The following is a 142,753-nucleotide window of genomic DNA, read 5'->3' on the forward strand; positions in this document are numbered from 1 at the left end:
GGATACGTGCATATATTGGGCAGAGGGTTGCTGCTAGTCATGAGAAATTTACTGCTAGTTATGAGGAGCAGATACCTCTGTTAATGAGTTTAATGCTTTTCTAGATATGAGAAGATGCAGGAAACTAGGGTCATAAAATCTCCTGAAAATATCTAACTATCTGAAGGCCTGTTCTGCCAGTTTTTTCCAGAGCACAGAGGGCCTCATTCCTGGTTTCCTCCCTGATCTCCTTTCACAGTGTGTTAAAGGTCAGAGACTGCAGTGGCTAGTGGCCTTGTAGAGGTAGAAAGCAAGTGATAATTTTTAGTTGGCACCTAGAACATCGGTGTCTAATCAGTGAAGACCAGCTCATCTCTATAGATTTAGCGTCAGCTTTCTTAACTCCTCAAGGCATGCTAAAAGATTATTTTAGATGTCTTTTTGATGTCAGGACTTCCCTGGTGGCTCAGACAGTAAAGCGTCTGTCTACAATGCAGGAGACCCAGGTTCGATCCCTGGGTCGGGAAGATCCCCTGGAGACGGAAATGGCAATCCACTCCGTACTATTGCCTGGAAAATCGCATGGACAGAGGAGCCTGGCAGGGTAGAGTCCATGGTGTCACAAAGAGGCGGACACAACCTTCATACCTCAATTATTTAAATTGCCACACCCCTTTAATTATTGTTTACTTGCCTGCCTGAACTGAACTCCATGACAGAACCTATATTTATTTTTCTTTTGGTTGCACTGCCCGGCATGTGAGATCTTATTTCCTGGAACAGGGATTGAACCTGGGCCCTCAGCAGTGACAGTGCAGAGTCCTAACCATTGGACCACCAGGGAGTTCCTAGAACCTATATCTTACAGAAGGTTTTAAAACCCAGCATCTAACATAGTGGCTAGGACATACTTGGTGCACAGCAAACATTTGTTGAATGAATGGATGAACATGCTCAAACTTTGATAGGGGAGACAAGCAAACAAAAAGAAAATTACCAAGTTGTGTGAAATAGGTAGTTTTGGGTACAGAGAGGAAGGGATGTCTAATTTCAGGCAGCCCTATCCCATTTTCTGCCACTTATACTATGTAATCAACATAAAAACACTACACAGTACATACAATTGCATTTTTGAAACACGTGAGAAATCTTATTCATAGGAATGAAATTTAGTGCCGATGGTGACTGCAGCCATGAAATTAAAAGACGCTTACTCCTTGGAAGGAAAGTTATGACCAACCTAGATAGCACAGTCAAAAGCAGAGACATTACTTTGTTAACAAAGGTCCGTCTAGTCCAGGCTATGGTTTTCCAGTGGTCATGTATGGATGTGAGAGTTGGACTGTGAAGAAAGCTGAGCGCCGAAGAATTGATGCTTTTGAACTGTGGTGTTGGAGAAGACTCTTGAGAGTCCCTTGGCCTGCAAGGAGATCCAACCAGTCCTTTCTGAAGGAGATCAGCCCTGGGATTTCTTTGGAAGGAATGATGCTAAAGCTGAAACTCCAGTACTTTGTCCACCTCATGCAAAGAGCTGACTCATTGGAAAAGACCCTGATGCTGGGAGGGATTGGGGGCAGGAGGAGAAGGGGACGACAGAGGATGAGATGGCTGGATGGCATCACTGACTCGATGGACGTGAGTCTGGGTGAACTCTGGGAGTTGGTGATGGACAGGGAGGCCTGGCGTGCTGCGATTCATGGGGTCCCAAAGAGTCGGACAGAACTGAGCGACTGAACTAACTTCCTTAGGGGAAGGGGGCAGTGCCTCTGCTTCATTGATGACTGTTATCAATCAGGTTGCTGATTCAAGAATATAACTTATGAGATGGCAGAGATGTAGGCAGGGTTAAGGAAACTAGTCAGAGACAACAACTAGCCACAAATCAGTCAGGGTTGAAGACTAGCAATAGCAGCAAGCTGTTGCCAACCCTAGGGGTCCAGGGTGGAAGCCTGGAGTTGTAGCCATGGAAGAGCACAGTCACTATTGGAAATTCAGTCTCACTCAGCAGACTAGTGGTGGGTGGAGGGGGACCTCAACCACGTTCTCTTCCAACCACAGATCTGCCTCTGCCTCTTATTAGCTGAGCGCAGAAGCCAGAACACAAGTGAACCCTAGTGATACAGTTCATAGAGGTCAACCTCCAGGGGCAAGGTGTAGAAGGACCAAGAAAGGATCTGGGTGGTAGAAGGGCAAACAAAATAAACACAGAGGGGAGATGCCCCTGCTTTGTGGACGACCTATATAATTGATGACTCCCCTGGTGGCTCAGACGGTAAGGCATCTGTCTATAATGCGGGAGACCCGGGTTCAAGCCCTGGGTTGGGAAGATCCCCTGGTGAAGGAAATGGCAATCCACTCCAGTACTATTGCCTGGAAAATCCCATGGACAGAGGAGTCTGCTGGGCTACAGTCAATGGGGTTGCAAAGAGTTGGACACGACTGAGCGACTTCACTTTCACTTTCACTTTATATAATTGATTCTTGCCTATTCAGTAATCAGACATTGATACAGCCCTGTGGATTGCAATTCTAGGCCTCATGTTTTATCTCTTTGCTGTGCTTAGTTGCTTAGTCATGTCTGACTTTTTGCGACCCCATGGACTGTAGCCTGCCAGGCTCCCCTGTCCATGGGGATTCTCCAAGCAAGAATACTGGAGTGGGTTGCCATGCCCTCCTCCAGGGGATCTTCCCAACCTGGGGATCAAACCCAGGTCTTGCACATTGCAGGTGGATTCTTTGCCATCTGAGCCACCAAGGGAAGTCAAAGGTGTTGATATATTCAAGTTTTTTACAATCTGTGCCACCTAATTAGTAGGTCTGGGGTGGGACAAGGGTATCTATGTTTTTAAAAAGCTTCCCAAGTAATTTTGATAGTTGTTGAGAACCACTGTGATAGTCCTTTCATTTTTATGGATAGGAAACTAACATCCACAGAAATGAAAAATACCCTAACTTGGCCACTCTCTGAGAATTATCCCTTAGGTGACATTAAAGGGTTTAGGTCAAAAGCTGACACATTTGCACATATCTTCTGGCCCAATTTTACCGATAAGAAAACAAAAGTGGAGTGATGTGCCCGTTTATATGACTAGTAAGTCACAGAGGAGGAAGGGCTAGTACTGTGTTTGTAATTTTTAATCCAGTGTTCATTCCAGGCAGCACACTTGGTAGGAGTGTGTGTGTGTGTGTGTGTGTGTGTGAGAGAGAGAGAGAGAGAGAGAGAGAGAGAAAGAAAGCAGCTGGCGGCAGCAATTCTAGTCTCCTATTCTGGTTAGGTGAGTTTCCCCACAGCTCCTGACTAGAAAGAAAGTAAAACAAGAGGAGTTCATACCACTGGGACTGTGTAGGAAGAGCCTGGAGGGGATAGGGGAAGAGTGTGAATGAGCCTCAGCCCCAGTCCTTGCCTCTCACCTTTATTTCCCTGGCTCTGAATCTCTGTCAATTCTTTCACTAGAAGAGGGCTGCTCCTGGCTTTGAGAGAGTGTCATGTGGACCACACTGGCTTTAGGGAAAGTAGGCAGGGTCCAAAAAAAATAAAAGAGGCCTATTGCGGGAGGGGCTTACAGGAGATCTCAGTCTGTGGGCTTCTCCCCAGCCAGCACAAGGAAGAATAGTACTATGGTGTCACTATTCCATGATGCTGAAAATTCCTTTATGGCTGCTAATTAGAGATAAGTAGGGCTGGTTCCTCCACCCCAATTCCCAAAGGCTGACACACAGCTACTTCCCTCTTTGTTGTTGTAGTTCAGTCACTAAGTCGTGTCTGACTCTTTGCCACCCCTTGGACTGCAGCACACCAGGCTTCCCTGTCCTTCACTATCTCCTGGAGTTTGCAGCCGATCAAAGACCACTGGGACATCCTTTAAGATGTTTCTGAAATCTGCAATTAATGCTGATATTACACAGACTAAAGATACATGGACACATTTGAAACCAAGCATGTTCAGAATCATGGGAATTACATGAGAGAAGTGGGAGGCAGTCAAATGGACTGGGACCTAGTCCCAGTTTTACCACTCCAGGAAGAGCTCTAGATTTAAATTTCCTGACACCAGCAGCCCCTGCCCTTCTCTATCCTACACATGTTGGGCTTGGGAGGAACATTGGAGATCATCCACTCATATATGAAGAAATCAAGATCAGATGGGGGATATGATTCACCCAACCACACAGCATGGAAGTGGGAAGACTGGGACCATTTGATTGCCTCCCACTTCTCTCATCTAATTCCCATGATTCTGCAGGTGCTTGGCTCCAATGTGCTTGTGTACCTTTAGTTTGTGTTCTCTCAGCATTAATCTGCTTAAGTTGCATTTTTGACAGAGTTCGTTCATACTCCTTTGGGTCCTTAAGTATGCTCAGGTCTGCCTGTCTGCCTGCCTGCCACATCATTACTGGTGTGTTCTTGTGGGTGTTAAGGTGTCTGTGAGTTGTTAGAGATGTGTGTCTAAGGGTGATTGAGTAACTGTGGTGGTTGTGGGTCTATAGGCTGCTGCATGCCTATATATGTGTCTCTCTTTTCACCTTGAAGGATATATGTGCATCTGGGCCTGTCGGTTTTGTGTCTATGTATTTGTTTGGTGCTTAAGGGTAATTGTGATCCTGTATGTGTTTGTGCATATGTATGGGTCTCTGCGGGGGCTTCCCCAATGGCTCAGTGGATAAAGCATATGCCTGCAATGCAGGCGACACAGGAGACGCTGGTTCCTTTCCTGGGTTCGGAAGATGCCCTGGAGAAGGGCATGACAACCCACTCCAGTATTCTTGCCTGGAGAATCCCATGGATAAAGGAGCCTGGCGGGCTACAGTCCAAAGGGTCACAGAGAGCCGGACACGACTGTGAGACACACACACACACACACACACACACACGGGTCTATGGATTGCTATATGTCTCTTTTTATGTTAAAAAGTTGTATGTCTACGGACCATCGTGTGTCCATTTCGATGTGTATTTGTGTACAGTGAAGGTTGTGGGTCTAACCAAATGTGTCCATGTGGACTGCATGTTTAAAGGCTGAAGGGAATCTGTCTTTGCATTTTACCTCGGTTTATGAGAAAAATGTGTGTAGCCCTGTGTCCGGGACAGAAAAGTGTCTCTTAGCCAACCTCTGTCGTCCCTCAAAGCCTGGGGTCACAGTTAGGTTTCAGGAGGCTTTGGCACGGACTCCTAGAGGGGCGCGGCCTGAAGAGCCTCTCTCTCTGGGGCAGTAAAGATGGGGTATAGGAGGTTGGGGGTGGGGTGGGGGGATGGGGGTGGGGTTGGGGGGTGGGGGTGGGGGAGGGGAGGGGCGGGGCCTCTCCCGACTCGCCGGCCGCCCTCCTGCTCTGCGCCCCCGCCCCGGCCGACTCAAGCCCTCTCATTGGCTGTGTCTGCCGTGACGTCGCGGGGATTGCAGACAGAAGCTCCGGCGCCCGGCGCGCGGGAGGTATCGTCGGTCACCGGGGCTTCGTTACTTCGTTGCCTCCTCACCTGCGGCGCGTCCCGGGCCGCTGCCTCCCGGAGCCGGGTGCCAGCCGCCGCCGCCGCCATGGTGTCCCCGGTCACTGTGGTGAGTGTGTGAGCGAGCGAGCCAGTGTCCGGCGCGGCCGGAGCCCACCGGCCTGGGGACTGAGCTTCGGCAGGCCAAGCCGCGGGCGGGGGGGCGGGGTGGGGACGAGGAAAGGCAGGGATCCTGCGGCCGCCCGCCGCCCCCCGGCGGGAGGCGGCGCGGTCACGGCCCCCCTCATCCCAGACTCTGGCGCCCCTCCTCCGCCCGCCCCCCGCCGGTCCGCGGGAGGGAGGAAAACAGCGGGCACGTGACTCGGAAGCGTGACTTTGTTGATCTCCGTGTGTCTGGCGCGGGTCGGCCGGGTGGCCCGCCTGGGAGAGGAAGGGGACGGCAGCGGGCCGCCGGCTCTGCATGGGCAGACCGCAGAGAAGAGGGGGAGAGCGGGAGCGGGGCTGGGACCTCCTGGGAGTCTTTTTCCCATTTCGTTCCCTCCCTTTTCTCATCTTTACAACAAGTCTCGGGCAGTGTAGGTGACGCCTCTGAGTCTAGGCAGCCTGGATCACGCGCAGAAGGGAAAAGGGGTCGTTCTCTATTGACACCCCTTGTTCAGACTTTCTCACCTGAACTCTTGTCTCTTCTCCGCCCCTCTCCTACTCCTAGCGCTGGGTTCTCCAAGACTGTCAAAGCCTCCCCAGCTACTACTGTTGTTTCTTCTTCTAGGGAAAAGGGGGCCTGGGGGAGTGCTGTGGAATAGATGCTTCCAAGGGCTGGCATGTGAGGCTGGGGAGATCTGGGGACTGTGAGGATAAGCTATCTCCTCCTCTGCCTGTGTCCCTGCCCTGACCAGCCTGCATTAGGGAAATCTCCGCAGGAAGGAACTCTGTCATCTCTTCTCACTGCTGTCACCCCTGGCAGAGCAAGGGCAGGCTTAGCCCCTGGATCCACATCTGCCTCTTCCCAGCCTCCTTCATCACAGTCTGTTCAGTGCCAGGTAACCACGGCCTGGAGGTCTGAGAGTCTGAGTGTGTACTCGTAGCCCTGTGCTGGGCAGCTCACTGGGCCAGAGACCTGTCTTTTGGGCAGAGCATGAGTATACCGGGAACGTCAGCTCCTTGCATCACTCTCTGAGCCCCAGTACCAAATGTCCAAGAAAAACAGCTTGAGGGCATCCGAGATTCAGAATATTCGCAGCAGCTCCCTCCCTGAGCTTGTAGAGTGCCTGCATGGCCTGGGAAACAACCCTTCTTTAGCTGCCCTCCCCCCTAATCCAGCTGAGACCCAGTCAGCTGCTCTAACTTCCCCCTCTCAGTTCCTCATCTCCTCCAAGCCTGACTGCTGGCTTCAGATCAAAAGCTGGTGAGAGAACCCTGCCTCCTCTTCCTGCCTCTCTTTCTGATGTGCCTGAAGTTGCTCTTGTTTTCTGGGAAATGGGATTGACTGACACCTTCTTCAACCCCCCCAACCCCTGAGATTGCTGGTATTTCAGGGACAGTTTTCTTGCTCCCCATTCATGGGTGCATTTCTCTAGGCAGCATCCCTGTCTCCTCTCCTTGTTCTTGATGGTACCTTTAGGCTAGGGCAGCTAGAGTGGAGGCTGAATTGTAGACTGGCTGAGAAGAGAGCCAGTGGGAGCTGAGATGATTGACAGTGCTCATTCTCACGCATTCCTGGCACTCACCTGGTGTTGCCGGGCCCGTGTCCTGGCCCCACTGCTGAGGATCACAAGTTGGCCAGCTGTGGCATCTCTGTGGTTTGCTGCTGACTCCACTGTATTCCAGACAGCTGGAGATTGATGCTGCCAGAGAGAGGCTGAGGGGGCTTTGTAGGGGGAGAAGGAGGGGGCGGAAAGGGTGAAGCCTTGGGCTGCAGGATGGGACACTATCCCAAAGTCTGCTTTCTGCCCAGTGACTATTTTGGTCCTGCCCCAGGGCCAAGAATGGGAAGTGAGTAGCAGGCTCAATGGAGCCCTTTGTCTTCCTAATCATTTAAGCCTCAAGTTAAAGACGGGCTCTTTCACACTGGCTGCTTGGGGCAGGTCACTCTGGGTTTGTGTCAGTCCTCCCTGCTTTGGAGGTGGGCCTGTCTTTGGGGTGAATGCCTGGGCTGAGGGTCCTGCTCTGAGCCCCGCTCTGGGCTCCCATGCTCTGAATGCTGCCTTTGTCCCATGTCTTCCAGGTGAAGAGTGAGGGACCCAAGCTGGTGCCCTTCTTCAAGGCTACCTGTGTGTATTTCGTGCTCTGGCTGCCCTCGTCCAGCCCATCATGGGTCAGCGCCCTCATCAAGTGCCTGCCAATCTTCTGCCTCTGGCTCTTCCTCCTGGCCCATGGCCTGGGATTCCTGCTCACCCACCCCAGTGCCACCCGCATCTTCGTGGGGCTCGTCTTCTCCGCCATAGGCGACGCCTTCCTCATCTGGCAGGACCAGGGTTACTTTGTCCACGGTCAGTCATCACAGTCGCCACCTGGGAGGAATCTTGGGCTAGAGGACCCTGGGGAGGGGCCAAGGATTTAGGAAAGATAATTTTTTTTAAAACAAGAACATAGGGAATTAAAGGGGTTCTGAGGCCAAAGACTGTTGGGGCCCCTGTTGGCAAACTACCTTGCCAGTGATACGGTGATCTGTTCTGGAGTACCACAGGAGAGTTTGGAGGTATCTTTGCCTTCGTGGATTTCTTCCCACCCCTGTTACTCCCCCGAGAGAGCTCCTGGGTTATCCCAAGCACTCCACTCCTACCCCCATCTCCTGTTACTCGTTTCTCACCTGAGCTTGCCTTCAACATCCCATCATCGCCTCTCACTCCCAGGTGTGCTGATGTTTGCCGTGACCCACATGCTCTACGCCTCGGCCTTTGGCATGCGGCCATTGGGTCTTCGGACAGGTCTGCTGATGGTAATATTGTCAGGCCTGTGCTATGCCTTCCTCTACCCAAACCTCACGGGTGCCTTCACCTACCTAGTGGGGGTCTATGTGGCCATTATCGGCTTCATGGGCTGGCGAGCAATGGCAGGGCTACAGCTGGTCGGGGCAGCCTGGCGCTGGACTGAGCTAGCGGCGGGCACTGGCGCACTGCTGTTTATTGTCTCAGACCTGACCATCGCCCTCGACAAGTTCTGCTTCCCTGTGCCCTACTCGCGGGCATTCATCATGTCCACCTACTACGCCGCCCAGATGCTCATCGCCCTGTCAGCTGTTGAGAGCCGGGAGCCAGTGGAGGACTACCGACTGAGCAAGGCCAAATGAGGGTCAGGTTCTGGTCACCTCTCTCTTCTCCTGGGACTGGAGTCCAGAACCTGGGAGTCTGCCAGAGCTGGCTTGAGATGACCACAGTACCAACCTGGGGCGGCAGGTACCACCTGTGAAATGTGCAAGTTTGAGGGATAAGCAGAAAAAAGATTCTTCTAGCAAAGCTAGTGGTCCAGGACCATGCTGAGAACTAAGAGAAGCCAGCCTAATGCTCCTTGCCGGAGCCAGGATCTTCCCACCTCTACCCCATCTGGACTGTCAGAGCCCCTCTGGAGGGCTGTGGTGCTCAGCCTCTTGACCTCCCCCACTTCTACTAGATGAAAGAGTCTGACTCACCCACTTCCACTCTTTCTGATTTACACAGAGTTGAGTGAGGAGGGGAAGAGTCTGTGCTGAGATGTCCAGGGCTTGAAGCACCTTTCACAGGCCTCTAGGTGGAAGGACTGGATGAGGGTGGAGTCTCCCTTTCCTGCATCTATCCTTGTTACTTGAACAATCTTAATGTCTAAGTGTTGGGTGGGAAGGTGGAGGGGTGTCTGTCCAGGTAGGCAAGACTGGGGACTACTTTGGCCTTGGGAGTTCTGCATACCAAGGATTCAAGTTGGTCCCATCTCTCAAAGGGCATCCGGAGCTCAAGCCCCACACCACTACCCTCAGATCCTATCCCCAGGGCTAGGGGGAACCATGCCAAAAGAAGGGGCCAGCCTGTGTGTGTGTGTGTGTGTGTGAGTCTTGTTTGTATGGTCTGTCTCCCAGCCTACCTATGTCTTACTTTGCCAGCTGTCTCTGACCTGCTGTGTGTCAAAGTCTTACAGGGAGAGGGCCTCAGGGAGCTGCTGAGGGGTTGCTGAGCCTGGCTCAGAGAGCTGGGCCACCCCCCACATACACACCCACTCTCAGTTCCTTCCTCCTTGCCCCTGCTGCACTGGGAGCAAGAGGAAGGGGCTCCAATGACACTCTAGGGTCATAAGACCCAAGGCACATTCAATGCAAGGGGAACAAGGATGGGACTACTCCGTCCTGTTGCTCACGTGAAAAAAAAAATAAAAAAAATAAAACAAGAGTCACTGGCTGCCCTGCTTGTCTGCCTGCGTGGCACGTGCCTGTCCTGGAGAGGTGGGGGTGGGGGCATGGCACCGGGGGCCCTGGGTGTCCTCGCAGCGCGGGTCACAGTCCTGTCCAGTGCATGTTGGCGTCAGGCTGGCTCCCTGGCTCTGGTGACACTGTGCTGGTTGGAGTAGGTCTCACTTTCTGGTCACGTGTGTGGGTGAGGATGTAGTTCAGGAGGATGGGGGATGGGTAGTAGTTGCCACCGTCCAAACTTGTCCTTAATGGCCTCCCCTATGCACAGGTGCCCCGCATCTCATTACTTGGTGTCCTCTACTGCTACCCACCTCCTCCCCTCCCCAGCCCAGACTTGCTACCTGCTCCAGAATAATCTAGATTCCCTTCATGCTTCTCCTCCTCCCTGGAGTCTGGGCTCAGCTGAACAGCTGGGAGGAATGAGATTAGATTGTATGATTCATGCTTTAGATGTGAAGCTCTGGCAGAATAACGTGTCACCTGACTCCAGAGGCATTTTCATCTTAATGGGCAGCTCCCTGACCCAGAGTAAAAAGGGAAGTCATGGATGGTAATGAGTACTCCATCAGTAGAGGGGTTGTACAATTGTGGGGATGTGGTAGACTCAAGCCCCGTATGGGTGTTGAATGAATCAGTAATTTTCAAACTAGCATCTGTACAGAGATTAGTGTTGGGAGCTGAAAGTGAAAGTCACTCAGTCATATCTGACTCTTTACAACCCCTTGGACTATACAATCCATGGAATTCTCAAGGCCAGAATGCTGGAGTGGGTAGCCTTTCTCTTCTCCAGGGGATCTTCCCAACCCAGGGATTGAACTCAGGTTCTCCCACATTGCAGGCCAATTCTTTACCAGCTGAACCACCAGGGAAGCCCTGCTGGTGGGAACTAGCAAAAGAATAAAGTAGAGGAGGGAGGTTCAAAGACCCCCATCCTTGTTTCAAGTCCAGTAGCTTAAAAAATTTTTAAGCAAGAGTTTGCTGCTGTCAAACATAGTGAGGTGGATGACCAATCCCTTCTAGCTTTCAGATTCTCTAATTCTCAAAGAGTAGGAATATGCATGAGTGTGTGCTCAGTCGCTGAGTTGTGTCCGACTTTGCAACCCCTGGGCTGTAACACACAATGCTCCACTGTCCATGGGATTTTCCAGGTAAGAATACTGGAGTGGGTTGCCATTTCCTTCTCCAGAGGATCTTCTTGACCCAGGGATCGAACCTGTGTCTCCTGTATTGACAAGTGCATTCTTCACCACTCAGCCACCTGGGATGCCCAGATAGTAGGAACCCTGGACACTAAAAAGGCAAGGTCTTGATCCATTTAAATCCCAGAACTGAAGACATACCTACTTGTAGTAAAGAAATGGGAATGGCAGGCTGGGGAGGAAGTTGAAAACTTCCCTGTTAAGCCCTGAGGGGAGGGCAAGGTACAGTGCAGTTGTGGAGGAGGGGAAGGCAGGGCAAGGCCCAGCCAGAAGGGGACTGGTCGCTCCCCATGTGGGTGGGTCTGGAGCAGGCTCTCAGGGGTTGGGCTTCTGAGTGTCCGCATCCCACTCCCAAGTCCCATTTCCTTGGTCCCTGATGCACACCATGGTCAGGAATATACGCAAAGGCACACGCACTCAGTGTATGTCCCATCCCTTCAGTGAATGTTTATGTTGACAAACACCACAGAGCATGCAGGGCTACCCTCACTGGGACCACACAGAGGACAGGCCAAGAAGCCCCACATCACAATGTCCTCCTGATGCCTGGGCTGGGCTGGAGCTCACAAAAGGTACTTTGATTTCTTCCGCAGACTCTCTGACAGATGCTAGAACTGACTTGTCATTTTTGTCTGAAAGAGCAAAGAAAGTATTTGTCAGTGTGAATGACCCTAGGGACAAGGGAGCCTCCAAACTCCTGGACTTTGAGTCACTATGCAGAAACCAGGGGCTGGACCCTGCCTAGGATCCTCAGTCCTTCCCAGCTGCAGTCTGCCAAGGTCAGCCGAGTGTGTGGGGCCAAGAGCTGCCAGTTATTCATTTAATGTATGCCACGCAGTGTGCCAGGCACTTCTATGCAGTATCTCATTTAATCCTCATAACAGCCTTAAGAATTAGATGAGAAAACAAGCTTAGAGTGGCTTGCCAAGGTCACATGGCTGATTAGTGTTAGAGCCAGGGCCTTGTGCCCATGTGCTTACAACCAGAATTAAGTTGTCAGGGATCTCTCTAGCTGTGGAATGAGAGCTGGATGTCTCCCACGGTGCCTTCCCTGGCCTGGTTCTGTTCCACAGTTCAGCAGCCACTGTGAAGGCATCATCTCAGTGCCAGGCACTTAGCTGAGTACTTGAGAGACAGCAACAGGACATGGTCCTTTCCCCAGAGACAGACATCTGTAACAGGACAGTTACAGTCTGTAACCATGGAGACTGTGGACACCAATACATGCCACGGAAACTTCAGAGAGTGGTAGAGGAGGAGGCTGGAGAGGTAGGTGGTGGGGGGTGAGTTTAAAGGATCATGACAAAGCTAGGAGGCTTAAAGCAAAGGGGGAAGAGCAAGGTAGGTCATCTTTGCATTTAGAGAGTTCATGCAACTAGCTATCTAGCTGTGAAGACAGTAGAATGTGTAGGAATAAAGCATTTCCCCTGCCTGTGCACACATGAGCAGAAACATGGCACACCTGTGTGCAGAGGGAGGGCCTCCCTCCTATCATTTCTCCCTCGTGTGCTTCCATCATGTCTAACTTTGTGATGCCATGGACTGTAGCCCACCAGGCTCCTCTGTCCATGGAATTCTCCAAGCTAGAATACTGGAATGGGTTGCCATGCTCTCCTCCAGGGGATCTTCCCAAGCCAGGGATCGAACCCTCCTCTCCTGCAGTGGCAGACAGGTTCTTTACCACTAGCACCACCTGGGGGGAAGGAAGCCTTTATTAGCTTCAGCGCCTCCTGTCTAACCTTATCCTGGACCAGTATAGTTTTGTCTTGGTTGCACATCAAAATATATTGAAATTTTTGTCAATATAAAAGATTCCTTTTAGAACCCTTCCAGAGAGATTGCGCTTGTCAAGTCTGGTTTAGACCTGATCACTACTGCTTTTTTTTCAAATGCATGTTTAGGCCCACCAAGGGTTGCAAACTACCCTGGTGCTGGGAAAGATTGAAGGCAGGAGGAGAAGGGAACCACAGAGCATGAGATGGTTGGATGGCATCACTGACCCAATGGACAATGAGTTTGCACAAGTTTGGGGAGTTGGTGATGTACACCTGGCGTGTTGCAGTCCATGGGTTTGCAAAGAGTCAGACACACCTGAGCCACTGAACTGAACTGAAGGGTTGCAAACTACAAACTCTTGATTGCCAACTCCCAAGTCTTCAGGGGCCAGATACATAACAAATGATATGGAGAAGATGGCAGAGTGGTTCGAACTTTGGTCAGTTAGAGAATATGTACACCACCCCATGGCAGATTAAATAAAAGATAGTGTCAGCCATAGGAAAATAATGGATCGACCTCCCACAGGACTGCCATTTTGCGCCTCCACCCCAGGTAGGACTCAGCCGGGGGCGCCCACCACCTCCAGGCCTGCCGGAGGCCGGCTTGGCGCCCTCACCATAGACGGTGAGCTTGGAGCTGCTGCAGTCCTTGCCCAGCTTGTTCTCCACCAGCACGCAGTACTCGCCGCTGTCCTTGAGCGTGCAGGTGGGGATGACGATGGTGCACACGCTGCTAGTGGAGTTGTACCAGAACTTTGAGTTGGCTGTGATGTTGACGTGGCCCTTGTAGAGGGTGACGGTGGGCCGCAGGTTCCCCAGGAAGGCGCGGGTCACGGTGTGCGGCTTGAGAGGGGTCAGGAAGCGCGGCACGTGGCGCCAGTGCTTCTGCTGGTACGGCTTCAGATTGGCGCTCAGATCCTCGACTGTGCGAGGGTCGGGTGGGGGTGGGAGTGGGGGACGTGGCGAGCGGTGAGCGCACCCCAAGATCCGCACCCACGCGCTCCCGCCTAGAGCTCGGAAGACGCCCCGGAGACCCAGCTCACGAAACCCCGATGACCTGGGTTAGATTCCCACGCACCGTCAGCTCTAGGGCCCCGACTTCATAGTGGTTCCTGAAGTTCTCCCTTCGTCACTCTCCCACCCCCATGACACTGCTGGTTCCAAGACCTAAACCCAGGTCCGCGGCGAGCTTTTGCGCTTTTCCAGACCTGGGCATCCTGGACTTCTTTTCCGCCACCAGCTTCCGGACCGGGCTGTTGACTGGCTTCCCCCCCACCCCCTAATTAATTTATTTATTTTAATGGAGGTTGATTACTTTACAATATTGTGGTGGGTTTTGCCATATATCGACATGAATCAGCCACGGGTGTTCATGTGTCTGATCACCACCATCCCCCCACCCCCAACTCCCGCACCCGTCCAAGCTTTCCCCAAGGCCATCCCAGTCTCCACCATCTCTGCTCTCTCCAATTGAATCATATTTCAAGTTTCCTGCAGCTATCCCAATCCTTAATCCCCTCCCTCCGGGGTTTCTGGATGTCATCCCCGTTTCTTGGACCCTCCCTGAATCCTCAATCAGGACGTCAGTTAGCCTCTCCCCTGGAACAGCTTCTCAGCTCCACATCCCTGTCCCGCACCGCCATCCCCGCCCCTCCTTCCCGCCCCCTACCGGCATCCCCGCCCCCAGGGGATCTCCCCACCTCCACGTTAGTCCCACCCCTCAGAGTCCCCCGAAGGAATCCCCTCCCCTAGGCTTCCAGACCTCAGCTTTTCTTCCCAGGGTCCCCGACGTTAGCGCTTTCACCTCAGTGCTTCTCAGCATTGGGTAACCCTGGCAATCTTTATTTCATCCCCGCCATCAGGGATCACTGATCTGAACCCCTAAGTCCCTAGACTCACTCCTGTCCTTGTTGACGAGCCAGGCAGGTATCCTTGGAGTCACCGCTTCGTTCTGGGCCAGCACCCGGAAGTAGTACTTCCTGCCGGGGAGCGAGTCGGTCACCGTGTACTTGTTGCTGAAGACGTGGTCGACCGCCGTGAGCCAGGTGGCCGTGCTGGCATCCCGCTCCGTGATGGCGTAGAGGACCTCGCCGCCTTCCAGAAGGTCGGGGCTGTGGTTCCAGGTCAGAGTCACTGTGTTGGTGACCTCCTCAGACAGCTGTAGGTTTGTGGGTGGCCGCGGAAAATCTGGAAAGGTCTGAAAATCCATCAGCCTCCCTGGGGAAATATTGTGCCCGAATATCGTCCTCCACATCCCCGCCGAAATACCGTGCCCCCGTGCCAGCCACCTGCCAAGTCCTAAGGAAGATGGGATGGGGCACCTTCACCTTCTAAGTCTCAGGCAGCCAGAGTCTGGGAGTCAAAACTATTTATGAAGTGTAGCTCTAGCTTTGTCATTTACTAGCCCTGTGAACTTAGGCAAGTTACTATCGGAGACCCATTTCCTCACTTGCAAAAAAGGCTAACAATAACTATCATAATAATGTTTGGGTAAAGTGCCCATTTAATAAAAGTTCACCCCTTCATCCCTTGGGGGTTTAGGGCTTTATTATGAAGCTTCCAATTCTCTTTAAGAGGTCACCCCAATTTGGAGGGGCTGTTATGCTTTTAACAGAGGGAGGTAGGAAATGCATCAATGCAAAAGAATGTTTCACATATTCTTTAGCATCGTGATTAATGCAAATTTAGGAATACACAATGTGTTAAACCTCAAAACCTGCAGATTTAAGATGATGAAAAGGCTCTTTCTTAGGTTTTACCCACCATCTTTATTATTAAAATTCTAAATGGTATCTGGGGGGAAACTAAAAATTAATAGGAAGCTCATTTCAGCTGTGGTTCAGGAATTCTAATGAAGCTATATGGCAGTGACACCGTGGGATTGTGAAGTTTCCCCAAAAGGGCTTTCTAGGTGACCACATCACATACTTTGTAAGTATTTCCAATAACATACAGGCCAGTTACCCCAATTTTTAATGGACTCATTTCTGTCTGTCTCTCCAGCCTCTTACCTATTCCTGCCTCTCTCTCTGCTCACTAACCCTGCTCTGCATATGCTGTGAAGCTCTCCAGATAGGACTGCAGAAACTGAAACAAGGGCTTGGTCCTAGTTCAATGCCTCTGGGGTTTCAAGACACTGGGAAAAAGTGGAAACAACTCTGCCCATTAAGGCAAAAGCCAACAGTCTTGCTCTGTGGTGCCAAAGGAGCCTGACTACCTTAAGGAATGCCGTTACAGTGGTTAAGACTCCAGCAGCAGAGGGGAGTGTAGGCAGAGATGTCTACCCAGGCCTCTGCTCATTGTCATACCTGCCACACACATGTGGAAGTCATGGTACACCTCTCCAGACACATTCTGGAGCTCAATGCGGTACACCCCTGAGTCAGAGCACTTGGTGCTGTTGATGAGGAACTGGGAGTGGTTTTTGCTCTTGGTGATAATTTCCCGGCCCTTGGTAGGGATGCCATCTTTCAGCCAGATCATGTTGGGTGGTGGGGAGCCCTGGGTGGTGACAGGAGATGGCACCATGGGTCACCTGGGTGGTATTTGGGGGCAGGCCCCCTCCCATTGTCCAGGAGTCTCCTATTAGGCTCTGGTGCCAGGGGTCTGGCGAGGGGCAGAAGCAGAGGCTATGGCAGCCATGGTAGCCATCTGGGTTTAGTGGTGGGCATCTGGGGGTCAGGGTCAGGAATGACTCACAGAGAAGGTCGCCTGGATGCAGAAGGCTGTCCCAGCGCAAACCACCATGTGACTCTTCAACCGGGCACTGAGGTCAAACTCAGTGCAGCTTCGCACCAGCAGCTGCCCATCCTTCTTCCAGTACAAGGTCACATCCTTGGATGTCAGCTCACACTCAGGGCAGGCACGGCTCCTCTCTTTCACGTGCACATTCTTGAGGGTGATCACAAATTTTATAGGGATGCCTATGGACAGACAAATGAACGGTTGCTTCTGCTCCCAACCTCCTACAACCCTTTCCTGCAGCTAGATGCTGCTGTGGTCCTCTTTTTGACCCCAGAAACTACAGGGCCCTGTGACATGAAGTGTGTACCCAACTCATAGAAGTACCTGACAGGGAAATTCCCAGCTCTGCTTCTTATTTGCTAGCTGACTCTGTGCAGTGTATTCACTTCCTAAGTCTGTTTGTTTGCTCATATGTAAAACAGGGCAACAGCTTTTACCTCCTCACAGCACTGCAGCCAATATCTCTAATGCCCCCTTGGCCCTCCAACAATAACTGCATTGTCTCTCTGGTGTCTGGACCTTTACACATGCTGAAAATGTTCTCTTCTCTTGCCCCTTCTCTGAAAACTGCATGCCTTTTCATTTTTCTTGGTAAAGCTTTGTCATCATCTTATCACATCCCCTCTGACATTGCAAGGTGGTATCTCTTCTCCGGGTTCCCACAGTCTCTGTGTCTCCATCATAGCAATGATTATCCCATGTCACATGTGTCAAGAGTGGTTCACATGTGTGACTCACCGTCATGTGTAACTCTCCAAACTAGCTATAAGAATGTATGTAGTCAAGATGTAATATATGATATGTGCTGTAATATATGACATTCGACCCATAAAGGCTAATAATTTCTTGGCTCGTGATCTCCCAGCTGATAGTAAGATCTTAGTGTGTCTTGATTCCTTGCTTAAGAACTTTTTTTCTAATTCCATTTCCACACCTACGTCTCCCACCAGACTAAGAGTTAGCAGAGAGGAGAGCTCTCTATTTTTCTACTATTCATCAAAGGACCTTACAAGGAGGAGATGGATAGATGGATGGATGGATGGATAGATGGGTGGATGGATGGATAGATGGATGGATGGAGGGAGGGATGAATGCCCACATGGAGGTTGCTGTGGCATGAAGCCCACCACTCAAGCTCTGGCCCAAACACTCATGGTCAGTAGTGAGCTGGGCCTTCTGAACCAGGTATCCTGCCTTGGCAGAGAACTCACCACCATCACTGAGTCTGGCATCCTGAACCTTATACGTGTGGGTCAGACCATCCTCAGACACTGTGATTTCATACTTTTCACCCCTCTTCAGCTCCTTTCCATTGAACTTCCACACAAAGTCGGGCACTTTCCTAGAGAGGCGGATCTCAAACACAGCTGTCTGGCACTCTGTCACCTTCACCAGCTTCATCTCTCCCAAGAACTTCAGTGACTTATCTGCAGCAAAAAGTAGGAAGGGCAGTCCTTGGGCTGATCCCTGGTCCTTCCTGAGGGGTAGGATGGTGAAGGCAGCATAAAGACTCAGGTGTCATTAGCCTCTTGTAGCCCACAGCTGGGGAAAACATACTTCCTTTTGTTCTGCTCGTGAATCATGGGAATCCCCTCCCATGACGTTCATATGGTCTCCTTCCCAATAACATTAACAGCAATTTTAGAAAGAATATGTATCTATGTGACTTTACATATGTGCCAGGCACTATTAAGGCAACCATCCAGTTCTCACACAGGAAGATTCTACTATTATCTCCCATTTTACAGATGGGAAAACTGAGGCAAAGAGAAGTTGAATCACTTGTCCCAGATATACAGCTCATAAGTGACAGAAGGTAGGATTTGAACTCCAGCAGTTCACCTCCAGAGGCTGTACTCTTAAGCACTGTGCCACATTGCCCCACGGCACTTTATCTCATGGTCCCATCCACAGACCCCACGTTTCTCTCCCCTGTTAATGCCCAACCCCATGCAGTCTGTGCTAGCCCCACAGTCCTTCCTGCCATATCCCCATGGACCCCATCCTTGGTTATTCCTTTGCCCTGACCCTGACCATGTCCTCCTTGTGGTCCCTCGTGCCCACACTCGTGCCCAGCACCATGAGCTCTGCATTCATCCACCTGTTGGCCACAGCCAAGCTGTAGGTGCCTGCATCACTCATGTTCACATTGGTAATGGGCAGCGTGTACTCGGTGCCCATCTGCTTCACATCATACTTCCCCAGGAAGTACCAGATCCTCAGTGGCTCATTATCCTGCCTCATGGACTAGGTATAAAAACTGATGAATGGATTTAAGAGGAGATTTCTATTCCATTCCATAAGGCCAGCCTGAGCTGAAAGGAGCCATATCTACCTTTCTAAGGTTCTCAAACACAGTCAGAGGCCCCTAACATCTTTCTAGCCTCATTATCTGGCTTGGTGGGATCCAGGGTCCCTGCCTCTCCCAAAGCCCGAACTCTTAATATGCATGAGTTCACTAGATGCTTTCTCTTAGAGGTCCAGATCATCAGTAATCTTCAGGACTGTCTAATTCAGCCTTTCAGATCGGTAGGCTGAGGCATAGAGAAAGGAGAGTAATTGTCTCAAATCAAACAGCGAACCGGTGGAACACCCAAGAAAAAAGCCCAGCTCCCAGCCCATTTCAGCCATGCCAAATGGCATCATTTTGCTGGGATGGAGAAGAGGACAGGGCTTATGGGTAATGAGAGGGTCTTGGAAGGAAAGGGATGAAGAGAAAGAAACGATATTCCAATCCCCACCTTGACCCACGGTGTTTTGACATTGGGGTCCTTCAGCTCCATGATGCAGGCAGAGACCACCGTGGTGTCCACCTTGGCTGTTATGTCTTTCAGAATTCAGATGGCCTGAGGGAGTATGATAACAAAAAGGCAGGTGTCAGAAGCATCTTGAATCTGCCCAGTCTGTGTCCCCAGGCCTGGAGAAGCCCTCTGAGCTTCCAGGGACAAATGACTAGGCTGATTAGGTAGCTGCATTCCCCTCCCTCCACATGGAACAACTTGAAGATGGAGGGGGAAACGGACATGATAAGGGAAGAAAAAGGAACACCATTCGAGGAACAGTTACTGAGTACAGAGGTGCCCTTGTGTATAGGTCCTCTAATTCTGGTGCAGATGTTTCACAATGACAAGTTGATTGAATGAATGAGTGAGAACAGCAACATAAAAACAAATGAAAAGGGCAAAAGTAATTTTCATTTTGCAGATGAAGAAACAGGTTTGGAGAGACTACCCCGCCAAGTTCACCCAGTTAATAAGGCAGTAAAACTGGACTTTGAACCCAGGTCTGTCAGATTCCAAAGTCGATGCAAATATATTAGGGAGCAGTCAAGAGAAAAGAGGTGGAAGGAAGATGACCTGAGTTCCTCACTGCCCTGGCAGTAGAGCATGCCCTTGACTAGGCATGGGCAGGGTGAGGAGACCTTGCCTCCAGGAGTCCCAAAGGCACTAGCACTGTTGGTAAGGCCCAGCCCCGGCCTGCAGCCTCCCTCCCCCCTGAGGGCCACTGACCTCTACCTCCACTTCCTTCATCCCTTTGAGCTTCCTGAGCAGCCCCCGGAAGCTGGTGAAACCATACTCCATGCAGACCTTCTCAAAGTCCTTCTTGGGCACCTTGGGGAAAAAAGTCTACAGCATCTCTTTCTCATCTGTCACCTTCTTCTGCTTCTTCTTGGGAGCAGGGGGTCCACTGGAAGGAAGGAAGTGGGTGACAAGCCTGGATTTAGTGCCTTTCTCTGAAGACAGAGGGAGGCTCTCCCAACCTTGAGATGCCCCTCCCTACTCCATGGATTCTTGGAGTCTGGGCCATTAACTCAGGGCCCTGTTGGAAAGCCTGGAGGGTGGGGGGACCACACCCTGGAAAGAGGAGCCTCCCAGTCTCACTTCTTCTTCAACATCTTTTTGAAATCCAATTTTTCTTGACCTGAGGACAGAGAAAGGGACAGGGTCAGACAGGGGGAGTTTGGTCCCCAAGAGGAAAGGCCAGGAGGCTTGGACTGGCTCACCCTCAGTCACCAGCAAGGACACGGTGTAGATGGCATCTGCATGGTCATTGCGTGCAGTGCACTTGTAGTTGTCAGAGTCGTCTGAGGTCAGTGACTCCAGCTGGATCAGTCAGGCCGGGGGGAGGGAACCAAAGGGAGACAGTGTTTTGGGAGGAGGGGGAGGAGCTGAATGCTGGATGTATGTGTGGAGGACTGAGCTGTCTCTATGATTGGAAGGTGCTAGGGAGCAGTCAGTGTGAGTCTGTCTGTTTGAAGCCTGATTCCACATGGGATTCTCCCCCTTGGCTGTGAGCTCCTGGAGGACAAGGACTTCCTCTGAGTTGCGACTTTATCTGCAGTTTCTGGCACTGGGCTGAGTGCTCCTTTATTTAACAGACTTACTCCTCTGTGTCAGGTATTGGGTTGAGCCCTGAGGAAATGGGGGTGAACAAGGCTGTCTTGGCGCCTGCAGAAAGGTGCTTAGGTACCAGTGGGTTTCCTGAAAGGGCTTGCTGACTGAATGAGCTGACTGAATGAGTGTAAGGAGTGGCTGGCCAGTAGGGGGCTCTGGGGCAGCTTGTGTGTACTGTGGGGGGTGCTAAGGCCCAATGATGGGTTTTTGATGGGAAGGAAGCAACTGGCGTGGGTGGGGAGAGGGGAGGCTCTGTCCTTTTCACAGTGGGAAGTCAGGGCAGATCTAGGAACAGAAGTAATTATAGGCCTAGGTCCCCCAGAGATCCCGCCCTTTCCTCAAAGGGTCTGGACCCAGTAATTATAGGCCTAGGTCCCCCAGAGATCCCGCCCTTTCCTCAAAGGGTCTGGACCCAGAGGCTGCAGAAGATGCTTAGACCTTAGGATGATCGGCCCTTGGCATTGCTCTTCTGGAATGTTCCCCTGAAGAGCCCAGGAATCCTCACTCTCACCTCCACTCTGTGACTAGCCCTTCCCTTCGTGCAGATCCCACCTCACCTCAGCCTGGTTGAGGTCCCCTGGTCTCATTCCCTTCTAGCCATGGGCATAGCTTTGGTCTCACGTTCCTCTGGGGCTCATTCACCTGCTGGAACCTCTCTCTTTTCCATTTGGTCCTGCCCCCTCCTTGTTCTGGCATTGCCCTAGCTCTGCCTTGCCCTGCCCCTAATTTTGGCCCCCTGCTCACTCTGGCAAGGACGCCCTAGCTCCTGACTCAGCCTCTCTTATCCTGCTCCTCCGGTAGGGCATTGAGAACCCCTTTTCTCATCTCCCAGCTCTTGGGTCTCCATTGTGGATCTCTTGGCTGTGAGAGGACCTGGGGCCCATCCCAGGGTCTTGGCCTCTGGCCTTAGGGGTCACTGGCCCTGGCACCTTCAACACGTGCTCCTTGTTCACACTGTTGTAGAAGATCTTGGCAGACTCCTTGATGGGCATGCCATTCTCTCTCTCCCAGGAGACATTGGGTTTGGGGTTCCCCTGCGCTTGGACTCGGAACACGGCTTTATCCCCTGCAGTGGGCACCTATTTTTGCCCCTTAGCCTGGAAGCTGCATCTCCACCTGCTCCCAGCTCTGGGCTGGGGAGAGACCCTTGGCCTGTCTCCACCAGTGATTGTGTACTGGGGGACGATGGCGGGGGTGGCAGCAGCAGCGAGGAGCTGGGGCACTGGGATAGAAAGGGAAGCGCCCGGGGCCTTGGGGAGACTCTGGGAGGACACACCCTCGGGTGAGGCGACCGGCTGAGGCTTCTCCATGAACTCCGGGACATTCTCGCCAGCAGAGATGTTTGAACTTTGGGTCACCAAGCTGAAGAACTCTGTGGAGCTGGAGAACTTCCTCTCCACCACTTCCTCTGTGCCGACAGGCGAGAGAGGTTAGAATGGGCTCCAGGCAGAGCTTAGCCTGGGACCTTTTCTCGAGGGGACAGTGGAGCATTTTAGGTCAGTGAGAACAGGAAACGCTTTGGCCAAGAAAGGAGGACCTTACAGTCGGCGGGTCATTGTGTTATGGCAAATGCCAGCCACTAGGGGAGCGAAAGCCTTATCCATCCCTCAGTGGTCGGTCAATCTTTACAATCTTTACTGAGTCAAGGTCTTGCATTCTACTTCCCCCTCTGCACTCCCCCAACCCCCCGCCCTTTTTTTTAGAAGGAGATTTCTTTTTTAGATTTTATGGGTCTCTTTGGGTTCCTCTCCTGGAAGTTCTGGTCCCCCAGTGACCAGAGGTCTACAGGCTGCAGCTGGTCTACTGATGTTTTTTATTTGACCTTTCCAATGTTTAAATGGGCTTCCCTGGTGGCTCAGGGGGTAAAGCGGCTGCCTACAATGCAGGAGACCCGAGTTCGATCCCTGGGTTGGGAAGATCCCCTGGGGAAGGAAATGGCAACCCACTCCAGTACTATTGCCCGGAGAATCCCAAGGACTGAGGAGCCTGGTAGGCTACAGTCCACAGGATGGCAAAGAGTCATACACGACTGAGTGACTTCATTTTCCTTTCCTTTAATATTTAAACATAAAGGAGCCCTACATCTAAAAATTGAGAGATTTCACGTAAAAATTCTAATTTCTGGATCCTTAACACTAGACGCATATTCCTACATGGCAACAGTCAGTGGGAGGTGAAGAGGGGCTGTCCCTTTCAATGGGCTACATTCTGGGCAATTCACCTCAAACTTTTTTTTTGCATTTATGTTCCCTCCTGGACGCTATCCGACAGTGGTTTTCAAGTCTGGCTGCAAATCAGGGTCCCTGGAGATCTTAAAAACACTATCAGATTTAACGGTCTGAGGTAAGACTCACATGTCACTGTTTTTTTTACTCCCTTTTCCTCCCACCTGTACACTAAGGTGGTTCTGGTGTGCCATCAGGGCTGAGAATCACAAATTATAGTCACTTGAGTTTGCAGCTTCTGGTCTTGAGTCCTGGCTGTTCCACTTGCTATGCCTCACTTGGAGAGGAAATGGCAACACTTCTCCAGTACTCTTGCCTGGAGAATCCCATGGACAGAGGAGCCTGGCTGGCCACGGTCCATGGCGTTGCAGAGAGTCGGACACGACTGAAGTGACTAAGCACGCACACACACATGCTTCGCTTGGCCAGGGGGAGTTGCTGCTTCTCTGGCCTTGACCTCTGTGCACAGAGGACTGACTGAGGAGGGATGACTGGGAGGACAGGTATTCAATATCCTGGTCCCTTGTCATCTTGGAATCACTTTCCTCTAGAGACATGGCTAAAGCAATCTGTTCTGTTCTGAGACCATTTCTCAGCTTTCCCTTGGCTCTGCCCTCCCTTAAGTCTGGTCCCAAGTCTGAACACCTGGAAGTTCAAGTCACTGGCTTATCTATTCATCCTCTCTCCACTGGCAGCCCAAGTCTTCTCTTTCTTAAGTAGAGCAGGGCCAGCATTATTGTTAAACAGATAAGGCGGCTACCTCCCTAACTTCCTCCATGCCTGAAATTCTACCATCAGAAATTTGTGCATTTGCCTATGGCTTTGATCTCCAGCAATTAAGAGTTCAATCACTTACACATATCCATGTGATTGATTTTTCCTGTTTTCCTAGAGATAGCATTTGTGGGCAAGCATCCTGCTGGCTTAGCTTTATCAAATCACAGATTAGAAGCACAGGTTGGGAGGGCTGTTGGTGGTATCTCAGGCTTTTGAGGGGCCCATTGGTCACAAAGATGGGAGGAAGAAAGGCTGCCTCTACCTAAGTCCACCCGCTTACCAGCCATCCCACTCTATTTGCCTCCCACGATCTTGGTTGTCTAGGAGAAGGTCTGCATGTGGGTGGTAGAGCTGGAGAACTCCATGGACACGTGCTCCTGAAGCATCTGCTTGTGGTGAATGGTCGTCATGGTGACAAGGCGTGGGCACTCACCTGGGAGGACCAGGAAGGGATGATGCCGTGAAGGATAAGGAAGGGAGCAGGAGGGAGACTCAGAGATGTTGTGTGTGTGTGTGTCCCCACAGCGGGGTAGGGGAAGGGACAGAGCAGGTGAACACAGAGAGAGATGACTGTTTACAGGGAGGGGTGGGGAGAAGCTGGATGACTGTTTACAGGGAGGGTGAGGAGAGGCTGGGTGGCAAGCCTCTTCCCTCTGGCCTCTCTTCTCTTCCCTTGGTATCTCCTTTTCCCTGGTTGGCTACAAGGACCAATGGGTATGTAACCAATGACTATGTAACCCCAAACCATTCCAGATCCTTGGAGGGGGAGGAGATAGGGTTTAGACTTACCCAGTGAACCCAGCAAGGCCCAGAGGGAGCTGAGGATACCTTTTGATAGCTACATGGAACTGGTGGGGTGGGGCAGTGCTGGAGGCTTCATCAGGAGGGAATGAAGTCAGACCTGAGAAGGAACTTCCTGACTAAGCCACACTGGAGCCGGCCTTGGAAGGAAACTGGATCTTCTTGCCGGGCCCTGGGGAGCCCTGGCATTGGGGGAATGCTGAGACAAATGACAGCACATTCCTACAGCTCTGCTTTCCTTTCCGATATGATAAAGACGGAGCTTGAGTCTTTATTTCTTGTAATTTTTAAGTTGGTAATTCAATCACATGGTTAAAAAACAAAACAATAGAAACATCTGTGTAAAGAGGCTCCCTCCTGCTCCCAAGGCCCTCTATCTCCCAGCCTTCCGCAACAGGTAACCACTTGTGGTCTTTATGCTCCTTCTGGAGCTCTTTCCTACAAATTTGAATATGTTTTTGTCTTCATCCTCCCCCTCTTTTTTTTTTTTAATACATAACGTAGCCTATTATACAAGCTATTCAGCTCTCTTTTCACTTTGTACACCTTGGAGGTCTTTCCATCCCTGTTTATGAAGTTTTCCCATTCTTGTTAACACCTACACAGTATTCCATAAAATAGATGTACATACCATCTTTTCTTTAACCAGAGTGGCAGTTTTCTTCTAATACTTATTTTTATTTATTTGGCTGCCCTGGGTCTCAGTTGCAGCACATGGTATCTTTGATTTTTGTCGTGGCATGTGGGAATCTTTAGGTACAACATAGTGTTAATCGCTCAGTTGTCCCCCCTGATGACTACAGCCCATCAGGCTCCTCTGTCCATGGGATTCTCCACAGGAATACTGGAATGGGTTGCCATTTCCTTTGCCACAGAGTTGCAGTTTTTAAACCCCAATTTTTTGTATATGAGCAACTGACATCTGAGAAATGACCTGTCCAAGGTCACTCAGACTAGAATCCTGGCCCCTTGACTCCCAGTCCAGTGCCCTTCCAGAGGACCCCAAAGCCTTCTTCCAAGCCAGAAGGTTTGGGGCTAAACTTTGCCCCCTCATCTGATGACACCTCTCTACCTGGTCCCTCCGGGTTTGGAGACATCTCCCCAGCCCCAGCTCCTGCTGTCCCCCTCTGGGCTCAGAAAGCAGACTCTGCCCCTTTCCTCAGGAAAGAGGGAAGCCTTACCTTTGTGTCACCAGTCCCTTCTAACCTTCAAAGGCTGTGTCCACCCACGACTTTGGAGACCCAGCTGGTGCCTGGGCTGTAGCCTGACCAGTCTCCTTTTTCTTTTGTCCCAGCAATGTGACCACCCGGAGTCACTGGTTCCTTAAATGTCTGGCCCCCTGGGGGTGATCCCTTACTCAGGCTCCACAGCTGCCCCAGCCAGCTGGCACACTGCTTTGGGGGGTAGCTGGGGCCAGGGCTGGAGGAAGTGCAGGGGTCTGGGCAGGCAGGTGGCCGAGCGTGGTGTTCCTGGGGTTCTTTTTCTGTCCCTTTGTGCAGAGGTTTGGGTTCTCACTGCTGCTGGGCGGGACCTCTCTGAGCTGAGGGGCTCAGAGTAGTGTGTGTGTGTCCAATAGGGCTTGGGGAGCAAAGCAACAGGTCTGTGTTTTCCAGAGACTAGGAGCGGGTGACTGGGGGAGAGCCCAGGGAGCACTGTTCATGCCGTGCTCTGCACTTGGTGCCTGCACAACCTGAGTGGCCTCACGGGGCCATCCCCAGGAAAGAAGGGGAAATGTTAGCTCTTCCTCCCCATCCCAGTCTTGCTGCTCAACCCCCTGATCGGGGCAGAGGGATAGGAGGGCCCATCCTCTTGTTGGAGAGTAGCTGGAGAGGAGGCCCCCTTCTCTGGGACCTCTGTCTAAGCCACTCCTCTGTTCTTTCCTCATTGTCTGCAGTAAATCTGCAGCCCAGACCCTTGACTAGCCCACTCAGGGCTCTGCCACCTTGTAAGGACCTGCTTGTTGGTCAACAGTCCTGCCCTGGACTCCCTCTTGCCCTGGGGTGACCCACACCTGTCAGCAGGGGCAGGACAGCTGCATTTGCTGCATCCCTGGGGGCTGGGGTAAGAATAGAGTGGGAGTGTCTAGAAGGCACAGGATCTTGGTCTAGGGGCAGATTCTCCAGGTTCCTTGGGCGGGACTGCTCTCAGCCCAGGCCCTGCAAGGCAAATTGCTGGGCTGCAGCTGCTGTTGGGACCTGAAGGGCAAATAAGTGGGCTGGCCAACAGGGAGGGGCCTGTGTAGTCTGAAGGTCCCCCTGCTCTGGCCTTGGCATCTCTGGCTCCTCTGTCGAAGATGGTGGCCTGCCAGCCACTTTTCCTTCTATGAAAGCCTCCAACATCTGTCCCTGTGGCTCCGCAGGGCCCCTGGCTCCTGGCTGGATGCGAGGGTGCAGGTAAGTGAGAATTATGCTCAGTGGACTTTGGAATTTCAAATGTGGATTCACGCCATCTCCCAACCTACACAAGGGGGCACTAGGGATCTCAAGGGCCTGGATGTGCGTGGGTGTGTCTGTGTGTGCACGCACATCTGTACTAGTAGGAGGGGCAAGAAGATGGGGGTACAGGGAGGCAGGGAGTAGAGGGGAGAGGCAATCACACAGACACAGGAAGCTAGTTTTGCTCAAAATGCTCCATTTATTGCTCTATTCAATGACCATGAGCAAATTATAAAAAGACACCAAATGTCTCTGTCTGCCATGGAATAAATATTTAAAGTCACCAATAAAAACACGTGGCTCCAAGATAACACATGTTGCCAAAGAGTCATGCACGCCCTGCTGACGGGCTCTCAACACACGCATGAACACAGGACACACGCAGAGCTACACGCGGTGAGACTTCTGGGAGGGGTTTCCCACAGCGACACAGAAAAACGCTTCACACGGATCTGGGGCCGAGTTCCCACCCTACCGTCAGAGCTCCCCATCTCCCACCGTGGCCCAGGCCCCCTGGGTTCATTCTCCCCTATGTGTGCCCTTTCTCACCATTGCCCCACAGGCTAGTCACTGCCTGCTGAGGGCGTCTGATACCTGGGGGTCCCCCTGGATGCGATCCTCCTCCCCCACCCCCAACCAGAGACCTCTCCCCAGCTGAATCTTTCTGCCAACCCCTTAGGGCTTTCCTGTGCCTGACTTCCGGGGTCTTCAGGCCCTTCCTTCCCATCCTGGTTCCAGGAACTAGGGGCAAAGTGCAACCTGTCTGCTGGGAGAAGCGGGGCTGGGGGCCTGAGGCAGGCACCTGTGCCAGGGCCACTGGGGGGCTGGAGCTCACGACCCCTCTCCAGGGCTGAGGAGACACAGTGTTCGGTACAGACAGCAGAGACGATGGACAGACAGAACACGCTGCAGCAGGACACGTGGAGTTGCAGCAGGGAAACGTTTTGGATCAAGTAGCAGTGGAACCGTCGTTAAAAACTGAGGCCCCAGGTCACGCGGTTTGGGTCAGGCCCTGGGGCCTCAGGCCTGGCCTGGCACGCCCCTCCCCCACCCTCCCCACTCCCCAGTATGTACAGTAGGAAGAGCTATGTTGGGGGCGGGGTAGGGGTCCGGCCGAGGCAGCGGGGGAGGGGGAGCAAACTGAAGAGAGAAAGCGGGAGGGACGGTGAGCAGGCCGGGACCTGAGGCAGGGCCCTGGGTGTGGCTGCGAGGAGGGCCCCGACTCAGGCTGGGAGGTACCAGAGGACCTCGGGAGGGTGGGTGGTCACTCCGGGGACTGGCGGGACAGCTGCTTCTCGTAGAGGCTCATGACGTGGTGCACGAACTGGTACTGCTCGCACGTCTGGATCATACCGCCCCTACCCGGCAGATGAAGGGACCGGGTCATGGAAGAACAGCTGCGGAGCCGCCCCCAGACCCACAGAGTGCCAGTCCTCTGGGAGGCACATCAGGGCCTATGTGCAGCTTAGAGAGGTCAGCCCTGGCCAGCCAGCCACTTCCACCTGCCCTTCCTGTCCCTCCTGGCTCTGGCATAGACAGCGGGGACAGAGGTGGCATGACCCTCCACTCTCAGCCTCTGCCCCTGTGTCTACCAGCTCTGTTCCTCTCCCCTCTGCATCCCAGCTACCAACTGCCTGGATCCGGCTTCTCCACCCATCTGTCCACAGGTCGGTCCCCGTGGGTTGTGTCCCCCTAACCTTCATGCTATGCACAGATCAGGCTCTCTCTGCTGCCCTCTCCCCCGCCCCCCCCCCCCCCCAGCTCCCCACAGTCCCCACCCTCAGCTGACCTGTCCTGACGGAGCTGGCATGTGGTCTTCAGGATGTCCACCACGCCCTCCTGCCGCAGCTGCTGGCAGCAGATGCTGGTGGCGATGAAGCAGCCGGTCCTCCCAATCCCTGCGCTGAGGGCCCAGGGCACGGGGGTGAGGGGCGGGGCCGCCCGGGAGCCACGCCCCGCTCCAGTGGGTGTCTGGGAGGACCCACCTGCAGTGCACCACGATGGGGGCGCAGCGGGGCCCCTCCTGCTGGGCCGCCTCCTCCACCTCCCGCACCAGGTGCAGGAGTGGAGGCGCACGGTCTGGGGTCTTCTGGTCGGGCCAGGACGTGAACCAGTAATGCTTCAGGCCTCGCTCTTCCGTCCCGCTCTGTCCAGGAGACAGAGGCCCACCCCAGATACACGTGAACTGAGCCCAGAAACCAGCCCAGAGATGGAGATGGGAGGGGAGAAGGAAACACAGGAGGGAGGCCACAGGGAGTGGGACCTCGGACCTCTGCCATCTACACCGTACAGCCCAGTGGCACCAGCCAGAGACCTGAAGCCAGCTGGGTAGCGGGGACTGGTGAGCAGTGTCAGCACTGGTCTTCACATAGGTTTTGCCCTAGTGACTCCAGGATCTTCCAAGAGAGGTGAAGAGCCCCTTCTCCATTTCACTCCTGTTTCCTGGTCGCCCCTTCACAGACAGCCCAGTCACCCCCACAGCCCTGGGACCCTTCCTCTTGCCTCAGTATACTTTCCTGCCCACCACCGCCCCTGGTCCCCCCCAGCCAGTGTCCCAGTGCTACCCTCTCCACCACCACCACCTTCACTTTGTTCTTTACCATCTCTCAACTGTGTGGGGCCCTCCCCTCCTCCTCTCTGATCACCCAGATCCACAGTGGTCCAAAAGGCCTGTCTACAGCCCATGCTTTTCTACTGCTCAGAATGCTCTGATAGCTATCGTTGCTCTAAAACTAAAACCCACCTGCCCCACTCTTCAGTCGGGCAAACAAGACACATGGTACAGGGTCTACCTCTCCAGGCCCAAGTCCTCCTCCTGAGGACTTGTACTTGATGCCTTTGCACTCCAAATGGTTTGTAGATCAAACCTCTGCTTCCCCCATTTCCTGCACATTTATACACAGAGCTGTTCTATCTTCTGTGCCCTTACTTTTAGTTTCCCTTTGTCTGGAATGCTCTCTCCATATGTCTGCCCCCCAGCCAACTCTTATCCTTCGGAACCCCATTCAGCAACACCACTTCCAGGAAGCCCTCCCTGAGCACCCTGGGTGACAAGATGTCCTTCTGTGCTTGTACTTATTTCTAGGTCAGTACTTACCATTTTATAGGTGCTCCTTGAGGACAGAGTCCAGGCTTTGGACAGCTCTGTGTTTTCCCAGTACCCAACCCAGAACCAGGCTCAGGGCATGTGCTTGTAAAGGTTATGGACAAAAGTAAGTGCCCAGTGGTCCCAGTTCTTCCCTTACCAGTCCCACATCACTGAGAAGAAGTGGCAGCCCCAGCCTCTCTTTCAGCGGAAAAAGGAAGCTGCTCCATGGGCAGCTACCACAGCCTCTGTCCTCTACCTCTGAAATGCCCTCAAGCAAGCCTATATCCTGGAAATGCTTACTGGGCACTGTCCTCGAGGGGCTGACTTCTCCTTGACACACTGTCTTTCACCTTCTCCAGTGGGAGGGGGCAGCTCAGAGGAACAAGTCTCATGCCCTTGACACCCTATTCAGACCCTGTGGCTGCCAGCATCAGGGGACCTCCCTGACTGTTTCTGGATAGGATGTCAGCTTCCTGGCACCTTTTCCAGACTTTGGGATAATTACAGTGGTACCACTTTCCCCAAACAGGGGTCATAAGATTTCTCAAAAGCAGAATGCACTGATTTTCTTGACTCCAAAGGAACAATCTCCTCTATTATGCTGAGCCTGGAATAAGCACAATCTTCAGGGTGGGAAGATACCTCCCCACACTCTTCTGGGCTGTTCTGTACTGGTCATAATTTTTATGTCCTCTTTCTTTTTCCTGTAACCACAACCTCCCTGTGCTACCCAAATGCACCAAAAAGCGCCTGTCCTCTAGTGGACAGATTCGGTACTACAGGTTGGAAGCCCAGCATCCCAGGTGAAGGGATGTTTCCAGGCAGAAAATGGAAGCTGCTGAAGCCCCCTCTTCCAGACACTCCTGGCCTTGGGTACATTTGAAGCAGAGCTGGAAGACATTATGAATGACAGTGTGGATGGACAGATGCCAGTGATAAGAAATGCACTGAGAATTTGGTCCTGCCTCTGATCTGCAAGATCACTCACCCCTTTTTCCCTTCATCCCTGCTCATCAGTAAAGCCTGGAGAGAGGCCCACTATGTCGGCCTCTGGGAGCCCGTTGGCTGTGGAGTGCCCCCTCCTCCCAGCCCAGCCCAGCCCTGCCCCAGGCCTCACCCTGAGGGCAATGAGTCGGAGCCGGTAATCCTCAGTGTGGATGACTTTCCGCACGGTGATCTCCACGCCATCGTATACCACCTGCTCCTCTGGCCAATACTCGGTGCACTTCTGCAGGGGCCCAGATCAGGCTGAGATACTCCCAGCGCCCCGACCACACCCTCCCCAGTGCTTGTCCCGGGCCAGTGGGGAGACAGGGCAGTAGGTTTGCAGTTAGAGAGCTCAAATCTCAGCTTCTCACTTGTTAAGTTACTTCCCTTTTCTGAGTCTCAGTTTCCTCATCCGGGAAAATGGAAGTAATACTCAGTTTGAAGGACCTTCATGGGACTTCAATTAAATGGGCTGTGACGAGTATGGAGGTAGCCAGCATCAGCCCTGGCAGGCTGGGCAGCAGCGGAGCAGCGTGTTTAAGATCCTGAGCGCTGGAGGTGGAGAGGCCAGCTCCAGGCCCTGCCTCTGACTATTTGTGTGGCTCTGAGTAACTGACTTAACCTCTCTGAGCCTCACATTTCCTTCCCTGGGCAAGGCAGCAAGGTGAACATACCACCCTCCCAAGATTGCTGAAAGGATTAACACGGAAACAAGATGCTTGGCACAGGGCACCAAGCAGCAGACACCTGGTAAGGTCCGGCGGGGCCTACCTCGTTCATCTCCTCGATGTTGGTGATCATGACAATGATGGGCGTGTGCTCCTGCCACACCATACGCCAGAAGTCGCCGACCGTGCTGACGATGGGTCCCTGAGTGGCGATGTACACCTTCTCTTCCCCACCATAGCCCTGTGACCAGCCAAGTCCAGGTCATCAGGGTCACTTGTGCTCCTGGGGCCCATTTCCCCCACTCAGCCTCTTCCCCGGGGGCTGGCAGGAACCAGACAGACTTAGGGACAAGCCTAGTGGATGGACCCCATTGACTTGGGCCTCCCTTTTAGGGAGAGACTGTTGGGATGGGTTTACATACCCGAATGTAGTTGGCGTTGATGTAGGAACTCAGAGGGTCGTCAGGGTCTGGTGAGGTCAGACATACTCTGCTGTGAGGGTCTGAGATAGTGGAGACAGGTGAGGCTGGGATTTGAATGTGCAAACCCTCTTGTGTGGGCCCACCTTCTCTGGCCAATGTCAGGGCACCTACATTTCTTCTGGGACTGGAAGTTCCTTCTTCCCTTGCCAGAAGCAAAACACTGACCCATCCCTGTGGCCCACTCAGGAAGGTGAGGACCCAGGCTGAAGAGAATGGTACTGGGAGGCCTTGGCTCTCTCCCTCTGTAGGATCCAGGCCACCCTTGCCTGCATCCCTTAAGCTGCCTGGTCCTCTCTGTGCTTCATGTTCTGGGGAGGAGACAGCTCAGACAGTAAGAAATTCCCTAGGGGATACATCCTAGCCAGCAGGGCCAGCAAGAGTTTGAATATATATTGTCCCCAACCTGCTGTGTAAGCTTGTAAAGCACATGGCCTTTTTAAGCCTCAGTTTTCCAATCTGTAATATGGGGGTAAAGATGCTTAGTTCCTCGAATTGTTGGGAAGACAAATGAGAAAACAGATGTGAAGTGCTATGTCAACTGTAAAGCACTTTATAGCTAAGATTTGGGTAGGATGCCAGGGGAGAGTATCACAATGAAAGGAGTACAGTCTTCTGAGCCTGAGATGAGATGACACACCTGTCCATAAGGGTTCACCCCCACCCCAATCTAGTCACCTGTCAAATCCCAGAGCAGCAGATTCTCACTACTGCTAGACTCTCACTACCTCCTAGACTAGGGTTTGTTCTGTTCCGCTAGAGCTTCCCTATATTGATTTAGTCTGTTCTGGAAATTCGCAGAGGCTGGGACTGAGCCAGGAGGTAGTTGGGGGTGGGGGGCGCCTGGGGGCCTGGGTTCTGGGGCTCTGTCTAGCTTTGTCACCAGCTCACATCTCCTCCCTTCTCTGGCCCCCAGGGTCTTTCCTGTGGAAGGAGGGTTGGACTAAAGGCCCTGCCAGTGTGCCCCGTATAGGGCTCTCAAAGGCTGCATAGAATATCATGTATGAAATGAGATGCCAGTCCAGGTTCAATGCACGATACTGGATGCTTGGGGCTGGTGCACTGGGACGACCCAGAGGGATGGTATGGGGAGGGAGGAGGGAGGTTTTTTAAAATTTAGAAATAAAAGAATTTATAAAAAAAAAAAAAAAAAGAAGTGGTCAGGAGTCTACACCGTCCACCAGAGAGCCTGGGTTCAAGTCCTGGTGGTGTCTGTGCAAGCCATTCACTGAGTACCCCTGTGCCTTCTGCATAAACTGGGAACATTCCTTCCATCACAACCTCACTCATCCTGTCAGGGTTCAAGAGTGGCCGTTAATAACGAGTCCTCAGAACCATAACTTAGGCCAGCACACAGTCACTATAGAGCAAGTTGGTGCTGCTACTAATATCACTGCAAGTATAAATTAAATCAATCTGTAGATTAACAGGTCCAAAGGAGGATCCCAAACCTGGAATATGAAATGGAAAGGGATACCCACAAAACTCCCCTCGCCAGCCCTTTCGTGCCCTGGCCCAAGTGCCTGAGGTTTGGGCAGGTGATTTGTGGAGGGGAAGGTGGGGGTGAGGCAGCTCTTGTGGCAAGGGGCGTGGAGGAGAGTCAGGTATGGGGAAGAGCAAGGGTGAATGGAAGGGGGCTCTGTGTGACCAGGGGAGAGGAACGGGCAGCCCTCCATGGGCCCCCTCCCTCCCCTCATGGTACCCAGATTGGGATCCAGAAGTAGCCTCTGAATGAATGAGAAAGCAAGCCTCGGGGTGTCCTTGATTCGAGAGGGGGCCTCTACCACCCACCCCAGCCCAGTCTCTGAGGGCATAGGGTCAATTCTTGCTGGCTACAGAGAAGATTCTCTATTGGGCTCGGGGGCTGCAGGCATAGGGTATGGCTGGAGGCTGGATCCAGTGGGGACCAGATGGAGTGATGCCCTGTCTCTCATATTCCCGCAGTGGCTATTCTGAGTGGCTGGCAAAGCCCGAGACTGTGGGGTACCCGAAGCCCTCCCTCCAGGTAGGGCTGGGTGGGTGGAGGGGGGAGCAAGAGGAGGGAAGAGGTGAGCAGCCCCGAATCCTGGCCTTAAATGGTGCTTTGTTTAACTGGAACTACCTAGACACTGTGTAACCATAGCAACCACAAGTCGATATTTTAAAAGTTAAAAATAAGTCATGACATCTTACATGTTGTTGGAGATGCTGATGGCAAAACTGCTTTTTTAAAGCCTCCTTACTCCATAAACTGAGTGGAGTAGGTTTGTGGGGATTTGCTTTCAATAAGTCACCCCCCAAGCTAGCCCTAGGGCCTTGGGCCAGAACTTGGCAGGGGTGACAGGCAGACAGGGGCCTGATGAAAGTTACCTGAAAATGACATCCCAGGCTAAAAAGAGGAATATCAGGTTACCTGGTCTAACCACCCTCAAAGGGGGAAAATCCCTATCAAACCTTCCGGGGGGACCACTCACGCATTCTAGCTTGAATACCCTAGCCAATGGGGAGCTTCCTACCTGACAGGCAGCTCGCTCCCTTGTGAGGTGGCTCTGCCTGTTAGAGGATTCATAATGCAGCCAAACTGAACTCCAGGTAGACAAAAGAGCTCAATTTTGAGGTTACAGAGGCCTAGTTTCAAACTTGGTTCTGTACATTTTAGCTGCGTGATAGTGGATGAGCCACTTAACCTCTCTGAGCCTTAATGTGCTCTCTTTAAAACCTGTCCACTCTGAAGAGACCAGGGATGTGAGCACAATGTTCAGCCACCATGCCCTGTCTAGGGGCTGCTGTTATTGTTCCTCTTTTTCTCTGGGTTTCCACAGAGTCCAGCACAATGCTTGTCCAGGGCAAAGATCTGGAGAGTGCCGTAAGAAGGAACCAAGAGCCCTCTGCTCTCTAAAGGGCGTGTTTCCCTTCATCGGGCACCCCCACCTTCCATCCCTTTGCCTGGCCTCCTGGTGACCCTGGAGGCCCATGCTGAAGTTAAAGTCTCCCTCAGGGTTTAAGGGCACCCAGGTGAGGGGCAGCGAGTACTCACTGGGAAGGATGGTTTTATATCGGTTCTTTCGCACCAGCCCAGGGATGTCATATTCTTTCGGATCCACAAAATTCATGGGGATTTCCTGTAGGAGGAAGACATGGGGTTGAGAGCAGCTGTGGGCTGGCTTGATGCATGCATTCATTCAACAAACATCGACTATTAAATGAGTGAGGGCACATGAAAAGCATCCAGAGCAGTCCTGGCACATGCTGAGTGCATAATACACATTAGCACCACCACTGTTTACGGAGGGCCAGCCTGGCATATAGTCAGCACTCAGTGAACGTTTGATGAACAGAGAAGAAGTGACCTGGCCAATCACTGCCTTCTTCTGCACCCTGCACTGCAGCCACATCAAGTGGCTTTGCTGACTCACGTTCCTACCCCAGGTAGGTACCCCACTCAGGACCTTGGGTCATGCTGCTTGCTCAGTAGTAACATCCATCCCATCCTCATCTTCTCATGTCTTCCTTGTCTTCCTGTGCACTGTAAGTGCAAGAAGCCTTCCCTGATTCTCCAGCAGGGAGGCAGCCTCCTTCTGGGCCTCCCAGAGTTGTATTTGCATCTCTCAATCACTCTGCATGTCAAGAGCACCAAGTCCGAACTTCTCTGCCTGGAATGTGAGGTCTTCTCGGAGCTGGCCCTTCTTTACCACCAGCTGCTCTCAGAAGCCCCATCCTCCAGTTGTGCCCATCTCTTCCCTGTAGTTACTCTGTCAGTCTCCGGCTGGCCTCCACGTCTGAGTTTGCGGCACTCCACTTGCGGGGAGCACTGGTCGCATACCTCTTCATCACCCCTAATCCGTCTCAGCCTTTAGGGTTCACTGCTGCCCCTCCCCCAGGTCCTCTGGGACGACTCCTCAGGGACTGTCCTCTCTGCCCCTTGCCTCTGTCTACACACTTCAGCACCCTTGTCATCTCTCACCGTCATGAATCACAGTGTTCACTGTGGACACACTAAGAATGCAATGAGGATCACGATACTCACTTTCTAGGTGGTTGTGAGAATCAGAATAAAAAGCAGGTGCAGAAGTGCCCATGGGGTGGGTATGTGAGCACCCCCACTTCCTCTCTCTCTGGGCCAAACTGACAATGAATTATGAAACCGGAGATGACAAGGACATGCCACACACCCTCAAAGGGAGGTGTGGCCATGGGGATGGTACCGAGGCTGGGTAGCCCAGGAAGGCGTCTTAGGGGCCTCCAGGGTGAGGGCTGATGACTGTGAAGGCGCAGGGGTGGGGATGTGGCGAGGGCCAAGTTTGAAGTGGACAGTCCTGCGGGGATGGGGCCCTGAGTCTGGAAAAGGCGGTTGGGGCTGGCTCAACTCAGGTAAGGCAGGCTGGGCCACATGCTGGAGACTTTGGAGCCGCAGGTCAGAGGTGATGGAGGGCTGCCCAGAGAGGAGAGCCATCCAATTCTGCTAGGGAGCAGGTGGGCTGGGGCAAGGGGAGCTTCGAGGTAGGCACGTAGGTTCCCCATCCCTCAGGCTTCTCCCAGGAAGGACTCTCTCCAAATGCTCCTGGCTCTTGCCCATTCCTGCCCACAAGATGGATGAGTTACCGGATGAGGTATTTGATTGAGAAACTCGGCTTTGGGGCGCTAGCCCCCTACTTCCTCCTCCTCCTCCGACCCTCCTGCTAAGAAATAATTACAGGGCACCCCCATGGGGTGAGGCTGGCAATGTGCCAGCACCGCCTGGGGTGGTGGGGAAGTTGTTTCATTCTGGCGTTTGGTATTAGGAAACTTACTACTGCTACATATGTAACCCTCATGTTAAACCTAGCCTTGGGACTTCGCTGCTGGTCCAGTGATAAATAATCTGCCTTCCAATGCAGGGAACATGGGTTTGATCGCAGCTCAGGGAACTACCATCCTAAATGCCTCCGGGCAACTAAGCCTGTGTGCCACACTAGAGAAAGAAGCCTGTGGTCTGCAGCAAAGACTCAGAGCAGTCAAAATGGAAAAACAAAAAACAAACAAGAACAGAAACTTACCTAGCCTTTATCAGCAAAAATAAAGGTGGTTTTGTGATCTTCTGTATCTTAGCTCTTAACTGGTTGAGTGCTCGGGCAGGTTAAACAGGGGGGTCATTTATAAGCCCCTCAAGTCCAACAGGAGGCAGCTGTTAAGAGTCTGGAGGGGACGGTAATCAAAACCACCCTAAGCTGGAGCCACAGAACTGAGAGATTTCAAAGGAGGATGAACATTGTTTGGTGATGCCAGGCAAAAGGAGAGTGGGAAAACGGGAGAGTCAGAAGAGAAGGCTTTCAGGAATTGTCTGGCGGGCCAGTGGTTAGGATTCAGCACTTTCACTGCTGGGCCCCAAGTTTAATCCCTGGGATTAGTGTAGCACCCCACATCTCCAAATAAAGAGAAGGCTTTCTAAGGCTTGTGGAGGACAGTCCTAGGTGATGATGACTTAAGAATGCCACAAACACCAATCACCTGATGGGCACTTTGCACACATTCTGCATCTTTCGAATCCTTGCAACATCCCTGTTATCTTTATCCCCATTTTCCGGATGAGAAACTGAGGCCCAGAGAGAAAGCAGCTTGCCCAAGACAGTAGGAGAGGTGAGAATGAAATGATGTTCATCAGATGCTGAGTTTGGGGTACGCTGTTCCAAAGCCTTGCTCGGGGGAACAACATGAGCATAAAGGGCTGGCCCCTGTGGGGGCGCTGGCTCAGGGGGACTCACAAAGAATTCTGCCTGCAGCAGGAAGGGGTCCAGGGCCTTCTCGTGAAGCTCTTCGGCCTGGAGCACACGGGAGGCGCTGAGCAGGTACTCTCGGGCTGACTCCTCGCGGGGGGACATGAGATAGCCGAAGCCCTCCTCATTGCAGCCTGGCGTGCACATGTCCAGGGTCAGGGAGACATTGGAGCCCCTCCTGGAAGGACCAGGAAGGGGGGGCAGTGAGTATCAGGGGCAGGTAGGGCCATTAGCTGGGGGCCTTGGAGCAGGAGGATGAGGGAGTGGGAGATGGGGTGGGAACCCGATGGGTCCCAGGGAGAGGAGTGGGCATGATGTCACCCCAACACAGACAGCATGAGGCTCAGCCCCAAGGCTTAAGCCTGCCACTGGCTCCTGCCTCATGCAGCAGGTAGCTAACTGAGTGTGGGCTTGGGCCCCAGTCCCAAAGATTCCATGTGAGGCCCCTCAATACAGTCCTTCCCTGCACTCTCCTGTGCCCCTGCCAGAGGCAGCTCCCAGAGCCAGGGGAAGCTCACCGAGAGGGCACATGCCTGGGGCAGAGAAGCAGGGCTCCACCCTCGGTACCCCAGCCCCTAGGGCCGCAGCCTCCAAGGACATCTCATCCAGGAGAGGCTCGGGAAAGACGGGATCCCAGGGGTAGCACAGTGGAGCAAGGATGAGTGGACTGAGCAGACCCTGCTGTGTTCAGAGTCTAGTGGCCCATTACCCTCATTACCTAGAAAGGGAAACTGAAGGCCACATAGGGGATAAGAACTGCCCAAGCACGTGCAGTAAGGGGGTGGCAGAGCTGAAACAAAAACCTCGGTTTTCTGACTCCTCTTCCAGCGCTCTTTCCACGACATCATGTGGACAACACAACCCTGGTGGGATCTAGCTAACCCAGCCAGGCTCTGCAGAGGGTGTTGACACTTCCCAACATGTGCTGCGTGGAACTCTACGAGACACTATGAAAGCAGGGTTCTGTGGTCGGATGACTTTGAGGAAGTCTACATACAACCCCTTGTCAATCTACAATGACTACAAGCATGTTAAAGGCTTCCAACAAGTCCTACAGCAAAGAAACCTATCCAAGCCACAAGAGTTGTATGTGTGAGTGTGCACGTGTGCACACCTGTGCATGCCTACATGTCTGTGTGCACTAACAACGTTTCTTAGTGTTCACTTTGGGGCATTCAGATCTACATGAATCAGACCTGAAGAGCATATGTCTGCATTGGTGGGGCTATGAGCTCAGCTCTGCCCTGGGCACTGGGAGTCAGAATCAGGCATCTGCCCTTCCGACAGGGAGCTAAGAGCTCCATGCACCTCTGCCGCACCCACCTCTCCTGCAGACCCATGGCTTTGACAGTCAGGGAGGTGGGGTCAGCCTCCAGCTTGATGTCCATCACACAGTCAAACACAGGGGTCTCGGGGACGGGGTCCAGATCCAGGAAGTCATCCTCGACTTTCTCCTCCATCCACTCTGAGTAGGTGAAGGAAGGCTGACGGCTTACAGACTGGCGCCTGTCCTCAGGGGGCAGCGGGCTGGTTGGTTCTGGGGGAGTCCTCAGGAGGAGCCACACCTAGTTGGGGGCATAACTGGCATGATGGACCATGCTGGCAGCAGCCCCTGGATGATGGCGTGTCCAGGGGCTTGAGCTCCCTGCCGCTCCATGTGTCTGGAGCAGGCTTGTTCTCCTGGGAACTGTCTGCAGAGTACCACGGCTCACTTAGATGGGAGGCTACCTAGATGTCCTCCCGGCCCCCTCCTTCCCCAACCCTCAGGTTCTTATGCTTTGAAACTTTCTTAGTGGGGTGGGGTATTCCTACTCCGGTTTTCACACTGTCTCAGCTCTTTTCCCCAGCCAAGAACACTGCAAACCAATTTTAAGAAAGAAAGGGCCTCTCCCCACCCCCACACCAGCCTGGGCACATTGGTGGAAGAAGACAGGTGCCCCTCCTCAGCCCTACCCACAACGTCTAGTCTGTAGGTCAAAGGGGACAAGGTGGGGACTGGGTCTTGGGGTCATGGGAGGGGAGCAGCGAGGTCGGGTCAGGAGGAGCCTTACCAGGGTGGTGATGAGGATCACACAGAGAGAGACCAGCAGCAGACTGGGGGCGTCCCAGGTCCCAGTGCCCAGCCAGGCCTGGGGAACATCAGACAAACAGCTCAGGGTGATGCGGGTAGGGGGTGGGGGCGTGTTCTCATCTATTTCAGCACGGGTAAGATTGAGGCTCTGAGAACTTTGTACCTGGTTCTGGGGAGGGGACAGGAAGAAGCCTTTCAGAGTTATCCTCTGAACTCAAAGAAGCCCCAGGCAGGGGCTGGTGGGGCTGGAGGCCCCCAAGCGCTCCCTCCTACCCTGGGGCTTCCCGGAGCTTACTCACCGAGGGTCCCAGCTGCTCCAGGAACGTGAGCGCGGAGGAGACGACGTCTGTGGTGTTCTGTGTCCAGATGGGGCCAAAGCCGCTGAGCCAGAGCATCCCACAGGCGAGCTGGGGTGGCCGGGGCCAGCGCACTGAGTTCGGAGTCTGGCCTCCTTGCCCCCATATCTCCCCATCCCCCCCCCTTCAAGAGTTCACCTGGAGCCTCAACCTACTGCCTACCCCACCTCACTGCCCCCACCAAGGTCTGGACTGTGCAACAGAGGCAAGGGCCTAGGACTTTGCCTGGAGAAAATCTGACTTAAGGGAGCCTTTGCAGAGGGGAGCCCACCACCCCACCAGGTATACATATCACAGGGAGAGTCTCCTAGAGGTCCCTCCAGAGAGAGGAAGTCCTCAGAAGGACGCCCACAGGGCCATGGGGGGCGGGGAGCCAGGCCTGCATCCCTGCTTCTGAGCTCAGCGCATGAGGGGCTCAGCCCTCAAGGCTGTGGCTTGGAACGCCAGGCTTCTCCTCACACCAGCCGGAGGGCCGCAGGCACGAGGGACACCAGCAAGGCCCCTCACTCCTCTGTGTCCCCAGGTGGCCATCTTGGGGAGGCAGTGGAGGCCATCCCTCAACCCGCCCTCCCTCCAGGCCCCGCGAGGCCTGTGATGTCCTTACCAGGAACTGGGAGGCAGCCAACAGGCACAGGCTGCTTCTGGCAGTGAGGGAGTGGCTCCCGGCGCCTCGAGGTGGCGGCTTCTGAGCTGGCTCTGAGGGCGGTGAAGCAGGTGGGGGCGGTGGCATCTCTCTCTGTGAGGCCGCGGGCCCCTCGGCCTGGTCCAGCGCCTCCATCCCTACCGGCTGGGGGACACCTGCAGAAGGTGACAACGTGGCCGGTGACCCGGGCCCTGCCGACCCCGTGGGCCGCTCCTTCTAGGGTTGCCGTGGCTTCCTCTCAATCCAAGATCAGCCAGCCTGGCTCCACTTCCAGCAGTCACCCTCGATTAGCAAAGCAATATTCACCTACCTTCGTCAGAAAGAGCTAAGTGTGGGTGGACAAATTATTTCTCTTTTATTTCTCCAGTAACAGAGTTAAAATGGCAGGAGGTTTTTCAGGGAGTTAACATCGTGGTGTTTACACAGCTTCATTCTGTTCCCATTTCTTAAGGAAACAAAAAACAACCACCTCAAACTCAATTAAAAGAGAGAGAGACGGAAAAAAAAGGCACAGCATAACCAGGCCGTGACCCTGAACAGCTCACCCACGCCTGCCCTCCCGGTTTTTGTCTCTCATGTTCTGTACCCTGACTTGGCAAGGTCACAGCCGCATGCCCCTGCCCCACCTTGAGACACCACACTGAGGGGAGTGGGGGTGGTCACGTAGCAGTGGAGCAAAGCCTTGGGGCAGCAGAACCGATGTCAATGTCTGGGATCCACTTCCGGTCTGTCCCTGGTTGTGTGACCTTGGAAGAGTCGCCCCCTCCTTGCTGGACCTCAGTTTCCACACCTCAAAAGCAGGGGCAAAGCTCCTGCCTTGGCTTTCTAACTGTGTTTCAGGGAGCCCTGGCGTTTTTCTCGGGTGACCCAGCTATGACCAGGTGCTCTGAGTCCCCATACCCAAGCCTCAGCCATGGAAGCTGTTCAGTGGCATTCCATATAGTGGGTACCCTCTAAGATCATTTCAACACAAGCCACCACTAAACAAGTCTGAACAGCACTGGGCTAGAGCTGAGGCCCCAGTGGAGTGGGGGATTCCGGCAGCACCACCTTACTGAACTCCCCATCCTAACTGACACTGTCTAGTCTACTGCCAGGAAGAGAGGGACCATGGGACTTCCCTGGCAGTGGTCCGGTGGTTAAGACTGTTTCCAATGCAGGGGACGTGGGTTCAATCCCTGGTCAGGGAACTAAGATTCCAAGTGCCATGTGGTGGTGTGGCCAAAAAAAAAAAGAGAGGGACCAGCGAAACAGATGTGTATGGCTTGACAGTGAGGGCTTGGGACAGTTCATATATTATGTATACGGGACAATGGACTCCTTTTCTGGATGGGGGCTTGGAATAGCCATAGCCAAGACACCATGTCTGCATGCTCGATTGCTTATGTGACAAATACTTACTGAACCTCTCCCACTGCCTGGATCAACAGTGTGGAGCAGAGAGCTGGGTCCTGGAGACGCCTGTACTTCTAGGCCAGTATTTCCCTCTCTTCCCAGACCTGGCCCTGTATGGCTCCCCACCCGCTGTGGTCCAGCCACACTTCTTGGCAGTCCCTCAGGTGAACCCACCCACTGTGTTCTGAGAATCTTGTCCTCTCTGCCAGGAACATTCCTCCAACATCCTGCTCCCCTCACCTGCCTCCAAAACACTTTGCCAAGTTAACTCCTACTCATCCTGTAGAACTCCATCATTTGTCTCCTAAAGCAGGTCCTCCCCGTCATACACACCTGGCAACCCACGTCTCTCCTTCATATGGCCAGCAGAAATAATACACTTGGAGCACAGCCCTGCTCAGAGTGCTTTGCTCATGTTAATCTATTCACTCTTCATGGTACCCTATGAAGTTGGCACTCCTGTTATCCTCATTTTACAGAAGAGGAAGGTGAGGTGCAGAGAGGCTAAGTGGTGGGTTTGAACTAAGCCGCCTGGACAGGGATTTGATTTAGGTCATACCTGAATGGTCTAGTGGGTTTCCCTACTTTCTTCAATTTAAGTCTGAATTTGGCAATAAGGAGTTCATGATCTGAGCCACAGTCAGTTCCTGGTCTTGTTTTTGCTGACTGTATAATGCTTCTCCATCTTTGGCTGCAAAGAATATAATCAATTTGATTTCGGTATTGACCATCTGGTGATGTCCACGTGTAGAATCTTCTCTTGTGTTGTTGGAAGAGGGTGTTTGCTATGACCAGTGCGTTCTCTTGGCAAAACTCTGTTGGCCTTTGCCCTGTTTCCTTTTGTACTTAACAGGCAAATATGCCTGTTACTCCAGGTAGCTCTTAAATTCCTACTTTTGCATTCCTGTCCCCTATGATGAAAACGACATCCTTTTTGGGTGTTAGTTCTAGAAGGTCTTGTGGGTCTTCACTGCTGCTGCTGCTGCTAAGTCACTTCAGTCGTGTGTGACTCTGTGCGACCCCATAGACTGCAGCCCACCAGGCTCCCCCGTCCCTGGGATTCTCTAGGCAAGAACACTGGAGTGGGTTGTCATTTCCTTCTCCAAAGCATGAAAGTGTAAAGTGAAAGTGAAGTCGCTCAGTCATGTCCGACTCTTCGAGACCCCATGGACTGCAGCCTACCAGGCTCCTCCGTCCATGGGATTTTCCAGGCAAGAGTGCTGGAGTGGGGTGCCATTTCCTTCTCCGGTGGGTCTTCACAGAAATGTTCAAACTTTAGCTTCTTTGGTGTTACTGGTTGGGGCATAGACTAGGATTGCTGTGATATTGAATGGTTTGCCTTGGAAATGAACAGAGATCATTCTGTCATTTTTGAGACTGCACCCAAGTACTGCATTTCAGACTTTTTTGTTGACTATGAGGGCTACTCCATTTCTTCTAAGGGACTCTTGGCCACAGTAGTAGATATAATGGTCATCTGAATTAAATTCACCTGTTCCAGTCCATTTTAGTTCACTGATTCCTAAAATGTTGATGTTCACTCTTGCCATCTCCTGTTTGACCACTTCTAATTTACCTTGATTCATGGACCTAACATTCCAGGTTCCTATGCAATACTGTTTTTTACAGCATCGCATTTTACTTCCATCACCAGTCACATCCACAACTGGGTGATGTTTTTGCTTTGGTTCTGTCTCTTCATTCTTTCTGGAGTTATTTCTCCACTCTTCTCCAGTAGCATATTGGGCACCTACCAACGTGAGGAGTTCATCATCATATATTTTTGCCTTTCCATACTGTTCATGAGGTTCTCAAGGCAAGAATACTGAAGTGGTTTGCCATTCCCTTCTCCAGTGCAATAATACATGATGGTTTTTACGTGTTCAAATTTATAATGTTTAGTATAGCACCTAGCATAGAACTAAAACAAATAATAGGTTCCTAATAACTATTGATTGATTGTAGTCAAGAATAATTAGCTACAGTACGTGAACTATGAACTTCCAGATGTTCAATCTGGATTTAGAAAAGGCAAAGGAACCAGAGATTAAATTGTCAACATCTGCTGGATCATCAAAAAAGCAAGAGAATTCCAGAAAAACACCTACTTCTGCTTTATTGATTACACCAAAGTCTTTGACTGTGTAGATCACAACAAACTGTGGAAAATTCTCCAAGAGATGGGAATACCAGACCACCTTACCTGCCTCCTGAGAAATCTGTATGCAGGTCAAGAAGCAACAGTTAGAATCAGGGAACAACAGACTGGTTCCAAATTGGAAAAGGAGTATGTCAACGCTATATATTGTCACCCTGCTTATTTAACTTTTATATGCAGAGTACATCATGTGAAATGCTGGGCTGGATGAAGCACAAGCTGGAATCAAGATTGCAGGAAGAAATAACAATAACCTCATATACGCAGATGATACCACCCTTATGGCAGAAATCAAAGCACTAAAGAGCCTCTTGATGAAAGTGAAAGAGGAGAGTGAAAAAGCTGACTTAAAACTCAACAGTCAAAAAACTAAGATCATGGCAACTGGTCCCATCACTTCATTGCAAATAGATGGGGGAAACAATGGAAACAGTGAGATAATTTATTTTGTGGGGCTCCAAAATCACTGCAGATGGTGACAGCAGCCATGAAATTAAGAGATGCTTGCTCCTTGGAAGAAAAGTTATGACCAACCTAGACAGCATATTAAAAAGCAAAGATGTTACTTTGCCAACAAAGGCCCGTCTAGTGAAGGCTACGGTTTTTCCAGTAGTCATGTATGGATGTGAGAGTTGGACCATAAAGAAAGCTGAGTGCTTAAGAATTGATGCTTTTGAGCTGTGGTGTTGGAGAAGACTCTTGAGCGTCCCTTGGACTGCAAGGAGATCCAACCAGTCCATCCTAAAGGAAATCAGCCCAGAATATTTATTGGAAGGACTGATGCTGAAGCTGAAACTCCAATACTTTGGCCACCTGGCGCAAAGAATTGACTCATTGGAAAAGACCCTGATACTGGGAAAGATTGAAGGTGGGAGGAGAAGGGGACGACAGAGGATGAGATGGTTGGATGGCATCACCAACTCGATGGACATGAATTTGAGCAAGCTCCGGGAGTTGGTGATAGACAGGGAGGCCTGGCGTGCTGCAGTCCATGGGGCTGCAAAAAGTCGGACACTACTGAGTGACTGAACTGAACCTGGACAGTCCCTTGAACTACATTACACTCCCTATAGTGTGTCCAAATTATTTGTTGAATATCATCTTTCCCAGTCCTTTGTAAGTTCCATGACGGGAAGAGCAGTTTCGGTCATCATGATTGTCCACAGCATATAGCATCAGCGCTAGGGTGTAGGTCTACAGTAAATATTTCTGTGGTGAGTGAATGAGGATGGACAAGTGATAGACAAGGACGATGATACATTTGAAAAGTTGTGCTGGGAACTTCCCTGGTGGTTCATTGGTTGAGAGTCTGCCTTGCAATGCAGGGGACGTGGGTTCAATTCCTGGTACAGGAACTAAGAGCCCACACGCCCCGAAGCCCGCGTGCTGCAACTAGAAAGCCTGTACACCACAACTGGAGAGCCAATGCGCAGCAACTAGAACCCGACGCAACCAAATAAATAAATGAATACATAAATAAATTTAAAGAAAAGAAAAGCTGTGATGACGACAGTAGATCCTATAGATGAAACATCCAACTTGGCACCTGGCACCCATCTTGGCACTAAGTGCTCAAGACACATCAGATAATAATGACCAAATGTAACTCCTGCCTTTAAAGGCTCAAGTCAGCTGGGTAAAACAGGCCCGTGGATCCGTATTTACCATATAGCACATTAAGTGAAAAATCTAAGTGCTGGTGGAGCCTAGGGGCCTCTGCCTTTGCCCTGGGAGGCTACTGTTACTAACCACATGAGCAGACACCTCAGATCCTGGCCAGCAAGGTGAAAAAGGAAAAGCCGCTGCTAAGAGATGGATCGCATCGGAAGTCGAAAGTTTCCACGACTAAGCAGAAGGTCAGTTACTCAAGCCGCAAGTTTTCCACCCTCACCCTCAGAAACAGTGGTCGATACGTGATTGCAAATATGGATGGGTGGGACAGGTACAGCTCAGAGGCTACCGGGCTTGACTTGTGACACTCACACTGGACCCTGGGCAATCCGTTCTCCTTCCTGGGTCTCAGTTCCCTTAATTGTAAGAAGAGGGAGAGCTCAGAGCTTCTCAGATGTTTCTCCCATCTTCAGAGTGGAGGGGACATGGGTCTTTGGGGAAAGACTGCAAGTCACATGACCTGGTCTTTGCTGCTTTGTTTTAAAATTCATGAGCGTTCTTTATTCTATTCTGTGGCATATCTGCACTTGTTTTGATCTTAATGTTTTTTTCCCCTCCCAAAGCTTGGAATCAAATTTATGCTTCAGGAAAATGTTCTACATTTATCCTGTGGCTTTGCCCTCAGGGGTACATGCACCCCAGTCTGAGAAGCCTGGAACCTGCCTGCAATAAAACATCATCATGCTGCCGTTAAAAATGACTCTGTAGATGAATATTTAATAACAGGGGAAGAAATTTCAATGGTGTGGAGTAAGAAAGGCAAAGTTACAAAACAGCTTTCTCTGCTTGGCCTCAAAAACTAAGAAAGTATAAACATGCATATAAAAAGGTGGAGAATCCCGGATGAATGAAGAGAGGTTGGGGACTTCCCTGGTGGTTCAGTGGTTGAGAATCTGCCTTCCAATGCAGGGGACGAGGCTTCGATCCCTGGGTGGGGAACTAAGATCTCATATGCTTCGGGGAAACTAAGCCCGTGTGCCACAACTAGAGAAGTTCATGCAATGAAGACCCATTGCAGGTAAAATTAAACAACAACAACAAAAAGATGACGGATTAACTCAAGTGGTGCTTAGTGAGCATGAAGCACAGTGGATGCTGGGCACATAGTAAGTGCTCAATGAACTTCATACACGGTACGTGGGAAGAACAGAAGTAGGGTAGTAACAATAGTTTTTGGAGGATGGTGAGAACAGAGTGATATTTTTCATTGTTACTTACTCTAAATTTCCTATAATAATGGGCACATACATATAGAGATAAATATATATGTATATACATATTTATTTATTAATATTTGTAATGAGGAAAAATATTTTTAAAAAGAGGGTACCGTTCTGAGTTCAGATATAACAAGGCCTGGTTAGTATTCCTGGGTCCAGGGCCCTGATGCTGACCTGTCGCGTCTAAATGCAAGTGGGGGGACTGGAGAGATGGAGAGGGAGTGCAAGGCTCTGTGAGACCCACCCAACAGGAGCACAGCCACTCAGAACACTGGTCCCCTGACGATGCTCCACCATCACATTTGCATATGAAAGATGGCAGGTTAACTGCCTGGCACCTTATGGGGGTGGAAGAAAAACTGTAGGTTTGAAGGGTCCTGTATGTACCTTTCAGAGACAAGGGTGGAGGCTGGTCTTTTTTTTAAACTTACAGAGTACCTGGCAGTCCTGGAGTCCAGGTGAATCCAACTGAGCGTGTACCTTTCAGGGCTGGGCTTATTTAAAACCTTTCCTGGACAGAAATCTAACATGTCTTCACTCAGGAAGATGCCTGCACACACACACAGACACACACACACACACCCTCAGTTCTGTATATAGTTCTGGAGGGGATCCATGGACCTCAGGTTAAGAACCTCAGATCTCAGGGGTGGGGAGTGAAGGTCTGTGATCAGGTGGCAGAGGGAGGTAGAGAACTGGGCTGATTTTAGTCTCTGCTCATTCATGTGTGAGTTCAACACACGTTGAGTACCAATTATATGCTGTGCCAAGCACTGGACTAGGTTTTATGGATACACACAGAGCAGTGAACGGGCTTCCCTGGTGGCTCAGATGGTAAAGAATCTGCCTGCAATGTGTGAGACCTGGGTTTGATCCCTGTGTTGGGAAGATCCCCTGGAGGAGGGCTTGGCCACCCACTCCAGTATTCTTGCCTGGAGAATCCCCATGGACAGAGGTGCCTGGCGGGCTACAGTCCATGGGGTCACAAAGAGTTGGACACGACTGAGCGACTCAGCACAGCACATACAGCAGTGAACAACACCGTGCCTGCCCACGTGAACCACTGAGGTCCTGGCCCACTTTGTTCTTTGGGTTCTGCTCCTAGAGATCACACGGGCCCTTCTCCTCACTCTGTCCATCCTTCCACTCACTGTCCTGCTCGGGAATGAGAGCGCCAGCTCTCTGGGCAGCCCCATGCAGCTCCCGGAGCGCCTGTGTGCACGCAGCTCCTTTTGCTTCTCTCGGCAGCAGCCCCCCACCCTGGGGGGTAGGCATTAGCATCACCAACCCCGTTCTGCCGGTGAGAGGCGGGTGCTTGTGTCAAGGACTGGCTTTTCAGTAGTTCACAGCGAGGTAGCTCCTCTGTCACGCATGGAGCCCTGACTCAGAGGCAGCTTGCTGACAGCGACGAAACACCCGGCTCCTCACCGGCTTGCCTCCTGCATGGGGTGAAGGGGATTTTTCAGGCATGGAAATTGGGCTGAGTGAGCTGAAGTGGCTTGCCCAAGTACAGGCAGACCCAAGAGGCAAACCCTGGTCTTCCTGATACCCAGTGATCTTTCTGCTTTCCCAAACTGCTGCTCAAGAAAGGGCCACTATGGCAAAGGCGGGGAGACGATGAGAACCTGGGAGGCAAGGAGGGAGCCCCTATGTCTGGGGGATCCTTGAACCCTAACCAGCAGCATGGGGGTGGTGGTGTGGCTTTTGTGCCTGATCCTGGCTGACGGCTCCTCAAAGCCTGCATCATATGAAAGGGAGGCTCACGGGAAGGCAGGGGCTCTGTACCCTGGGCCAAAGCTCTAGGGGCTCTGGGTAGAGCACGCAGGCAAAGGGCCTTGAGAGTTTAGCTGGCAAGTGGCAACACCGTGACCCCTCTCCTGTCACCTGGCACCCAGGTCCCACCACCAAACTCTGCAGCCAGCGTGTGCCCTGGAGCTGGCAACACCTGAGCCCAGGAACCCACGGCTGCTCCTGCTGGTGACTCATCCTTGGAGCTGCCAGCTGCCATCCATCAGGACTGGAGCAGGAGGCTGGCTCAGCCTGTTCCTGTTGACATGAGGAGGGAGCTCCTGGCCCATTCAGCTTTTCTTCCCTTCCCAAACATGGCTAGGAGGGACCTACCCACCATACCGACACAGTCACAGGGCTGCTGACCAGCGGAACACCACGCTTAGCCCTGCCAGGGCTTCTAGAACCACTGATGGGCAGAGTCTGACTGGCCCTGAGGGTCATCTGGTCTAGTCCGCTGCTTTCTCAAACAGGGAAACTGAGGCCAAGAGGGAAAGTGGCTTGCTGTAGGTTATCAGCCAGCCGCAGGCGGAGCCAGGACCACTGAGGGCTAAGGCCTACCGAGTGCTCACCACATGTGGGGGCTGCTCTAAGTGCTTCATATATATTAACTCATTTAATCTTCAATAGCCCTAGGAGGTACTGCTCTCACTCCCATTTTACAGATGAGGAAACTGAGGCACATGGTGCTCAGTCACTTGGCCGAGGTCAGCTGATAATGGGCAGAAGCTAAGACCAGAAACCAGGCAGCTTGCAGCCACAGCCCATACCACGAACCAACCCACCAGATGAGACTACCTCCAGTGATCTGCTCTCCTTACCTGGGCATTCTTAAGAACGCATGCCTGACCTTAAGAATGCACGCGTTCACAAGTATTGCCTCATCCCTGTGGGAAATGGTGCTTGGCGCCACAGCCCATCACTGTGTGTGAAACCCCACCCTCAGACATGGACACTTGTTTATAGGATTGCTGCTCCTACCTCACTGTGGGGAGGAAGGGAGTAGAGGCTAGAGGGGCAGGAGGCTGAGTGCTGTTTGCAGACCCCCGAGGAGGCTGTGCTAGGGGAAGGGGGCCTGTCAAGAGATGAGAACAGGACCAACGTGTGGCTGCTCTTGGGAAGTAGATTTCCAAGTATCTCAGAGACACTATGGGTTCAGTTCCAGGCCACTGCAATATAGCAAATAGCGCAATAAAGCAAGTCACACTAGTTATTTGGTTTCCCAATGCATACAAAGTTACGTTTATACTCTTCTAAAGTTTATTAAGTGTGCAGTAGCATTATATCTGAAAAAAAATCAATGTACAACTTTAAAAAATAATGCTGCTTTAAAAATGGCACTGACAGACTTGCTTGATGCAGGGTTGCCACAAAACTTCAATTCATGAAAAACGCAGTGTCTGTGAAGCTGGGAAGCGAAGTGCGGTAAAGGGCAGTACGCCTGTAACGAGAGCCAGCTCTCGGACCTGGCCCCACCGAGTCAGGACTGCAGCCCCGGCAGTCTCTACAAGAGGCTTGTATTCTGGACAGGAAGCTCGTTCTGTGGGGACTTCCAACAAAAGCTCTGGAATCACCAGACTTAGGTTTGAACCCCGATGGTGCCACTGACAACCTGTGTGGCCCTGGGGAAGCAACTCAATCTCTCCTCCAGACAACAGATCCACTAAGTCTTGCTAGCTGGGGTCTGAGGATGCCATCAGGTAAAAAAAATGCCCAGTGCTTCACATGGTCCCTGGCACATGGTGAACACTCAGTAAACAGCAGCAGAATTTAGAGAGGAAGGGGAAGACGGGAGGGAAGCACAAGGGGCAGGCAGCAGGACTTTCCTTTCATCTGCCAGGCGAGCCCCTCAGCAGGACAGTGGGGGCCCTGCACCCTACGTGGGCAGGGACTTTGAGGGTGCCGGCGGGCACCTGGGGTCGGTGGATGGAGTGGACATGGGCTGGGGGTGGCAGAAGTGGGGAAGCTTTGTCTCTCTCAGTTAATTAAATCTGAAATGCTAACAAGTTTCCAAAACAAAAGCCAACTCAAGTACTCTTTGGATGGCATATAATAAAATGGTTCTATCTGAAATTGCAAACAGCTTTGTTGCTGCAAACAAAGGCTCGGTTCTTTGTGCCTCTCTGGAGCGGAGGCCCAGAAGTACAAGGGTGAAAAGGGTCAGTGAAACTCTGAGGGTGCAGTGCCTTCCTCCCTCGAGCCCACGGTGAGAACTAAAAGAACACATGGAGAGGCCCTGAGAGGTGGGGCCAGAGGTTCCAAGTGCCTGAGACGAAAGCACCAACATGGAGCGAGGGGGGGACAGACTTGGAAGAGCCTCTTGCTCCATACTCCCACTTCACAGATGAAGAAACTGAGGTCTAGAGAGTAAAAGGCAGAACCAGGACTGGCGTGCATGTCTTTAACCCTCTGTTTCGGTTCTCACTCATTGAGCCAGCAAGGGATGTTTCATAGGGCGGTCTGTGGGTGTCTGATAGTCTGAGGCCTCCCTCCCTGGAAGCAGGAGGGTGGGTCCTGCTAAGTGCCCTCAGAGGTCTTAGAAAGTCCAGGGGATAGGGGGTGAGCAAGGTCGACCCAAGATCCTGCCTCCCCCGTCCAGGGACAGATATGCTGACAAACCCCAGCCCAGCAGAGGCTGCTGCTTTCAGATAGCCCTCGGCAACCAGGGAGGCTCACAACACTGGCCAAGTGGCGGGGGGCCTGGCTAGCAGTTCTGGCTCTGTTAACTAGTGGGCTCTGTGGCCCTCGGCATCTCATGGCCTCTGTGGGCCTCAGAGGCCTACTGTAAATTCAGAGTGTGCCTAGAGATCTCTAAGGGTCCTTCTGGCACTAAAGATCCACTGTTTCCTTAAAAAAAAAAAAAAAGCAAACAAATCTGAGCCCTTGCTGTAGTTTTATTCAATGGCTGCCCCTTGTTCTTGGGATAAGGACCCAGATCCCCGCCATGGCCATCAATAATGGCCCAGCATGCTCCTGTGTGTCTCCCTAGCCTCCACCCACACCACTTCCTCCTGGTTTTCTGTGTTCCAGTTTCTTTCAGATTCTCTGCTGGAACCAATCTGGGAAGTAGAAAACTCTAGAAATGAGTGCTTCCGCTGGGGGGGGGGGGTGGGGAATCCTTACACAGTCCCAGGAAACACACAAGCCAAAGTTCCCTCCTGTGCTACCTGTGGTGGGCTGGGAGGAGGGGGGCACCTACACGTCCATCGCTTGGGGGAGCTGGTAGGCCATGTGCAGATCCAGAGACACACTGGGGAATACACTGCAAGGCTTGGGAGCAAAGGGTCAGAGGACAGATGGCACTGTGGAAGGATCTCAGAAACGGGGCTGCTGACGAGAAGAATGAGATTGAATGCAACAGGTACAAATTTAAAATAGACACACATGCACGAAATATTGCCCCCTGTTCTACAAGAGAACACAGAAACAAAGGAACAAAATACACATGAAACATTAGAGCACATTAACTACAAGGAGAAGGGACACGGCAGTGGGAGACAAAAGAGAAAAATAAATGAACAAAACCAGAGAGGGGCCTTGTGAGGACCTCTGAAGGTAACCAGGCCGCACACAGGGGAGTATGCCTGACAGTACTCTAAAGCTGCCAACCATCACCACCCTCTCCTCTCCCAGGTCTAAACAAAACCAGCTGAGCTGGAAGTGGGGCCAAGGGCCAGTGTGGAAAGAATGAACGAAAGCAGAGGACCCTTCAAGCTGCCCGCGTCCTGGAACTGGGAGAGCTGTAGAGAGAGGACTCCGCCACGATTCATAGACTTAGTGAAACAGAGCTGACTGCCAAGGACCCCTGAGTTTCTCTTTGTCTGAATGGGTTCACCAACATGCCGTAAGTAATTTCATTGGCTTTCTGGAGGGAGATTCCATGCCTTGGTGACTGTCTCCATAGATGCCTCTGCAGGATTAACCAACTCCTGTTAAGATCCTTGGGGCTGGGGCTTCCCTGCCGGTCCAGTGGTAAAGAATCCGCCTGCCAATGCAGGAGCCATGGGTTTGATCCCTGGTTCAGGAAGACCCCACATGCAATGGAGCAACCAAGCTTGTGTGCCACAAGTACTGAGCCTGCGCTCTAGAGCCCGGAAGCTGCAACTACAGAGCCCACGTGCCACAGCTACTGAAGCCCGAGGGCCCTAGAGCCTGTGGCTTCAAGAGAAGCCACTGCAATGAAGCCACAACTAGAGAGCAGCTGCCACTTGCTGCAACTAGAGAAAAGACCACACAGCAGTGAAGACCCAACACAGCTAAAAAAAAGAAAAAAAAATCCCTGGGGTTGGGTCAGCCCCAGACAGCCAGGCTGAGCAGGGCCCTGCACTCCCTCCCTTCTGGCCATACCAGTCCCCAGGAGACGAGAGGTCCACTGGGCCCAGGATATGTGCCCATGCCCCTCTTTTCAGGCCATGCTTTGGCAGTGAGGACTCCAGGACCCTCTGTCCAAATGGCCTGAAGCCTTCAGGAAGGCAGGAACACCCTTCTGAGGGGAGACATGGCCTTCCACAAGGGTATCTTTAGGTCTGAGGGGTGACCGAGGGTCAGCTAGCAGGGTGGAGTGTGGACCGTGCTTGCACACACAGACTGACGTGCCCCTATGCATGCACACAAGAGCCCCCACCATGCAGGACGGGGCAGGGGGTGGCGCCCCACCTGCAGTCTGACCTTGGTCCCTGCCAACGTCGGGAACAGGCCTGCCCATGAAGCTGCCTGCTGGCAGTGCTGTGAACAACACACGGTGACATCATGCCATCATCAGCACCTACTGTTGTCTTCTTTAACACATACTTTTATCTTTGTTTATTTTTCGCTGTGCTGGGTTTCTGTTGCTGCGTGGGTTTTTCTCGAGCTGTGTTAAGAAGGGACTACCCTCCAGTGCTGGCGTGTGGGCTGCTTACTGCAGGGACTTCTCTCGTTGTGGAGCACGGGCCCTAGGGTGCTTGGACTCAGTAGCTGCAGCTCCCCAGGTCTAGAGCGCAGGCTTAATGGTTGTGGAGTATGGGCTTGGCTGCTCTGCGGCATGAGGGCTCCTCTGGGATCAGGGATCGAACCTATGTCTCCTGTATCGGCAGGTGGATCCTTTACCACTGAGCCACCAGGGAAGCCAAGGAAGCCCCTTATTCACCTCCTTCCTCTGCCCCACGGCCCTGAGGAAGCTGCTGGTCCCAGGCCAGGCCTGCACTGGTGCTTTCGGCAGGAGCCAAGGCCCCAGCATCAGCAGGCTTGCCTCGTTCCTCGCAAATGTGAACACCTACACACAGAAGGGGGGTTGGGGAGTGTGAGTTTGCATGTATAAGTGTGTTTGGGTGACTGTGAGCAAGTAAATGAGCAAGGAAGTGAGCAAGCGAGGGGGAAGTACAAGAGGAGGGTGAGCATGTGGAAAAGAGTGTGTGCATGCTGGAAAAAAACCTATGTGCACACAGGGGAGTGTGTGCACGCCCTTGTCCATCACAGCACCTAGGAACTGCATGCAGTGAGGGCTGGGGACAGGGTGGAGAAGCAGAGGGAAGGAACAAGCCTGCTTATCTGCACGTGCAGGAGAAGGGGGTGTGGCTTCAGGAAAGAAAGAGCCCTAAAGAGGAAACAGTGAACAAGGAAGCGTGTCCGCCTCTAAGCTCATCTCTCGTGGAAAGGGCTGGATGACAGGGCAATGGAGCTGAGAGGTCTTGGGTGCGCAAGAGGAAGAAGACGCGCAGGTGTGGCAGCTGCGTGTGCCCAGGGGACTGAGTGTGGGTATGACGTGCACGTGAATACATGAGCATGAGGCTGTGACAAGTGAGCAAACACCAGCACGTGTGCGCCTGCGTGGAACGCCTCCGGGCGTGCGAGCGAGCCTGCCTGTCCCGGGGGCAGCTGTGGGCTGCCTGCAGGTGTTGGCGATGCCTGATGATGTTTTCGCCCAGAAATCTCAGTCTGGGAGGATTGGATGACCTGCTTGGCGCCAGCTCAGGTCTGGATGACCGCGGCCCCAGGAATGTTGGCCGTGTTGCCCCCGCCTGGCAGTGTGTGTAGGAATGAGTGAGTCACCCAGGAATGGCTGGTCCTCACTCTGCCTTGCCTCTTAGTCTTGCCCAGTGGGGAAGACAGCTGGGAGGGGGAGAGATTACTCAAGGGCTGTATTTTTACACCATCGTTATGCAACTGCTTGCCAGGCCCGTGGGCTCATTCTAAAGGCCCAATGTCCCAAGTCTCTGGTCCTGTATATCTCGATCTCCTTTTAGGTCCAAGTGGAGGCTTAGGTCAGTGGTTCTGGCTGATGAAAACTGTGGAAGTCTACTCCTTATCAGGTTTCAGGGCTACCCTATTCATAATGCCAAGCCCCATCCCACCCCACCCCCGCGTCCCAGTCCTTTCCAACCCCTCCTTGCTTGGCTTTGATTTCTCCATAGCACTATCACCATCTGCCCTACTATGTATTCTCCTTATTTATTGTCTATCTTTTGCTTAATAGCAATGCCTATGTATTTTTTTTAACATTTATTTATTTGGTCATGCCAGGTCTTAGCTGCAGCACAAAGGATCTTCAATTTTTACTGCAGCACGTGCAATCTTTTTTAGTTTCGGCATGTGGGACATAGTTCCCTGACCAGGGATCAAACCCGGACCCTTGCATTGAGAGCCGGGACTCTTCGCCACTGGATCACCAGGGAAGTCCCACAGATGTTTATGCAATACTCGCTACATTCCAGGCACTGTTTTGCGCTCCATTCATTCATTTCATCCTCCAACAGTTCCACATGGGAGTGAATGTTATTCTTGCGGTTTTTGTAAACGGAAGGTACTAAGAGGCTAAGGAGCCTGCCCACAATCACCCCGGTGGTGGAGCCACGTTTGGGTTCAGAATGCCTGATCTTAGCTAGTTCACGATCCTGTCCTGTGAGGGTGGAAAATTTTCTCAGGTTGGCTCACTGTTAATTTCTAGTACTTACAGAGTGCCTGGCACATGGAGGTGGTCAATGAATGGTGAGTAAACGGATGAAGAGATGAGTGAATAAATGCTGCCACGGAGGATGGAAGAGAGAGGCCATTACCTTCGAAGAGCTCATGGCCCCATGGAGGAAACAGACAAAAAGTTATTTCAGTATCAATCAAGATGTCTAGAGGGGCACATAACTTGCCTGAGCCCTGGCAGGCAGGCTTCCCAGAGCAAGAGCACAGATGGAGACAGGCATAGTGACGTCACCCAACTCCTCCTAATGCCTCCCTGGAGACATACACACCTTAGTTACTTCTGCCTCAGTCCACAAGGTGCCAGGAGAAGATGATGGCTAAATGGTGACAAGGAAACAGAATGGGGCAGTGGCTCCTGGGCTCCGGAAGGAAATTGCCTGGAATAAAGCCTCCCTCTACCAAACACCAGCTAAACGAAGCTGGACAGACTCTCTAACTTCTCTGGACCCTGGTCCTTTCTTCTATGAGAAAACTTAAAGTGTTAGTAGCTCAGTTGTGTCTGACTCTTTACGACCCCATGGACTGTAGCCCACCAAGCTTCTCTGTCCATGAAATTGTCCAGCCAAGGATAATGGAGTGGGTAGCCATTCCCTTCTCCAGGGGATCTTTCGGACCCAGGGATCGAACCCAGGTATCCTGCACTGCAGGCGGATTCTTTATCGTCTTAGCCACCAGGAAAGCCCCTTTCTTCTATGAGATGGGGGATAGCAAATAATGTCTGATTTCTTAGGGCAATCATTGTATTTCCTAGGGAAATAATACCTAATTTCCCAGGGCAATCATTGTTTCCTAGGGAAACAATGGAAACAGTGAGACTTTATTTTCTTGGGCTCCAAAATCACTGCAGATAGTGACTGCAGCCATGAAATTAAAAGACGCTTGCTCCTTGGAAGAAAAGCTATGACCAACCTAGAAAGCATATTAAAAAGCAGAGACATTACTTTGCCTACAAAGGTCTGTCTAGTCAAAGCTATGGTTTTTCCAGTAGTCATGTATGGATGTGAGAGTTGGACTATAAAGAAAGCTGAGTGCCGAGGAACTGATGCTTTTGAACTGTAGTGTGGGAGAAGACTCTTGAGAGTCCCCTGGACTGCAAGGAGACCAAACCAGTCAATCCTTAAGGAAATCAGTCATTGGAAGGACTGATGCTGAAGCTCCAATACTTTGGCCACCTGATTCGAAGAACTGACTCATTTGAAAACACCCTGATGCTGGGAAAGATTGAGGGCAGGAGGAGAAGGGGACGACAGAGGATGAGATGGTTGGATGGCATCACCGACTCGATGAACATGAGTTTGAGCAAGCTTTGGGAGTTGGTGATGGACAGGGAAGCCTGGCATGCTGCAGTCCATGGGGTCGCAGAGAGTCGAACATGACTGAGCCACTGAACTGAACTGAACTTCCTAGGGCAGCAGAGAGGACTGAGTGAGATATGTACTATATTATGATTCAGAAGAAATTTATAATTGGTCATTCAGATGACCAAAATATATATTTCTCATATATACTTGGCCTTTATCCACAGTTCCTAGCTCATATCTTCCAAAACCTTTGCAATTTCTTGAGCTAGAAGAGCAATGAGATAATATTTGGTCACATCTTTAGCTCCTGAAAATGCTTCAGGGAAGGTGCCTTTTGGATCCCACCCAAGGATGGGGGCTGGTAGCCAGGAGAACCATGTGATTAGAGCACTGGAACTTTCCAGTCCCAGGCCTGACCTCAAAATGGAATCATTCACCAATGGCCAACGATTTAATCAATCGTGTTTATGTAATACAGCCTCAGGAAACATCCAAAAGGACAGGACTGGAGAGCCTGCGGGCCAGTGACCGCACAGATGCGGGGAGAGTGGTGCTGGGAGAGGAAGGGGCCTCCAAGCAGGGAAACCGACACCCTGCCCGACGCACTGTCTTCGGTCTGGGCGGTCATCTTCTGCATCCTTTAATATCCTCTTATAATAAATTGGGGATCTAAAAATGTTTCTCTGAGTTCTGAGAGCCATTCTAGCAAACCTGAGGGCAGTGTTGTGGGAACCTCTGATATAGAGCCAATCATAGGTCGGAAGTACAGGTGACCTTCAGGACTTGCGATTGGCATCCTGAGTTGGAGGGGGTTGTTGGAACCTCCAGTTGGTAGCGGGTCACCAAAAAGCACAGGTAACAACCTGGGCTTGTGACTGGCATCTGAAGTGGAGGGTGGATTTGTGGGCTCGAGCCCTTTACCTGTGGACTCTGACGCTCTCTCCCAGTAGAGAGTGTTAGGAATGAGCTGACTCCTCACATACCCTGCTGGTGTCCCCGCCCCTTGGCTTACATGTAAAAGCATTTAGTACAGTGCCTGGCACCAGGAGGGCAATGTGCTGGCCCTGTGGAGGTGATCACTACTCCCCTTCCATCCTCTGCTGGTTGTTGGCTTTTGGGGAGGAATGGGAAAGAGGGTTGGAACACATCACGCTTATTACTGCAGCCTCTCTGCAGTGGCTTCATGCTATTTTCCAGAAGCAGCTCCAAGCAGGGCAAGGACTATGCTTATTCCTAGCACATTCCACTATATTCCTAGCATAGCATCTGACACACAGTAGGTGCTTAACAAGTATTTGTGGAATGACTGCTCGTGTGATTACATTTATTTCATCCTGGTGAGGATAAATGTACACATTGTTGTCTCCATTCACAAACAAAGGACTAGAGCACCAGCGAGGTTAAGTGACTTGTCCATAAACACACAGCTTGTATACAGAACAGCCGCATTCTAAGGCCAGACCCGGAGTTCTTTCCTCCACACTATGCTACTCTGGATTCCTATACACTATGTCCTATTTTCTGTAGATTTTTTTCTAGCCAGTGGGGCCATCCCTTTGTAGAATCATCTCTGAATTCTATGACTCATATCTGAATCACAGAACCGTTTAATAGTTGAAAGGACTGTGATGTCATCTCGACCTCCCACCCTTTGCGGAAATTTCCAGCGTCTATCCAGACAATACTTGAATGCCTCGAGTGACGGAACACTCATTTTGTCTTGAATTATCAAGTTCCGGGACCAGATTTCTTTTAGAGTCAAAAAGAAAGTTCTGTATCCTGTGGGCCAACAAGGTCTCTTTTTAAAATTTTTATGTATTGGATTTATACCCTCTTTCTGAGACATACAGAATGGATATGCTGTCCCCTTCATAACATAGCCTTTCAGATGTTTGTGGACAGCTCTCATAGCCCTTTGGAGAATTTTTTTCCTCAAGATAGCTGTTTTGGGTTCCCACAAGGACTCTGGTGAGATGGCATCCATCCTAGCCTACCTTAAACGTGAACGTGAAGTCGCTCAGTCGTGTCCGACCCCATGGGCAGTAGCCTGCACCAGGCTCCTCCGTCCGTGGGATTTTCTAGGCAAGAGTACTGGAGTGGGTTGCCATTTCCTTCTCCAGGGAATCTTTCCGACCCAGGGATCGAACCCAGGTCTCCCGCATTGTAGACAGAAGCTTTACCATCTGAGCCACCAGGAAAGCCCTAGCCTACTTTAACAGGCCATCAGAAGTGTTTTGAGCAATGGCACCCCCTACTGGACAAGGTATGAATTACGTCAAAGGGCCAAATGCTCATTAGGACGCCGGAGGCGCTTCATCAGTTACTGGGGTCCTGGCTCCTGGTGTGAATAAAACAACTGCTTAAACAGTCATCGCTATTCTCTCAGCATTGAAACATGTATATTATCATATATGAAACAGATCGCCAGTCCAGGTTCGATGCATGAGACAGGGTGCTCAGGGCTGGTGCACTGGGATGACCCAGAGGGATGGGATGGGGAGGGAGGTGGGAGGGGGGTTCAGGATGGGGAACACATGTACACCCATGGTTGATTCATATCAATGTATGGCAAAAACCACTACAATATTGTAAAGTAATTAGCCTCCAACTAAAATAAATAAATTAAAAAAACAAACAGTCATCGCTTTAGAGTCACACCTGGTTATTTTCTGTGTCTTTCTTAAAGAGGGTCGCTGAAGACTCAATACTCTAAGCTTCCTTGCCAATCATGAGGTTTCTGACAAGCTACAGGTCTGAGCTGAGTGCCGAAGAATTGATGCTTTTGAACTGTGGTGCTGGAGAAGACTCTTGAGAGTCCCTTGGATTTCAAGGAGATCAAACCAGTCCATCCTAAAGGAGATCAGTCCTGGGTGTTCATTGGAAGGACTGATGCTGAAGCTGAAACTCCAATACTTTGGCCACCTGATGCGAAGAGCTGACTCATTGGAAAAGACCCTGACACTGGGAAAGATTGAAGGCGGGAAGAGAAGGGGACAATAGGGGATGAGATGGTTGGATGACTTGATGGACATGAGTTTGAGTAAACTCCGGGAGTTGGTGATGGACAGGGAGACCTGGTGTGCTGCAGTCCATGGGGTCGAAAAGAGTTGGACACGACTGAGCTGAACTGAACAGGTCTGAGACTTCAAAATTAGAATTCAAAAGCTGTTGATTTTTCCTTAACAAAGAGGTCTGGCAAGGGAGGGGCTTCCCTGGTGGCTCAGGTGGTAAATAATTCACCTGTAATGCAGGAAACCTGGGTTTGATCTGTGGTCGGGAAGTTCTGCTGAAGGAGGAAATGGCAATCCACTCCAGTACTCTTGCCTGGAAAAATCCCATGGGCAGAGGAGCCTGGTGGGCTAGTCCATGGGGTTGCAGAGTTGGACATGACTGAGTAATTAACACTAACACTTTTGGAAAAGGAAATATGAAAATGTATGCGGTGTGACAGGATTATGGTGATTTTTCTTTTCCTTTTTTTTTTTAAACTTGTCTTTATTTTCTAATATTTCTACAATGGATGTTTGTTATTAGGAGGGAAAAATCAATAAAAACTTTCATAAAAGGTAAAAGCACACAAAATAACTTCCTCCACCCTCCTTCCTTCCTTCCTTCCTTCCAAAGCGATTTATCATGACTTAGGTATCTGGTCTCTAACTGGGATGGCCTGCCACCTCATGGGCAGGAGTGCCTTGGTAATAGCTCTGTGGTGACAGCAATGGCCACGGTCCACACTCCGCACAAGAGCAGTGAATGGGACTCAGGCAGTATAACTGGATGTTCACAGCCAGGCTTCTCCCCACCCTGTCAAGGCGCTTCTCCACATCGTCCCCCTACCCTTGATTCATGCCACGGCGAGGCTGTGTTTCCTCATCTTACCTTTCGAAGTCTGCCCAGGATACCACTGGCCAGTGGTCATGTCCCAGTCAAGTCTGGACTCCCTAGCTCTCCACCCGTCTCGCCACCCTCCCCACACACCTTCAGCTGCCTGCTCTTCCCTCCAGCTGAGTCTAGAGCAGCTCCAAATGGTATCAGAAAGACATCAGGGATTCGCAAAACAAATCTTCACTGAAACGAAGACCTACAGACCAGCCAAGTCACTCCTCTCGAGCTGATTCACAGCCACCCAGGTTCTCCTCCAGCCCCAGGGTCCTTGGGGACTCTCTGCCTCCGTTCAGAGCTCTGGGAGCACCTGGGTGCTGGGAAGACTCACCGGGCAGCCTCTCGCTGCAGCACATGTCCAGGGCCCCTCCCTCGGAGTCATCAGCAGTGTGGTTCTCTTGCTCTCACTCCTGCAGCAGGACGAAAAATGGGAGGTGAGGCTGTTGATGAGTGGGGATCAAGACAAAACCCTGAGCAAAGAGGAAAAGCCTTCCTTTCCTGCACCGGGTCCTTTGGAATAACCCTGTCCCATTAGGGGGACCTGAGGAAAAGACCAACCTACGGAGGGGTCAAGCTGGAGAGGCAGGGGCAGAGTTTTGCAGGTGTCTTCCACGTGGGATAACCAGTAGCAGCATCACTAAACCACCATCAGCACCATATCTCCACCATAGGAGGGCTTACGTCATGCAAAGCACTTCACAAACTTTATCACACTGAGTCTTCACCAGGACCCCATGAATTAGGGATCATTCCACTTGGCTCAGAGAAATTAAGTATCCTGCCTCAGGTCACACAGCACCTTCGGGTAGAGTGGGGTATGAAATTACAGTCTAGGACTCCAGGCTCACATTTGCACTGCTGTGCCATTCTGCCTCCGAGTTTCTGTGGGTTTGAACCATGAGTGGTCAAGAGGGATCTGGGTGACATACAATCTGTGTCCAGCCCTCCCCCATGCCCTGCCCATTTCCTGTGGCTCAGGCAGTACAAAGTGGTATGCAAAACTCTTCTCTAGAAATAGCTAGAAAAAGTAGCTGTCAATGTATTTGCATATTCTAAATGTTCTATTTCCTTCTGAAATCAGAAAACCTTCTTTATCAGGGTACCTTTCAGGACTAGGCTTGGGTCTAGAGTTTCTCCTTTACCCAGAAAGCTGGAAAAAGTTTGCTGGAGATTATCCAGACCCCAGGGAGTTTCTGTGGGCTTCCCTGGTGACTCAGACAGTAAAGAAGATACTGTCTGGGTATCTTCTGGGTTAGGAAGATGCCCCAGAGAAGGGAATGGCAACCCACTCTAGTATTCTTGCCTGGGGAATCCCATGGACAGAGTTGCCTGGTGGGCTACAGTTCGTGGAGTTGCAGAGAGCTGGACACGACTTTCCCTTTTCACTTTCATTTTTCAGGAAGTTTGTGTCGTCTGACATATCCTGAGTGACTGCTCTGTTCTCAGGGCTTCCCCTGCTTTGGGAAGGGCCTGCTGCACAGCGTGGGCTCCAGGGGCTCTGCCTGCCCTTGGTCCGACCCCTAGCAGCAGCTGACTGATCCGCGGCTGGACAAGCCCACCAGCCTGGGACAATCAGAACCTCTCCCCTGCACTTTTCAAATGTATTCTGAGGGCTGAACCATGGTAGCCACAGTGCCCTGGAGAGAGGGTCCAGAAACATCTGTTGCTGAGGCCATAGGAGCTTCTGCATTCCGGCCCATTCTGAACCCTGACTGAGCAACATGCCTGTTAAGACCATCAGATGCCCCAGGATCCTTCCAATTGCTGTTGCTCAGTCACTCAGTCGTGTCTGACTCTTTGCGACCCCATGGACTGCAGCACACCAGGCTTCCCTGTCCTTTACCACCTCCCGGAGCTTGCTCAAACTCATGTCCTTTGAGTCGGTGATGCCATCCAACCAACTCATCCTCTGCCGCCCCCTTCTTCTCCTGCCTTCTATCTTCCCAGCATCAGGGTATTTTCCAGTGAGTCAGCTCTTCTCATCAGGTGGCCAAAAGTATTGGAGCTTCAGCATCAGTCCTTCCAATGAATATTCAGGGTTGATCTCCTTTAGGATTGACTGGTTGGATCTCCTCACAGTCCAAGGGACTCTCAAGAGTCTTCTCTAGCACCACAGTTTGAAAGCATCAATTCTTCAGCCCTCGGCCTTCTTTATAGTTCAGCTCTTACATGACCAATGGAAAAAACATAGCTTTGACTAAACGGAACTTTGTTGGCAAAGTAATGTCTCTGCTTTTTAATACACTGTTTAGGTTTGTCATAGCTATTCTTCCAAGGAGCGTCTTTTAATTTCATGACTGCAGTTACTGTCTATGGTGATTTTGATCCTTCCAATAAATTCCAATATTTTAGCTTAAGATGGTGGGATTTGATTTCTGAAACTGGCAGCCAGAAGAAACTTTAATCTACCCTTGCTATCATAGCACTTCCAAGAAGTTCAAGAGGTCAGCTGCCTCTCCACCCACTAGCCCTGCAATCCTGACTCTTGGACTGGTCCTGAAGCCGACTCCAGGCCCAACTGCAACCTTGAAACAGTGACGGGCACAGAGGTTGGGGTAAGGATGCCCCTTTTGATTCTGACATCTTCTGCTCTCAACTGGCAACTGTTTTACTCTTTCCTCACTCCAGGTGGCACGATCTCTGAGAATCCCAAACCCCAGGGGCCTGGCTCTCCTGCAGAGAGACAAATGCTATCTTCAAGGCCCTTTAAATGTCTCTGGAGTCTCTCCACTTTTCCCCTCTCTCTGCCACCTACATCTTGGTCCAGGGCAGCATCTCTTGCCTAGATTCCTGAGGCAGTCTTTTAACTGGTCTCTGGCATTCACTCAGGCTGGCCTCTGAAACATTCTCTAATATATATGGCTTTGTAGGTTGTGCAGTTTACAACCTGCACAACTGGATAGGGCAGGCCTGAGCGAGAATCAACTATTTCACACTTACCATATAACTTGCTTCTTTTAAAAAATACTTGAATGGCATCCTATTACACTCAAAACAAAGACAATAATCCTTAGATGTGGCTTACCAGATCTTGAACGTTCTGTCCTCCATTCATCCCTCCAGCCTTATTTCATGCCCCTTTCCTTTTTAACCTCTGCACTCTAGCTACAACAGGGCAGGCTTTTTTCTACACAGTGACTTTGCACATGCTTTTCTCCGTGCCTGGAGAGCTCCTCCCACTGCACTGCCCCCCAAGGTCTCCTTCCCATTAGTTTTTACTCATAGCCTTTGACAAAGTTTGAAATTTCATTTTACCTTATGCCATTATTTGACCAACATTGGATTATAAGTGACTTGAGGGCAGGGACCACCATTTGGGTTTCATTTATCACTGTAGCTTCAAAGTCTTGCTTGGTGCCCGCTCCATAGCGGGTGTTCAATACATAAACAAACACTCGGTGAATAAGTGAATATTGCCCTGACCTTCTTGAAAAAAACCTCAGGCCCCTCAAACACAGCCATTATCTGAGCTGCCTTTTTGAAGGCAGATCTTCATAAAGGCACTTGGAACCTTTCTCCCCTGCTGCAGTCCACAGCAGACCAGTATCACGGAGCTGGAAGCCCTTTCATTTAGCAGAGGAGGAAACGGAGGCACAGAAGGGAGTCTGCCTGGCCCCAGGTTATATGCCGCGTGGGTAGCCAGCAGATGGGGATGGAGAACACCTACCCCCGACCTCCTGATCCAGAGCTTTTGCTTTCTTTACCTTGAAGAGCGCCCTGGCTGGAGGGTAGCCCCAGAGGTCTGACCCTTGGCTCGGTGCAAAAAGGTAACCCAGGTATATCCAGATACCTCTGCAATAGGACCCACGAGTGACTCACAGCTGCTTTCTCACCTCAAGCCTCCCAGGCCCCAAGTGGTGTTCAGAATAGCTCAGCCCTGCATGTGTGCAGCGGACTCTATAAATAAGCTTCCTAGAAAATGACTAATTTCATCATCAGGAAAGCAGAAAGAGTAGCACCTCTCATCTGGAGAGGACAATGAAGCAAGAGCCTGCTCTGGGCCCTGCAGTCGAAGGACTCCAGGCAACCTCGCCAAAACCTGCATGGTGAGGCTGTTCAGGGGAGGGTTTGAATTAGATTTCCAAAGGGAAGAGCTGGTGCATTCAGGCTGACTCGAGAAGCCCAGTCTCTGGGCACTGTCCTCCTTCCTCCCAGCCAAGAGCAGAAATAGCTGCTTGCTGTGCATTACTACAGGCTCCTTCTCTTCCTTTATCCACTTCAACCAGCTGGGGACACAGGAGAAGAAAACTGGCCTGTGACCACAGGCAGCCACTTGCTGGACTGGCCCCTCACTGCTACTCTTAGAAACCAGAGAACCCCCGAGATAAAGGGACTAGGAGGTCACCCGGCCTGTCCCTCCCTCACCGATGGAGAATGTGTGTGGGGGGGAAACAACCTTTCCAAAGCCACTGCCCCATTCAACAAGCGCTCACTGAGCAGCTTCGGGGAGCAAGGCAGCAGAACTAGGAACACAGTGACAAACACACCAGGCCCTTCCCCCCACAACTCCCAGTCTTCTGGGGAGACACACAAGCAAACACGATTGCTCCCCCACCAGCTTTAATAGACTGCATGCATGTGATACCTTGGGGAGCTCAGCTTGTGGTGAGGGGGTGGAGGGGATGTCTTCGGTAAGGGGAATATAGGAGCTGGTTCTTAAAGGATGTTTATAGGTGGATGAGGGGTCACAAGGAAAAGAACTTCTTTCATGGTACAAACAGAAACAGGGGAGCACCCCAGAGGCTCGAGATGGATAGAGTATTTGGCATTCACTGAAGTAGTTGGTCAACAGGCTGAGGAAGTGATGTAGGCCAGGACACAGCAGAGGCACTTGAATAGAAATCCTGCCACCTGGGTGGGGCTTCCCTTGAACCAAGAGGTGCCACAGGCTCCCCTGTCCCTGGGCTGAGGAGGTCTGTTGTAGGAAGGGTGATTAGTGGCATAGATTTGAGGAACAGACATTAGACCCAGTTGGTGGTTACCTGATCTGGTCCCAAACTACATCTGGGGTAAAATTCACATAACATAAAATTCACCATTTAAACCATTTCAAATCATGAGAAATGCTGGGCTGGAGGAAGCACAAGCTGGAATCAAGATTGCCAGGAGAAATATTAATAACCTCAGATATGCAGATGACACCACCCTTATGGCAGAAAGTGAAGAAGAACTAAAGAGCCTCTTGAAGAAAGTGAAAGAGGAGAATGAAAAAGTTGGCTTAAAGCTCAACATTCAGAAAACTAAGATCATGGCGTCTGGTCCCATCACTTCATGGCAAATAGATGGGGAAACAGTGGCTGACTTTATTTTTCTGGGCTCCAAGATTGCTGCAGATGGTGACTGCAGCCATGAAATTAAAAGACGCTTACTCCTTGGAAGGAAAGTTATGACCAGCCTAGACAGCATATTGAAAAGCAGAGACATTACTTTGCCAACAAAGGTCCATCTAGTCAAGGCTATGGTTTTTCCAGTGGTCATGTATGGATGTGAGAGTTGAACTGTGAAGAAAGCTGAGCGCCGAAGAATTGATGCTTTTGAACTGTGGTGTTGGAGAAGACACTTGAGAGCCCCTTGGACTGCAAGGAGATCCAACCAGTCCATCCTAAGGGAGATCAGTCCGGGGTGTTCTTTGGAAGGACTGATGCTGATGCTAAAACTCCAATATTTTGGCCACCTCATGCGAAGAGTTGACTCATTGGAAAAGACTCTGATGCTGGGAAAGATTGAGGACATGAGGAGAAGGGGACGACAGAGGATGAAATGGTTGGATGGCATCACCGACTCGATGGACAAGAATTTGGGTAGACTCTGGGAGTTGGTGATGGACAGGGAGGCCTGGTGTGCTGCGGTTCATGGGGTCGCAGAGAGTCAGACATGACTGAGCGACTGAACTGAAAACATACGGTTCCAGGGTACTTATTACATCCATAATGTTGTGAAACCACCACCATCATCTAGTTCCAGAAGAGTTTCATCGCCCCCAAAAGAAAAGCCGGGACCCCTTAAGGAGTCCCTCCCATCCTCCCCTCCCTCAGCCTCTGGCAACCACTAATCCTCTTCCTGTCTGTCACAGATTTGCCTGTTCTGTGTATTTCAACTAAATGGAATCTTACAATATTGTAGCCTTTTGTGTCTGGATCCTTTCACTCAGCCTAACATTTTCTAGGTTCATCCCCCGCTCTAGCATGTGTCAGTACTTAATTTCCTTTAACAGCTGGTTAATATCCAACTCCACGGGCAAAGTACATTTCACCCATCCACCATCTGACGGACTTCTGGACTGCTTCCACCTTTCGGGTGTTGTGAATAGTGCTGCTATGATGCAAACTTACCTTTTAAACTCCACTCCCCCCTTGTTTAACGACTTTGGGCAATCCTCTTTCAATCTGGACCCCTGAGGCTTCATCCCTAGGCTCCACCCCTAGATCCTAGGCTCCTGGAACCTTAAATGTCATCAGTGTCATGCGTCCACTCATGTTTGAAGGTACTGGTGCCCCTGGCGGGGTGCTGGAGACTCAGCCTGGACCAGCCCACCTTATTTTCCAGGAGCTCGTGGCCGATGGGGGAGACAGATCAGGTAACACTGGGGACTGGGTGAAGAGTGTTAACAGAGGCCTGCCTGGGAGGGACTGTGGGCACATCACCTCTGCCTGGAGGGTGGGACGGTGGATGTGTGGGTGCTCTTAGGAGACATCCTGGAGTGGATGTCAGCTTTGCCCAGGATGCATGCAGAGAAACAGCTGACAGGTTTGGGGAGGGAGGCAGAGGAGTCTGCACTCTCCTCCCAGGTGGGTGAGGAGGAGCTGGGATGCTGAAGCCAGCATCTCTGGGTGGGAGGCTGAGCCCCCAGGAACCTCCTCACCCAATCCCAGGCAGATATGCCTTCTACCTTGGGTTTCCTGCTCCTGGGGCTCCCAGGGCTCGCTAGAGCAGGGGTCTCCAACATTTGGGATCTAATGCCTGATGGTCTGAGGTGAAGCGGATGAATAAAGAATACGTAGAAATAAAGAATAAATAGAAATAAAGTGCAAAAAAAAAAAAAAAAAGAAATAAAGTGCACAATAACCGTGATGTGCTTGAATCATCCCAACACCACTCCTGCCCCCATCCGTGGAGAAACTGTCTTCCATGAAACTGATCCCTGGCACTAAGAAGGTTGGGGACAATGGCTCTAGGCTCTAGACACCCCAAAGTGTCCACACGGAGTCTCCACCACCTCCCAAAGCTTGAATCCCACTACACGGCCATGTCCTCAGGACCAAACCTGTCCACTCCGACTTCCAGGCCTCTGTTCATGCTGTTACCTTAGCTTGATGTTTCTTTTCCCCCTCCTGTCAAATTTTACTAATTCTCCCCATCACCTCTTTCATGAAGCACCTCCTGATCTCCAGGGAAGAATTAAGCTCTCCCATCTCCACTCCCACCCCACACTGGCTCTTACTCCTCTCTGCCTCTGACTTTATTCTGCTGCTGTAGTTAGCTGTTTGTGCACCTGCCTCCCCGAGCAGTGACTTGAGAGCACATTCACCCCATCAGCCACCCCTGCATTCCAGGTGTTCAGGGCCCAAGCCTGTTGATGTACACATTAAAGGTCAGGTGGAGGGCAGTGGCAGGGTCTTAGGGGTAGTGGTTTTGAGGGTTCTGGGTGGGCAGAACCTGGCCAGGAGCTTCCCAACCTGGAGAAGATGGCCATATCATGGCCAGAAAGGGACCCAGAATGCCACCCAGGTTCTCATCAGCACTTCAGTGTGCAGGGGCAGAGGACATGCTTGCTTCATGGAGAACCAGGCTGACCGCCTCCTGCAAATGAGCCACGTGCTTTAGAGTGGACAGGTGGAGCGACCTCGCCTTCCTTCCCAGGGCGGTGGCAGGGAAGCACATAGGTGTTCATTCACCTCCTCATCACCATCCCCTAATGTCTGGATGGGGAGAGATATCGTCTGGGGCCAGGGCAGAAAGTTTTCTCTGGACAAAGCACACGAGATGTGAATGGAGGAGAGAGGCTGGCTTTAGGATATCCCCAAAGAGAAACAAAGGCAAGAGAGATTCAGTACTTGCCTCAGGTCACAAAGGGTGTGAACAACTGTTTTCAGGCACTTAAAAATCCCGATTCCCTTTCGGGAGTTGCCTCTCTCTTCCCCAGGTGCTCTGCCAGTCCCTTGCCGCAGGGACGGCCCAAGACCAGAGGTCAGTTACCTGTCATCCTGTGTCACACCCCAAAGCCTTCTGACAAGCAGCTTTCCTGCGCAAGTCTGTCAGTTTCTGTTGCTGGCACCCACAGTGCTCAGACCGATGCGTGCAGCAAACTCGTGGAACAGATAGGCGAGCCCAGGACTTCCAATGCTTAGTTCACTGCTATTTCCATCCTGCCAAGCTGCCTACCCTCCCTGCCCAGCTGTCCACTGTCCAGCCATCTGTCCCCACGTCTGAGCAGACTGCAAACTCAGAGCGCTCTGGATCCCAAACACAGGGTCTGTGAGTCCTCTGCTTGGGACGTGCCCTGATGAATGATGACGCCTTCTCCACCTTGCTCTGCTCGTGGGAGACAGCGGCGTGGGCGTGGCAGACAGCCAAGGGAAGGGGAGACGAAGGGGTGCTGGAGAGGCCCAGGCAGCAAAGGGGTGGGGGCTGGGCAAGATGGAAAGAGTTTTCCATCTTTCACGTGAATCTGATTCAGGGTCTGGAACACTCATGCGCTTGACTAGTGATGACCAAACACTGCTGCTGCTGCTAAGCCGCTTCAGTTGTATCCAACTCTGTGCGACCCCATAGACGGCAGCCCACCAGGCTCCCCCGTCCCTGGGACTCTCCAGGCAAGAACACTGGAGTGGGTTGCCATTTCCTTCTCCAATGATGAAAGTGAAAAGTGAAAGTGAAGTTGCTCAGTCGGGTCTGACTCCTAGTGACCCCATGGACTGCAGCCTACCAAGCTCCTCTGTCCATGTGATTTTCCAGGCAAGAGTGCTGGAGTGGGGTGCCATTGCCTTCTCCATGACCAAACACTAGTGCTTACCAAACACCTACTATGTGTGGGCCACAGGGTGAGGCCCTGGGGATACAGCAAAGTGCAGGCTCTCAGAGCACAGAGGGGGAGTACAGGGAAGCAAAAGGCAAGGGAACACAGGTGGCCTGTTTGATGGGAGAAGTGCCAGGTGTGGGGGCTGCCGGTGAGGCCCCGAGACTGGCAGGAGAGTCGGGGTAGGTTCGCAGGAAGGAACCGATGAGGGGACATGAAGGAGAGGTCAGGCCTTGTGGAGTGACAGAGCAGCAGCTGGGGTGTTCCAGGCCGAAGGGAGGCCCGTGAAGGGGCCCGGAGTTGAGAGGAAGCGGGGCACGCTCAAACGACTGGAAAGAAATTCAGTCTGACAGGGGCACATGGGAAGGGAGTGTGGACGGGGACATCTTCCGAGTGCTCATTTGTCATGTTCTTCGTTTGTGTTCTCCTCCTCCCTCCCCTTCTTTCCAGAGACGTAAGGCAGACCTTAATCTTCACAATGGCCCTAGGAGGAACATACAATCATTACCTTGTAGTTTCTAGATGAGGAAATGGAGATTCAGAGAAGTCCAGTGACCTGCCCAAGGGCACACAGCTAGTAGTAACAGGTCTGCCTCTTGCTGCCCATAGTCCTCAGCTCTCTTCTCTTCTGGCTTTTGGTCTTCGTTGAAAACAACACTCTGAAAATAGGAAGAGAGTGAATGTGAACGAAACAGCAGTTACCTTGCACATGTTCTTTGAAACAATCCTCACCTAGGTCTTTGGGGGCAGCACGCCCATTTTACAGATGAAGAAACTGAGGCTCAGGTGGTGAAGTGACTCAGCTTGATTCACACAGCAGGTGACTTAGTGAAGGAGCCGGAGGGGGAGACTCCTGTCCCCAGGGATCCGAAGGAGTTCACAGCTGCAGGGCCATTACCTCGTACGTCCTCCCCAGGAACAGAAGGAAGCCCTGCCCTGGACCCTGGCCTCAGGTTGCTCCACCTGGAGCAGCAGCCCAGAGAGCCCGCCTTGGGAGACTGGCTGGAGTGGAGAGTGTGCGTGATGGTAGCAGCAGTGCTCCATGACTGGAGGAACACATGTGCTCCACGGCCAAGGGCACAGCAGCCCTGGGCTCTAGTCCAGCGTGTGACCCTAGGCCAGTCATTTCCTCCAGTCCGAGTCACAGCATCCACAAATGAAAATTAAAAAAAAAACAAAACATGAATTTAATGACATTTAAGGGTCTTTGCTTAAGGTCTCAAGTTTTGATTTGGGGTTAGGGTTAGGTATCAAGGTTTGATGAGGCAGCGCTGGTGGAGCAGGGAAACCAGCAGAGGGCACTCCCAGCGGCAGGGAAACAGGCTTTGGTCCATGGGTGGGGCTGGGGGGGAGCCGGAGTCGGGGGTAGAGGGTGGGGAAAGGGGAGCTTTCCCACCCCAGTCAGTGACTGACACAGGCCCAGCTCCCCTGTGTGGGTCAGTATCTACTGCGGACAGGTGTATCTGTGTGGTGGACAGGACCAGAAGATGTTCAATCGAAGAGTGGGATTTCAGGGCTGAAAGGTCATCTGGTTTAATCCTCTGCTCTCCAAGATTCTGAAAACGCCCCACTTCGGCCCCCTCTTTCTCCACCCAAGGTATACAGTTTAATTTACAAGGAGGAAACAGACAGTTACAAATGTGAAGGCGTGATCACATCTCTTGGGAGGGGAGTGTTTTTATGTTTCCTTTCTGTTAGATGCTCGCTTCTACTCGGGATGCCTTGGAATGCACTTCGCCCTTCAGGGAAAAGCACCCGTTTCCCCTCTCTGCTTGAAAAAACACTTTAAGACCCTTTCAAGACCCTGTTCAAATGTGGCCTCAGCAGTACTCTCCCTGACTCCCTTAGAAATAACTGATTATTTTTAAATTATTTTATTTTTCTTGGCCATGCCACGTGGCATGCAGGATCTTAGTTCTCCGACCAGAGACTGAACCCAGTGGAGGAATCTTAACCACTAGACCACCAGGGAAGTCCCTTGGTGGTTATCTCCTGATGCCCTGTATCCGCACCTCACACGGAGCGACCCAAACACAAACCTGTGGACTGTAATCACGGCAGCTTCCTTTTACCGAGTGCTTAGGGAGTGTTGGATACCGTGCCAATACTGTACATGTATTACATCACTCATCTCTCACCACAGCCTTGTGAGCTAAACACAGTTGTCAGCCCCTCCTACACATGTGGAGATGAGGACTTGGAGAGACTGAGTCACTTGCTCAAGGTCATCCAGATGGTTCAAACAGAAGCAGGCTTCAAACTCAGTTTGCCTCCACCCCAGACCCAGGCTTTATTGAAGCCACCAGGTGCATGGCCTCTGATGTGGACGTTCCTATCTCCTCACTTAATACTCTGTCTGGCACCAGGAAGATACTCAAGATCTATTCTTGAGAAAAATAAATGAAAATAGGGCTAGGGTTTGAGTGTGTATAAATGGCTCATCAAAAACGCCACAAAGCACAGGCTTTGGGATTGGGCGGCCAAGTCTGAGTCAGTGCTGCCTCACTGACTGCCTGATCTTAGATAAGATGCTTGACTTCTCCGCAGCTCAGTCTCCTGATCTGTGAAATAGGGAAAGCAGTGTCTACACTTCAGAGGGTCTCAGGGAGACTGAATGAATGCTGATCCTTACGTGAAGTTTTTACATGAGATGCATGTAAAATGCTTAGACAGGGTCCAGTAAGCTCTTGAAAAGGCTCTCATCATCTAGTGTGGCAGGTGTTGCCTGCTTTTCCGTTAATACAAGCCTTCTCACCCACAGGTGAGGTTCATGGAGGCTCTGGAATGAGCCTGAAGTGAAGTGAAAGTCGCTCAGTCGTGTCCGACTCTTTGTGACCCCATGGTCACAGGCTCCTCTGTCCATGGATTTCTCTAGGCAAGAATACTAGAGAGGGTAGCTGTTCCCTTCTCCATGGGAATCTTCCCAACCCAGGGATCGAACCCAGATCTCCTGCATTGCAGGTGGATTCTTTACCCTCTGAGCTTAGTGGTATGCTAACAAACTGGTTCTCAGAAAAAAAATAAAAATTTTAAAAGCTATAATTTGTGGCATTTGCCAATTTCCCTGGTGTAAATGCTCCCACCATGGCTGATGTCAAACTATGAATGTGAGGGGCCATGCTGCCAGTCTTGGAAGAGATCAGAAGTTTGACTCAAACGCTTGGTGCCTCAGTTTTCTCATCTGCAAAACGGACCAGTAGCACAGAATGCACTACATAAATGCTCTTGTTACTGTTTAGTCACTAAGTCGTGTCCAACCCTTTTGCGACCGCATGGACTGCAGCCTGCCAGGCTCCTCTGTCCATGGGATTTCCCGTGCAAGAATATTAGAGTGGGTTGTCATTTCCTTCTCCAGAGGATCTTCCTGACCCAGGGAGCAAACCCGCACCTCCTGCATTAGCAGGCAGGTTCTCTACCACTGAGCTACCAAGGAGGCTCATTTAAGCGTTAACTATTATTTCCACAACACTCAGTCTCACTCTTGCTCATCCGGCTCTGACACTGGCCCCATCCCAGCGCCTGGCCTTCCGCCTGATGCCCTGGCAGGCACAATCTCTGTCTTGGTCATCTTCCTTCTAGGACTGAGGCCTTGTCCACTCTTGCAGCTCTGCCCTCTCCAAACGGAACTAGAATCCTGACCTAGCCAGTGCTGGTGACACACACACCCTGATCGCAAATGATTCTGGGCTTCTGATCTCTACCTGCCTCTGGTTTTAGCCCTAGATGTCCCTGATGCCAACCTTGGGCCTGAATGCCAGGGCCACCTGTGCGTTGCTCTGGATTGTCCATGAAGATCCTGTCTGGCATCTGCTCCGCTCTCCATCACCCACAGAACCACCTCTCATAGGGCTCGTACACACTTGGAAAGGAGGGGGCTGGGGTACAGAGCTAGGTCTGTTCCCACCTGCGGCTAGGGAGAACTCTGGCTCCTGCCACACCTCACTGTGGGGTCTAGTCCTCCATCAGGGCCCCCACCCTCAGCCTCTCAGGTAGCCCTTCTGTGCTCAGGTTGGGAAGATGCTGGCACTTCAGGGTTTGGTAAAAGAATCAGGCAAAACTGAGACCCAATCAGAGCCTGGGGGGGACACAAGATGGAAACTGTTTGGAAACGTGAGCTGGGTCTGAGGCAGCTTTGCTAGGAGAGAGGACACTGTATGAGCCAGGAAGTTGAATGGAATAGGAAAGAGGAAAAAAGAAGCCAGAATTCAAGGCTGAAAAGGGTCTAGAGACCAGGGGCCGGGGGAGGGCTGTGACCAAGCCTTCAGTTGCTGGGAGAATCCCTCAAAACACAGCAGACTGGATGTTCTGAGGTCACACACCTTAAGGCAGCCACGGTCCTCTGCAAAAAGGATGGATTCGGAGGCCGAGAGACCTGGCTGAAACGCTGTGCTCTGCCACCTTGTCCCCACGGGGTCCTGGACCTGTGTCCTAGCTTCTTTGAGCCTCGGTTTCTTCCTCTGGGCTGCGGAAGCAATAGGAGCTGCCGGTCACAAGCTTATGGTAAAGATGGTGGAAGTGACTGAGGCAGAGAAAGGACGAGGCCACCGGGGCTGACAGCCTCCCTGTCACCACGCTGACCTGCTTCAAAGCTGCCTCTCCCAGGCCCCTCCAAGCCGCTCCTGCCCTCCATAGCAGGTGGTGCCATCAGCTGCAAAGCTCTGTTTCCTTTGTCCTTAGGCTCTGCCAGGTGTCCTGGAGCTAAGGAGAGCAATGCTGAAGATGCTACCTTGAGGATGAACGGGGCCTCTCTGGTAGAACTGCTCTCTCCCCTTTGGAGAGCCCTTGGTGGTTTCGGGGTCCCCTGGGTCAGACACAGGGCCCAGAGGAAGGTGGGGCATAAAGAGCTGAAAACCCAACTTCATGGGGCTCCCCAGATCGTCTTCCATCATGAACACTGCCCCAGCCCCCAGCCACCCTCACTGTTGCTTCTCAGCCCGTGTCTCCCTGGTCCTCCGTCCTGGACAGGCCCCTCTGCTCCTCTCCCCTGAGCTGTGGCCAGGGCCTGCCGAAGCTCACGCCGCCTCTGGGAAACCTCCCCAGGGAATCCAGCGCACACTGACGTCTCTTCCAGCTGAATTCTTTCCCTAGTGTTTTGATCTGTAACTCGGCACCCGGCAATGGACCACACTCCAGCCTGGGCCACTCCCTGGCTCTCTTGCCCAGAACCTTGACTGTTGTGAGCTGCCCAAGCTGGGGGTAGGAGGGACAGGGGATGGGTCTCCTTCTGTCTCTTCTAAGATGGGGAGTCCAGTACACCGAGGACAGGATGGAAGGCCAAGCAATGTACATCCAGCTCCTTCTGCACATTCAAGTTTGTAAAGGAGATGCGAAGGAGATTAAATAGGAGAAAAGAGGGAAGGAAGAAGTGAATGAAAAGGAGTGAAAGGTGAAGGAAGGGGACCTATGTGAGACTTAGGACCAGAGTCACAAGAAGACAGATCAGGCCATGATCCAGGCTGCCTTGGCTCATGCTTTAAGGCTTTCTATAGATTACTCTTGATTATGTAACTGTGGCTCAACAGACTCCTCTCTTTGAAAAACCTTTGGAACTCACCTCCTCCAGGCAGCCTTCCTTGATTGGCTCTACTCTTTTGCCCATCCCCTTGACTCCCTGAGCTGTATTACTTTGCACTTATTAACGCCCATGGATTTCCCATGAATCCAGATCCTCTAGGCAAGGGCTGAGGTCTCTGCCTCATTGTAGTTGAGTTTAATGCTACATTTACCATTTGTGGTCAGAGATTACACTCTTTTTTCCATCACCTTTCTTTGATCAATTTCAGAGGGTGGTTTGGGGATATATTTTGCACAGCTGTTTTAGACCCAATTTGCCTCGAAGTAATCTTGAGACAGCATCTGCTTTAATCTTAAATGTTTCTTTACTATCAGGCTCTGTGTGCTGGACCCATGAGGATATACAGATGACTAAACCCCAGTCCTGCCCTCAACCAGCTTGCAGTCCTGTGAGCAGAGTGGAATAGGTGCTAAATGTCAATGGAGGCTGTGGGACATGGGTGCCTGGGAGGGCACAGCGGGAAAATCCAGGAAGCTGCACAGGGAATTGATGTCTGAGCATCCCAAGGACCAAAGGACCCAGAGAGCTCACCAGACTGCGCAGAGGGTATTCCAGGCAGAGAACACTGCAGCAGCAGAGGCCAGAAGTGAAAGGGCAAGGCGAGCTGGGACAGGGCCCCTCAGTGTGGCTGGACAGTGGGCAGGAGGGGGCCTCATTTCCCACGGCTGAGGGCTTCGGGCATCCTGCGAACACACACAGACTGTAACTCACTTTCCCACTTTCACAGCCCCCCAAAGTGGGCTGTAACTCACAGCCCACTTTCCCTCGGTAGGATAAAGGCGAGGACTGCCATTCTAGTTGGCATTTACAGATCTGCGTGTCAGGGAGAGTGGGGGTGTAACAATACAGATGGATTTCAAAAACTACTTATGACACAAAGACCACACGCTACCTGAGTTCATTTATACCAAGATCAAGAACAGACAAAAGTCATCTTCAGTGACAGAAATGGCGAGGACGGTTCCCTCTGAGGGCGGGTACTGACTGACGGAGAAAGAAGGAACTCTGAGAGGTGATGGAAACGTCCCACATCTCAATCCTGGTGATGGTTATTCTACTTCATATAGTCATCAAAACTTGCTGAATGCAATGCTGAATGTACATCTTCCTGCTCATAAAACCGACCTTCAAATGCGTGTGAGCATTCTCAGTTGTCATGATGACTGAAGGGTGCTCCTGGGGAATATTCAGGGGAGTGGCCAGGGATGCTGTCATAATAAAGAACTCCCCACCTACAGACCAGCAGAGTCCTTGTTAGAAACACTGCTGTAGGCCTCAGGGAGCTACAAGAGGTTCAAAGAGCAGAGAGAACTGGCTACTTCTGGGTTCTGGGAAGGCAGGGCTTTGAGGTGATGGGAGCCCACAGGTCCAGGTATCTTGGGTGTGAAGTGACACAGAGGTGGATATGTGACTTCCACTGCCACTCCTGGGCCTTGTATTTGGCCAACTCCAGCCCACTGGCCCAATGCTGCCCAGACCTGGGAGGCACCCTGGGTTGTCCCTCTAAGGCATCCCAGAAGGGGTTGGAAGGAGAGCAGCTAAGGGAGTCAGAGGCAGCAAATGTCAGAGGGAAAAGGACAGGCCCCATGCTGGCCTCCCTGCCTCGATAAGCACCGGGGATGCTGACTCTGAGCGTCTTCCTCTGAAACGTAGTCTCAGTGGAGCAGGAGCAGGTGGGAGTTGGGGGCACCCTGGGTGACCAGAGGCACAGGAAGCAGGGCTGGATGCTGCCACTGCTCCTACCAAAAACCATGTTCTGAAATCATGAGCCACAGAAGAACACAGCCAGCTCCCACCAAAATGCTCACCTGACCCCTTCCTTCAGGAAGCCTTCTCTGACCTCCACACTGAGCAGGTGTCTGTCCTGGGTCCCCAGAACCCTCAGCTCATCACCAGGGCACAGTTACATACCTAAGTGTGAATTCCTGCTCTGCCACTTACTTGCTGTGTGTTTCTGGCAAGTTACTTAAACTCTCTGAGTCTTTATCAATACACTGAGAACAATAAAAACTTTTCTGCAATGAACTGTGATAAAAGATCAGTGAGATAACGTAGTAAGCACTCAGAAACGTTAGTACTTATGACTACCAGAGTGGGCATCTGTACAGGCCATTGTTGTCTGGATACTCACTGGTGACCCCAACAGACACACACAAGCTCCTGTGGGCAGGGTCCCCACGGCAGGTTGATTTCCTGGCGCAGTAAATACCTGCATGTGTGAATGAATCCCAATTCCGAAAGATCTCTCCTGAGAGCTCTCTTTTTCCACCCACGATGCCTCTAAATCACCATAATTCCTCAGAAATGGAGGGTGGATTCATTTGTATTCTGTTCCCTTTTCTCTCTTCCCTCCAACGCCATGGAGAAACCTACACAACATTTACTTAGAAAAATTAATGGTTTCTTCCTGGACCCTCCACTCCTAAAACTTCATTTAGTGGTCTTTTTCAATGAGTACCCAAAAATCCTTAATAAAAACCACCCTGTGGTTCCTCAAAAAGTTAAATATAGACGTATCATTTGATCTAGCAATTCCACTTCTAGGCCTGGACCCCAAATAATGGGAAGCACGGGCTCAAGTAGGTACCTGTATGTCAAAGTGCATAACAGCATTATTCACAATATCCAGAAGGCAGAAGCAACCCCGGTGTCCATCGACAGATGAATGGCTGAACAAATGTGGCACATACATACAATGGACTATTACTCAGTCTTAAAAAGGAAGGAAATTCTGGCACAGGGTACAACCTGGGTGAACACTGAAAATATGCTAAGTGAAATAAGCTAGCCACGAAAGGACGAATGGCATATGATCCCACTTATAGACGGTACCTAGAACATGTGGAAATAGAAAGAGGTTATCAGAGACTGGGGTAGGGGGAATGAGGAGTCATTGTTTAATGGGTACAGAGGTTCAGTTTTGCGATGTGAAGAGTTCTATGGATAGATGGTGACAATGGCTGTACTACAATATGAATGCATTTAATGCTACTAAACTATATACTTAGAATGGTTACAGTAGTACATTTTATGTATTGCTTCCTAATTTAAAAAAGGCACCCCAAACCAAATCATCAAACCGCTGGAGGGACTCCATCTGAAATCTGACACCCCTCTATCACACCCTCAAGGCCTGTGACTCTGGCCTCCTGGCCCATAGTCTCCCTCTCCAGCCTTTCCTTGGCTCCAGCTCTGGTATCCACTGTTTTCTTTCCACCTCAGGATCCAGGGCCATGTCATCAGCATCCATGAAATCAACCTGCATCGACACGTTCTTTAATCGCATGCTCCTCTTCCCCCCTCCCCAGCAGTCCCGTCCTGTCCACCCTCTTGGGGATGGTTATATCAGAAGCCTTGAGAATCTGAGATGGAAGAGCTGTGTTTGTAAAGATGTTCACTACTGCGTATGTTCACCAAATAAGAAATGGCTAAGTAAAGTATGGTAAAACCACTGAGGATGGAAGAAGGTCATGCATGAACACAAAAGTTATGAGAAAACGTTAAGTAAAAAATGCTGGGTACAAAACTAGACAACTATTAAAAGATACAGATCCATAGAAGAAACAGAATGGGACAGATAAAATCATAGTTCATCTTACATTTAATTCTACAGTGTGGTTCTGTTATTTTTATGGTATAACTTATTTTTTTAAAGACTGGACCACTCTCCTAGGCAGATGATGAAATCTTTGGGTCCACTCCAGACAGCCACATGCTGCCCACCACTGAAGTTCACTGAATGAATCCCTCCTGAGTGGCTTCCAGAGAATTGGGGGGAGAAAAGGAACATCTCCACTCTTAGGAAAGACATGTTAAAGCTTGGTACAGTATGTCTCTCTAGGTCTCTCAACCAGTCATCTCATCACATGAAGGTCTGTATGCTGCCATCACAGTAACCAGATATAGTCAAGAACAGTTGATGCCCTTCATTAGGCCAAAGTCAGGAATTCTTACTAAGACACTGCTCGCTTACAAATTGTGGATCCCCTGTGTCTAGCTTGAGGGGATCCCTTCCCAACTCAACGTGCTGCACCCCAGCTATAGAAACTTAAGTCTAGACTGTGTCAAGGGGGGGACACAGGAAGGAAGATGGCTTTGATTCTAAGTGCCACAGTTGAGTGGAGAAGGCAATGGCACCCCACTCCAGTGCTCTTGCCTGGAGAACCCCACGGACGGAGGAACCTGGTAGGCTACAGTCCATGGGGTTACTAAGAGTCGGACACAACTGAGTGACTTCACTTTTACTTTTCACTTTCAAGCATTGGAGAAGGAAATGGCAACCCACTCCAGTGTTCTTGCCTGGAGAATCCCAGGGATGGGGGAGCCTGGTGGGCACAGGGTCGGACATGACTGAAGCGACTTAGCAGCAGCAGCAGCCACGGTTGAGTGGGAAAAGCTTTCTTCTAAGAGTCTGGGATTTCTGGAGCTTTGCCAGACATTGCTGGCCAAGGTACTCATCCTATATCTCACCAGATGCTAAAAAGATGGAGGTAACATTAAAGAATGGTGAAAGACCTTATTTTCCACAATGCCACTGTTGATGGTAAGGAAAAGCTTTTTGGTGATGGTACTGTGCAAAAATTAAAAGGGTTAAGTGTTTTTTTCTTCAGCTGACTTGAGTTTCCAGTTCCTAGAAGTGACAAGACATGCAGAAATCAGATGGAATTTGGACCAGGGCACCTAGAGACAGTCTGTGCTTCTCAGATTTAGATTACCTGTCAACTTGCCCCCTCAGAAGGTCCGGCCTAGTATCTGGTTCTGTCTGCTTGGTGGAAGCATCAATCTCCTCTGTGGCAGGACCACCTGTCTGCCTCCCGTATATCACATCATCTGAGTGTCACAGGGAGCCACACCCCGACGCTGCGACACTGGTCACTGTCCTCTGGGAAGATGACAGTGTGGGCCTGCAGACATCACAGACCACTGTGCTGAGTCCTCAAGGGCCCCAGAAACCCAAGCCTTACCGCCCAGAGACGGGAAACAGTATGGGAGAGGGGAAGGACTTTGACCCAGCTCACGTAACTACAAGTAAGCTTTGGACTGAACAGATATACACACATGGAGAGCTATGATGACCCTCCCTGGTAAGAACATCTTTCCTGGTCTGTGGGTTAAATTTTCGGTAAAAGGTGCCATATATTTTGAAATGTTCACACATATCCTGTGTTCAACTTAATGCAGACAAAAAGCTTTAAACGATTAGCCATCTTTTGGAGTTTTTCCATTCCTACTTGTAGATCCATTTAAACAATTAATTAGGTGCTTGAAGAATTTATACTTCTATAAATAGTTTCTCTCTCCCCATCGCCCTCTCTGCTTTCTTTGAAATCTGTCAATTTATTGAAGAAGATGATAATTCCTCGTCCTGACAATATGGGCCTTTGTGCTTCAGGTGAGTTAATTTAAAATCTCTCTAAGGGAAATGGCTGAGGGCATGAGTTACACAAGGGAAAATCTGAAACGAAACCAAAAGGCTGTATATTTGCACTGGAAAGGGGATGAGGGAAGACCATAAAAGGTTACCATTTTAACTGTATTACAAGCATTTCAGGTATGTTTGACTATTTCATCTTAGTCAACAGTCACGCTGAACATGCAGACATGACTCAAACTTTCTTTTTTTTTTTTTTTTTGACTCAAACTTTCAAACGTGAATGATATCACAGATATTCAGATCATCTGAGCTTTATCATTTTGACCATACACAGCTTACTATGCCCTTACCTTACTATGCTACAATACCTTTATTCAGTCCAAGATATGAGGCTTTAAGAGAAAGAGAAGGTTAGACAGCATCATCAACTCAATGGACATGAATTTGAGGAAACTTGGGGAGATAGTGGAGGACAGAGGAGCCTGGAGTGCTGCAGTCTATGAGGTCGCAAAGATTCGGATACAACTGAGCAACTGAACACCACCACCAACACCAAAAGGCTGCATACATAAATGGTGGTTTCCTGCTTGTTAGACAGCTATTTAATGAGCCACTGCTGAGTGTCGGGCTTGGTTCTCTGGGCATGAAACACGCATGGAGAATGGGACTTTAATTCTCTTGGACCCATTAACATCACGTGATTTCTTATTACTCAGGCCTGTGTGATCTGGGCCTGCCCCTCTCTCCTCCATTTCTCCTTCCCACCCTCCCTCTTGGCCTATGTTTTATAGCCACACTTGCTGTCCCCTGAAAACACCAAGCTATTCTTACCCAGGGGCCTTTGCACTTGTGGTCTCCTCTTCCTAGAATCCTCTTCCCCAAGGTATCCTCCTCACTCCATTCAGGACTTTCAAATATCATTTCCTGGAAGATGATTCTATTTAAGGGTAAATCTCTTCCCCCCAGTCACCCCTCAATGGGTTTTATCTGTCTCCAGAGTATTGCTCACCTCTTGAAATGTTATACTTTGCTTATGTTTTCTGTCTCCCTTGGTAGAGGTAGTTCATCTTTTTTAGCAATGCATCTCTACAGAGTCTAGAACAACCTCGCGCAACAGATGTTTCTATGTGAATAATGAATGAAGCAACGGGTTTTGGACAGTTTGGGGTGCTCAGTGAGTCAGCTTTGCAGGAGTTGTTCTGGTGCCCGGTCAGATCGTGGCCCCCCACTCCTGGGCCTCCCCCTCCCCTTCCTGTTGGACTCTGTCTGTGAATGGATGCTCGGCCACTCAGGTTCCAAGCCTTGCCATCATTTCTCATTCCTCTCTTCTCTCCTCCCATATCCAGTCCACCGCTGATTCTGGTGACACTGCGGCCTCTGCATCAAATCCTCTTTCTCCTCATTCTTACAAGCCTCCCCTGCTCCCCGCCCCGCCCAGACCCTCCTGATCTCTTACCTGTAGGACTGTCATTGTTTCCTACCTGAGCTCCCTGCCAGCAGGCTCTCTCCTCCAATCTGTTCTGTGCGGCCAGAGTGAGTTTCCTAATGGCCATGTCTGATCAAGTCTCTCCCCTACTCAAAAACTAAAGGCCGAGCCCTTGGCTTGACACTCCTGCCCCAGCCACTGCCTCCACGCTCCTACCCAGTCTTCCTTCTCACAGCTCCTCTTTTATCCTTTTTGCTCCAGTGGGAATGAACCACTTTCCAGTTTCTACACTTGTCCTAGAAGCCCCTACCACCAGCTCTCTGCTCTTGCTGTTTTCACTATTTGTAATATTTTCCTCCTTCCTTCCACCATACAAATCATGCAGACCCAGCTCCAATGCTACTGAGCTTCTCCAAGAAGCCACTTCTCATCTTCCAGGAGAATAAAGCCTTCCTTCTCAACTTTGTCCAAGGAGTCAGCTGTCTCTTTCAGGACAGGTTTCAGGAAAGGATAGGCAAAGTGACGCAGAAGAAAGGGTTCAGGTTAAACTCTGAGTTTTAACTTCCCCATCTATAAAGTGGGAATAATAATACTACTGATATCATAAGATCAAATATGTAAGTGACAGCCTGTAAGAAAAACTTTGACTGTATATAAATGATCAATCACCCTTAGGCATGAAATAACTGATAAACAAAAGTGCGACTTCTCCTAGGAAGCTTCATGGATGTCCTAGGCTGGCTGAGCCCTAAGTCCAGGAATAGATCAGTGGAGGAGGGATTTTTTGAGAGACAGGGCCTTTCAGGATCTAAAATCTCATGTCCTTGAGCAATCTTTAAGAAGAGAAGAAGTGGAGGGTATATCCATAAGGCCAGGACCTAAATGGTATTAATAGCTACCTATTCCGAGTTTTTTCTATGCCCCAGGCACTGTGCTAAGTACCCTACATAAATGATCTCATCATAGAGTAATAGAAGAGGAAAACCAGGCCCACAGCAGTTATATAAATAAGTGCTTCCTCCCTCCCCCCACCACACTAACAATTTAGACCTGAAAGCTATCCTGAAAATCTCCAACCCAATGATCTTATTTTTCGGATGGAGAAATTGAGACCCAGAGAGGTTATAAGCATTCACTGAAATTGTCCAGCCAGGAAGGAGACCCCAGGTCTCTTCACTCTGAGGGTGAGAGACGTCGCATTGCAATTGCAACTCAGGGGCCACTGCTCATTATGAAGTCTATGCAAATAGTGCTTCTGGAGCACTATGCCATTTACATACCCAACAATATGAGTGGTGGCTCCTGGAGAGATGCCAGCTGGTCACCCTGTCTCTGCTCCTTGCCAGGCTGCTCCCTCAAGAAGGAAGCTCTCGAGACAAGAGCCTCAGGCCCCTAGAGACTGAATACTGTCCTCCTTGCCAACTCCCCCATCCAACAGTCTTTTCAAAGGTGACTGACTTCATCCATTCACCACCCACCTTGCACTCACTCCATCAACACACCTCTCAGGACACCTCTCTGCACCAGGTACTGGGTTCAGCTCTGGGGACACCCAGCTGCCCTTGGGGGAGTCTTGCCCTGAGCCACCACCCGAGCCTGATGGGGCTGTAACTCAAGCCTCCCCAGCAGCTCCATCAGCAGTACCTAGAGGCTACATGGAACAAACATCAAGGAGGGAGAGATGGCCGGACAGGAAGTCCCTGGAGACCTCTGCAAAGGGATGATGAAGGGAGCTTGGTTGGATCAGAAAGCTGAGGCCCTTAAGGTGCAGTGGGGAGTGAGGGGGAAGGCATCTCATCAGGTCAAAGGTGGGGGGGTGATGGCTCCTCAACCACAACATCACCTGGTCCAATTGAGGACACTGTTTCAGTGATTTCAAACCTGAGTACCTGCTTAAGAGAGATCCCCTGTGAGGCTGAAAGAGCCTTTTTTTTAAAACAGAAAATATGGTAGCTAATGAATGGCACCTACTGCTCCAAGGGGGGAGGGGGGCAGGGTGGAATTACAAAGACTTTCCTGATATACTGGGGTAAATTTTTATGTTCTAGGGTTTCGTTGAGGATAAGGATGGAATTGTATAGGAGAGGAAGTAAGTCTGAAAGCCAGGGACGCTAGATTCTAATGCAGGTTTTGCCTTGAACCCTCCTGTGACCTTGGTCAAGCCACCTCACTGGGCCTCAGTTTCCCCATCTGTAGAATGAGGGGGCTAAATGAATTCCCAAGGTTCACCTGGTCCTGACCCTCGAAAGCCACACGATCCCTGGTAAGGTAAGCCCCTCAGAGCTCTGACCCGAGCAATCTCCAGGTTTTGCAGGAGTCTGGGCCTCAGCCGGTAGAAGGGGCACGCTGGGGGAGGGGAACGCGCTGGGCTTTCATTTTGGGGGTGGGTTGGGGAATTGGTGGTTTAAGCTACACGGTCGGGGGAGGCGAAGCGAAGGCTGGGAGCCACGGTTAACAGGCCAGCAGGCTAGCGGCGATCTCCAACCTCCCCCCGGAGCTTCGGACCCTGGAGAGGTAATGCAGCCAGGAGCCGCGCACCCGCCACAGCAGCAGAGGCTCGGACCCGGGACCGCCATCGCGATCCCTCCCCTCTCGGGAACCGCGCACGAGCTTCGTGGGGAGTGGCTGCTGCTCCCTCCCCTCTACCCAGGGCCGGGTCCCCTCCCAGGCTTGGAGGACCCTTCCCCCAGTCCGGGGGCGTCGGGAGCCCCATGGGGGCGTGGCGGGGGCGGGCGCCTGCTTCTCCGCCCGGGGGTCTGGAGGAGATCTGTTGCCGGGCCTCCCTGGGAGGGACCCTGCGCCCTCCACCTCCCAGCTCCCCACACAAAGGCGCCGACTGAGGCGCAGCACTTACCGGCCAGAGGGCTCCGGGCGCCGGCGAGCGGGCGGGCAGGCTGGCGGGAGGATGTGCGCGCGCGAGTGTGCGTGTGTCCCTGTGTGTGTCAGCGCGAGTGTGTGAATGTGTGTATGTGACGGGGACCTCGCCGAGCTCTGCGCGTCTGCGTCTGCGGGGGCGTCCGTCCGTCCGTGGGTCCGTCTGCCCTGCGCTCTGTCCCGTGCTCCGTGCGCGCTCCCTCGCCCGGCCGCCTCGCCAAACCGGCTTCGGCTGCAGAGTCTCGGGCGCAGCCGCCGGGTCGGCTCGGCACCCTCGGCCCCGGCTCCGCCCCGCCCCCGGGCGGGCTTGCGCCGCTCCCCGGGAATTGCGCAGGGCCCGCGGGGCTGGCGGGCGGGGGGCGGGGAGATCCGGCGACGTCCGGGGCCCAAGTCGGGCGGGATCACAGACCCTTCATCCCTGCCTGACCCTGGTCTCGGGCGCCTGCACCCCGCAACTCCGCTTGGAGTCCACGCAGACACTGCGCCCGCGCCGAGGTTGCCTGGACAGGGAGGGCGGGGAAGCGGGAGCACCGCATCCATTTCATTCATGATTTTCTCCTCTCGGAAGCCCCGAGGCCCGGGCCGCGCCGCTACGGCGGCCGTCAGAGGGACCCCGGCAGGGCCGTGAGCACCGAACCCGGTGCAGGAGGGACAGGCAGACAGCTGAGGGTAGGGGAAAGCAAGACAAAGGGGTCATAGCCAGGGTTGGGGGGAATTGTATGGAGGGGGTGCTGTGGCGCTCCCCGCATGACGCCCGCAAGATGTCATTGCCACACCTGCACAAGCGGTGTGGTTGCAAACCCGGGGCGCACGCAGTGCCGGGTGCCCAGGACCTGCTCCCGTACTGTCGGTGGAGGCACTCGCCTTACCACCCTTCCCCGTTGAGTCGCTGAGGAGTAAAACCTTCCTTCGCCGGATCTCACCCTCCTGATGCGCGTCATGGGGCGTGCATCTGTCTATGCTTTATGGGGGGAGGGCACCGGGGGGCCGGAAGTTCAAGGGGCTGCCCACGCACCCCACAGTCCCACGTTCCTCAGGCTGGCGCCCCATTCTGTCCCGACTTTTTGAAATATTGGGAGACACACAGGGCCGGGAAGCTGTAAACGCTTCGTTTTTACAGGGGGTACCAAGGTGCACCATCACAGAGCTACACCCTGATGCCAGCTACCGCCCTCTTTGACCTGGATTTCTACAATAGCCTCCTTCCTGGTACCCCCGCTGCCACCCTTGACCCCCTGCAGTCGATTCTCTACTGTCAGAGCTAACCTTTGAAAACGTAAGTCAAATGGCGTTGCTTCTTTACTGGAAATCCTTCAATGGCTCTCCACTCATTCAAGGGAAAGCTACAGCCCCTGTAATGGCCTGCAAGGCCTCTCATGAGCTGGCTTCCTTTTGTTTAACTCTGAGACTTCACTTCCTACCGCTGCAGTCACAGGGGCCTTTTTAGTGCATCACCAACATGGTAGCCACCCTGTGGCCTCAGGGCCTTTGCACTGCTATTTTCTCTGCCTGGAAACTTCCCCCAGATAGTCACATGGCTTGCTCCTTTACCTCTTAAAAGTGTTGCCTCAAACAGGCTTCTGTGACCACTCTATTTTAAATGCACACCCACTCCCTCCATTTTCTCCATGGTAGTCATGACCTTTGTTTTGTGTTCCCTGCCCGTAAGGTTCACTGGCCCTTCACTTCCAGCTCTCACCTTAGTCCTCTGGCATCCTAGTTCTCCAGCCTTACCACACTCTTCTCTAAACAGACTGCATTTTCCCATTTCTAGCCTTTGTTCAGGCTGTGCTTTCAGCCTGGAATTTCTCCGTCCTTCAGCATAAGGCTAATTTTCCCCAAACAGTGCCAGTGTAATGTTGCTGCTGCTGCTGCTAAGTCACTTCAGTCGTGTCCGACTCTGTGCGACCCCACAGACGGCAGCCCACCAGGCTCTCTTGTCCCTGGGATTCTCCAGGCAAGAACACTGGAGTGGGCTGCCATTGCCTTCTCCAAGGCATGAAAGTGAAAAGTGAAAGTGAAGTCGCTCAGTCGCCTCGGACTCCTAGAGACCCCACGGACTGCAGTCTACCAGGCTCCTCCGTCCATGGAATTTTCCAGGCAAGAGTACTGGAGTGGGGTGCCATTGCCTTCTCCAAGTATAATGTTAGCAGCTACCATAACTGAGTGTGTAGTGTGTGCCGGGCACTGCTTTGTATGGAATGCCGTCCCCTCCATGTCTTACCTAATTTTTAAGTTCCAGTTCAAACGCCTCCTTCTCCGTGGAGGCGTCTCTCATATTTCCAAGTATGCAGCCCTCATTCCTCTGTTTGCTGTACCAACGGTTCCTTGTCTTTTTGTTTTTTTCCTAGGAGGGGCACAGAGCCCAGCTGGGTCTTATTATCCTCAAGTAGTTTCTAATGGGACAAGGGGAAGGATTAAATGTCAGATCAGCAGGCCACGATGCTTGGTCTGTCTGAAGGCATGGGTGCATGTGTCAGCCAGTACTCAACGACCCTCTTTCTCTTCCAGAAAGCATCATCTCTGTCATTCACCATGAGTCTGATTTTCCCCATACAGTGTCAGTGTAACCTTAGCAGCTACCATAACTGAGTGTTTAGTATGTGCCGGGCACTGTTTTGTATGCTTCCAATGCAGAGACATTACTTTGCCAAGAAAGGTCTGTCTAGTCAAGGCTATGGTTTTTCCAGTGGTCATGTGTGGATGTGAGAGTTGGACTGTGAAGAAAGCTGAACGCCGAAGAATTGATGCTTTTGAACTGTGGTGTTGGAGAAGACTCTTGAGAGTCCCTTGGACTGCAAGAAGATCCAACCAGTCCATTCTGAAGGAGATCAGCCCTGGGATTTCTTTGGAAGGAATGATGCTAAAGCTGAAACTCCAGTACTTTGGCCACCTCATGCGAAGAGTTGACTCATTGGAAAAGACTCTGATGCTGGGAGGGATTGGGGGCAGGAGGAGAAGGAGATGACAGAGGATGAGATGGCTGGATGGCATCACTGACTCAATGGACATGAGTCTCAGTGAACTCTGGGAGATGGTGATGGACAGGGAGGCCTGGCATGCTGCGATTCATGGGATCGCAAAGAGTCAGACACAACTGAATGACTGAACTGAACTGAACTGGACTGAATGCTCTTCATGGTGACTTTGTGAGGCAGGCATTTTGATATCACCATTCTCAGAAGAGGAACTGGAAAGAAATGACTTCCTTACAGTCAGTCCCACAGTTGCTATATGAGGGGTGTGTGTTTCAAATTAAGATCTAGCTGATTCCAAAGCCCAAGCTCATAGAGCAGAGACCCTGGTGGCTAATGCATGAGGGAGCCTCAGCAAGGTCACCATGGCTCAGGTTTTTGCTGAAGCCAGCTCGGGAATCACAGGGCCGTGGTTCTGGGAGTGAGAGGAGACCTTGCTGTCTGTGGTACCTGGGATGTCCTATGGTGGAGGCTTGTTGTTGCCCTTCATAAAGTCAGCTTTGGAAGGCCAGAGCTGCCTCCTAAGCATTCCTACCTGTGTGCCCTGGGTTCATAGCCCAGCCTCAGCTGTCAGGTGTGGCTCACAATGCCCATGTCAAAGGGTTATGGTGAGGAAGGAGCATGATAATATACTTACAGGATAGGAGGGGATCAAAAATGGTCTTTCTCCTCTGCTTCTTGTAGGGAGTTTCTGTCACTTAGAGACATACCCAAACTTGTCTTCTCACCCCGTTTCTCCCCTGTGCATCCTTTTATTTAAATTTTCCAGATTCCTGTAGTCCATTGAGCGTTGCCCTGGGGTACAGGTAAGGAAAGAAAGCAACATTTATTGAGGGCTAGCCATGTGACTTGTGCGCACTCTCCTTTCTTCTTCGCAAACCCTTGAAAAGGGAGGTTCTGTTGTTACCAGTGAGGACATTGAGGCACAGAGAGCTCAGAGGACTTCCCTATGGCTACAGCCCTCACTAATTAATAGCAGTAAAGAGATTCTAACCTGCGTCTGATGCTGCACTTAGCCACCACCTGTCTTCTTCGATCTCATCACCATGAAAAACAACTCCATCAATTTCCTTTCTCGTCTCTGATGGGGAAGAAGGAGTGTTTTCTGAGGTCCCCAGCAATGAAGTAGTTGTGAGCTTGGGAGGATTTAGGCTTCCTGAGTCATTTTGTGTGACTCACTTACCCTCTCTTGATGGAGAGAGGAAGAGGGGTTTGGGAGAGAGAAAGATGGGCTGAGTAACCAAAGAGTGTCTTGCTGGTGGTTTCTGATGGATTGTTAGAGTCAATATTTCTTGCTTTTGACTTCTCTTCCAATTCACTCTATCAGTAATGAAATGTTTTGCTTTGGTGAAAATGTTCCCCTATCCAGATTTTTATTTATTTACTTACTTATTTATAACCCGCCCCAATCCTCAAAGGATTTGAGGTTGCTTACCACTGGAGTAGAAACCATAAAACAATGTTAAAATATCAGTAGAGACAGAGAAGCAGGACCAGGGAAGATGTAAATAAACTTTGAGAGACAAGACCAAGGCTTAATCCTTGCAGCTGATGTTTATTGAGTTCTTCCAGTCTGCAGAGGAACTTGTGCACATTATTTCATTTAGTCCTTAAGAGAGTCCTACAAGGTGGGTGCTCTTATTATCTTTATTTGGGGATATAGGGAACCAAGGCTCAGAGATTAAATATGATGACTAAAGTCACGTAGCTAGTCAGTCATAGAAAAAGTGAAAGTTTAGTCACTCAGTCGTGTCCAACTCTTTGCGACCCCATGAACTGTAGCCTACCAGGCTTCTCTGTCCATGGAATTTTCCAGACAAGGGTACTGGAGTGGGTTGCCATTTCCTCCTCCAGAGGATCTTTGAACCTGGGTCTCGCAGACTGTAGGCAGATGCTGTACCGTCTCAGCCACCAGAGAAGTTATGGAGCCAGTACTGAAATCTAGTTTGGCTTTGGAACTCATGTCCTTAATCACTGTCCTGTCCTGCCTCTCCAAGGGACAAAAGACTACAGGTTTGCTGACCACCCTGGATTCCTCTAGTGTACTGGATTTGAGTCTCATATTTGGTTCTGATTTTCTTGGATATCAAAAAGGAAAGGAAACAGCAAGTTAAATAGCACTAATACCCTCACAGCCTTCAAGGTCTTTGCTCAATGTCGCTCAGTCTCAATGAGATCTACCCTGACTCCTCGTCCTAATTCATACTGGAGCCTGCCTCTTCCTGCTCCCTTCAGCAATCCCAATCTCCTTTTATCTTTGCTTTTATGATGGCACATTTTATCTTCTAACATATTGGATGCTTTATTAACTATATTATGTATTTCAAATATTACATACTTTTTGCAGCACACAGGAGGTTCTACAGTATAGTCTATAGCAATAAATTCATTTATGAATTGCAAATTAGATACTTCGTTTAATATGTTCATTGTTTAATTGTCTGTCTTCTTCCACTAGAATACCATGGGGAGCATCGTTTTCTGTTTGCATTACTGTTGGATCCCAAGTGTCATGGACCGTGCCCGATATATAGCAGATACTCAATAACAGTTTTGTCGAACACTTAAATGATAATTTCAGAGAGGAAGGACAGAACCATATATCTGAAATGGTAAAGTAGGTCAATTTTTTACCGGCTCATGTTTTCTTTCTCTTTCTTTCTTTTCTCATTTTCTTCCTTTTTCTCTACTCATTTCCATGATGAACTCGAGGCAGCTCTAGCACTTAACGCTCAGAGCAAGTCTTCAGGAGGGTTTTCTGACTGTAGATCCTGATCTTACTGTCATCAGTATAGCAAATGTGTCAAGGGGGTTTCATGATGCTGATTTTGATGGACTCTTTCAAAGAAAAATGGACATTTTCCTGACATCTAAGTCTGCAAAGGCAATCCTTTTAGGGGTCTAAGAATAGTGTCTAAGTACCATTCCCAACGATTAAGGTTTTATAGCAGATCCTGTAGGGATGGAGATGGGAAAATAAAAAGTGGAGTTTTTGTGTGAAATAATTATTTAAAGAGAGGACATCCTTTGTGTTCCTAGGAGCTCACCTCTGGAGTCGTATTTCCTGGTTGCAAGCCTGAAGGGTGAAAAGCCAAGGTCGTTAGTGAGGTTTATCAGAGGAGAACCTGAGCTGAGACCAATTGCTGGGGTGCGTGCGGGTGGAGGTATGATGTGAACTTCCGTAGGAGCTGGCCACAGAACTCAGCCAAGCCTCTGGGAGCCACAAACACCGGTGTCATCTCAAGGTGAAGGCCAAGGGCACCTGGCTGCCAACCCCAGGAAGAAACATCAGAAACACTTGTGTCAGGAGGAGTGAGAGTCAGAGCTTTGGCTTTCTCATGGTCCCTGCTCTGGGCACCTGCAAAGCAGATTTATTCAACAGATATTTTCAGGAATGCCTACTCTGAGTTAGCCGTTGTTTCAGAAGCTTGAGTACATGTTAGAGAACAGGATAGTCAGCTTCTCTGACCTCACGGAATTTACTTTCTGGTGGGGACACACTGCCAGGGAGCTGGGTGAAAACAATGAATGAGGCTAACTTCAGACAGTGGTAAGTGTAGTGAAGAAAAAGAAAAGAGAGTTGGGGTGATGGAGAGTACAGGTGGACGGGGGACAGACTTTGGACTTTGGGGGTTCAGGGAAGGCCTCTCAGAGGAGATAACCCTTTAACAGGGACTTGAGTTATCAAAAGGTGCCCGCTGAGCAGGGAAGGGGAGGACCTACCTGGGCAGGACTTTAGCCTCTGGGCACAGCAGGAAGGCCAGACTGAGAGATCAGGTCGGGGAGGAGGGCAGGAGCCGGGCTGCAGGGGGCCCTGAAGGCTGAGAGGACTCTGGGTTTTACTGTGATGTGCTGAGAAGGTACTGGCAGTTTCTAAGTGGGGAGAGTGATGAGATCTGGACTCGGATCGTGTGTGTCTGGGACAGCAGCAGCATCATAGAAGTGCCGAGACTCCTGGCCCTTCTGTTCTCAGAGGGCCCCCCAGAGGCTGTGGACTCTGAACTCACTGTGTCCCAGAATCGTTTGGGGGAACTGTTTAAAAAAAATATGGATTCTCAGGCCTTTCCCTGGAAAATCTGGTTCAGTAGGATGGAGGAGAGGGCCAGCCTTAAGGAAGTTCCCCCAAATGCTTCTGGCTGATGGGCCAGGGTTGAGGACCACCCTTCTGGTCAAGGCTCCCACATTAGGAGGAGGGTACTGAGGTTCAGAGAGAAGAAATGCCTCTCCAGGGCACACGGTGAGTTCAGGGCTGACCAGTGTCCTGACCGCAGAGCAGTGCATGGATGGGGTCTCTGGAAATAAGTCATAGAAGTATCCCTTTTGGCAAAGAGGGATTAATTGGAAGGCCATGGGGAAGTTCATGGCTGGAAGGGAAGGCTGAAGAAGCATGCTTGGGAAGAGAGAGTGGTCAGGAAGCTCTGGAAGTTTGCAGGGTTGGGAGCCTTTCCACAGTGACATCGAGGTGGTACCACCAAGGATGCATGTACTGCCTTTCCTACCTCTCAGAGTCCTGGGAGAGTGAGAGGTGGATTGGCTGAGTTCTCGTTGCAGGCTCACCCCACTGGCTAGCGGGAGGGCACACCTTGATGGACAGTCCCATCCGAACTTCACCGAGATTTCATCCAAAAGGAAGTCAGAAGGCTGTTACCAAAAGAGCAGCCAAAAATGTCCTCTACCTCTGGCACCTCAGAGAGTTGTAATGACCAGTCGTCATTGCCATCATTGCTGGGATCATAGTAATACTTACTCATTTGGTAATTATAGTGTGCAAGGTACTATTCAAAGCATGCTATATTTATTAACTCAATCAACTCATACCCTAAGGCTGTGGGGCAGGTACTGAGCTGGGAAACTGGAGCAGAGAACGTATGTAGCAACTAATGCCTAGATCTTGCTTTTATAGGTCCCAAAGCCCATTTATACCTGTTGTCTAGTTTGCTCTTCACGACAGCCTGTAAGGATAGGGAATTTCACAGATGGAGAGTGTGAGCGCGTGCTCTAGAGTCACACCGCTAGTTAGTAGCGGAATCTTTGGAGTCATATAGTTATTCATTCCCTCATTCATCAAATAGCAAGTGAAGTGGCTGTCAGGGGTCAGGACTAGGTTGAGTTCTGGGAGCTCACTGGTGAACAGCTGCAGTGTCTACTCTCCATGAGTTTGCCAACTCCAGGGGCAGGGGCAGGAGAAAAGGCTAGAGCATGGGCGAGGGTCAGGAGCCAAACCAAACCAAGGGCCTCGTCTTAAGGAGGCAACCGTGGAAGGATTTTAAAACTGGGAACTTGTGTTTTATGAAGACGACTCTGACTGCAGTATGAAGACTGGCCTGGAGGGGGGTAAGAATAAAGGGAGGGAGATAGTTAGGGGGCTGATACGGTGGGATTGACAGGACTTGCTGATTGGATGATGGTGGGCGGGGGAGGGGGGGAGGGGGGGAGGGATTTAAGGTGAGGGCAAGGTGTTTGACTTGGGCAACCAGGTGGGGAGTGGTGCTGTATACTGCGGGTAAAGCCAGGTGAGGGGCCATTTGGGTGGGGGAAACAATACGCTGCATTTTGGACAAGTGATGTTGGCATTTCCAGGGGACCAGGGATGTGGAGAGAGATGGGAGTCTGTGGGCCTTTTGCCTCCAGATTACGCTCTGCCCGCGATCCCTTGCTAACTTAGACTCTCCATCTGTAAAGAACACTGGAAAACTGCAGACCGTCAGATCAACGTTCAGAGACCGCCTTCACATTTCAGATGAGAAAACGGAGGCCAAAGAAAAGTTGTTTCTGGAAGACCACAAAGTGAGTGAGAGGCCGAGCTGAAGGCCTCCTCCTCCCTGCCGCCCACAGCGCCCTGGTCCAGATTGTGTACACGGAAACCTGCAGCCCAATTCAGACTCCGGAAGGGCTCTGGTTGGCCTGTCGCTAATTCAAATTAGTTGTCATCATGAAAAAAAAATGAGGACATTGCAAGTACAAATCCATATTAAAAAAAAAAACAACAACAACAAAACAGATCCGAGAACTTCAGGCTCACTGCCTGCATGACACTGGCCAGTGAATGGGGCAGCACTGAGCCCTGAGGCAAGCCTGTCCAGTTTGCTGTGGTCTCCACTCTTACTCCCTTGCCTAAGGGCCTGTGTTATTTGCCATTTGTCAGGAAGCTTGCTCTGTTGTTTTTCTTAAAGGGGAAAGTCACATATTTCCTGGAACCTATCGAAGGGATCTCTTATCTGACCCCAGCTTGCTCCATTTCCCTGGTGTCTGTGAGCATTTGAATTATGACACTTTCCCTCTGTGAACCACAGATTCCTCACGTGTAAAGTGAGGCATTTGAATATGATGATTCCAAGGTCCTTTCCAGTTCTGGCTGGCAAGGCTCTCCCAGTCTGCACTTCAGAAATGAGTTGTGCTATTGACAATGCTTAATTGTTCTGCAGATGGTTTTTGAGGGATTGCTCACCCTTGACTCTTTTGTCCTTGAATTATGATTTATCTAAGCCCTTAGAAGAAAAATGCCTTTTGTTTTGGGAGTTTATCCTTCATCTTTTGATTTGGGGAAAAAATTGAGTATTTCAAACAATGCAGCATAGCTGCAGTTGCTAGGAAGGGCGAGCAGCCACAGAGGCTGCCTGGAGACAAGGCCATCAGAAAACTCCAGTCTCCCTGCCTTACTTCCCTTCTGCCTCCCTCCCTCTTTCATTCTCTTGCTCTCTTTTTATCTTTTGAGCAAAGATATCAAAATCAATTTGTTGTTGTTTAGTCACTAAGTCATGTCTGACTCTTTGGCTACCCCATGGAATATAGCCTGCTAGGCTTCTCTGGCCATGGAATTTTCCAGGCAAGAATACTGGAGTGGGTTGCCATTTCTTCCCACAGGGCATCTTCCCGACTCAGGGATCAGACCTGGGTCTCTTATGTCTCCTGCATTGGCAGGTGGATTCTTTACCACTAAGCCACCAAGGAAACCCTGTCAAAATCAATAATCCCTTCTAAAAAGACCAGTCTTAATCACTAGTAGAGTTTAGGTTGCCCTGAAACCAAAAGGTAATTTCTAAAGACCATTCCCCACCAGCCAAATATTGAATACTCAGTGAAATGACCTTCGGGGTTTTAATTCTGATTCTACCACTTGATTGTCGTCTGACCTTGGGTAAGTAAGTAATTTTTCTCTGGGCCCCAGTTTCCTCCTCTGTAAAATAGGTTGGAAGAAATGCCTGGACACTCTTGTATTTCCACGCGAGCCCTAATATTTTAGGAGACTGCCAGAGATTCAGAGAATAAGATAGCACCATCAGGTAATGTCTCTCTGAGTCTCCTTCCAGGTTAACAAGGCTCTGGCACCCCTTCACCTTGAAACCATAGTATTCAGCTGTAGGTCTTTGGCTTTCTCTCCTCTGGTTATTTAATCAGTGGTAAAGGAAGGATTTCTATCCACCCTTCTCAGTAGATGTGATGTGCCCCAGGCAGCTGCCTTTCAGCATCTTAACGTTTATCATCAATCCTTTATTATATAAAGGGACAGTGACAGAATCTAAATGTCTCTGGTTATTTATTTTTCAAGTCCAGTATCGCACTTCAGACCCTGCAGGTCTCCAGCGTCAGCGACGATTGTGACGAATTAAGTAACACGTCGCCCCCTGGTGACCTTTGTGAAAATTGCAAAAAGACTCAGCCATTCAACAAATACTGAACTTAAATCCTGCCTCTCCCTAGCCTTCAAGGCAGGATTTAAAAAGTGGATATATCATGTCCTGTAAAGTAATACATAGTTTAAAAATGAGAAGGTTATATATGTGAAGCTTGTATTCCTACTTTCAGAACCAACTTTTGCCCATTTGGCACTTCCACGCTTTTGCCTTTCAGTTCTTGACTTTGCAGTTGCGGGTAGAGGATGTATTGAATTTGACGTGGCCATCCTTTAGTTACACCTGTCTCTCTGTGCAACAGTGGAATTGGTTACTCCAGGAGATGATCAGCTTTCTGTTGTTGGAGATACAGAAGCAGATGTTGTGGGTGTGCTTCTTGTCCTTCTTGCAGTTGTTAGAAAAGGGTATGGATGAGGTTAGATCCACTGACCTAAATGAGCAAATATTTGTTGAGTACCTCCTATATCCCAGAAAATTCCTAAAAGACAGGATGTACAAGTTGTAAACAAAACAAAGTTCTTGTTTTACAAGCTTACATTTTATTGGGGAAAATAGACCCCAGTGTTATTTTCTAATCGGAAATTTTAAGATTCATAATTCCAAGGAATAGTAGTCTGGTTTGGCAAACGTTGGTAACAGATTTTGGCCAGGGACTTAGGGCCCTAAGGAAATTTTGTGTATCAGACTGAGAGCAATTGAGGCCTCTGGACATCATGCTGACAAACAGGAGCCCTACCACTTGGAGCTATTCTGGGTCCTGAAAGTGGAGAAGCTGGTTCAAGGTTTTCATTCTGTAAGGTGCAATCAATCCTGGATGCAGCCTGTAGATGGGAGGAGAGGAAAGAGAGGAACTTGTAGAGACATCAGGAGATGCATATATTTATAGTTCTCTAGAGCTGGAAGCATGTTTGAGATGATCTCTTTTAACACCTCATTTATTTTTTCAGTTTTTTAAATTGAAATATAGTTGGTTTACAACATTGTGTTAATTGCTGCTATAAAGGAAATTGATCCAGTTGTATATATTATATGTATATACATACATACACATACATACATACAAAATGGGCTTCCCAGGCGGCTCCGTGGTAACGTACCTGACTGTCAAAGTGACAGATGCAGGCTCAGTCCCTGGGTCAGGAAGATCCCCTGGAGGAGGGTACGGCAACCGACTCGAGAATTCTTGCCTGGAGGATCCTATGGACAGAGGAGCCTGGAGAACTACAGCCATAGGGTCGCACAGAGTTGGACACGACTGAAGCGACTTAGCACGCACACAGCACATGTGCATATATATGTGTACATTCTTTTAAAAATATTCTCTCCCACTGTTGTTTATTATAGGACATTGAATATAGTTCTCTGTGCTATATAGTAAAACTTTGTTGTTTATCCATTCTATATATGAAAACTTACACCTGCTAACCCCAACCTTCCCCTCCATTTGTCCCCCAGCCCCTCACCCTTGGCAACAACCGCTGTTTTCTGTGTCTGTGATTCTTTTGTGTCGTATTTTAGATTCCACATACAAGTTATATCATAGTATTTGTAATTCTCTTTCTGACTTAACGTCACTTAGTATGGTAACCACTGGTTGCATCCATGTTGCTGCAAATGGCATTATTTTGTTCTTTTTAATGGCTGAGTAATATTCCATTATATATATACATATAAATATATATACACCACATCTTTTTATCCACTCATCTGTCCATGCACACTCAGGTTGCTTCCGTGTCTTGGCTATTGTGAATAGTGCTACTGTGAACACAGGGGGGTGTATATCTTTTTTGAATTGCAGTTTTGTCTGGATACACGCTCAGGAGTAGGATTGCTAGATCATATGGTAATTCTGTTTTTAATTTTCTGAGGAACCGCTGTACTGTTTTCCACAGTGGCTGTACCAGGCTACATCCCCACCAACAGTGTAGGAGGGTTCCTTTTTCTCCACACCCTCTCCAGCGTTTGTTATTTGTAGACTTCTTAATCATGTGGTGTGAGGTGGTACCTCATGGTAGTTTTGCTTTGCATTTCTCTGAAAATTAATGGTAACATCCTCGTTTTAGAGATGGAGTAACTCAGCCCCAGAGAGAAATACCTTTCCTGAAATCATAATCAATGATCATTAGCAAATGGAAACTAAACATTGAATCTGTATGTGTTGACAGGAGAACAAACATATTACCTAGTGTGAATAGCATGATTCTAATTTTGACTAAAAATCATATGTGATTATTTTTTGGAGGTGAGATTGCAAGGGTATTAACTTTTCTTTGCATGTGGTGGTATATTTTTAAAATATTTTCTAGTGGGGATGCAGAATTGCAAAGTAAAAAAAAAAATAATTCAAAAGAACTTGTATTTTCAGTGACTCAAAGGAAATAAACCAAAACCCAAAATGCAGTAGAACACACACACACACACAATTTTTTTTTCCATTTTCATGAATTTTCCACATTCTAAAAGTAAGTGCTGTAGAAACTGGTACTCTTTCCCCCTATTCAGTTCTTCTCTCCTCTGGCCATATAGCAGGATTACCCTTGCTTACAGTAGGATTATCCTACTCTTCCTTGGCTCTAGCACTTATTGTAGGATCCTACGACTAATTTTGGCCAATAAGTAGGGACCCATGTGATCAGAATAGTCAGGATTGCCTCAGGGCCACCGCGTTTAATTTCCAGCATGAGCCTTTCTAGCACCAAGGAACTCCAGGTCTTGTGTTGAGGTTGAAGTGCCTTAAGATGGGAAGCTTCCTACGCTGCTGAGGAGTGGGTCAGGAGGACAGCTGCACTGAAGAGGTGCCCAGACATGCTGTGGACTTTGATGAAAAGGACATAAACTTTTACTGGGTTATGGCACTGAGATTTTGGTGGTGTTTGTTGCCCCGGCTTTGGTGGTTTAGTTGCTAAGTCGTATCTAACTCTTGTGACCCCATGGACTGTAGCCCACCAGGCTCCTCTGTCCAAGGGACTCTCCAGGCAAGAATACTGGAGTGGGTTGCCATTTCCTTCTCCAGGAGATCTTCCCAACCCAGGAATCAAACCCAAGTCTCCAGCATTGCAGGCAGATTCTTTGCTGACTGAGCTACAATGGAAGTTAGTCTATTTTGACTAATGCAGTAGCATGTATCACTCATATACCTTATATAACTTATGTACTAAAAAGAATTATTACCATTTCACAAAATGTAATCAAACATATACCATAATCAGAAATGTTTATGTCCAGTTTTATATTGAATTAAAGTTTTAATGGGCTTCCCTTATGGCTCAGCTGGTAAAGCATCCACATGCTATATGGGAGACCTGGGTTTGATCCCTGGGTTGGGAAGATCCCCTGGAGAAGGGAAAGGCTACCCACTCCAGTATTCTGGCCTGGAGAATTCCACAGACTGTATAGTCCATGGCGTTGCAAAGAGTCAGACATGACTGAGTCACTAAGATTGATTTAAAATCAAAATCACTGATTTTTTTTTTTTTGGCTGCCGCTTGGCATGTGGGATCTTAGTTCCCTGACCAAGGATTGAACCTGTGGCCCCTGCAGTGAAAGCGTGTAGTCCTAACCACTGGACCTCCAGGGAATTTGCACACTTTTTTTTTTTTTTTCAATTAAGGGATGTTGGTTTGTAATGAAAAGTTAGTTGAATCATAGACATGTAGTATTGGGAGGGACCTAAAAATTTTATCCTGCACATCCACAAGTTCGTATAGACAGAGGTGTATAGCAACCATCCAAAACAAGTAAGTTGTCTAAACCAGTGGCGTTCTAAAACCTCGTTGTTGTTGTTCAGTCACTCAGTCATGTCCTACTCCTTGCGACCCCATGGACTGCAGTACACCAGGCTTTTCTGTCCTTCACCATCTCCCAGAGTTTGCTCAAACTCATGTCCATTGTGTCAGTGATGCTATCCAACCTTCTCATCCTCTGTCATTCTCTCCTGCCTTCAGTCTTTCCCAGAATCAAGATCTTTTCCAGTGAGTCAGCTCTTTGCATCAGGTGGCCAAATCATAGGAGCTTCAGCATCAGTCCTTCCAATGAATATTCAGGGTTGATTTCCTTTAGGATTGACTGGTTGGATCTCCTTGCAGTCCAAGGAACTCTCAAGAGTCTTCTCCAACACCACAGTTCAAAAGCATCAATTCTTTGGCGCTCAGCCTTCTTTATGGTCCAGTTCTCACATTCGTACATGACCACTAGAAAAACCATAGCTTTGACTATACAGATCTTTGTTGGCAAAGTAATGTCTGTTTTTTAATATGCTGTCTAGGTTTGTCATAGCTTTTCTTCCAAGGAGCAAGCATCTTTTAATTTCATGGCTGCAGTCACCACCCGCAGTGATTTTGAAGCCCAAGAAAATAAAGGATGTCACTGTTTCCATTTTTTTCCCATCTATTTCCCATCTTTCCAAAACCTTAGTGAGCTGAAATATTGTATGGTGCTCATGCTCAGTTGCCTGAGTGATGTCTGACTCTTTGTGATCCTATGGACTGCAGTCTGCCAGGCTCCTCTGTCTATGGGATTCTCCAGGCAAGAATACTGGAGTGGGTTTCCATGCTCTTCTCCAGGGGATCTTTCCAACCCAGGGATCGAACATGTATCTCTTACATCTTGTGCATTGGCAAGTGGGTTCTTTACCACTAGCACCACCTGGGAAGCCTGAAATATTATATTGGGAGAACTGTAAAAAAATTGAGACTCCTAAGTCACACTTGTGGAATTTTAGTTAAGGAGGTCTAGGGTAGGACCTAGACATGTCATTTTCAGAATTTTGCTGTGTGATTTCAGTCACAAACTTGAGAATTGCTGGTCTCGAGGATGACTTCCAAATTGCATTTGCCATTACTTCAAACTGAGCTTTATTTAAATTCTGTATTCACATTAAAACTAAAATCACTTTTGTAAATGCAGGTCAGAGTCTTTAGAAGCAGAATCGAAGATGGGGATTCCTGGGCATGTAATTTATTTAGGTGTGCTCTCAGGAGAAGCCTGTACAGGAATGGGGAAAACCAGGCAGGGGAGGAGAAGAAGCAGAGCAAGAATATATCTCAGCAAAGTCGAGCTTCAGCCGAATCTTGCAGAGAGCTTGGATGTGCAAATTGTACTACAGAGCTTGCCTAACCTTGAGGCAGGGAAGCCGGGCTTCGGCTCACTATCCCCACCCTGACTCTGGGGTCACTGGCCCCCAGCCAGTGACTGGGTTGGGGGTCATGTAAATTGTGAGGTGACTGCAGTCACTGAAAGACAATCTTTGGGTGGAGTTTGGTGATCTCTTAGCAGGAATTCAGTTGGTAGTTGGGGAATACGTGTACCAGACTGGAAAAGGGGATCTTGAGGGCACCAGTAACTTCTACTGTCGTCTACCTCCTCTACTACTCAGATCCCCTTGCATCTCAGGTTGAATTTACTTTGTTCTGTCCCAGCTTCTCCAGCAGTCTGGAGCCACAATTTGTAGTGAAAGTTACAAGAGAGGGATGGGATGAGTTATAGCCCCCCCCCATTCTGTGTCTGGCCCTCAGACTGCCATTGACGCCATCTCCCTTCTTGCCCACCCGTTAGAGAGTCTCTTCACCTCTGTTTAGCATTTCTGCTGGTCTAGGTGGCTTGACTAGACCCTTAGGGGGTCTGAATGCCTTATTAGCATGTCCTTATCAGGCCTTGGTTGCTCTCTTTTGCTCATTTACAGTTAAACTTGACATGAGAGTAAGAAGAGACACCCCAGTGGCAAACATTCCTCCCTGCCCCCACCTCCTCATGGTGGTAGGTGTCAGTCACTCCTGGAAGTCAGGTGAGGCCTTGCTTGGACTGCTGGTATATTTGCACAAGGAGCAGAAAGTGTCCAGGAGGCAGCCATAGCGTTAGGTTCAGTGAGACTCTTATTTTGTCCCCTGGTGTAAGCTCTGGAGACGAGGGCCTCTAGACTCCCAGAGTCCAGGGTTGCAGGTGTGGGAAGCTCAAATTCCCTAAGTGGGTCACAGGGAATCAAGGTGAGCAGAGACTCTCTTAGTTCTATCTCCTGGTTCCCGGATGGAATATTCTGCCCTTGGAGGATATTTCATCTATAATAACCATTGGTTTAAGGATGCCTGGCACCTTGCCTGTGTCTTTAAGAGGCCATTTAACCAATATCAGATTAGCCTCTTTCGGATGATGTGGTGTATGATAAGATCAGTGGATTCCGTGTGCCCATTGCTTTCTTCTTTGGTCATTGATAGGGTTCCTTGGTCCAAGGCAATATTGTCCATGATTTCTTGCTGGTAAACCAGATACTCTACAGTAATAGGACAAGAGTGACAAAGATGAGTTACCTAGGGTGCAAACCTTCAGATGATAGTCATTCCTTTTTAAAAAATATCTTGAGTCTTTTATTTATTTATTTAAACATGTATTTATTTGGCAACACTGGGTCTTAGCTGTGGCCTTCAGGAGCTTTAGTTCAGCATGTGGGATCTAGTTCCCTGACCAGGGATTGAACCCAGACCCTGTGCATTGGGAGCATGGAGCCTTCGCCACTGAACCACCAGGGAAGTCTTGTACTGCTGCACTTTGGTGCTGGCCCTGACTCTGTGAGCCTTAAAATAAGGCTGCTACTGAGGACACTCCAGGCAGGAAAGGCAAACGATATACCCAGAATGTGTGCCAGTCCTAGAGGGACGAATTGCTGCCATTTCCAGGATGGAAGGTTCCACTTGTAGCCCAAATGGCAATAGGTGGCTGGTTGGCCTCCTTGAAGGATGGTACCATATTGGGGGCCTGAGCGTGGGTCTTTGTTGCTGACATGCTGGACACCAGCAGCAGCAGTAGCCAGATCCTAGAGAGTTCCTCTCAAAACTGGCATCCTTCCATATCACTCAATAAATAGTTCACAGCAGTGTGATATATGTTGCTTCCAAAACCCCAAGAGGCTTATCAATGCTGTTTCTTGGTAGCAGTAGGTATAACGTATATTTTACTTTGAAGGGAATGTCCTGGCAAACCACTGAATCCCTAAACTGCATCAGTGGGAGAGGCAGACCCCTGAATTTTTGTAATATTTATCCCCTGGATATCCAGAGTAGTTGCCACTTCATGGTCACCAGATCAAATCAATATGCTGTCATCCATATAGTGGACCAGTACAGTACTTTCTGGAATGTCCAGATGGCCCAGGTCCCTTCAGAATATTTTGCAACAGAGAGTGTAATAGTTATCTACTCTTGCCCATCCCACCTGAAGCAAACTCCTTCCAGTTCTCCTTCCTTAGGGATATTAAAAATAATGCCAGATCCAACGCAGCACCATGTACCAGACACCACGTCATTGTGTTCTAGTAAAGATGCTAAATGTAGAGCAGCAGCAAAGATGTTAACGTAGAGCAGCAGCTGCCCTTGGTACGATTTCTTGGTAGATATGAATAGTCCACTGTCGTCTACTGTATTCATTTGCTTCTTGCAAGGGCCAAACTTGTAAACTAGATGAACGTATGGTTGAGATAATGACCTCTGCATCATTTAAATCTTTGAGGGTAGTACTAATCTCTGCTGTTCCTCCTGGAATGCAGTGTTTTTATTATTATTAGTTTTTGTCTAGAAGAAGGTATAGTTTTAGGGACTTCTACTTGATCTTTCATACACAATAACTTTTACTCCATGAGTCAAGGAACCAATATGGGCTTTTGCTAACTGCTAAGTAAGACCATTCCAACTATATATTTAAGAGCTGGAGAGATGGCTCCAGTTAGTCTGTGGACACGGTGGATTCACTGTGAGATGGATTTGGCCCAGGACTGTATTTATTACTTGATCTTAATCTGACGGCTCTCTAACGGGACAGGAATGGGTCCCTGGGCTTCTATGTCAGCTCAGATGCTGTAAATAACAGCCCTCAAAGATCTAGGTATTTGTTTTTATCCAAACATTGGCACTGCGGCTGCTTCTGCTAAGTCGATTCAGTCGTGTCCGACTCTGTGCGACTCCATAGATGGCAGCCCACCAGGCTCCCCTGTCCCTGGGATTCTCCAGGCAAGAACACTGGAGTGGGTTGCCATTTCCTTCTCCAATGCATGAAAGTGAAAAGTGAAAGGGAAGTCGCTCAGTCGTGTCTGACTCTTTGCGACCCCGTGGACTGCAGCCTACCAGGCTCTTCTGTCCATGGGATTTTCCAGGCAAGAGTACTGGAGTGGGGTGCCATCGCCTTCTCTGAAACATTGGCATTACAGTTATCCAAATACTTTATGTAAGGATTGGAGCAATTACTACTATACACACACATGATCCCTGGGTTAGGAAGATCCCCTGGAGGAGGGCATGGCAACCCACTCCAGTATTCTTTTTTTTCACTTTCTTTTAAAAATTAACTAATTAATTTTTTAGTTTATTTATTTTTTAATTGAAGGATGATTGCTTTACAGAATTTTGTTGTTTCCTATCAAACCTCAACATGAATCAGAATCACATGGACAGAGGAGCCTGGTAGGCTATAACTCCATGAGGTCACAAAGAGTTGAACACAGCTGAACTGACTGAGTAGGTAGGCACCACATACCTAGTGTTTCAGGGTACTTCTCCCAAGAGAAGTCGGCCTTTCTTTTAAAGAAAAAATAACAGGTTTTTGTTCTTTTTTTTTTTTTTAAAGGTTTTATTTTGAAGCAATTTCAAATTTATAGAAAAGTTTCAAGACTAGTACACAGGAATTTTGCATACTCTCTCATGAAAGCCCCATTCAGATTTCATCAGGAACATCCTTTACGGCATCTTGTCCAGGATTACATGTCCCATTCACATGACCGATTTCTGTGGTCTCCTCCAGCCTGCAGTAGCTTCCCCATCTTCCCTTAATGTTCATGACTTTTACATCTTTTTTGAAGAGCACAGGCCAGTATTTTTGTCAAAGGCCCCTCAAAATGGTTTTGTTTAATAGTTACATATGATTAGACCTGGGCTATCCGTTTGGGCCAAAATACTGCAGAAGTGGTGCTGTGTTTTTCTGATTGCAACCCCACATGGTGTGGATTTGTCCTGTCACTGGTGGTATTAATTTGATCACTTGATCAAGATAGTGTCTGCTGTGTTTCTCCACTGTAGCTACTTTTCTGCCTTTTGTAAATAGTAAGAATTTTGCTGGGAAATACTTTGCAGCTATCATAAACTCCGTTCCTCATCCCATTTTAGCACACTAGTTTTAGCATCCTTTGCTATTTCTTGCCTTAATTATTACTTCAGTGGTTGCCAAATGTTGATTTTCTAATTCCATCAATTTTCACTTGGCATTAGACTGAAAGGAAACACTTTTTCCTTTCCCTGTTTATTTCACTAACTTATCTATTTGTGTCATTGTGGACTCACTGATGTTTATTATTCACAGATTATAATCTGGTACTATCAATTATTTATTTTGGTGATTTCAAATTGTACAGGATATTTCCAGTGAGAGTTCCATCGAACTGGCTTCTGTGTTCATTTTACATGTCTCCATCATTCTTTGAACATTTTCTTACTTTCTAGAATAGTAAGACTTTTCCAGGGTCACTTTGTTCTTTTCCTGTTTTAGTCCTGAAATCAGCCACTTTTCCCCCCAAGCAGTCTTACGTTCTCTAAATGGACAGTGGTATTTTGAAATACCTATTAGAGTATTACTGCTTCCAGGCCCCTTCAGTTGTCAGAACCAGACATGTACCTGCCTTTGTTGTTGGTCAGTCGCTTAGTCATGTCCTACTCTTTGCGACCCCGTGGACTGTAGCACACCAGGCTTCCCTGTCCTTCACCATCTCCTGGAGCTTGCTCAAACTCATGTCCATTAAGTCAGGGATGCCATCCTACCATTTTGTCCTCTGTTGTCCCCTTCTTCTGCCTTCAATCTTTCCCAGCATCAGCACCTTTTCTAGTGAATCAGCTTTTCAGGTGGCTAAAGTATTGGAGCTTCAGCTTCAACATCAGTCTTCCAATGAATATTCAGGATTGATTTCCTTTAGGATTGATTGGTTTGATATCCTGGCAGTCTGAGGGCCTCTCAAGAGTCTTCTCCAACACCACAGTATAAAAGCATCAATTCTTTGGTGCTCAGTCTTCTTTATGGTCCAACTCTTGTATCTGTACGTGATTACTGGAAAAACCATAACTTTGACTAGACAGACCTTTGTCAGCAAAGTGATGTCTTAGCTTTTTAACACGCTGTCTAGGTTTGTTATAGCTTTTCTTCCAAGGAGCAAGTGTCTTTTAATTTCATGGCTGCAGTCACCTTGAAATTATGTACCTGCATACATGCATACATATATATGTGTGTGTGTGTATGTCTATATATACATCTGTGTGTATGTGCATTTGTGTGTGTATGCATATACACACAGACAAATATGGACATTTCCATTTGTATGTATTGAAAACCATTAGTTTATATCTATACCTCCAATTCCAATCCAGCATCAGTCCAACAGTATTCATAGCTGGCTCTCATTAAGCTTGATATATTTACTTATTTGCTAAAGCTCTGGAATATAACCCATAACCTGACCCCACTGGGCCAGCTCTCTGCCTGGACCCCTCCTCATGGAGCCCTGATCCTGCTGCTCTGCCTCACCCCCTGCTCTGGTGTCATCCTTGCATGAGCTCATCAGCCTCTCAGTTGATGGGCTCTGGGTCTGAGACCGAGCTCATAGTCTGAAAACAAGGTGAGGTATCATGACACTCTATTGAGGTGACTGACCTCAGCCTTCTACTCATTCATTCTTGATTTCTTTTGGTTATGTATAGTAAGTGATATCTTTGATGCCTGAAGGTCTTTATTGCCCCAGGGAATACTGTGCCCTAGAGTCCTTCAGGTCGGGCCCATCTCCATAGAGTCCCCAGGTTAGGTCCCCTGGCTGCTGTTCTGATGATGTTGCTCGTTGTGGTTAATTAAGGCTCTCTTGTCTCTAAAGATTAATGCCGCTGTTTGGTCTCTACTACTGCAGAATCCTACTGTCCTTGTTGAAAGCAGGGAACTCAGTTCTGTGACAGCATCTCCCATTGCCAACTCTAGCCTCCAGAGGACAGCCTCCATGGAGCTTCTCAGCTACCTGATGTCGTCCTCCTCATTCACTTCTTCTCACTTTGGTAGAGGTAGCATCCTATAGGCTGTTCTGAGGAGCAGAGCCTGAAATGGGGATTCCTGGGATTCGTTAGTGGAGTGTTCTCAGGAGTAATCTGTAAGAGCGAGGGAAGTGAATAGGGAAGGGGCAGAGCTAAATATGGCAATGGTTTTAGGCAAAGTCAAATCTGATCTTGACCTTGAGTGTAAGCTATTATGTGGAGTCTGTCCCATCTTGAGGCAAGAAAGAAAGGTTTTTAACTTCCCCATTAGCCAGGCATCTCCTGGTGAGGTGGCCCCAGTCACCCAAAGACAAACCTTTGGAGAAGATTGCAGGTATGAGCTGCTAGCAGTGGCTACTGCACCAGCTGGCGGATGGACAAATGAAACCAAGACCACAAAAGAAGCTTCAGGGATCTGGACAGCTCACCACCCATGTCTGCTCTACCTGGAAAAACAGACTGGCACATTTTTATAAGGATAAACACATACTTTGCACTTGGCCCTAAAATCCCATTCCTAGGTATTTACCCAAGAGAGGTGAAACTGTATGTATGTTTGAATATATATGTTCATATATAAACATATTCAATATATGTATATTCATGAATGTTCAAAGCCACTTTCTTCACAATTTCCAAAGATTTGAACATTTCCAAATATTTCCAAATGTTCAACAGCAGGTGAAAGTGTTAGTCACTTAGTCGTGTCTGGCTCTTTGCGACCCCATGGACTGTAGCCCATCAGGCTTCTCTGTCCATGGAATTCTCCAAGCAAGAATACTGGAGTGGGTCTCCATTTCCTCCTCCAGAGGATCTTCCTGACCCAGGGATTGAACCCAGTCTGCTGCATTGTGGGCAGATTCTTTACCATCTGAGCCACAAGGGAAGGCCAACAGCAAGTAAATATACACACAAATTTTGGTACATACAATGAAGCACAACTTAGGAATAAAAGGAATGAAGTTAGATGCATTCAACGAAGAAGACATAGAAGATCACACAGTGTAAGCAGTTCAGTTTGGTCGTACAGTCGTGTCTTTGCCACTCCATGAACTGCAGTACTCAGGCTTCCCGACTCCCAGAGCTCGCTCAAACTCATGTCCATCAAGTTGGTGATGCTATCCAACCGTCTCATTCTCATCTTCTCCTGCCTTCAATCTTTCCCAGCATCAGGGTCTTTTCTAAGGAGTCAGCTCTTCACATCAGATGGCCAAAGTACTGGAGCTTCACCTTCAGCATCAGCCCTTCCAATGAATATTCAGGACTGATTTCCTTTAGGATTGACTGGTGTGCTCTCCTTGCAGTTTAAGGGACTCTCAAGAGTCTTCTCTGACACCACACAATGTAATTGTCCTTTCTAAATCAGGAAAAATTATTCTTTGATAACAGAATACAGATCAGTGGTTGTCTGGGGCAATGGACGGAGTTGGAAGATTGATTACAACAATGCATGAGGGAACTTTTTGGAGTGATAGAAAAGTTCTGTATCTCGACTGGTGGTGGTGATACATGTCAAAGTTCATTTTGATGATACATATATACATAAATGGGTGCATTTTTGATATATAAATTTTAGTTTAATAATGTTGATTAGAAAAATATGGAAAGAACAAACTAAGGATAAAAGTTGTCCTTTAAATGGACTAAATACGTTTTATTGAACAACAAAAAATAGTATCACAGATATATAACTCATTCATTTTATACTAGCTCAGAAAGTTGTTAGGGAATTAAATGTCTTCATCTATATGGTGGTACTAGTGACACTATCTAACACTACTAGTGATGCACAGATGTCAGCTGTGTTTATTATCACCATCATGATCACCATAATCACCATTGTCAACATCAAATTGTTGATACATCTTAGCTCTTTGCTCGGAGAAGGCAATGGCACCCCATTCCAGTGCTCTTGCCTGGAAAATCCCATGGATGGAGGAGCCTGATAGGCTGCAGTCCACGGGGTCGCTAAGAGTTGGACACGACTGAGCAACTTCACTTTCACTTTTCACTTTCATCATTGGAGAAGGAAATGGCAACCCATTCCAGTGTTCTTGCCTGGAGAATCCCAGGGACGGGGGAGCCTGGTGGGCTGCCGTCTATGGGGTCGCACAGAGTTAGACACGACTGAAGTGACTTAGCAGCAGCAGCTCTTTGCTACCTGATGAATAATGGGACAAATCCCCAGAGACACCAAAACTAAAGTTTGTTATACTAACCAAAATTTTGTAATAGCTTATTACGCATGTGAGTTGATGTGTGAAAGCCAGAGGAAAAAAAAAATTGAAAGCAAGTGCTCACAGGACAATGTAATCATGAGAACAAAAGCCCAGTGTGACTCAGAAATTAAAAGTACAATAAAGAGGCAGAACACCACTTAATCGATATACAGATCTATTCCATCATCAGAAAGGTCCCTTGTACTATCCTTGTAGTCACAACTCTCCCCTTCACTGCCCCCTACCTTGTTCTTTGGAAGGAATGATGCTAAAGTTGAAACTCCAGTACTTTGGCCACCTAATGCGAAGAGTTGACTCATTGGAAAAGACTTTGATGCTGGGAGGGATTGAGGGCAGGAGGAGAAGGGGACGACAGAGGATGAGATGGCTGGATGGCATCACTGACTCGATGGACATGAGTCTGAGTGAACTCCGGGAGTTGGTGATGGACAGGGAGGCCTGGCCTGCTGTAATTCATAGGGTTGCAAAGAGTCGGACATGACTGAGCAACTGAACTGAACTGAACTGAGAGTCCTGGACACTGTTTTCTTTTCCTGATCACTTGCATTCACCTATTTCTGTTTCTAGCTCAAGACTTAATTGACCATTCTTCCGAGGTGCGTCTGAAATTTACCTTTTGGTAGATTCAATGTCCTCCCTCCACTCTCTTACCCTCCCCCACATGCTTACATACTCACACACAGACCCTCATAAACACTCAAATACATACACACCATGTAGCTTGTGGTTGTCTATTTTGTTTTATCGTGGACTAGAAATGATAACTTTTTTCCTTTTATGTGTAACCTAGCTGAAAGGTTGTTGGGGAATCAAGAGAGATTCATGCTGACCATCAGGGATTCTAAAGATAGGCTGTTTGGCAATAAATCTGGGGTCTGAATGTAGAGCAGATCTTTTAAAAACTATTTATTTATGTTTGGCTGCACTGGGTCTTCATTGCTGTGCATGGGCTTTCTCTCATTGTGATGAGCAGGGGCTACTCTCTAGTTGCGGTGCGTGGGCTTCTCATTGTGGTGGCTTCTTTCATTTCAGAGCACAGGCTCTAGGTGTCCAGGCTCAGTGGTTGTGGTGTGTGGGCTTAGTTGCTCTGTAGTTTGTGGGATCTTAGTTCCCAGACCAGGGATTGAACCCATGTCCCCTGTATTGGCAGATGGATTCTTAAGCACTGGACCACCAGGGAAGTCCCTGGGTTCTGACTTTAAAGCTTTATGGCCTCAGTTAATGCTTTGTGCCTTGGTTCTTTGTCTAGAAAGAGAAGATAGTGTTAGAAACTGCCTCTTAGGATAGTTGAGATAAGAACAAGGTACATAGTGCCCGGCACACACTGGAGGCACAGCCATTGTTATCTGTTATTATCAGCTGTGCCTTTGCCCTCTGGCCCCTGGGTCTCCCTGTATTCTTGATTTTCACTCATACCAACCTGGCAGCAGAGCTCAAGGCCTCCTCTAGTCCCCATCGCTTATTTATCTGGGTGATGACGAGGATGAGATGAGATGACACATACAATTCAGCTAAGCGGTGACTGTTACCATTATTTCCCCTCACACAGATGTGTGTTCCACGATCCTTGGAGAACCTGCTTCACTAAAGCAGGGGTTGGCAAATGACAGCCTGGAGGCCAGATCCAGCCCCAAAACTGTATCTGTAAATAAAGTTTCATTGGAACACAGCCCCATCCCCTTTGCTTAGGTGTGGTCTATGGCTGCTTTCATGCTGTAGAGGCAGAGTTGAGTCATTTCAACAAAGATCCTGTGTCCCACAAAGCCTAAGCCATTTTCTATCTGACCATCTACAGAAAATGTTGATTCCTGCACTAGAATAAAGGATGAAGACAGATTAAATTTAGTTTGAGGTAGAGGTGAGGGCAGAAGATTAGCTGTTACAGGTCACACCTGGCTGAGCTGAGTTGAGGATGCGGTGACTGGAGGCTGTGATCATCTGGGAGGTTAAGGTTGGGGAAGCTGGGGAGACCAGACAAAGGCAGCTTTCAATGGCATTCTGAATGTGCTTTATTTGTAGTCCAGCTTGACCTTGCAGATAAAACCTAGAACCAGGGGGAACCACCCAGAAAGAAAATTATGTTCAACAACAGGAGAAGTAAGTGAAGTGTATGTTCAAGAAGGGGGCTGCTTTGAGTGGAGAACAATAAGAGGCTTCTGGTGAGGCAGGAGGTAGTTGCCCCCCATCCCCGGGTAAAATGATGGGAGATTCGTTCCTTGTGGACCAAAACTCTGAATGAGAATAGTGGGACAATTAAGCGAGGAGGCCGGGCCCTGCCCAGACCATGTATTTCTCATCCTCAAAGTGAGGAGCCCTCCCAACCCCACGTATGCATAAAGGCTCCTAGCAGGTTAAAGATGAACGATGTCAAGGGATGCTCTACCCATATGCCTCTTCAGTAGGATCCACCTTGGCTAAGAGATGGATGGGCATACATGGGAGGATCCAGATATACCACATGTGGACTGTGAACCAGGCAGATCGAAACGATTGGCTAGGAAACCTGGAAGAAATGTCCCATACAGGGAATTCAAACTGCCATGATGGCGTGACTCGGCGACCCTCTCTGTCTGAGTCTGCCTGTGTGTCTATCCACACTTAGTGTACTCCTTCTTAGTAAATACTTTATTTGTTTCACTGCTTTCTGTCTCTGTGGACATTCTTATCTGCAGTGCTGAACAGCCAGGGCCCTTGTCACTGACCACTGGGGTAGTGGTCGGGATTTGGTGCTCTTACTGCCAGCTGGGAACCCAAGCCCTGCTTCAAGCCGTTGCAGGCTGAGGACACTTGGATGATAGGCAAAGGGACAGAAGGCCTAAGCTGTCAACATAAACTAAGATCTCGCTCACAGCACAGAAAGCACACAGCCATTTAATCCCTGAGTGGAAGGTATGTGGAGGCTCTATGGTCCGTACCCCTCCTTCTATGGAAGGTGATGCTGATGCCAAAGAGAGAAGGGGTGAACCCAACTTTACACAAACAGTTTATGTACAAGGGGCCAATATTTGATCTTTTTCCCTTTAATTGAAGTATGGTAGAATTAATGTACAATATGCTGCTACTGCTGCTAAGTCGCTTCAGTCATGTCCGACTCTATGAGACCCCATAGATGGCAGCCCACCAGGTTCCCCCATCCCTGGGATTCTCCAGGCAAGAACACTGGAGTGGGTTGCCATTTCTTTCTCCAGTGCATGAAAGTGAAATGTGAAAGTGAAGTCGCTCAGTCGCATCCGACTCCCAGCGACCCCATGGACTGCAGCCCACCAGGCTCCTCTGTCCATGGGATTCTCCAGGCAAGAGTACTGGAGTGGGGTACCATTGCAATGTACAATATAGTGACTCACAATTTTTACAGGTTTGCTCCACTTATAGTTATTATAAAATATTGGCTATATTTCCCAGGTTTTACAATATATCCTTGTAGCTTATTTTATATGTAAAAAAGTTTGTTCCTCTTAATCCCGTACCCTTATAGCCAATATTTTATCTTAGTGCGTTTTCACTGAACTAACCTTGAACCCTGCTCCTGCTTTACCTTTGAGATACTATTCTGGGGCTGGGCTGAGATCTTCTCCCTAGAATTTAAAGAGAGAGGCTTTCAGTTGTTCCAGCATAAACAGACAGCTGCAGTTCTCCATTGAGAATGTTTTTGTTTTGTTTTCTGATTTGTACTTTGGTCTGGCCCTAGTAGTCTAGATTGAGAGCTGTTGTTAGAAGTAACCAGTCAGTCAGTGAAAGTCGCTCAGTCGTGTCTGACTCTTTGTGACCCCATAGACTATACAGTCCATGGAATTCTCCGGGCCAGAATACTAGAGTGAGTAGCTGTTCCCTTTTCCAGTGGATCTTCCCAATCCAGGGATCAAACCCAGGTATCTCGCATTGCAGGAGGATTCTTTAGCAGCTGAGCCACCAGGGAAGCCCAAGAATACTGGGGAACTTCCCAACCCATGGGAACTTCTCCAGGGGAACTTTCCAACCCAGGAATAGAACTGGGGTCTCCTGCCTTGCAGGTGGATTCTTTACCAGCTGAGCTATCACGGAAGCCCCAAGTAACCAGTGAGAGGTGTTAAAAAGAATCTGACTGGCCTTTGCCTCTGGTTCCTGGGAGGCAGCATTTAAATGCTTGGAATTTCCAGTGTGATGAGACTGAATTTACTATTAATGGTGGGTCTTTCAGACTAAACTTGATAGTTTATGGTAATGAGGTGATTCATGGTGAGCCCTGGATAATTTATGCTAATTTGATGACTCAGGATGGGGCTGGCCAAGCTGGAAAGACCAACCATGTTATTAGAGGGTTGAGGTTTCGAGTCCTGGGGAGTGGGAGGGGTCTGGGGATTGAGTTCAGCCACATGGTCAATGAGTCAATTGTTGTTGCTTAGTCCCTAAGTCATATCTGACTCTTTGCAATCACATGGACTGCAGCACACCAGACTTCCCCGTCCTTCACGATTTCCTGGAGTTTGCTCAAACTCATGTCCATTGAGTCAGTGATGCCATCCAACCATCTCATCCTCTGTCAATCCCTTCTCCTCTTGCTCTCAAATCTTTCCCAGCATCAGGGGCTTTTCCAGTAAGTTGGCTCTTTGCATCAGGTAGCCAAAGTATTGGAGCTTCATCTTCTGCATCTGTCCTTCCAGTGAATATTCAGAGTTGATTTCCTTTAGGATTGACTGGTTTGATTTCCTTGTTTTCCAAGGGACTCTCAAGAGTCTTCTCCAGCACCACAGTTCAAAAGCATCAGTTCTTCAGCACTCAGTTTTCTTTATGGTCCAGCTCTCACATCCATACATGACTACTACGTTGGCTATTTGGACCTTTGTTGGCAAAGTGATATCTCTGCTCTTTAGTATGCCGTCTAGGTTTGTCATAGCTTTTCTTCCAAGGAGCAAGCATCTTTTAACTTCATGCCTGCCGTCACTGTCCACAGTGGTTTTGGAACCCAAGAAAATAAAATTAATCCTGCCTATATAATGTAGCTCCTGTTAACAACTCTGCATACTGGAGCTCATGTGAGTTTCCCTAGTTGGCAACACTCTGCATATTGCCACCCATTGAGTGCCAGGATGGTGACGCATTCTTGAGGGGAATGGAAGCTTCATGTTTGAAACTGTCCCAAATGTCCTGCTATGTGCTTCTCCTTTTGGCCGATTCTGATTGGTTTCCTTTTGCTATAAAAAATGCAGTCATAAACATAGTACTTTCCTGAGTTTTGTGAATTATTCCAGAGAATTATCGAAGCTGAAGGGATAGTCCAAACTACTGAATTTCTAGCCAGCTGCCCAGAAGTGAGGCTGGCCAGGGGTCCCCCGAACTTGTGGCTGGTGTCAGAAGTGAGGGCAGTTTTGTGAGGGTTGTGCCCTTCACCTGTGGGGCTAGCCTGACTCCAGATAGTTGGTGTCAGAAGTCATTGCGGAAGTTCACATGTGCGTCTTTTGTCAAGATGTGCTTGAGAATGTTCAGTTAGGAGAGTGTCCTTGGGGCTGAGTACATCTGATCTAAGTACAATTGCAGTTCCCTTGGGATGATGACCTGTATTGTATCATGAATGTGTGACTGACGAGACTTCGGTCCTGTGGGATTGGCCCCAGGGGATTTGCATGATCGGCACTTCAGCCTCATTTCTGGCGTCATTTTGTTCCCAACTCTGAATGTCTTTTTTCCCCACGTATTTCATTCATACTGCCATGGATGAACCATCATCTTGGGTCTTAAAAACCTCTGTTTCCAGATCTGGTTTATAGCTGATCTCTTTTTTCCTCTAGTGTGTCTTCTTAGAAGGAGGGTTCGTCTAACTTGATTTACACACTCACACTCACACACACACACACACACAATTCCCCTCTCCACCTACAACCCTACCCACATTTATATTTGTAAGTGTGGTATAGACATCATTGAAGATTTGAGGTCATGGAAAGAGGCCCTATGTTATTAATATATCACATAAACAAATCATCTATGTGTAAATATTCAAGTACCCTTTTAGCCCTCCACACTAGAGGTTTCTCACTGGTGTTTTATGCTTCCAGGTACCCAGCCAGGCATCTGCCATCTTTGTAGCTCTCCTCACCTTTCTTTTCTTTTTCTTTCCTTCTTCATCATAAGCGAAAATAAATTCTTCCCATTTTCTCAGTTGCCTGATGTGTAGGAGTCACTCAACTCACCTCTGGATTTCTCTCAGAGGGAACAGATCCTCGGTGTGAGGAGCCAAAGTCAGGGGCCTCCCATCCAGCCATTTTGCTCTCAGTTGTATTTCTGTATTCTAGCAGTGAACAATCAGAAAGATGCAGTTAAAAAATGGCATATGTAATAGCATCAGGAATCATAAACTACTAATTTGACAAAAGATATGCAGGACTTTTATGGTAGAAAGTATAAAAAGTTGGTGAGAAAAATGAAGAAAGATATATCCATATACCTTGTTTATGAATTTACATAATATATACCATGTTTATGAATTCAACGACTCTTTATTCTAAGATATCATTTACATCCAAATTAATTAATAGATTAAACACAATCAAAATCCCATCAGGATTTTTATAGCAATTGAGAAGTTTATTCTAAAATTCAGAGAAGGCAATGGCACCCCACTCCAGTACTCTTGCTTGGAAAATCCCATGGATGGAGGAGCCTGTTAGGCTGCAATCCATGGGGTCACTAAGAGTCGGACACGACTGAGCGACTTCACTTTCACTTTTCACTTTCATAGATTGGAGAAGGAAATGGCAGCCCACTCCAGTGTTCTTGCCTGGAGAATCCCAGGGACGGGGGAGCCTGGTGGGCTGCCGTCTATGGGGTCGCACAGAGTCAGAAATGACTGAAGTGACTTAGCATTCTAAAATTTATATGCAAATGCAAGGGCTAAAATAAGCATCCCCCAACTTAGAGGGCATACACCACCTGATATTAAGACTTACTGCAAAGCTACAGTCATCAGAACAGTGGACATTGGTTTAAAAATAGACCAGAGATCAGCAAATTTGTTTTGGAAAGGACTAGATAGTAAATATTTCAGTCTTGAAGCCATATATAGTCTCTGTTACAATTATTCAACACTGCTGTTTTAGCACAAAAGCAGCCACAGGAAATATATAAACGAATAGGCATAGTTATGTTCCAATGAAACTTTATTTACAAGAAACAGAACTCAGTTGGGTTTGGCACATATGCTGTAGTTTGCTGACTGTTGGAATAGACTAATAGATCAGAACATCCAGAGATAGACCCATACTTACAGTTTTTGACAGAGGGGCTAAATAATTTAATGGGGAGGGAGGAAGGTCTTTTCAACAAACAAGTTAGAACACCCAGATAACTAATAGGGAAAAATGAACCTTGACCCCTTCCTCAAACTCTGCACAGAAATTAATATATGAAAGAGCAAAAATTATAATACTGTTAGAAGAAAACAGAGTATGTGAAGAATACTTTTGTTTCCTCAGAGTAGGCAAAGATGTCTTAGAAAGCATAAAGCACTAAACGTAAAAGGTAAAAATTGATAACTTAGATTTCATGAAAAACAAAATTCACTGCCCCACAAAAGATATTTAAACAATAAATAGGCAAATCCCAGACTGAGGAAAAATATTTGTGAGACATGAATTCAACAAAGAAGTTTATTAAGAATATGTGAAGAACTTGAGCAAATCAATATAAAGAGCTAAACGACCTAATAAAAATGAATAGGAAAGATACTTAGAAAGAAAAGAGAAATAAATGATTGACAGTCCATGAAAAGATGTATCTTCTTTTGGAGAAAAAGTTAGTATATTTCAGGTATTACGGGATAAGTCTGTCATGTTAAGGGGAAGCTTCGTTTTGCTTCATTGTCTTTATTTGAAATTAACTATAGCTTAGGGAGGTGGTTATGGGTGCCACAGTGACAACAAGTGGACCGTGATGGGTTTGAAATTGAAGTGTCAGCTTGGCACTTCAAAGTGAACTACATTTCCCACAACTCCTTTCCCTTTATGCTTCTACTTAAAATGGGCATCAAGAGCCAGTTTGCACAAGATGCGGCGGTTGGAAAGGAAGCAGCAGTCCTGCTGTGTCTATGTGTGGAAGGTCGGTGCTGGGGGACCAGGACGTTCATGAGCATTGTGGTTTCTCTCTCGGTTCATCTCATTGGCACAAGGCAGCTGCTGGGCCTACAGCTGCTCCACATTCCCCTGACACTCCTGCGGCTTCTCTGACTCCTGGACCAGGTGTGTGGTTAGCTCCATAGGAAGGGAGCCAACCTCTGCAGACTTCAGCAAAACTGCAGGTGCTGAGAGAGACTGACACAAGTTCTGGCTGGTTCTCATGGGCTTTATGTCATGCTCCTGAGTTCTGGCTTGTCCTGTGGGCTTCAAGCTCTAGCATCAGACAAACAGGCAACAGCCTTATAGAGACAGTCTAACCAGAACCTAAACTGTGTAGGGTCAAATATATATACATGTGCTCAGTCACTCCGTTGTGTCTGACTCTTTACGACCCCATGGACTGTAGTCCACCAGGTTCCTCTGTCCATCGGATTTCCCAGTCAAGAATACTGGAGTGGGTTGCCATTTCTTCCTCCAGGGGATATTCCCCACCCAGGATCAAACCCATGTCTCCTGGGTCCTCCTGCAATGGCAGGTGGATTCTTTACCCCAATATATATACATATATATATTTACACAATGATACAGAGAATCTTCTGTAAGTACTACTTCTCTGACTGAACCCTGGTTAATACAGAATCACTACATGAAATTACTGACACCTCCCTGGTTTCATGAGGAAGGCTTCCTCCGCTTTTCTTCACCTCAGCTGTGTTGTCCAAAGCTCTCAGAAAAGCCAACTTGAGGGCCAGCCGCCCCTGCCTCTGATGCTTAAAGGAGTCAACAAAAAAGTCAATAACGGAGTTGGCACTGCTCTATAGAACCATCCCCATCCTAAAACAAGGCATACTGAAATCCTCCTGAAGCCAGTACAGCAGAAACTTTTGGATGGCTGAGGGGAGGCTGCTGAGGAGGAAGGCCAGCACCATGAGCAGGATGCAGAGCCTGGTCAGCCGCCCCTGCTGGGACTCACAGAGGACCCTGGCCAGTAGGGCCAGGCTGGAGCTAGCAAGAACCACCAATAAGAACATCCATCACCCAGCAATGATGAAATCAAACATCCAACACCAAACACGGTCAAAATCCCTAACCAAGAAGCCATAGGAATTCCCTGCCAGGATCCTCAGCAGCAGGGACAGGGCCCAGAGCAGGGCACCTGTGACAGCTGACATGTGTTTGGGGCAGTGGCAGCAGTGCCAAATGGGGTACAGGGCAGACAAGTAGCACTTGGTGCTAACGGCACTGAGAAGGCTCCTGTGTGTGTGTGTGTGTGTGTGTGTGTGTGTGTGTTAGTTGCTCAGTCATGTCCAACTCTTTGCGACCCCATGGACTGTAGCCTGCCAGGCTCCTCTGTCCATGGGATTCTCCAGGCAAGAGTACTGGAGTAGGTTGCCATTTCCTTCTCCAGAAAGCTCCTGAGAGATAGGCAAAGATAGGCACAAAGTTGAGAACAATTGGGTTGTGGCTGTGGCAGGAAGTGATGAGTGTCTCCTGGACCAGGTGTGGGGTTTGCAATCTGGCAGCAGAGGAAGAGAAAGTTGGCTTTCCACCAGGTTTAAGATGTAGATGGTGAAGATATATCATTGCCCATGTGGAAGCCCAGGAGCCAGAGCACAACTGCATTTCCTGCCAAGCCTCCCATGGCAGAGAGGATATTCAGCAAGAGCAGGGTCAGGGTCAGTATGTCATATTCAGAAAGGGTCTTGTCACTTCGACTCCTGAGTATGAGTTCAGTCTCCCTGGCTGGGATGGTTGGATCCAAGCTCAGAAACTCCCCGCTGGTGCTCCTGGGCACACAAACAAAACATGAGCGCCTGCTATGTGCCCATCCATTCTCACAGCCACCCTGCTAGGCGGGAGTTACTGTCCCCACCTTACAGAGGAGGGGAGGAGGCTTGCAGAGATTAAGATACTTACCAAGTTCCACATGGCTCAGAATCTGCCTGTAATGCAGGAGACTCGGGTTCGATCCCCATGTTAGGAAGATGCCTTGGAGAAGGAAATGGCCACCCACCCACTCCAGTATTCTTGCCTGGGAATCCCATGGACAGAGGACCCTGGTAGGCTACAGTCCATGGGGTCACAAAGAGTCAGACATGACTAAGCGACTAAGTGTGCACACACAAATACAAATACATCTTCTGAAAAGAAGAGTACAGAGGGCGATTGAAACATTATACTAATACCAAACTTTAATGAGGACAACATTGTAGTACTGATCCATACATAAAACAACTTACAGTGGAAAAGTCTCAGAATTGGACACAAATGCATATGGAAATTTACTGTATGACAAAGGGTGTATGTTAAAGTAGGGAGTAAAACATATACTATTCAATGAATGGGATTGAGGCAACTGATAATCATCTAAAATAAAGTTGAAAACATACTTTGCAATAATGTTAGGATAAATCCAAGTATACTAAATACTTAAAAATAAATAAAATATAAAAACAATAGAATGGGAAAGACTAGAGATCTCTTCAAGAAAATCAGAGATACCAAGGGAACATTTCATGCAAAATGGGCACAATAAGGACAGAAATGGTATGGACCTAACAGAAACAGAAGATGTTAAGAAGAGGTGGCAAGAATACACAGAAGAATTGTACAAAAAAGATCTTTACAACCCAGATAGTCAAGATGGTGTGGTCACTCACCTAGAGCCAGACATCCTGGAATATGAAGTCAAGTGGACCTTAGGAAGCATCACTATGAACAAAGCTAGTGGAGGTGATGGAATTCCAGTTGAGCTATTTCAAATCCTGAAAGATGATGCTGTGAAAGTGCTGCAATCAATATGCCAGCAAATATGGAAAACTCAGCAGTGGCCATAGAACTGGAAAAGGTCAGTTTTCATTCCAATCCCAAAGAAAGGCAATGCCAAAGAATGCTCAAACTAATGCACAATTGTGCTCATCTCACACACTAGCAAAGTAATGCTCAAAATTCTGCAAGCCAGGCTTCAACAGTACATGAACCAAGAACTTCCAGATGTTCAAGCTGAATTTAGAAAAGGCAGAGGAACCAAAGATCAAATTGGCAGCAACTGATGGATCATCGAAAAAGCAAGGGAGTTCCAGAAAAACATCTACTTTTGATTTATTATTGACTATGCCAAAGCCTTTGACTGTGTGGATCACAACAAACTGGAAAATTCTTCAAGAGATGGGAATACCAGACCACCTGACCTGCCTCCTGAGAAATCTGTATGCAGGTCAAGAAACAACAGTTAGAACTGGACATGGAACAACAGACTGGTTCCAAATCAGGAAAGGAGTACATCAAGGCTGTATATTGTCACCCTGCTTATTGAACTTATATGCAGAGTACATCATGAGAAATGCTGGACTGGAAGAAGCACAAGCTGGAATCAAGATTGCTGGGAGAAATATCAATAACCTCAGATATGCAGATGACACCACCCTTATGGCACAAAGCGAAAAGGAACTAAAGAGCCTCTTGATGAAAGTGAAAGAGGAGAGTGAAAAAGCTGGCTTAAAAATCAGCATTCAGAAAACTAAGATCATGGCATCCAGTCCCATCACTTCATGGGAAATAGATGGGGAAACAGTGGAAACAGTGACAGACTTTATTTTTTGGGGCTCCAAAATCACTCCAGGTGGTGACTTTAGCCATGAAATTAAAAGATGCTTGCTCCTTGGAAGAAAAGTTACGACCAACCTAGACAGCATATTAAAAAGCAGAGACATTACTTTGCCAACAAAGGTCTGTCTAGTCAAAGCTATGGTTTTTCCAGTAGTCATGTATGTATGTAAGAGCTGGACTATAAAGGAAGCTGAGCGCCAAAGAATTGATGCTTTTGAACTGAGATGTAGGAAAAGACTCTTGAGAGTCCCTTGTAAGAGTCTCCCAGTAAGGAGATTCAACCAGTCCATCCTAAGGGAAATTGGCCCTGAATATTCATTGTAAAGACTGATGCTGAAGCTGAAACTCCAATACTTTGGCCACCTGATGCAAAGAACTGACTCCTTTGAAGAGATCCTGATGCTGGGAAAGACTGAAGGCAGGTGGAGAAGGGGACGATGGAGGATGAGATGGTTGGATGGCATCACTGACTCAATGGACATGAGTTTGAGTAAGCTCTGGGAGTTGGTGATGGACAGGGAGGCCTGGCATGCTGCAGTCCATGGGGTCGTGGAGAGTCAGACACAGCTGAACGACTGAACTGAACTGAGTAGTATCTGGATAAACTCTAGGAAAATTCCTTTTAACTCAAAGTGGAGAAGATTTTCAAAGTATGGCACAAAATTCAGAAGATATTAAAGAAAAGATTAATGAAGACAACATAATGAAAATTTTTGGCATGGCATGAACCACCATAATTAAGAGATAAGTAGTAAGTTGAGAAAATATTACTCATATCAAAGATGAAGAACTAATTTCTCCTAATTGCAAAAGCTTCCATAAAATTATAATTCTAGGTCTAATAAGCCAATAATAAAATGACTGTGGGTCACAAATTCACAATTTCTAGAAAATAAAAATGGCTCTTAAACATATAGAAGAATGAGAAGCCAAACACATAATGAAACATGCAAATTAAAATTACACAGTTATATTTTACTCATTGAAATATGAAAGACTCCACAGTCTGGTAGTGTGCTGTGTGGGAGATAGTGTGGGGACAAGGCACTCTCACCTGTTTCTGGTGGGAGTGAAGGCTGATGGAGTCCCCAGGAAGGGCAACTTGCAACATAGATCAACATGTGTAAAGTGTCAAAGTTTTTCTACCTGTAATTGCTCATCTAGCAACTTATCCTAGAGATATTTGTCTCTTGCACATGTACAAATATAAGTTCATAAATGTAGAACTATTTGCAATAAAAAAGATTGGCAACAGCCAAAATGGCCATCAATCTGTGTAAAGTAGTGGTTATTAGTCCATCCATACAATGGAATACTGTGTAACTGTATAAAGAGAACAACAAAGCTGATATGGAAGGACCTCCAAGATATATCAAGTTAAAAAAAAAAAGAGTGTGCAGAACAATATATGTATGAAAAGGAATATATATATTATACATATATGTACATATAATACATGTATTATATATAGTATTCCTTCTCATAAAAATATATCTATATACACTTGTTTTAACATTAAGTATCTCTGAAAAGATTTAAAAAACTAATAACCATAATAACTGTATTCGTCTTTGTGGATAAGGCACAGATGCCTGAAGGCCTGGAATGGAATGACCATTTTTAATGAATGCTTTAAAATTTTTTAAAGCTACAAATGTATTGCTATTTCAAAAATAAAATTCTAGAACAAGGAAGATAAATTTAATGATGTAGCCAAGAGGGTGAGACAGAGATGTGAAGGGGGAGGTGAGGGAAGAAGAGGAAATGGAGGAGGAGAAGGAAGAGAGAGAGGAGGAGAGAGATTGAGAAAAGAGATGCGTGATAAAGGCAAGCAGAGAGAGCAGGCTGTGGATGGAGGGGAATGGAGACCTGATGGTCTTTAAGTTAGGAGATGGAAGACCATGTTTGTGGTTGCGGAGGTGATCCAGTAGAGAAGGATCATCGCAGAGGCAGGTGGAGAGGTAATCACTGTCTACACTGTTTCTGTGTAGGAGAGGGGTGGGAGCTGGCACGCGGGTAGAAAAGACGGCTTCAGATACGAGTGTGCAGAACTATTCCCTGGCATGGCAGGAAAGGCAGAGAAATGAGCTCAGAGGCAGACTGGCTGGTAGATTGGGTGTGAGGAGATGGAGAAGTTTTCAGCAGAGCATCATCTGTGAGTGTTAGAAGAGTGAAGAGGAGGTTTCAGGGGAGAGATGGTGTGAAATGTTTCCCTTGGAGAAGGGTAATTATGGAAACATTACATAATCACTCAGCAGAGCCAAATGGATACCTGAGGTGTGGGGACCTACATTGAAAGTGAAACCTCTGGGTGTGGTTGGATGTTGTTCTTCAAACCCATACTCAGCTCCCTGGCAACAGGCATGGCGTTAATGGGAGTCAGATTCAACCAGGGCAAAAGACTTGTCACATCATATGGAAGGCAGGTAAACACATGAAAAGATGTTCAGCATTCCTCACCATTAGGAAATGCAAATTAAAACCATAATGCCACCACACAATACACACTTCTCGGAATGGCTAAAATAAAAAAAAAATACTGATAGTTTCAAATATTGATAAAGATTTGGGAAACTGAATCTTTCATATCCTATGTTGCTGATGGGAACATAAAATGGTACAGCCTCGCTGGAAAACTCTTTTGCGTTTTCTTAAAAGTTGCACATACACTTAACCATATAACCCAGCAATCTATTCCTGGCATTTATCCTAGAAAATGGAAAACTTATGTTCACATAGAAACCTATAGAGAAATGTTCATGACAGGTTTATTTATAATAGGAAACCAAAAACAAACTAGATATCCTTCCACTTGTGAATATTGAAACCAAATGTGGTACATGCATACCATGGAATACTATTCAAAAATGAAAAAAACAACATCACAGTATTGAAACATACAACCACTTGGGTTGAGGACATATGCTCAGTGAAAAAACCCCAAATCAAATGGTTTGATGTTGTACAATTCCATTTATATAACATTTCTGAAATGACAGAACTATCGAGATGGGGATCAGATCAGCGGTTGCTGGTTGCTAGGGGTTTGAGAAGGGGGATGGAGTGGGTTTGACTATAAATACAGAGCTGAAGGGAGTTTTTTGGTGGTGAAGACTTTCATATCATGAAAGTGTTGGTGGTTATACAATAGAAGATGTGATAAAATGCCCTAGAATTATATATAATGGCATGAAAAATGAGTGCATGCAAAAATGGTGAAATCTAAGTGAGATCTGTAATGTTGATCGTTGTATCCTACTATGATCAATTTCTTGGTTTTGATAATGTACTTTATGAGGATGTCACTGTTGGCTGAGGCTTGATGACAGATGCAAAGGACTCTTTGTACTATTTTTTGCAACTCATTAGTCAATAATTAATTCAGAAAAGTGAAAAAGCTGAAAGGTTAGTTTGTTGGATTGACTCCCTAGGTGGATACTGAAGACACGGTGAGGACCGGGTTATGCTCCGGAGAAGTCTATAAGCCAAGTGTACAGCTAGAAGATAATGTAATACGCATTCACATACCCACTGTTAAAATTACGCATATATTTAAAATTTTGTCATATTTTTCCCAATCTCTCCTTTAAAATGAACACAATGTTACAGATGTAACTCGTGGTTCAAACCTGTGTGTCTTCTTCCATTGATCTCTTCAGAACTTCCGAAGAAGACATACGTTATTCTTTCTTTTGTGTAACAGGATATTAAAACAGAAGTTTTGCTCTAAATATCAAGATGCTATGATGTTGTTCAGTCGCCCAGTCATGTCTCGCTCTTTGAGACCCCATGGACTGCAGCACGCCAGGCCTCCCTGTTCCTCACCATCTCCTGGAGTTTGCCCAAGTTCATGTCCATTGCATTGGTGATGCCATCCAATCATCTCATCCTCTGATGCCCTTTTCTCCTTCTGCCCTCAATCTTTTCTGTCATCAGGGTCTTTTCCAATGAGTTGGCTGTTCACATCAGGTGGCCAAAATACTGAAGCTTCAGATTCAGCATCAGTCTTTCCAATGAGTATTCAGGGTTGATTTCCCATAAGATTGACTGGTTTGATCTCCTTGCAGTCTAAGGGACTCTCAGGAGTCTTCTTCAACACCACAGTTAGAAGGAATCAGTTCTTTGATGCTCTGCCTTCTTTATGGTCCAGCTCTCACAACCATATATGACCACTGGGAAGACCATAGTGTTGACTCTACAGACCTTTGTTGACAGAGTAATGTCTCTGCTTTTCAACACCCTAAGTTTGTCATAGCTTTCCTGCCAAAAAGCAATCATCTTCTGATTTCATAGTTGCAATCACCATCCACAGTGATTTTAGAGCCCGAGAAGAGGAAGTCCCTTCATAGATCACTGCCTTGTCATGGCGAAGGGGCTGCTTAACTTAACGAAGCTATGAGCCATGCTATGTAGGGCCACACGAGACAAGTCATAGTGGAGAGTTCTGGCAAAACATGATCCACTGGAGGAGGGAATGGCAAGCCACCCCAGTATACTTGCTGTGAGAACCTTATGAACTGTATAAAAAGACAAGATACTATAGATACTACATTTTGGAAAATGTGGCTTCCCTGTGGCTCAGATGGTAAAGCATCTGCCTGCAATACGGGAGACCCAGGTTCGATCCCTGGGTCGGGAAGATCCCCTGGAGAAGGAAATACCACTCCAGTATTCTTGCCTGGAAAATTCCATGGATGGAGGAACCTGGTATGATACAGTCCATGGGGTTGCAAAGAGTTGGACATGACTAAGCAACTTCACTTGGCTGCACAGGATGATTTGCAGAATTTAGGTAGAAAATTTCTGATAATTGCTTACTGAGTCTTACATCGTCATCCATGTCAAAGTTGTTAAAATTTTTAGAGTTGAATTTTTATGTGAGGAATAAAACATCAAATTCAATTTAAAGATGAACCATCTCTCCTGCTCCCAGTTCGACTCTTGCAGGTGAGAAGACTGCAGCAGGGAAACGGGTGCTCTCTGTTGCTTCTCTCTTTCCCTCTCCCACTTTCTCCTTGTTCTGCCTTCCCTCTGTTTCTAGTTGTGATTTCTGACCCTGGAGGGTTGGGCATATTCCAGGGAGGAAGATCAGGAGAGGAGGACTTGCTTTTTATGGTTTATCCTGTTGGGGTAACTTTGTTGGCTCTCTCTGGACTTAACAATATTGTAGAGTTGATTCCAACTGATTGTGCAAAACTTATGCCAACCTTTATCCCTTCAGGATCATGAGAAGCATTGCTCATTGCTCATGGCATTCCAGTCTTAAGAGGTGAAAGATTGTTGTTGAATCATGCGAAGACACCGGGATTCTTGGCCCCCAGAGGAGAAGAATTCAATCCGGGGCCAGAGACAAGGCTTGATCGCTCAGAGCTTTTGTGTAATAAAGTTTTATTAAAGTATAAAGGAGATAGAGAAAGCTTCTGACATAGGCATCAGAAGGGGGCAGAAAGAGTACCCCCTTGCTAGTGTTAGCAATGAAGTTATATCCTCTCCAATGAATCCAAAGAAGGTCTGGAGGTTGTAAAGACCTCACTAGACCTACTCCCATAATTTACATTTTAAGATAACAGAATTAGCCAGAAGGTTTAATCCAGAGACTGTCCTCAGGCAGGATACATTATTGTTATATAATCCTAAGGAATGTAGAGAAAGAAAAAAAAGTTTGTCCTTTCTTCCTCCTTGAGAATTCCAGACCCCTCTCTCTTTGGGGACCCCTAGACTCCTTATCAATCTGCCTAGGAACTGACTCTCTCATTCCCCCCTTTTCTTTTAGGAGAATTATGTTGTCTAGGGGAAAGGGGCGTCGTTCTCATTCCATAACTCCTTCTGAGCTGACAAGGGGCGTTATCCCTAAATTGGTGAGGCAACATATTCTCCTAATCCTCATATTGAGGATATCTGATCCAGGGGCCCCAGATAGTAGTTGGAGGAAGATGCAGCAGTAGCAGGAGTTTGAGCAACCATTTGTAACTTAAAAGCTTTCATGTGGCTAGAAACAAATCCAGTTATACAGTTACAGATGCAGGGAGCAAACAGCAAAAACAAAACAATCAGAATCAAAATTAAAAGTCACATTATGTCCATAGTTAAAGTGCAAAGTTTTGCACCAGTCCATTTTAGGATTGGTAAATGTCATCAGATGAAGAAGAGGCATCGCATGTAATTGTTGTCGAAGGTATTCACAGACTTGGAGAAAGTCTTTTCCTTGAAGTGGAGATGTCCACCACAGGAAGCCTTCCACTGATGAAGAGGGGAGCGCTCCGCAGAACCAGCAGTTAGACCGATTGTGGAATGCAGCATAGGAGTGAGCCCAGGACAGGAAGACATTGTCTTGAGGATCCAACGGCAGACTCAGGATATTTGGAGTCAGCAGAAGTAAGCTCACATAGGTTATCAGGTCCATCTAAAAGGTACAAAGTCAGAGCATAGAAAGTAAAGACATAAAATGAAGTCACTTATTTTTGGTCAGGGTGCCACCTCTTAACTCGAGTATGATGTACCCACGAATCAATTCCTGGCACTTTGACAGCTGTGGGAGAAGAAAGAATAACCTGGTAAGGACCTTCCCAGAGAGGTTTGAGGGATGGGCCCCCAGATCCCAATGTTTTTATGAGGACCTCGGTTCCTGGCTCAAATAGAGGCTTGCTTGTCTCGGAGGCTGGGTCAGGAGTCGTCTCCCGGAGTTCTGTTAATGTCTGTTGAAAAGCTGAGAGCTGAGTTACATAATTAGTAAATTCCAAGGCTTCAGGGTCTATAACAATGTCTGTGCATAAGAAAGGCCTTCCATAAATACATTCAAAGGGGGACAGTCCGTCCTTTTTGGGGGCAGTTCGAGCCCTCATTAAAGCTATGGGTAGGACTTTAATCCATTTGTCCTGCGTCTCTTGAGTTAATTTGTGCAGATGTCTTTTGATAATGTCATTAGCTTTTTCAACTTTTCCGGAGGATTGGGGTCTCCAGGAACAGTGTAAGTGATATTCTATTCCTAGAGCTTTAGATACCCACTGAGTTACAGCAGCTTTAAAGGCGGAGCCATTGTCACTCTGAAGGCTCCGTGGCAGCCCAAACCTGGGGATAATTTCATGGGTTAAACTCTTTATAACCTCCTTAGCTTGTTCACTACAACAGGGAAAAGCCTCAATCCATCCAGTAAAGGTATCTACCCAAACTTGTAGGCAAGAATATCCATTAGCTTTTGGCATATGAGTAAAATCAATTTCCCAATCCTCTCCAGGATACTTCCCACTTCGTTGTAATCCAGATTTTGCTAGCTTTTCAGTCTTTGGGTTTTTTTTTTTTTTTTTTTTGACAAATCTCACACCTTTTGATAATATTCTTTAAAGTTTTCATTACATTTTTACCTTCAAACAAACGAGAAGCCATTTGGTAAGTACTCTCTGCACCCAAATGAAAACTCTGATGTAAACCCTTAAGAATTTTCCACTGAGCATTTTCAGGAATTATTAATCGTCCATCCTCGGACTGTAACCATCCTTTATCAGTAATCTTTGCTCCTCGTTTCTCATATCTTTCTACTTCTTCCTCAGTATATTGTGGTTTTTCCTGTTCCACAGGACCTGTCCAGATCAAAGGCGTCTGTAGTGAAGGGGTTTCGTAAAGTGCCGCTTTTCTGGCTTGACAGTCAGCCAGCTGATTACCTTCGGCTATTTTACTCCCATCCCTGCTGTGCCCTTTGCAGTGCATAATAGCTACTTCTTTAGGACAATATATAGCAGTTAAAAGTCTCTCGATCTCTCTGAAATGCTTGATAGGTTCTCCTGTTGCTGTTTTAAACTGTCTCTCCATATTGCAGCATGAGCATGTAAAATCAAATAAGCATACTTAGAATCAGTGTAGATATTTACCCGCTGCCCTTTGCTTAACTCTAGAGCTCAGGTCAGAGCCACAAGCTCAGCTAACTGAGCACTGGTTCCCTGGGGGAGAGATTTTGCTTCTAAAACCTGTTAAGCAGTCACCACGGTGTAACCTGCTTTACGCTTTCCATCCCGAACAAAAGAACTGCCATCAGTAAATATTTCCATGTCAGGATTGTCTAGTGGGGTATCAGTTAGATCTTCCTGAGTGGCATAGATAAAAGTTTGGAATTGGGAATAATCGTGATCAGGTGTTTCATTTTCCTCCTCAGGAAGGAAAGTGGCAGGATTTAGATTTCCACAAACTTTAAGCTTAGTTACTGGTCCTTCTAACAACGACTGATACTTAAGAAGCCTACTGTCTGTCATCCAAATATTAACCTTAGAATTTAAGATTCCACTCACATCACGAGAAGTCAGTAAAGTAAGGTTTCGTCCATTAATTATTTTTAAAGCTTCAGGTGCTAATAAAGCCGCTGCCCCAATTACTCTTAGGCAGTGGGGCCACCCACGTGAAACTACATCTAATTCTCTGCTTAGATAAGCAATAGGTTGCTGATGAGGCCCTTGGGGTTGTGTCAAAATTCTCAGTGCCACGCCTTTTCTTTCAGTGACAAATTAAATTCTGACCCTGTGGGCAAGCTCAGAGCTGGAGCTTGCAGGAGAGCAGTCTGAAGAACCTTAAAAGCCTTTTGAGTTTCTGGAGACCAAACCAGTTTGTCAGTTTGGGCCTGCTGAGTTTCAGCTATAAGTTTATATAAAGGCCGGGCCAAGTTCCCCGGAACCCGGAATCCAAATGTGGCAGTAAACTGTGATTCCCCAAAATCCTCTCAGTTGTCTTAAAGTCATCAGATCAGATCCGATCAGTCGCTCAGTTGTGTCCGACTCTCTGCGACCCCATGAGTCGCAGCACGCCAGGCCTCCCTGTCCATCACCAACTCCCGGAGTTCACTCAGACTCATGTCCATCGAGTCAGTGATGCCATCCAGCCATCTCATCCTCTGTCGTCCCCTTCTCCTCTTGCCCCCAATCCCTCCCAGCATCAGAGTCTTTTCCAATGAGTCAACTCTTCACATGAGGTGGCCAAAGTACTGGAGTTTCAGCTTTAGCATCATTCCTTCCAAAGAAATCCCAGGGCTGATCTCCTTCAGAATGGACTGGTTGGATCTCCTTGCAGTCCAAGGGACTCTCAAGAGTCTTCTCCAACACCACAGTTCAAAAGCATCAATTCTTTGGTGCTCAGCCTTCTTCACAGTCCAACTCTCACATCCATACATGACCACTGGAAAAACCATAGCCTTGACTAGACGGACCTTTGTTGGCAAAGTAATGTCTCTGCTTTTGAATATGCTATCTAGGTTGGTCATAACTTTCCTTCCAAGGAGTAAGCATCTTTTAATTTCATGGCTGCGGTCACCATCTGCAGTGATTTTGGAGCCCAGACAAATAAAGTCTGACACTATTTCCCCATCTATTTCCCATGAAGTGATGGGACCGGATGCCATGATCTTCGTTTTCTGAATGTTGAGCTTTAAGCCAACTTTTTCAGTCTCCACTTTCACCTTCATCAAGAGGCTTTTGAGTTCCTCTTCACTTTCTGCCATAAGGGTGGTGTCATCTGCATATCTGAGGTGATTGATATTTCTCCCGGCAATCTTGATTCCACCTTGTGTTTCTTCCAGTCCAGCGTTTCTCATGATGTACTCTGCATATAAGTTAAATAAACAGGGTGACAATATACAGCCTTGACGAACTCCTTTTCCTATTTGGAACCAGTCTGTTGTTCCATGTCCAGTTCTAACTGTTGCTTCCTGACCTGTATACAAATTTCTCAAGAGGCAGATCAGGTGGTCTGGTATTTCCATCTCTTGAAGAATTTTCCACAGTTTGTTGTGATCCACACAGTCAAAGACTTTGGCATAGTCAATAAAGCAGAAATAGATGCTTTTCTGGAATTCTCTTGCTTTTTCCATGATCCAGCGGATATTGGCAATTTGATCTCTGGTTCCTGACTTTTCTAAAACCAGCCTGAACATCTGGAAGTTCACGGTTCACATATTGCTGAAGCCTGGCTTGGAGAATTTTGAGCATTACTTTACTAGAGTGTGAGATGAGTGCAATTGTGCAGTAGTTTGAGCATTCTTTGGCATTGCCTTTCTTTGGGATTGGAATGAAAACTGACCTTTTCCAGTCCTGTGGCCACTGCTGAGTTTTCCAAATTTGCTGGCATATTGAGTGCAGCACTTTCACAGAATCATCTTTCAGGATTTGAAATAGCTCAACTGGAATTCCATCACCTCCACTTAGCTTTGTTCGTAGTGATGCTTTCTAAGGCCGACTTGACTTCACATTCCAGGATGTCTGGCTCTAGGTCAATGATCACACCATCGTGATTATCTGGGTCATGAAGATCTTTTTTGTACAGTTGTTCTGTGTATTCTTGCCATCTCTTCTTAATATCTTCTGCTTCTGTTAGGTCCATACCATTTCTGTCCTTTATCGAGCCCATCTTTGCATGAAATGTTCCTTTGGTATCTCTGATTTTCTTGAAGAGATCCCCAGTCTTTCCCATTCTGTTGTTTTCCTCTATTTCTTTGCATTGATCGCTGAAGAAGGCTTTCTTATCTCTTCTTGCTATTCTTTGGAACTCTGCATCAGATGTTTATATCTTTCCTTTTCTCCTTTCCTTTTCACTTCTCTTCTTTTCACAGCTATTTGTAAGGCCTCCCCAAACAGCCATTTTGCTTCTTTGCATTTCTTTTCCATGGGGATGGTCTTGATCCCTGTCTCCTGTACAATGTCACGAACCTCATTCCATAGTTCATCAGGCACTCTATCTATCAGATCTAGGCCCTTAAATCTATTTCTCACTTCCACTGTATAATCATAAGGGATTTGATTTAGGTCATACCTGAATGGTCTAGTGGTTTTCCCTACTTTCTTCAATTTAAGTCTAGAAATTGACTTTCTTCCTCCAAAGGCACTGAATAGAAGGCATCCTTTAAATCAGTTACTGAGAAATATTTGGCTCGTTCAGGAATTTCGGACAATAGAGTATAAGGATTAGGCACCATGGGGTTTAAAGGAACTACGGCCTCATTTATTATTCATAAATCTTGAACTAGTCTCCATTTACCATTCGAAATCTTTATACCCAAAATAGGAGTGTTGCAAGGACTGTTACAGGGAATTAATAGTCCCTGCTCCTTTAAATTTTTGATGATGGGTTTTAACCCTTCCTTAACTTCAGGTTTCAGTGGATACTGCTTCTTATGTGGAAATACGTGTGGGTCTTTGAGCTTAACAACTACAGGAATAGCATTTTGTGCTCGACCCACAGATTTTCCATCAGCCCATACTCTAGGATTTACATTTTGTTCAACTAAAGGGAGAGAAAGGAAGAGCTCCATATTCATGAAAACAGAGGCATGGGCCTTGCTCAGTATATCCCTTCCCAAAAGGGGTGAGGGAGATTCTGGCACGATCAGAAACTCGTGTGAAAACAGCACAGAATCCCAGTTGCAAGATAAAGAATAACTGAAGTAATACCTTTTGGCTCGTCCAGACAGTCCCATTATGGAAGCGGATTGGAAAGAAAGTGGGCCAGGGGCTTCAGTAAGCACAGAATAAGTTGCCCCAGTATCTAAAAGGAAATCAACGGATTGGCCCCCCACAATTATTAATACCCGGGGTTCCTCAGGTGTAATTAGGACGGGAGCTTGTGTGGGGGCCCCCGGGCACCTTCAGTCCTGATTGTCTTGAGAGTCCGACCCCGGAGACCTATGCCTCTGGGGGCAGTCTCTCTTCCAGTGTGGTCCTTTGCAGACAGGGCATGGAGCCGGGGGCGGCTTAGATGCCTGAGGGCAATCCCGCTTGAGGTGCCCCTCCTTTCCACAGTAATAGCAAGCCCATCCCTTTTCACCTGGGCCCCTCTGGGCATTTTTCTCAGGCTGTTTAAGAACGTTTTTCATAGCCATAGTGAAGGCTTCCGCCTTTTCCTTTGTCTTTTTTTCCCTCTTTCTTTTCCTCATATTCCCTACCATAATAGACTGTCTGAGCCAGTTGTAACAGAGTTATCTAAAGACTGATTTGGTCCATACGCCCATTTTAATAGCTTACGGCGGATATCTGGAGCCGACTGAGTGAGAAATCTATCCTTTAAGATCACTTTTCCCTCTTCACTTTCGCGATCAATCTCAGTGAATCTGCGAAGGCCTTCTCTCAGTCTATCTAGGAATTTTCCAGGAGCTTCCTTCTCCTCCTGTTCTATGTCTGCCAATTTGCCATAGTTTGAAGGCTTAGAATGCACCTGCCTAAGTCCTTCAAGAATACATCTAACAAAATGACTCTGATCCCATCTTCCTTTAGCTGTGTTGTAGTCCCAGTCTGGTTCTATAGTTGGGATCGCCTGATTCCCAGTGGGGAGGGCCGCTATCTCGTTTTCCCTCTTCCCTACTGATTCATTACCAAGCCATTCATCTCCATAAGCAACTGCTTTTCCCAAAACTCGAGTTTTTGACTCAGGAGTCAGCGTTTGTCCCAAGATATACATCATATCCTTCCAAATGAGGTCATAAAGCAGAGTAACACCTTTAAAAGCTCTAATATATTTTTCTGGGTCCTCTAGATAATCTCCCAGATCCTCCTTGATTCTTTGTATTTCTTGATAAGAAAAAGGTTTATTAACTCTCACAGACTGATTATTTCTCCCAGTGGGTGTTTCATAAAGAGGCAACAGCTTGTGTGGCTGTTCCTCAGTCTCTCTGGCTGCTCTGCGCATATGATCCCAGGGATAGATTGGAGAAACCTGTTTTTCCTCTTCTCTTTGTCTCCTGTCCTCCATTTCATCTCTTACTTCGATGGTCTGAGTTTCTACTGAAACCAGAGTAGTCTGAGGTCATACTGAGACAGGAGTTGTTTGGACCTCCATGTGGGCAGTTTGAATCTCAGTTTGGATTTCCAGGTACGAGGGCAATGTAAGAGGATAGGAGGGAGCTGAAGGTTTCACGCCCAAATCTATACCCTTAGGACACAAGTCTGGCATATTTCACAGAGAGAAAAAGGGCAACACATATGCTACTTCTACTCATTTCCCTTGTTCCTTACAGAACCGGTCTAATTGTAGAACAGTATTATACTTAAGAGACCCTCCAACTGGCCACCGTTCGCCATCCTCCAATGGATACCGTGGCCATGCAGTATCACATAGGAAGACCAGGTGTGTCTTCTTTAAGCCCTGGGGATCAAATCTATCCCAGTTTTTCAGGATACAGTTCAAAGGAGTGAGGCTGGAATTGTTAGCTCCCATCTGTAAGAGAGAAAAAAAGCAACCAGTGCCATTTTTCTACTGGAGGCGTCCCTCCCTGCTGTAGATCGGGGTGTAGACAGACGTTACACCAAAAGCTTTTCCTTCCTGGTCGGACTTAGTCTGTCCCTTACCGACAGGCGCAGTCCGTGTCCCTCCCGGTTCTACCACTGAGATGGGGTGGAGACGTACCAGGGGTAGACCTGATAGCATCCCTACTTGACTTCCAGCTCTTCACCTTTAACCTTGCTTGCCTCTGATGTCACCCGGGGTGAATCAGACTAACCTTTAGGAATGCCTCCCAAGCTAAGACTACTAGGGGAAACATTTGTCACCTGAGTGCCTGTGCACAATCCTGAGTATTTCCTGACCACAATAAGACCGACGCGAACATAAAACTGAGATGTTCTTTCCAAGCATCACCACACCAGTATAATAGCCTCCTCTGATCCACTAAGAGCTGGCGTTACCAAAGAAAAAAAAACCCATTGCAGTCCCAATCTGAGTAACCTTTAACCTCAGAGATGTTCTTGGAGCTAGAGCTCTATCTAGCTTCCGAACTTTCGATTCCTAGCGAGGCTAGGTGCTTTCTTGAATATCAATCCAAGTTTGGGACCTAAGCCACAGTACACAGTAACAGTATGGATCACAAGTCCCTTGAAAGTCTATGATCCAATAGATTAGGTTAGTGCTTCTAATTCCCAAGGAGTTAGGAAATGGTCAAAGAGACCGAAAAGTTTGACCGAGAAAGGAGAGTTCGGTCCACACGCTTTGCATATTTCTGGTCGGTTCCCAAAGGAGACACTGGGTGCCTCTTGGCATTGGCAGGTCGGTATAACCCCCCGACAGGTTTCTGCCATAAGCTGTATGAGATCACCGTGGAACCGCAGAGCAGGGCTCCTTACTTGCTTCACGCAGGGCATGTCATTCATTCACACAAGCACACGGTAGAGTTAGTAAAGCACAGCAGAAAAAGTGTTCACTAAGAGAACAAAGAACTAAAGCTCCAAGCATCCTTACCTTGTCCTGAAGGATCCCGGACGAGCCCCCAAGATGAAAGGTTGTTGTTGAATCACGCGAAGACACCGGGATTCTTGGCCCCCAGAGGAGAAGAATTCAATCCGGGGCCAGAGACAAGGCTTGATCGCTCAGAGCTTTTGTGTAATAAAGTTTTATTAAAGTATAAAGGAGATAGAGAAAGTTTCTGACATAGGCATCAGAAGGGGACAGAAAGAGTACCCCCTTGCTAGTGTTAGCAATGAAGTTATATCCTCTCCAATGAATCCAAAGAAGGTCTGGAGGTTGTAAAGACCTCACCAGACCTACTTCCATAATTTACATTTTAAGATAACAGAATTAGCCAGAAGGTTTAATCCAGAGACTGTCCTCAGGCAGGATACATTATTGTTATATAATCCTAAGGAATGTAGAGAAAGAAAAAAAAGTTTGTCCTTTCTTCCTCCTTGAGAATTCCAGACCCCTCTCTCCTTGGGGACCCCTAGACTCCTTATCAACCTGCCTAGGAACTGACTCTCTCAGAGGGATCTAGCAACCAAGACCAAATACTTGGGGTGTCACAGGGAATAAAACTTGTTTGCATACTGATCACCATTCTCTAAACCAACCTCTGTGCTTTTATTAGCAATGCCACTATGAACTGCTTTTTCTCCCATTTTCGTGTGTCCAGATCCTATTGATCTTTCCTTCCCTACCTTTAAAGATTGGTGTGGTTGGCAAAAGTGACATAGGTTACTTGCTTGGTAAATTGTAGAATCATCAACTGTAACTCCAAGTATTTTAGGAAGCCTTCCCTGATCCGCTTACCACCATGTACATCCTTATTAATGAGGTCATATCCCTCTCAGTGTTTGTTATCCTGGAAGAATTCAGAGCCAGTCATAACAGTATGTTAAATATGTATAAGAGTCCTTCTTCCACATTCTATTATAAGCTCCTGGAGAACAAGAATCAAATCTCATCTATTTGTATAGCTAGCATTGGTAAACATTGACAATATTGGTGTCTAATACATACCCTACCATCATACAGAAAGAGCATCAAGCAACCTTCCTGAATTCCAAAAAGTGAAATCGCTCAGTCGTCTCTGACTCTGTGACCCCATGGGCTGTAGCCTACCAGGCTCCTCTGTCCATTGGATTTTCCAGGCAAGAGTACTGGAGTGGGTTGCATTTCCTTCTCCAGGGGATCTTCCCAACTCAGGGATAAAACCCAGGTCTCCCTCATTGCAGGCAGTCAGATGCTTTACTCTCTGGGCCACCAAGGAAGCCCACCAGGTAGCTGCTAAATACAGCTTCAGATGAGAATATATGTGCTTATGATTATAGTCAGAGTACAGAGACATAAACTTCTGAGGCCACCTGACTTGTAACCGAAGTTACCTTCCTGTCTATGGTGAAGTCAAACCATACTGCCTTATTCTGAAAACAGGTGTCCAACAACAAATGGCATAAAACTCAGAATGGTGCAATCCTGTTACCTCACTATCTGCTTGAGTTGCCTTGTGACCCAAGTTGCTCATGAGAATCTGGATTCCCTGACTCCAGGTCCAGTGCTCTTTCCAGCCTAGCACTCGCAGGTTCTGTATTCCTGCATTTTCTTTGTTGTTTAGTTACTAAGTCATGTCTGACTCTTTTGCAGTCCCATGGACTGTAGTCTGCCAGGCTTCTCTGTACATAGATATCCCAGGCAAGAGTACTGGAGTGGGTTGCCATTTCCTTCTCCAGGGGATCTTCCCAATCCAGGGATGGAATCCCTTGGCAGGAGGATTTTTTACTACTGAAACCCGTATTCCTGCATATCCCAGGATATTTGGATGCTGAGGTGGGCTTGGCTGGAGGCAAGGACTTTCTCTGCTGGAATACAGGGTAATGAGAATAAGTAGATGTGCAATGCCTATGCCTTAGCACCTGCAGGGACCCTTCTTAGAAATGCTTTCTTGAATTTTGCCTGGATGTAATGTCACAGTGTAGACTGCTAGAAGATTCAGCATAGTGAGTCTAGTGATTTAATCAATTATAGACCTTTTCCTGAGGATGTTGTCAATCGTGGGAGCCACCTGGATTCATATTGCCATGCTTTTCCTGGGTGGTTGGGTATGACATTCTTCTTCAGGATTGAAGCAATTTACACTGTTTTGCCATTGTATTTGCATAGTATATTTTGAAGTTAGGAAGTGTGTTGCCTCCAGATTTGTTCTACTTTCTAAATATTGCTTTGACTATTCAGAGTCTTTTTGGACCTACACGGATTTAAGAAGATTGTTTTCCTATTTCTGCAAAAAAAATGTTATTTGTATTTTGCTGAAGAGTGAATCAAATCTATAGTTCTCCTTGAATACCATGGACATTTTAACAATATTAACTTTTCCAATTCCTGAGCATAAAATGTCTTTCCTTTTGTTTGGGTACTTTTAAATTTCTTCATCAATGCTTTGTAGTTTTAAGTGTACACATCTTTTACTGTCTTGATTAAGTTCATTCCTAACTATTTTATTATTTTTGATAATAAATTGTAAATGAGAAAAAATGGAATTTTTAAATGATTCTTTCTCTGGGGACCCTTGACTCCCGAACAACTCTGTGATCACAGGGATCACATTGTGTGGCAGTCTGTCCCACACTAGGCTCCTTCCTTCCACAGACTGTGAGTTCCTTGAAGATGAATATGTTGTCTTTGAACCTCTAGTGCCTGGCACAGGGACTGGAACATTGAAGATGTTCAGTTATTATTTATGGAAAGAACAGAAGAATATTGAGTGACTCTGCTATGAGAAGCCTGTTTAGTGATATCATTAAGAGTAGTAGAAGTAGATAGGTTAATTGCAACAGTCTGTTAAAAGGCAATTATAAAAAAGGACACATTTGTAATAGAAATATTTTATTTTAACCCAGAATTCATTCACCAAAATAAAGGACCAAGAAGGACTTTCCTTTGACTATGGTCATAAAATATAGTTCTAGTCTTTCTTGCAGAGAGCACATCTATTCAGCCTTGTCTATGATTTGCAGTTGTATTTATTAGAGATCTTAACATCATGTATATAGCATTCTTCTTGATGATGTTTTTCAATATTGCTAATTTTTTTTCAGTTTTGTATAGTTGTCAGGCTCATTCCTAATTAAATTACAATAATCTTGAGACTGGCTTTTATTGCCCTTTTAAGCACTCATTAATTTCGATCAAAAATTCTCTTTCTATATTCATATTTCATTGATTTATAATGTGTTTTGATAAACTTGATAAATCAGGTAATTACATGAAAAAGTCTAACTGGCATAAGAAAGGTTGGAAATAGGCCCAATTGTTTCTTGTGAACCAGCTAACTCAGGGCTATAGTGTCCAGGTGTACTAGACAGTCAATGAATGGTCCTGAGGACTCAGTGTTTACTGGACGTCAATCAATATATTTTCTTAGTGGAATGGACAGGCTTGGTTAAACAGATAAGAGTCTGTTAACCAGAGATTTACATAAAAAGTGTTTGCTCCATAAAGAAATAGCATAGTGCTTTATCAAGTAGGTTTAGATAACGTTTGTCAAATTCATGCATAAATAAACGGTCGTAGGTGACAGCTCCCAAAAGGTGCCACAAGGGACTTTCATATCTTTTTTCTCTTCCTGAAGAAAACTCCTGAATATCAAGCATGAGGAGCCATCCTAAGGTGAAGCTAGGTGGAAAAACCATTGCTGGTTTTGGAAAGAAGGCAACTCATGAGCAAATCCTTTCTTTTTCTTCTCCTCCCCAGAGGCAGCAAGCAAACCTGCAATGAAAGGGAAGCACCTTCTTCAGATTGACCAGCTCCCGGGGACACTCTCCGTCCTCTGGAGTGGGAGGTGCCTGAAGGATACCTGGTGACTGAGCCGGTCTTTTCAAGATGCTAGGCAACCATGAGTTTCAGAAGGGGAGCTATTAATAACCGAGAATAGTCATTGGTCCCATCCTATACATTATGGATTCAAAGGCATACTTTTATTCTTTGAAGACCTCGCAGTGTGATGAAGAAGGGACACATGTCAATGAATCATTACAGTATAGTATTATAAGTGCTGTAATAGAGGAATGTTGAAACTGAGTGAATTCTGTGAGTTTAGAGCTGCGGGGACTGAGCTTAAGCATCCATCTCTAAGTTATCTTGCAGCCAACATGAAGAGGAAAGCCAATGACTTCAAAATAACCAGTTGCCCACATGAAACCCAACAGTCTTTGGTTTAAACACTACATGACATTTCTCTACAGGATTCCTCATAAAGGACATTTTCAGCCAAAACTGTACATTTGATGAAATCACAGCTCACAGCTCAGAGTTAGGAAATCTAACTCTCCTAAGAACCCTCTGTCTAAATTTGTCTTATCATATCAAAGCATCCTGCTTGGTGCTTAGGCTACAAGCACTGTCTTTCTGCTGCTTTCATTGCCCTGCATCCTAGCTTGATTAAGACCTCACATACAACCTAACCCTACTACAGCATTTGGAAATCAAGAGGCGCATCTAGGATATTGAATCAGCAGAGTGCTGGATTGGGAGACCACTGGATCTGGAGTTAGGGGACCTGAGTTCTGAGTACTGAACTGTGAAAGGTGAATCTATAAGTAAACTTGGGGGAGAACTGACATCTTAATATTAAGAAATGAACAGGGACTATCTCTCCATTTATTTAGTTCTTTGATTTCTTTCATCAGAGCTTTGTAGTTTTTCTTATATAGATCTTGTATCAGATCAGATCAGATCAGTCGCTCAGTCGTGTCTGACTCTTTGCGATCTTGTATAGATTTTATAAAATCTTGTATAGATTTTACAGATAAAATAATAAAGCATATTTTATTAGGTTTATACTTAGATATTTCATGTTGAGGGATGCTAATATAAATGTGTGTGTTGCTCAGTCATGTCCAACTCTTTGCAACCCCATGGACTGTAGCCCACCAGTATCCTCTGTCCATGGGGATTCTCCAGGCAAGAATACTGGAATGGATTGCCATGCCCTCCTCCAGGGGATCTTCCCAATCCAGGGATCAAACCCAGGTCTCTTATCTGAGCCACCAGGGAATATAAATAAATAATGTGTTTTTAATTTCAAGTTCTGCTTGTTCATTGTTGGTATATAAAAAAACAATTGACATTAGTATATTAACTTTGTATCCTGTAACCTTGTTATAATTGCTTCTAAGTTCCAGAGGATTTTTTTTTTATTCTTTTAGATTTTTTGTGTAGACATGTCTATCTGTAAACAAAGACAGTTTTATATCTTCCTTCCTGTCTATATACATTTTACTTACTTTTCTTACTGGATTAGCAAGAACTTTAAGTATAATGTTGAAAAGAAATGGTGAGAGGGGACATTCTTGCCTCATACCTGATTTTAGTGGGACAGCTTCAAGTATCTTTGTGGGAAAGTTTCAAGTATGCTGTTAGTTGTAGAATTATAGTACATCTTAACAAGTTGAGAGAGTTCTCTGTTTATATTTAACTGAATTTTTATCATGAATGGCTGTTTCATCAAATGCTTTTTCTGCATCTACAGAAATGATTGTGATTTTTCTTTTATTGCTCTGTTCATGTTATGAATTACATTAACTGATTTTCAAATGCTGAACCAGCCTTGCATATCTGGAATAAATTCCACATGGACATGGTACATAATTTTTAATGCCTTCTTAAGATTATATTTGCTAACATTTTGTTGAGGGTTTTTCAACTATGTTCACGAGAGATATTGGTCTGTAGTTTCCTTTTCTTGTAACATCTTTGTCTGGTTTTAGTATTAGAGCAATGCTGACATCATAGAATGAGTTAGAAAGTAGTCCCTCTTCTATCCTCTGAATAAGATTGTAGAGAATTGGTATAATTTCTTCCTTAAATGTTGGGTAGAATTCACCAGTTAACTCATTGGAGCCTGGTGCTTTCTGTTTTGAAAGGTTATTATTACTGATATAATTTTGTTAAAAATATATATTCAGTATATATATTCATATTGTCTCTTTCTTCTGTGAGTTTTGGTAGATTGTGTTTTTCAAGGAATCCATCCATTTCAGGTAGGCTATCAAATCTGTGGGCATAGGGTTGTATAGTATTCCTTTATTGTCCTGTTAATGTCCATGGAGTCTGTAGTGATGTCCCTTGCTTTATTTTTGATATTAGTAATTTGTGTCCTCCTTATGTTTCTAGTTAGCTTAACTGGAGACATTGATTTTATGAATCTTTTCAAAAAAGCATCTTTTTAAAAATTATTTTATTCAAATATAGTTGATTTACAATGTTGTTATTTTCTGCTGTACAGCAAAGTGATTTAGTTACACATATATATATATTAATCTTCATATTCTTTTCCATTTTAGTTTATCACACAGTATTGAACATAGTTCCCTGTGCTACACAGTAGGACCTTGTTGTTTATCCATTCTCTATATGATAATTTGCATCTGCTAATCCCATGCTCCTGATCCATCTCTCCCCCTTCCCCCCTAAACCTGGCAACCGTAAGTTTATTCCCTATGTCTGTGAGTCTGAGAATCAGCTTTTGACTTCATTGATTTTCTCTATTGATTCTCTATTTTCAATTTCATTGATATATGCTTTAATTTTTATTACTCCTTTTCTTCTGCTTACTTTATTTTGCCTTTTCCCCCCCTTTTCTAATATATGCATTCAGCATTTTAAGTTTCCCTTTAAGCACTGCTCTTACTGAATCCTGCAAATTTTGATAAATCATATTTTAATTGAAAATATTTCAGACTTTATCCTGAGTTCTCTTCTTTGACCCATGTGTTATTTAGAAGTGTATTATTTAATCTCTGTATATTTTGGAATTTTCCAGTTATCTTTCTGTTAATTGATTTCTAGCTGAATTCCATTGTGGTCTGAGAACAGACACTGAAAGATTTCTCTTCTTTTACATTTGTTAAGGTGTGTTTCATGGCCCAGTATGTGACCTGTCTTGACGAATATTCCATGTGAGCATGAAAAGAAGGTGTATTCTGTTATTGTTGGATGAAGTAGTCTATAGATGTCCATGATAGCAAGTTGATTTATGATGTTGTTGAGTTCAGCTACGTCTTTACTGATTTTCTGCCCACTGAATCTTTCCATTTCTGATAGAGGGGTGTGAAAGTATCCAACTGTAATAATGGATTCTGCTATTTATCCTCGAAGTTCTATCAGT

At 48.3% G+C, this 142,753-nt stretch overlaps 3 protein-coding genes and 1 non-coding gene across 7 annotated transcripts; 1 reads left to right on the forward strand and 3 right to left on the reverse strand.

The window, feature by feature from the left end:
- Positions 1–749: 749 nt before the first annotated feature.
- TRNAD-GUC (transfer RNA aspartic acid (anticodon GUC)) lies at positions 750–823 on the reverse strand. The gene has a single exon. It is a non-coding gene; the product is annotated as a tRNA-Asp (tRNA).
- A 4,544-nt stretch (positions 824–5,367) lies between these two features.
- TMEM86A (transmembrane protein 86A) lies at positions 5,368–9,777 on the forward strand. Its single transcript, XM_086385159.1, has 3 exons — positions 5,368–5,531; positions 7,647–7,911; positions 8,275–9,777. The coding sequence occupies exons 1-3, from the start codon at positions 5,511–5,513 to the stop codon at positions 8,709–8,711; spliced, it is 723 nt and encodes a 240-aa protein (XP_086241285.1). The 5' UTR covers positions 5,368–5,510; the 3' UTR covers positions 8,712–9,777.
- Positions 9,778–11,423: 1,646 nt separating this feature from the next.
- On the reverse strand, positions 11,424–24,324 carry IGSF22 (immunoglobulin superfamily member 22). The gene is given in 14 exon segments (XM_086384136.1): positions 11,424–11,628; positions 13,392–13,697; positions 14,674–14,961; positions 16,083–16,275; positions 16,474–16,697; positions 17,529–17,945; positions 18,591–18,753; positions 19,260–19,364; positions 20,028–20,205; positions 20,400–20,439; positions 20,522–20,621; positions 21,842–21,978; positions 22,189–22,320; positions 24,216–24,324. Coding segments are annotated over 14 exon segments (2,538 nt in total). The 3' UTR covers positions 11,424–11,482.
- Positions 24,325–27,326: 3,002 nt separating this feature from the next.
- PTPN5 (protein tyrosine phosphatase non-receptor type 5) lies at positions 27,327–86,230 on the reverse strand. 4 transcript variants are annotated; one of them, XM_086385161.1, is made up of 16 exons: positions 85,789–86,230; positions 74,879–75,021; positions 71,068–71,218; positions 61,875–61,953; positions 41,136–41,329; positions 40,475–40,582; positions 40,156–40,344; positions 39,428–39,669; positions 38,093–38,282; positions 35,389–35,473; positions 32,316–32,395; positions 31,997–32,134; positions 31,356–31,466; positions 29,136–29,296; positions 28,940–29,053; positions 27,327–28,508 (listed from the first exon to the last, which is right to left on the reverse strand). In XM_086385161.1, the coding sequence occupies exons 4-16, from the start codon at positions 61,897–61,899 to the stop codon at positions 28,415–28,417; spliced, it is 1,731 nt and encodes a 576-aa protein (XP_086241287.1). In that variant the 5' UTR covers positions 61,900–61,953; positions 71,068–71,218; positions 74,879–75,021; positions 85,789–86,230; the 3' UTR covers positions 27,327–28,414. The 4 variants fall into 4 exon arrangements, with proteins under 4 accessions (XP_086241287.1, XP_086241286.1, XP_086241289.1 ...); XM_086385160.1 differs by lacking the exon at positions 74,879–75,021; XM_086385163.1 differs by lacking the exon at positions 74,879–75,021 and having other exon boundaries at positions 40,156–40,233; positions 85,789–86,139.
- Between the last annotated feature and the right edge of the window lie 56,523 nt (positions 86,231–142,753).

This window comes from Bos grunniens, chromosome 29 (genome assembly GCF_055505025.1).
Source record: "Bos grunniens cultivar Pamir isolate PY7600 chromosome 29, Bosgru_T2T1.0, whole genome shotgun sequence".
In the NCBI taxonomy this organism is placed as follows: Eukaryota; Metazoa; Chordata; class Mammalia; order Artiodactyla; family Bovidae; genus Bos; species Bos grunniens.

Excerpts from the sequence above, each read along its gene's own strand:
- PTPN5 (XM_086385160.1), bottom strand. The coding sequence starts at position 61,899 with ATGTGCTGCAGCGAGAGGCTGCCCG. Across the intron at positions 32,135-32,315 it reads TCAACGCCAACTACATTCGG|GGCTATGGTGGGGAAGAGAA; the intron begins GTATGTAAACCC and ends GGCTGGTCACAG. Across the intron at positions 29,297-31,355 it reads TCCGACTCATTGCCCTCAGG|AGCGGGACGGAAGAGCGAGG; the intron begins GTGAGGCCTGGG and ends TCTCCTGGACAG.
- TMEM86A (XM_086385159.1), top strand. The coding sequence starts at position 5,511 with ATGGTGTCCCCGGTCACTGTG. Across the intron at positions 5,532-7,646 it reads TGGTGTCCCCGGTCACTGTG|GTGAAGAGTGAGGGACCCAA; the intron begins GTGAGTGTGTGA and ends CATGTCTTCCAG. Across the intron at positions 7,912-8,274 it reads CCAGGGTTACTTTGTCCACG|GTGTGCTGATGTTTGCCGTG; the intron begins GTCAGTCATCAC and ends TCTCACTCCCAG.